Consider the following 144179-nt stretch of genomic DNA (forward strand, 5'->3'; position numbering starts at 1 on the left):
ACACATAGTCACTGTGCAAGTTAAATGAATGTATACACATACAAAACATGTTACAGAACAAGTGCCCAGCGGATGTCACTGTAGTAAGAGCTGCAGTGTGCTGCAGTGAGAAATGGAATCCAAAAGCAGAGAAGAAAAGGCTCACTGGGGCCAGCTTGGGATAGTTTGCTGGAGAGTTAAATGTGCATCATCTTTGGGGCTACTAAGTGGAGTGAAAAGTTATAATGTTCTTGGTGGGCCATAAATTTAAAATCTAATGGGTGAAGGGAGGATCAACCCAAGGTCTATATGCACAAGTGTCAGAAACACAGAAAGAATGCTCACGTCTCCAGAGATGGATATGGAAGTGCTAAAATGCAGGGAAGCTAGAAGGATAAAGGGAGCACGTGGGTTATTAAAGTGGCTAGTGAAGAGGTAAGTACCTGGCTCCACTTAGGGGACCAACTTGCTCCACTCACCCCTCCCAAATCAAACCTTGCTTTCCCCAGGGCAATCGTTTGAGAGTAACATTCCAGAGGGAGGATTTGTCTTTTGTTTTATTTAATTTCTCTTTAGAAAATATACATTATGCACATGGAAAACATATTGACTCTCTCACACACATACACACACAGATACCCTGATAAGGAATGCTCTAAGGGATGTCTATGTGCTTTTGAAGACATTTATATTTTTTCTTCCTCATCCAAAGAACTAGAAAAAAATTACAAGATTATGAAAGGAAAAGGCTCACAAGAATTTTAATGGAAATAAGTATTAGCACACAAAACATTTATGGATATCAAATGTAATGACGTTCCAATTCTTTGAGTATTTTAATGGCCATAGTAGTATAGCCTCATTTTATTATTGCAATTTTCCTGGTTACAAAGCATCACTACTCTAATTAAAATAACATCATCTGGCTTTCACAGTGCACTATAACTCTTATTCCCCTAATCCAAGGGCTGAAGGCACAGCCACAGTCTGGACCATTTAGAAGTCATGCAGTGTCAGTTCGATTCGTGCCATAATTTATGGATTTGCTGGTTGATGCAGGAAGGCTGTGATGTGGAAGTTTAGAAAATGATAATCAAATCGGTAAAAAGTAAAACCAGAACAATACAACGGGAGTTGTGTGCACACAGGTGAGAATCTTCTCTCATAATGAGAGCATCAGAGTACAAAGGACCACCATTTCATAGAGGCAACACCTGGAGAAACTCTATCGAGTAAGAGGTTGGCTGTGTTGTCTGTTGTTCCTGTCTAGATAGAAACATAATGAGCAGAAAAGCTGAGGCAGGGAGAGACTGAAGCTCCAACACCCAGAGAACTAAGCATGGACACAGGGATGTGAGAGCAACAGTGGTAGGAACTGAGGGCAGGAGGATTGGCCAGAGGGGGAAATGTGTGGAAGCCAGTCAGGGGTGATAGGAGATCTTGTAGTACTGGTGACAAAAATGTAATGTGACAACATATCCTGAATGTTCAAAAGGGGATAAAAGCTGCATTTGATATTAATAAAGAGGAAATGGGTGTGTGGAACAGCAGGTGGTAGGTAAATGAGAGAGTAAGACAGGGAGAGATCTCTGCCCTCTGAGCCCAAACTAATGCCAGACGGAAACTCTGGCCCAGAATTTTTCTATAGCACATTTTTTTCTATATAGCACAATTTTTATAGAGTATTTTGTTTTTATTCTCTGCTTTGCTTTGTTTCGTTCGGCTCTTTAGGCAGATCTTAAAAAAAAACAATTTCCATATTTTATAGGAGAAACACGTAGTTGTCAAGTGATACGAAGTTTCTTATAATTGGCACATAAGCCAATTGTCTGTAGACAAAATTGAAAATTCTTGGAAGCCGGACAGAGCGCTGGTTTTGATTATTTATCAACCTTTTGATGCTATGCTCTGACTTTCATAGATGGGGAAAGAAAACAGTGAGAAGGCAAAGGTCAAGAGTCTGGATGGATGGCTGGAAACTTATGAATGACAGGGACTGAGGAAATGCAGAGGGACAGATAAGAGAACTGTATGATGGCACCAGGGCTGAGAACAGGAAGCAAGGGGGGTTGAATAATCAAGGACTGGGAACACAGGACGTACCGCCACTGGGCCCAGAGAAGCCTGTGCTGATGCTCAGTAGGTGCTGCATACCCCAGTGTTGCTGAGGTGGAATACAGTCTCCACCAAACTACACAGGTCAGGGCTAACTCAGAGGACATGGCTACTCAGCCCTCAATTCTCACTGCTGGAGCTTCTGGGCGCATCTCCTGTTAGCCAAACCCTGGAAGAAGCTTGAGGAACAGGGAGTCCAGAGCATGAAGCAGCTGCTTGTCAATGTCCCAGGATACAGAAGACAAAGGTAGAAAGTCCAGATACCTTTGTTATTTCCACATTATTATTTGTATTTCAAGTACATTTGATTTCAAAAATTCTGACAACTCTGAAAATGATGGCAAATTAATGAAAAAAACAAAGAGCTTTATAATTAGACCATCTTAAAAAAAAAAACAGTTATAAACTGACCAAAACCAGCTTAAAGTTTTACTCATTTAACATGCATGTTGTTAGAACATCATTATCAGACAAAACCTTTTCATTTTTTTTTTACTCAAGATCTTCTTTTCCAAAACAAAACAACAACAAAAGCTAAGGGGGGTCACAGCGACTGAGGTGACAGTCATAGATCCTACACTAGGTTATGTGCTAGGTCTTCTGCATATATGTCATGTTGTTTAGCTTGGTCCTCAGATGGGACTCTTAACACTAGGAGTGGGATTTTTTTCTCTTCCTGATCTCTAATTTTTTCACTTCCTCTTGAGATATTTTTCCTCCTACTGGATTGTGCTGATATGAGGGTTTACACCTAATCATATTATAATTTCTTATGCTATTGCTTCATTTACATCCCTAGATGATCTTCTCTTTCCTGAAGGACAAAGGGAGAAAGATGAAAAAAGAAAGAAAGAAGACAGAAGAATACACAAATACACACAAAATCAAACTAAAAGCCAAAGAAACATAACAAAAAAGCTCTTCTGTATACCTTTCAGATTCTAGTGAAAAGTGCTTTTCAAAGGTATCACATATATATATATATATATATATATATATATATATATATATATATATATATAGTGATATATATAGTTGTGTCTGTGTGGGAGTATGTGCACATGAGGATATATGCTCAGAGGCCATCAGAGAGCGCCAGGCTCTCTGGAGCTGGAGTCTGATACAGTTTCCAGCCATCTGGTTGGAGTGAGGGGATCCAGCTTGAGTCATCTGCGAGAGCACAGGTTCTTAAGTACTGAGCCAAACTTTTCAGGCCCCAACCCATGATGGTTAAGGAAGCGGCATCTAAACTGATGAACTGCGCCTCTCTTCCTCCTTTTGCAACTGAACTGACTTGGTGGATGATGAGATGAAACCAGCAAAGTGCTGTTTCTGAGATAAGAAATCACCAGCCTCCCAGAAACTGGTGAGCTTTCTAAGTACAGTGCACAAAGGAACAAGAAACAAGAACTGAAAGGCACACAGAGGACAATCAGCCTCAGGTAGAGTAGGATTGTGAAAGCCGATGGGTCATAGTTTGGGTACATGTCCATCTCTGCTTCCTCTAGTCCCCCAAGTAGTGACCAGGACAAGTCATTTTGTTGGTTCTTCATGTCACTTTCCAGCACAGAACAACAAGTCTTCAATTAATTTCATTATATTTAGTGAATCTGTGTGTCCTTAAACAGATTTTAGTCTGAAGATGGGCATAGGTCAAGGAATGAAGTTAGTAGAATCTTGTACTGACTTTTGAAAAACCAAAAGTATTTTCATGGACATCTTCTAAAAATATTACATTCGAAGATTATTTGAAAATCTTCTAGAATTTTTCAAACAATTCCAAGTAATACTTTTAAAATAGAAATCTGGTTTTCTACTCTGAAAACTATTCTCCTATTCTATTAGAGCAGAATGTAGACTGTGGTAGGCTAGAGTCAGTGGTTGTCCCAGAGTCTTAGTCTTACTAGACCTAGTGTTTGCTACATACTTTAAGTCCCGTTTGAAAAACCCCATTCCTGTTTTTCATTAGCTTTGTGAAACTTTGAACTTTTGGATTATCCTTCAATTGCCTTCACATCGGTTCACTGCAAGTTGCAAATTATTAATTCCCATAACCTGCTTTTGGTATCACTGTCCAAAATTTTAACAGCTGGTTGAATTTGTCCCCTGAAAAGAGGGAGGTGTATTTGCCTTAATTCCAATTATAGCTACTCTATTGTTGGACAAAGTTAGGAAAGATTCTTTGGTAAATAGTGATAGTGTAATGCTGTGTTAGTGATGGTCAAAGACAACCTCCATCATCCGACCTTATACTCATGACAGCAAGTAAGCCACAAAATAATGTAAGTCACAAAAGACCCCGTTACTTCTGTGGAAATACTCTGGTTACTGGTCAAGAAGGAAGACCATGGCCTCAGAGCATCATGGTTTCTCATGCCAGCTCTACTTCTCTTAGCTCCAGAGTGGTTGCTGTTAAGAACAGGAAGAGATGCTGCAGATCTACAGTCTTAGTTAGGGTTTTACTACCGTGAACAGCCACCATGACCAGGGCAACTCTTATAAGGACAACATTTAATTGGGGCTGGCTTACAGGTTCAGGGGTTCAGTCCAGAAGCATCAAGGCAGCAACATGGCAGCTTCCATGTTCTACAGCTTCATCTGAAGTCTGCTAGCAGAAGACTGACTTCCAGGCAGCTAGGATGAGGGTCTTAAAGCCCACACCCACAGTGGCACACCTTCAACAAGGCCACATCTGCTCCAACAGGGTCACACCTTTTAACAATGCCACTTCCTGGGCCAAGAATATACAAACCATCACATCTACCACTAACCTAGTAGCACAGTATACAGTGAACCATCAACAGAAAGAAGAGTGGCAGGCTCCTTGTAAGCACTATCTTAGGGACACATGGTAACAATATGAGGCAAAATACAAGCTTCTCCATAAATGTAAGGTTGCTGTCATTGTCATTGTACATTGTCTATTTCCTACAGACAAATACTTATGAACAATCTTTGTTGCTAGAAGGTGAGAAGAGTTAGTGACCACCATAATCAGAAAAAACATGTTGGACCATAATCAATCCTATTCAGAAGTCTTTACATCACTGGATGTCCTATGACCCCAGCCCTTGTAGCCAGTGTTTACTGGAAAGTCCTCTTTGCCACTTCATTCATTTGTCTTGTTGAAGGATACTGAGACTTTGTCTGTATGAGTAAAGACTGCAAGTTTGAATAGTTTCTTGGATCATATTTGTCTGCCCTTTCTCCTAGGTAGTCAATCTCTTTGGCCTGGTCTGCTATTAAACTGAGTAGGTTTGATATGAGTCTTCTTTCTGTATCAAGTACCCATTCTTTCTGTGACCTGAAAACAGCCTTTTGAATGATGTCATACTAGTTGAAGAAATACTCTTGACCCACATTCTGTACAGCTTCCCCTAGTCTGCCACCAATCTCTCCACAGCTTAGATGGATTGTTAAGCCTCAAATGAAATCCCAGAGTATACTTAAGTGATTACTACCCACAAGAATTCCAGATCCCTTGGACCATGTAAAGGAAAGCCTCTTTGTGATTTTTTTTTCTCAAACATCATAGAAGGATCTTTAAAAAAATTGCATGGAGATGTGTTAAAGCAATAGAGTTTAAGATTCCCACAGACAGTACTTGGTCTTACTGATGTCTAAATCAGATTTTAAAATGGCACACCACGGGCATAGAATCAGCATCTGTTGGAACAGAAAGAACACAGCTGGCAGGAATGATAGGCGAGGTAGGAAAAGAAATGGAAGACATAATGATCTCAATTTCAATGTTTGTCTGAAACACTTAAGTGGGACTTAGAATATCTTACATGTGCTACGCTGATCTGATGGTCTCCATCTGTTACAAGGCTCCAGAGGCCGACTGGCCATTAAACAGGGGGACGAGGACTGCTGTAACAGGTGCAGTGAAGTGGGAAGGTGTGGAGAAAATAAAACAAGCCCATGGCATCTGTAAGAAATGGTGACCCCCCAGGAAACTTTAAAAGGTTGTGTGCTGTGGTATTCATGACGTATGTGTGAGAGGTGCAATGGCAAGTGCATTTCTCATGAAAGTACTTCAATTACTTGCATATTGTTATTTCTTTAGAATCCCTAGGCCCAGTGCTATACACTTACTTAATGCTCGAGGAGAGCTATGACGAGCTTTGACAAATTGGCCTTTAATGCAATTCATTGGCCCGGTGTCAATGGGAATGTTGCCTGAGCTACACCCTTTGCTAAAGTAATTTTCTAAACCTACTGCTGTGAGTCAACTAGCCTTTCCTTGTGAGTTTTCCTTGACACCCTTTGACATCTGTATCAAATTGAAATTCCTTATTAGCACCCTTTAGGATTTCCAGGCTGGAGTCAATGCATCTCTTTTTTTATGTCCACTTGAAACTCTGCTTGGTCCATGCTCTAGCTTTGGTTTCTTGATTTCCCTGTATCCTCTGCCCACTCCTGCACGCCTCTGTTTTTCTGCAACCACTCCCCTCAGTGCATGTAACAAGTTCTTTTTTGATAATGGTATCCATTCTGCATAGAATTGTTTGAGATACCATATGGCTAGTGAGAGATTTACTGAGGGCAGTTTTCTAAACATTATTTGTACTGAACTAAGACAGTTACTTTTATATATAATATATAGAATAATATAGAATATATAGAATACACAGTAGAGTATTTAGTATTAGTAGAGTATTTTTCTTACCCTCTCTTAAGAGCAGTTCTTCTTCCTATGTTCTTGATTATCACACCTGACTCAGAGATTCCCTTCTTTCATCAATTGCTTTCATCTAGCCTACAGTTGGTCCAGGTAATTCTCTGAAACCTAAATCCATCCAGTCTCACAGACTCTACCTTTCCAGCAACCCGTTCAGCGACCATGAGATCCTGCCTAGGTGTCCTACTGTCCAACCTTTGATCAGCAGTCAGATCCTTGCAAAAACGTTTCTCTTTATTTCCCTCCCTTTCAAAGCCTTTCCCAGCTCCATCTCTTTTGAACTAAATCTAATGTTGCAACACAGCTTTCTACCATCTGACCCCAACCAGGCTCTGTCTTTGTCTCATGCATCGCATCCCAGCCTGCTCCAGTCAGCTGCATCCCACTGACAGGAGCGTGTGTTCATTCTTTGGTTGTCTCACCATTCCTGTAGATCTTCAGTTCTCACCCTTTATTGGTCAGGCTTTGTGAAAACTGGATCCTAAAAAGCATTCCTTGACTAGAGATTTTAAGATGCAAACACCAATCATTTTCCTTTTCTTCTTTCTCTTACTCTGATTTTATTCATAGTGCTAATTGTGTCTCCTATAACATTAATATATTTATTATTTGGTTTGTTTCCTAATCCATCCTGGTCAAATATTAACTGCGATATAAAGATGAAATCATTGAATTCTTTAGTGGGCATGGTGCCTGTACCACTTTAGATATGTTTAAAGACCTCATGGTAAAGGACAGCTGGAGATGGCAGCACCTGACAGGGTGAGTGGCCTCCAAAGAGCAGAAAGGACCTCACATACCTTCTGTAGGGCACAACCTCAATAACCTAAGGACCCTCAACTAAGACTTACCTAGTAATGTTCTATACCACCACCTTAAAGATCAAATTCCCCAACACATAATCCTCTTGGGAGGATGCAATATATTTAAACTCCAGAAATAGGATACCCTAGTATTGTTAGAATATGTGCTTTGTGGAGATGGTTTTCCAAAATAGTAGTTAACAATTTTAGTTCAGAAATACAACAATATGTTACAATTAGAAGAAATGTAGGGATAATGGAGCACATATCTCCATAGAATGAAGCACCAAAAATCACATAGAGGCATAGAACTGAAGATGTCACCTTGCAAGAGATTATGAAGGCTGTGCCATTAACAAAACTTATTCTCACATAAGCACTAGTTGTACTTGAATATGCCAGGCATGGAAGAAAGGAACACTAATGAGGTTGACCCCATGGAAAATCTATAAACTTGACCAGTCTTGTATAACTCAAACACTACTCATTCTGTAGAAGGAAACAGAATGCAGAGATAGACTCTCTTCTCATTATGCCACGTGTTCAAGTACAGACCCATTCTGGTTAGGTAAAATGGAAGCTGCAGGTTCTTGTCCAACATTCATAACTGCACCAGCCTGGGAAACCAACTGGTTTTCTAGTACCAGGCTTGATTTCCCTCATGGTGAGTGGAACTTAAGTGTGATTAGAGAGCTACTGATTCCTGACTGCCAAGACATGTGTACCACTATTGCACCCTTGGTGTTATTATGTCATGCTGGACATAATTATGGTTCATACATTTCATAGCAGGAAAGGACTGTTGGTGGCTTTTCTCTGTTGGAAGCTTGCATAGCACCTTCTGGTACCATGAGCGCTACTTCTCATGAAGAAGGCTTCAGGTCAAATCCAGCTCAGGGACGACTAAGGAATGCTCTGAGAGCAGGAGAAATAGTCTTCTTACGGAAAACCATGACAATTGGCTATCTAATATTAAATGATCAGCCCTGAAAAATATATATACGTGCAAGACACAGGTTGAATAGGTTGTATTTATATATTTAGCAATATATTATATTTTGCTAGCTATGTGCAATATATATTATATCATATTTTGTTGATATACTAACAAAAGATATTAAATATTTTGTTATATATATGAATATATATAACAAAAAGAGACCATGCTTTAAAAAAGAGCAAGAGGTTACATGGAAGGATTTTGAGGTAAAAAATGGAAGGGGTAAATGACGCAATTATAATCTCAAAAAATTTTTCAAAGAAAATAGGGAAGAGAAAGAGGGGGGAGAGAGAGAGAGGGAGAGGGAGAATTGTATCTTCTTAGTAGAACATATTCCCCTATAGATTTCAGATTATAGATCATAGTTCCAAATACTAGATTTAAATTGATGGACAATTTTATGAAGCAAAAGGAAGTCCTATTTCTATGATACATATGAAATATCTTCACTCAATTCCATGTACCTCTATTAGGGCCTTTGATAACTCTTAAGCCCTACCTGTGTTGACTGGACTTTCCCACACCCATCCATGGTAAGTCTAAGAAGCAAAGATAACCTGTTCTCTAAAGGAGGTGGCACTTCTATTATTCCATATCCTCAGAATTCACCAAACTTTATTAAAGGATAGTTCTGTCAGAAACTGAGAGAATGAATCCTTGATGTCTTATTGAGTCTACAACCTTTGAACAGAGCATCTTGGCCACAGCTGCTTAAGGACTTCTGGTTCAGACACCAGGAACTCTTCAGAATACGGAATAATGAAGAGAAATGTTTTGCTATGAACTTCAAGATTTTTGAAGTTTGGTTGTTTGGGACTCATTTTTAAGAGGGAGATAATGATTGCACAATTTAATGCCTCTGAACTTAAACTTGTTTTGACTTAGTTTAACATGCAAGATAATTTACTCTTTGAAGTCCAGTTTCTCTCTGAGGAATTTTAATGGAAGAGGAGATGTATTCAAATGTGGGGTTTCTCCACATCATAATTTTATTATTACTGGAATACACTTGTGCATTCTGTTATTGGGTATTGGATGTGGCATTTATTTTTTTTCTGCAAAATCTAAGATATTTATATCAGACAATATGACAGATGTATTGATATGATAAAGAGAATGGGATGTTATTTTTGAGATTTGGAAACAGTACTATTGGACTTGATTTAATTAACAATTTTGATCCATTTTCTAAGCTAAGAGCATAATACAAACATATGGTGAGGGCTCCTTTGGATCCTTTGCCTCAGGTTGGGGATGTAGCTCGGTGGTAGTGGGCTTGCCAAGCAAGCACAAGGCCCTGGGTTCGGTCCTCAGCTCCGGAAACAAAACTACAAAACTTAATGAAGGAGTATAAATATGACCCTACAAACAACAACAACAAAGACCAAACGAACAAACAAAAAATCCAAGGTAACTGGATACTTTGCCTCTTGACATTGGTGATAATGGTGGTGTGTAACTGGAAACAAGTTTTAATATCTCAAACTAGAAACGTAGAGAGATTTAGGTCCCACTCCTCTTCCTGAAATCATGCTCCCAGTGACTCCTGGGTATTACACTATTAAAGTGAAAACTTCTCCTTCTTTGGAAAGTTAGTATGTCAAATGATGTTTTGCTAGGGCACACAGGCAAAAGGCTATCTTGCTAAAGCAAACATGTGAAAGACTGTCTTCCTGAAGCAGACACAGGTGAAAGGATGTTTAGATATAACAGACACTTCAAAGGATTCTTAATGAAGAGCATAAATATGACCCCACAGACAGAGGGAGACAAGCACTGAGCCTTGGCTTGGTTTGCTCTGCCTCGCTATTCTTTGCTAGATGTGAGTGTATTGGTTCACCTTACATAGATAGCATTGTTTAGTTCAACTTGTGTTAACACTGCCATTGAGAGAAACTCACCCAAGAACTGCTCATAAGATTCCTGCTGCAGCTTGCAAATTCTGTAGTCTTGCCTCAGGCCAGTTGGTGAGCCTGGCAGTTTATTCGGGATTGAACTACAGCTGCCTGCTCTCTGTTTGCTATAAGGACTGGACTGTAGCTGCTGGTTCATGTCTGGGGTCTGCCGGACTGCTCTGCAGCTGCTAAGACGTATTTGGTGTTTGCTTCAGGATTGAACTGCTGCCAAAGAATATCAAGCTTGCCCCCAAAGAATTACTGCTGAACAGGTTCATCCCCCACATCCTAATAATTTTTCTCTTCCACTACCTCTGCTGGGTGGTGAGCTAAAGGAGAGGTTGAATGTTTATTAAAAGTGGGTTGCAAAAAATGTATGCCTACACATTATCCAGTGACTTGTGGGTATTCCTCTAGGCCCATCGCTTAAAAAATTCACACCACCATCCAGTACTGCCCCTCAGAGGATCAGGTTGCCTACCCATAAATCTTGGCTGAGACCCAAGTTACACTCAAGCTAAGGTACTGCACTGGTAGATAGAAAGTCACATTTTAGTTTAAAACCACAATTTTCATAATATAGGAATGGTTTTATACAATGAACTGCATTGGAGTTGGGAATGGTGTGTTGGAGAGGAGAATCTTATTGTCTAACTTGAATACTCATTTAATACAGAGTCAAGTAATAATTTCATCCCTAACTCACTTCTGTGACATGAGTTGTCCAGTTTGGGGGAAATCTAAATAAAATTCTAGAGTGGGAAATGCATAACACACTTTGTCACTTTTTCTTCACCTTTGATGCTAACTCTGAAAGGAAGTGTGTCACTCTCCTCGGCTGGCCCAGATTGGCATTTGAAAGGAATGTGCACACAGCCCAGGACTGATGTAGTTTACTGCCACATGTTCACAGTCTCACACTAGTGCTTAGTTTATGGAAAGACCCTTCTCCGTAGATGAAAGCTATAGCCTCTAATATTAATTTTATCTACAACAGGTATTGGTTGGTCAGCGGGCCTTTCGAGAGATATTTGTTCTTAATTAGCCTGAAATTTTAGGAAGAAACAAATATAATTAAATAATTGTTCCCCAAGTGATAGAGGGCACAGTTAGTTAGTTACTTTTTGGTTAAAAGGGAGAAAAGAGGACATCTGTCATTTCTCAAAGCATATTAGTGCAGTAGAAAAGAATAAAAATGACACTCATATGATTGTTAGAGTCTAAAAATACATTTTTACAAGGAAATACAAATGGTCTCAGTTTGAGATGGTGCTGACTAGGAATACCCTTAGTGACTGATTAAAATGAGGTGGAAACTCAGTCACACTTCAGGGATCTTTAACTTTCTCCTGTAGCCTTGGGACTCTTCTGGCTTCATTAAGCTGCAATAGCTACAGGTGATTCATCCCACCTTGTCACAGAATACCTGCTTTCTGTATTTCTACACATGGGTCTTGTGATACATATGGTCAGTCGAACACTCCTGACCTTAATGCTCAGGAAGCAAAAGGAAAACTAACCTGCCAGGAAGTAGATTGGGGTTATTCAGGCCCCCAAAATGGATTTATTTCCTGTCATAATAGTTGAATTTAATTAATTAATTAATTAATTAATTAATTAATTAATAGACAAGTAAAGGAAATGGCTGCCTTTAGGTATGGGGGAGAAGAACGTTTATTATAGACATGTGGAAGAGCATAGTCAGAAGCAGGGACCTCTGGGAAAGTCAAGAGTGGACATGACCCTGAGCCATGTGGGGAAAGTGGGGAAGGGAAGGGAGAGGTCACCAATCAAGAGGTCCCCAGAGGTACAAAAAGGACAAATAACCAAAATGGTTGGTTGAATTATATAGGGAAGAGCAGGCTCGCACCCTGGGTGAAGAGTCGGAGTATGAGGTGAGGTGGGGTATGCCTGCCAGGTGGACCTTGTAACAGGTAGGGGCAGAGGAGTGCAGGGAAAATCTGCTTGCAGTTGTCTGCTTTGATACCTTAAATAGGCACCTCAGCCATTTGTCCATGGTTTGAAACCTAGCAGTAGTGATTTCATAGGATATGCAAATGAGCAAACTCACTAAACCTGCTGTATCTCCATTTGGGGGATCGTGGATAAGATAGTCCCACCTTCAAGTGTTTTTGGAGACCTTTGTGGAGGCCTCCTATTTCATGAGGTTCCTTAAGGCAAATAAAAAAATTGATGGGTGGAAATCAAAGGAGGGAATATGCTGACTTAACTTATAAATAGCAATTACAACCTGACCTACAAGGAGTTGTCTTGGTAACAAAAAACTGGGTCACCTCACAGTGCTGATATCCAGATGATTACCATTCAGGCCGAAGACTAATACCATCCTGTCTAAGTTTAAAATCTTAGGACTTTGTGAGCACCTTTTCCCCCATAAGAAGACACAGGGCACTTTGCATTCAACTTTTTCAAAGAGAAAAATTTAATATATTTTATCTTATTATACATTTCCCCTAAATTACAAAGTTGACAGCTGCAAATATATTCTGCTACAAAGCTTTCTGTAAGAACCATCTCTATAAGAAAATACATCTCATTAACATTTCCTGTAAATAAATTATTTCAAATAATAACTCTTGACAGGGTGGTTATGGGGGAATAATGTGAAAACTAGGTGGTAGGTGTCATTGCTACATAGGAAATTCTGACCAAAATGTTCCGTTTTCACATCACAAAGCTTAAACCACAGGGTTTGCTCTTGGGCAAAATAGCTTATGAGTTTTGCTATAGCATACACATGCAGAGCACAAACCACCATCATCCTGACAAAATGTGTGTCAGTAGCTGAAATTCTTGTTGGACTGGACTTTGAGATAGCAGATGGGGTGTAAATCAAACACAAAAGTGATGTGTGGTCTATAAGAGCTTAAGCAATAGCAGGTTTAGCTCTTTCTTTCTTTCTTTTTTCTTTTTTTTCTCTTTATTTTTATCCTTTATGCTCCCGATGTAGTATTCACAAATGTGTTTAATCAGAAAATACTGAAACGATTTCAGGGAATTTCTACAGATTAGAGATATGTCATTACTTTTCAGTTCCCAATAGTTTCAGAAAATAGGAACTATGTCTTTGGCAATGACATACTCCATCCAGAGGTTAGTACACAAACTTGTGATGGCAACATCACTCCAAAGCTTAGGGAGGAGATGAGTTCCTCTCATATCACCTGGCCTAAGGGAACACACTTTGTAAGATCCCCTCATATTGAAATTATTTTACAGCCTCAAAACCATGAAATACTTTAAGGCTGGGGAGGGCAAGCTTCGCTGCACTGAGCTTACCTGTGTGAGAGCAAATCCCATGGAGAGCTTCATCTTTGCTTCTGGAGCCTCTGATGACAATGATGATCCAGCCTGTGCTTCAGACATGTGACCTTAAAGCCTGGACAAATGACAAGGTTCCACCTACTTCCCTGACATGCTCCACTTACTACAGATACCACTCACATCTCTAGTGTCTGCAAAACCCTACTGGTCTCTATCTATGCAAGGATAAATGTATTTATCAGTGTATCACATGTAGGGTATGGAAAGTGTCAAACAATGCTCACTCCATTTTTCAGTTCTACTCATGTAGACATCTTTAATGGTTTTGCAATCTGTGGAAATTCTGCCCTGTGCACGAATTGCACTAGACAAGATTAATGGCTCCGACTTGAGCAGGCATCATATTGGCAATGCCATTCCTTCACAATGCAGTATCAGCCTTGGTTTTACATCTGTCTTTATTAATTCAGGTGAAATCGGGTTATAAATGGAAGTAAGTGGCCTAAAGAGTCATGTTTACCCTTTTTCTAGTCCATTGCCTTAACCACTTGGCCAGGACTACTGGTTGTTTGCCCTTTTATAATGCCTAAATGACATACCAGTATCATAAAGTGATTTGAAAAGTACTGACTGCCTTTTCCTCTTGTCTACCATGACCTTTATTTGAGAAAAATCAAAGGTGCTTCTTGTGATGCAATTAATGATGGTGAATATTTTCATTCCCTGTTCTTCAGCTTTCCCTATGTTTTAGAAATTCTCTTATATCAAGGGAGAGTGAGAGTTATTTATTAAACTGTAGCTTTGAGTAGCAATGTGGCTTTAAGTTATTTTTATAACCACTGCCAACCTGAATGAAATGTCCCCTCCAGCTCAAGACAAACTCTTGGAAAATCACATGGTATTCATCAGTAATTTCCATGGTGTGCTTTCTTTTAATAATAGCATTTTCACAAATGTGTACATTATTTACATAGACAAGGCGCATAATGGAAACACTGGTAGTGCTTTGGTTGTCACTGACTTTACTTCATTCAGTCTTGCCCTCTTCTGCTCCTCATTCTTACCACATTCCTCAATCTTCCCCATTTCAATCCGGGTTTTCCATCATGCCATAATGCATTAAATACACAAATTCACAGTCTGCTAGTGATGACTCTTCCAGTGTTTATCAGATCTTCTGGCATACATGGAGTCTGGCTTTGGAAGAGTAGGTGGCGTCTTTCCACACTTTGCAGGACAGGCCCTTTGCACAGTCACATCTCTGGAAGATCTCTAGCCCGTGTGAACCCTTCTTGCGTTGTTTGGTACAGACTTCCCCCTGATGGAGCACTGGTTTGCAGATTTTGGTCCAGAAGTGGCGAGCACAACAAAACCCATCAATGCAGTCTGATGACCGAAGGCAGGGGTCTCCTTCATGTCCTACAGAAATCAAGGCCACGAGGGTTACAAGGCTTCTTGAAAGCAATTTCTACTTTACAATCAGAATCACAGAAAATACTTTCACTTACATTGCCCTTCATTATACTGCTACTAATGATGAAAAGTCTTAAATTTGTACCAGCATTTGCTCTCTTTACACTCATAAGTCTGCCTTTGTCTTTTTCTATTATCTACCATCTGAATATGAAGTTCATATATATACTGGTTCTTAGAGACAGGATTGCTCTGTGTAGCCCTGGTTGTCCTGGAACTTACTCTGTAGACCAGGCTGGCCTCAAAATCAGAAATTCGCCTGCTTCTGCCTCCCAAGTGCTGGGATTAAAGGCGTGCGCCACCTCTGCCCTGCTGAATATGAAATTCAGTGAACAGCAAAACTGTGTTTATCTTTAGTTAGCTGTAGTCTACTTTTTTTCTACTTCTCTGTTTATGTGCGTGTGCATATATGCATGCTTTTCTCTTGTGTGGGAGTGTATGTGTGTGTATGTGCAAGTACATGTGTATGAATGAATCTGAAAGGCCAGATTGTGTTGGAAATCATCCTCTATCACTGACCCACCTTGTTCTTGGAGCCAGAATCACCCAATCAAACCTAGAGCTAACTGATATAGCTAGGCTTGCTAGTCAACTCTAATAGGAAGAATGCCAACTTATATAAGGATTTGATGAAATGGAAATAAGAGATACAGGAAAACATTCAGGGTCCTGGTAGATACAGCAAAATAATAAATAAAGGTGTATTATTTGCCATCATCTTTAGCTTTATACAGATGCCCACTAGCAGTCCAGGATATAGTAATTAGTCCAATCTTCTCCTGGACATTGTCTCTTTAGAAGATAAAATTGTGGGGAAATGGTGAGACACTCTATAGAAATAACATAATTTGAAAAGAAAACTAGGTTTTCACATTAGGACTTCCCAGAGCACTTCAGTGCACCAAAAACTCTAACAACGGGGGAAATCCTCTATTATAAAATTCTTTAGAACACTGGGCATTTTAAATCATGTACATCTTGAAAGAGGAATATACAGATCCACTTGGGAAAGGCCTCCTTTGGGTATACCTGTGATTCATGCTTTCAATTTATTTAATTACTGTAAAATAATTTTATACTAGTCAAATTTGTTATTGGTGAGTAGGAGCATTCTGAAAGGTTTCCCTAGGGTGAAGGGGACTTCTTATACTCAGTCATAAACCCACTATAAACCAATTCTTCTTATAGATTGCTCTATGGATCACAAGTCATCTGATTGCTTGGTGAAATCAACTTATTGGATCTTCAAAGGTGAAGAAAAATGGCTGGTAATTTGATTGCCAGAGCAATATCTCCTCATGTATTTTTCATAGTGCTTTACTTTTTGATAGGCTTCAACCAGACAGGTTTGTTTAGAAGATTTCTTTGTAAGAGAGGGATGCTTAGAAGATGACCTGGCAGGTCAGGCCTTTCTCACAAATATATACTTTCTAGCAATTCTATGATATCTTTAGCATTTTCAAAATTAAAGATCAGTATACTCAAATTGTCCACTGGTGAACATTTTGATAATGGATTCATAGAGCTAAAATGAATTGTCGATGCTTTCTTTTACTTCTTTAAGAAAGAAAAAGTAGACAGTTATGGAAGTAGAGGTGGTAACCTACCTTTTATGTGAGGAATCTTGGAGTGTGGCCTTCCTAGATTCTGCCATCCCAGGTCATGGCTGGAGTAGTGGCCATGGTTGCGATCTCTGTGCCGAGTACCATCCAGAGCTGGGATGTGTGGGGTCAGGATGCTCTCGGTGACTGGGATGCAGATGCCTGGAAATAGGGATGCAAAAAGATCAGTTTAACTCTACAGTGTGACGTTCATCCTATCCATGTAAAACATTCATGTGTCTGTTTCCCAATCTACCTGCTGTTTGTCTCTGTATGTGCTGTGCCTTTTTCAATCACTTACTTACTGAGAATAGAATACTTTGGGTCAGGGGTCAAGCTCCCTAGGCCTGAAGTTGGCCACTTTCAAGATCAAATGACACCATGCAAACAACAACAAAATAGGAATAAAATCAGAATTAATCTCATTGAATTATTGCAAGTAGAGGCAAAGAGCTTTAGAATAGTGACATTGTACAAAATTAAGTGGGTGTCTGCTGTTTTCTTTTTCAAAGTCATCTGGCAAGATATCTGCCCAGGATCAATTTTGTTCGTCAGCAAAACTATCTCGGTCTGGCCTACACAGTTCTCAAGCAGTGTGAGGCCTGTCTTCCTCCCTTCAGTTCCTCCTGTCAGTTCCTTCTCACTGCAGGTTTCTGCCTAGAGGCCAGAGCAGGCATGACAGTGAGTTGGTTTTTCATGACTAAACCTATGCTTCTAGCCACTTTCTGCAGCTTCTTAACCATGTCTTGTTTGTGACTGTCAGTTCACTATTAAAACTGAATAGATGTCTGCCTGTCATTTCATTAGTGTTGAGTGGAGACAAGCTACAGGTGAGAGACCTTTGTACTTGGAGGTCCAGTCACCCCCCTCGCCTAATAAGGCTGCCCCAGGACCTGTTGAATACAATAACTATAACAAAATTCTTATGAACCTGGTCAGTGGACTCACAACTGTACTGCCTGTCTTGGCATTCATATTTTTAGTAAACAACACATTCAGTGATTTTGCATGTAACATTTCAATTTTTGCAAGAGCCTAAACCGATATAGAGCATAGTCTAGAAAGTGGCCAGGCCGAAGGAAACCTAAAGTTTAGAATGTGACTCTGATATCTCATAGTACACAAACCAAGATCCAATCACTGCCAAATGCTAAAAGGTTTGTAGCTCAGGAGCCTGAAGAAAAAAGCATCAAACACTTTTCCATTCAGGCTTTCCATACAGAAAAAAGGCCTGTTGACTTTTGCTAGCTCTCTTACCATTATTGCAGCGGGTACCCGGGCAACACATCCCGTCTCTGTGGCATCGTTTCTTTTTCCTCCGACAGACCATGCAGGCTGATGATCCTTGGTGGGGATTGTGGCAGTATCTTCCAACTTCACATTCCTTATCACTGCTGCAAGGGTAGGCCTGTCATCAGATGGAACATCAGAGAAAGCAATGGGTGAGGTCTTGGGACACTGAGAAGGCATTGAGGAGCCAACCTGAAGGGAAACTAAGTCATATTCTAAGTGCCTCAATGAAATACACCATTGCAAACAGTTCTGAACACTGGTTCTCCGGTTGATCCTTAGATGATGGCTTTGTAAGCTTTGCCTTTTGATGGGGATAAAGATGAAACTGGCAATAAATTTGAAAGGAAAAAGCACCATGAAATTAACATTGCCCATCCATTTTCATTGGCCTATGCTGAAATTAGGATTTATACTTTATACTGATGGATCCCTGCTGTGAAAACAACCTCAGGAGCTGTCATATTGGTGACTGCTGTATTGCCATTAATTCCAAAACTCAAGAGCAGCCTCACTACTCCGTTCTCACCAGCTACTGAATGGACAGTAAAAGGGACCAATGGTTGTACTGGAAGTTAAAATGTGTTAGCTGCCCAATCTGACAAGAAAAACTTCTCACAGTCTTGTCTTCCAGAATAATTTGAGAAACAACCTGATGAGCACACAAAGCAACTACATCCCCCCAAATAGAACAAAGGACCTTGTCCTCATCCCTCCTTCCTCCACAGAACAACGGTTGATTCTCCACGGTTTTCACAAAGCCAATGGGTCCCTGCGCACACATCCTTCTCCCAGAAGCAATGCCTTAAGTTGGTTAAAAAAAAACACACTATTTATTAATGTATTTCTCTACCCAGCCAGTAAGTCTTGAAAGCCATCTAAGATGTTTGATGGTTACTCAAAAGATAAAAGTAAAATATGGACTCTGGTTCTATATGCCTTGTCTTTTGGAGTTCTTGGATCATTTGACATGTATCTAGTCAAAGACTGTAATGTCACACAGCACAATTAGATTTAGAACATTGAGATGGGCTCTCTGTTTTTAATTTGTTTTAAAACAAGGTCTAATTATGTAGCCTATGTTTTCTGGAACTCATCACATGAACCAAATTGGTCTTGATTCTTAAACTTGTGACAATTCTTCTGCCTCTGTCTTTAGCTGGGATTATGAGCATTACCAGGCCAACCATCTTTTTGTTCTATTTTATTTTTCATATTTTCAGAGTGATCCCCTAAGTTTTAACTACAAATGCAAATCACATTTTTAAAGCTCTGATTTTTGCTTTGAAGTGTGCATAAATGATATAAAGATGAAGCTGGATAAAATGTTTGTGTCTCTAAAATAATCTAGTTTGGATACATTCATTATGAAATCTAACTTGATGTCCTGATACCACACATTGCTTATAGCCTTCCTCCTTTTCTCTCTGCTCTTTGTCTCTGTCTCTCTCTGTCTCCCTCCCTCTCTCTCTGTCTCTGTGTCTGTCTCTGTCTCTTTTTCTCACTGACTTTCTGTCTCCCTTTGTCTCTCTGTGTGTGTCTCCCTCTGACTCTGTTTCTCTCTGTCTGTGACTTTCTCTGTCTCTTTTTCTCACTGACTCTCTGTCTCCCTTTGTCTCTCTGTGTGTGTCTCCCTCTGACTCTCTGTTTCTCTCTGTGTTTGTGTCTTTCTCTGTCTCTTTTTCTCACTGACTCTCTGTCTCCCTTTGTCTCTCTCTGTGTCTCCTTCTGTGTCTACCTCTGTCTCTCAGTCTCTTTGTTTCCCTGTCTCTCTTTCTCTGCCTCTCTGTCTCTCTCTGTCTGTCGCCTCTCTACCACCTGTTTGCCAGGTATGTCTGATCCTCTTCAACTAGAAAGAGGAAGAAGAGATGAAGTTTATCTGTGAGCTTGGGGGCCAATAGATTTTACCAGCATTACAGAGTCTTACTTGCCCTTGGAAAAAGAGCACTGGGAAGCACTCACTTCCCTATGAGAGTGATTTTCAATGCCTGCACAGTGGCAATGCTCCCTGCATATGTAAGATGGATTTATAGTTTTTGTCCACTGGTCAGTTTCCTAAGTGGACTTTTGAGAATCTGAATAAAGCTGTATTCACAGCAGCAAGCTGTTTTTCAAGAACCCAGCACTGTTGAAAACAAACCGAGTGTCACTTCCCGCCTTGCCACACTCTTTCCCCCTTGAGCAGTTTACCCTCTTCCTATTTAAGCTCATTAATTGTAACTGAAACACAAGTCACATGTTTCTGATTCATTTACATTCACTTCATCAAATTGTTTTGCAAGAAACATTTGATGTCTTACAAATCTTCCCTTCCTCAAAAATAGGACATGTTTTCTCAGCGGAAACAAACATGTGCCACCTAAAAACATCATGTGCCCCTTACATCTCAGCAAATTCTCAATCCCTTCTGAATAAAAGTGACCTGGAGTTCTATCCCTAAAGGACAGATTAAATTGGGGAATCGAGTTGATTGCTAAACATATACAGGAAAAAATTGCCAAAAGGACACCGTTGTTGTCCTCACCCTCAGTTATTGGAATTTGGAGATAATGGATGTAGATGCTGTGAGACAAAAAATATAGTCTGAATGGCTATCCTAACTGTATAGAAGTTTATAGAGATAGGTCTGGTTAACTTTGGCATGTGAGGGGTTTTTTTGGTTGTTGGTGGTGGTGGTATTTTTATTTTTGTAATGAAGCTTATTAAAAAAATAAATGTGGCATGCACAGTATTGCCATCTCAATACCTGAAGCTCATTTTTATCTAAGACAAACTGTATGATTGGACAGATAGTTTTATTTTGCTCTGGTATGTGCTTTCTTTTCTTTAGACCTGGCACAGGCTAAGGCAGAATATATATTTTTAGCATGAAATGTTACAAGCATTGTGTGCCCATGTAAAAATTCTGGAAGGAATAGTTTGGGAATCTGAAAGTAGAGTTTAATAATTTTAAATACAAACATGCTTCTCTCGTGCTTAAAAACCTCAAAGCTTTAGCAAACTATATGAAGTCTAATGTATGAATCTGAATATATATATATATATATATATATATATATATATATATATACCCCATAAATATTTTAAAGAAAGGACAGAATAAATTGAATAAATTAGGTTTGAGGGAAACAAGTGATATTTGGAGACATGCCTTGCTTTAAAAAAAATTAGTGTCCTCAGCACAGTTTTACTGAAGCATAAAACCTTTTTAACCTAGTCATTTTGGAGAAAACAAAACATAAGAAAATGCAGGCCCTGACTTGTAAACAATGATCCCTGTTTCATTATTGACACATCCTACCTCAGTAACAAACTCTAGACAAGGAGTTTTAAGACTAAATGACGGCTTGTCCACTTGCCATTTCATTGGTGTTCTTTTCTGCTTGTTTTTCTATGATTAAATTGTGTCATAGTAGGAGAGCAAGGAGAGAGGCAGGCAGACAGAGATTGGGCCTACACGAAGCCCTGAAGAAGAGGACATAGGAATGAATGAATGAACTTCTGGTGAGAAAAGTGCATATAGATGAAATAGCCAATTAGAACACTCACAGGCAAGATCTTTATTTCCTAATTACCTTGGTCTCAAAAGTCTGTTACACGGTCTCACTTGATGATTACTTCATGGAAAACATAAAGCAAGTTTAAAAGACTTAGCCAAAGTTTTAACTTAATATTAATAACATGCTCACCTGGTCCTGTTTTAGAGATTTAAAAGAAAAAGGTTGATGTCTATCTTAGTGGTTTACAGCAGGGCAAGGGGGTGCTTATGGCTTTGCTGACTTGGTCTTTGGAGAAGAGATACTTGTGTGTGAGGACCAGGGACAGTCTACTGGAAAGCCAAATTAATTAGGGATGCCTAATAGGAGGAGGTGATTAGCCATAAATATGAAGATGTCCAGAATTGGCTGGACATTCGCTTTAGCTTAACTCCCTCATTCTAAAAACAGAGTTGTTTCTTCCATAAATTACTAAATTAGTTCATTATCCATTATCACGATGCCGAGAGAGAGAGAGAGAGAGAGAGAGAGAGAGAGAGAGAGAGAGAGAGAGAGAGAGAGAGAGAGAACACATTGGATACAGCTTGAATTGGAGTCTCAGAAATCAACACTTCTTTACAATCTAAAGAATTTGAAGTCCTGATGTGCCAGGGTAGGTTGATACCCTGGAGGAGGGTCACCCAGGGAGGAGAAAAGGACTGTGAGGGGGGACAAGGAGGAGAGAATCTGTAATTGGGATATAAAGTGAAGAAAGCAAGCAGGAAGGAAGGAAGGAAGGAAGGAAGGAAGGAAGGAAGGAAGGAAGGAAGGAAGGAAGGAAGGAGGGAGGGAGGGAGGGAGGGAAGGAGGGAGGGAGGGAGGGAGGGAGGGAGGGAAGAAGGGAAGGAAGGAAGGAAGGAAGGAAGGAAGGAAGGAAGGAAGGAAGGAGGGAGGGAGGGAAGGAAGGAGGGAGGGAGGGAGGGAGGGAGGGAAGAAGGGAAGGAAGGAAGGAAGGAAGGAAGGAAGGAAGGAGGGAGAGAGGGAGGGAGGGAGGGAGGGAGGGAAGGAGGGAGGGAGGGAAGGAAGGGAGGGAGGAAGGAAGGAAGGAAGGAAGGAAGGAAGGAAGGAAGGAAGGAAGGAAGGAAGGAAGGAAGGAAGGAAGGTGAAAGAGTGCAAAGATCATTTCCACTGTGCTAGCTTAGAATCATTATTTATAGTTTCAGCAAGGATTTTAACTTTTTGAAATAAGTAATGTGAGTATACTGAGCAAGGCTGTTCACTGCTGAGCCCAGAGATTAGAAAAGTAAACTTGCCCACACCTATCTAATGCCAACAACCTGTCCTAGCACAGTCGTGGAAAGACAGAAAACTGTCCGGAAACACAGCCAAAGCTATGACAAAGATTCCAGTTCTTGACACCAGTTTTAACTGAATGTCAATAAGAATTAAAAGCAGAAGCCTGCCACGCAAACAATGACAAGTAGAACTCTGAGGAGCAAAAGCAGAATGAGCTGCAGTCATTCCATCAGTTCCCTGGGATCATAAGGAATCTTGCTTCCGGTTGCACTACAACACTAACCAATAAACAACCAAACCTTCCACATTCTCAAAAGAATCATATTTTTTTTTTCGTCTTTGATGACAGGGGGAGAGAAAGAGACAGAAACATCACACACTGTTCATGTGGGGTGGCTGGCCACCCATCCGGATTCTTGCAAGATCGACCTACTTTTGTTGTTTTAATCTAGACAATCCTTCGTCCCCTTGAGCACTGTTTGTAACAAGCACGGAAGTTGGCTGGAGCCAGGAAAACCTCATCAGCTGGGCAGGCGGAAGACAGTCTTTGGGGAAGAGGGGGGACAAACCAGCTGTGCAAATGAAAAAAAAAATGGGTGGATAGAGGGTGTAATAATGAATGGCCGAGGACAGGAGCCTATCTTGAGGCTCTGATGTCAAGACAGAGCCAGGCTGGCCATCACACTTGGGAAACCACAGCCTTATTCTAACTCCTCAGAGGAGAGATTAATTTCCCAAGTTTTGACACTCCACCTGGTAGACTTGTATTTCCATGAGAACATAAAGCATGCTCCTCCAAAGGCAGGCATTTCAAAACTGCACAGGAAAATTGCATCATGGGAATGCTGTGTGCTCAATACCTCAGTCTAGCTCTGTGAGAGTATGCATCATCTTTGTCAACGATAGCAAAGCATCTTTGAGGATCAAGGACATCAGGCTGGGAGGAATAAGCTATACTAAATTTGAGAGGAAAAGTTCAGGTTCCCATGGTGTACAGGATATGAACTGTTCTTTAAAACCGCTATTTGCCTATTGACTCAATGATCAGCAGTTACCAGGTCTTTGTGGACTGATTATGAATTATCTCCCAGGTAATTTTAAGAGCTAGATTTGTGAACTGCAAATGTTTTTGCTGGCTACTTTAAGGATGTTTTGTGACAAAAATATGTTTGCCTTTTCACATTTAACATCTAAAATGTGTAAACATATTTGTTATGTTAAATATCTTATAACATTAACTTTACAGTAATTTAACATGGCAAAATAAATAAAATCTAAAACAGCATTTTCATCATGGAATTAATTTCTGTGTAACTTTCCATGAATGTTTCTACCTCCATTAAATACTGTAGGTTACATTGAGTTAAATTTTGAAATGCCAAAATCATTATCACAACTTTGAATGGTTTGCTTCCAGATTTTCCATGATTTTACTTAAGAATTATGGATAAGAATTAGGGAGAGGTCTCAGCCTGTGAAGGTGCTTGTCACCAAGACTGATGACCTGTGCTCCATTCCTAATGTTAGGAAAGCACAGACTCCCACAAGGTGTCCTCTGACCTCCACGTGAACATGTACAATATGGCACATGCACACCCAGTCACACACATAGTGAATAATAAATAAATAAATAAATAACAAATAATATCTTTACAAAATCAATGATAACACAAAGAATATAAGATGTTAAGACACAGTATTAAAATTCAGACCAAAACATTAGCCAGGTACTATAATCCTAGCAGGAAGGAGGCAAGACAAGAGGATTCCAAATTCAAGACCAACCTTGACTGAATAATAAGGTCAACACCAGTATCTGTACTATGAGATCCTATAGCATGTGTGTATTTACCCCCCTAATCCCCCACAATATATGTAATATGAAAATGTTTAAAAATCTTGCCTATATTTTCACCTATAAGGCATTAAAAGCTCATTAACTCAGATGTAACCTTAGGTAATTTCAAGAAGAAAATTCATGGATATTAAGATATGAAAGCTAATGTAACTAAAATAATTTGTGCTTCTGACATTACTAGGAGGCACAGTCTCACAGCAAATTCTCTCACCCTCTGGCTCTTACAATCTCTTCTGCCACTCTTACTCAATATTCCTGGAGCATTGGGTTTAGGAGTTGTTTGGTAGGTAGATATTCCTATTGGGACTAGGCCACACATTTTGGTTGGTGGTGGTCTGGTTGGTTGTGGGTTTCTGTAATGTCTTCCATCTGTTACAAAAAAAGTTTTCATGATGAGAGATGAGGACTATACTTGTATCTGAGGATTTGGAGCTATACCCACAAAGTCTCACCAACATTACTACCTAAATATGAACTGAACAGGACAATAGACTTGACAAAGGAGAAAGAAGAAAGACCATGAAATTTCAACCTTACACAAGGGTAACTGCAGGTAACTCAGGAATGCTCAGAGTAGAAGAAATAGTCTTTCTCCAACTAACTACCTAATACCAAATGATTACACCAGAAAACATTATACAGACTGAGTATGTTATATTTATGGACATATATGCATATACATAAACACATATGCACATAACTGTAATCAATAAAAAGAGGGGGTTTTTTGGTGTTTTCCCCACCATAATATGATCTAACAAATTGTTACAGAGAGCTTTGTAACAGCCATTATAAGTAATCTAGAAATGACTTAAAATAAGCATGCAAAAGTTTATGCACTTTATGAATAAATGTTACTTCATTTAAAAAATAATTGTGCTATTCATCCCATTATACATGTTTGCTTTAAAGAAAAGACAGGAAATTGAATTTTGATACAAAAATTAAAAGACAACGAAATACCTATTAATGTTTCCTGGGTTATAAATTAAGAAGGAGAGGTTTCTTTCAGTAGGCAGAAATATAGTAGTTTCCCCAGTTAATTTGGCAAGTCCCACTAAGTCCCAAGAGGAAAGGTTAATTTTATAGAAGAAAGAGTAGGTAATCTCTGGCTTTGTGTGCTCCACACTGTCCTTATTATAAAATTACTTTTATATTTGAGATTATAATAAAATTATCTGTTTTTCCCCCTCCCTTCCCTTCCCTTCCCTTCTCTTCCCCTCACAACCCTCTAAATATAACTCTTCCTGTTTGCTTTCAAATCCGGGCTTGCACGTGTGTGTGTGTGTGTATTCCTAAATGCAACCTGCTCATTCTGAATAGTGTTACTCATAGGTTGTCCACTTGGTGGTGGGTAATGAATTTTGTGCTCTTCCTGGGGAAGGATCCTTTCCACCTCTAGCACTTCTTAGTTGCCTGTTGCTCTTTTAAGCATAAGGGAGATTCTAAGAAGCTTGTTTGAACACGTTTTCAAGCCCATGTTCTCAACAGTAGCTTATCTTACTCATCGTATAGTGACTGGGAGAGCTAACTTTTCCATCTGGTCAGAACTAAGTAAGGGATGTGGTTTGCCTGGATCTTTACTAGTTCTATATTTGTCACCCTTGCGCCCCTCACTATGACTGGCCATTCATCCTCCTTTAAAATATAGAGTGAAAGTGCGCCTATCTATGGCCATAAACAGTGCTTCAACATTTGCATGAGTAAATTTATGATCAAGTCCTTTGAAACCCGGTGACTGAGAATAATTATCTAAACTTATACAGAGGAGTGAACCACTCAACTGTATGTTTTCCTCAAAATTTAGGGTTGATCTCGATAATTTAAAAAAATCTCATCACACTCTTACAATTTTTCCCGATTTCATGTCATTAGAAATATACCTTGGTAAGGGAGATTTTATGTTTTTAAATGATAATGGTACTATTAGAATTACACCTCCAGATTTGTTTTATGGCTCTAGAATAAGTGAGTGAATTTCATTAGTCCCTGGATAAAATGGATAAATTTTCCTATCTTTACCTGCTTATTTCATCATAAACATTCCATGGATTCTCTTTAAAAATACTTATTCAGAGACATGGCCCCCTAGACATTCTATTTACATGAGATTGCATGTGGGCCTGGAATTTGTCTTTTAATAAAATCTGCTCTGGTGAACTCAAAATAAGAGAAGATGAGAGGTATGGTTTTAGAGATGTTACAAGGATTAAAGGCATATCCTTTACAAGTATCACACAGATAATGGCAAGCTAGACAAGTCATAGACCCGATACCTTCTCCAGACAGACAAGGGTCTAAGTGGAGATTGTTTCCATGGCAACCACAAAGTCTAAGAAACCAACCCATTGGTTGGTTTCAGCTACATCTCCATTCTGAGTACTCATCCACTGTGCTTGAAGGAGAGCTTGAGAACTTCTAGAGCTCTATGAAGATGAAGGAAGGGAAGCACACACACATCATGTGTTGGGAAGGATACAGGGTGGACTCAGCGCTGTCAGCACATCCATTGTTGCTGTATCATTTCATACACTCATGTGGTATACACCTGTGTCATGTTGGCAACAGATAACTATGCAGCTTCCTTTGTATTTTTATATCCCATGGATATCCACAAAACAAATAGCTTTCATCCCCATACAATAAATGAAAGACAAATAGTGTGAGCTCCCATTGGTTTATGTTCTTAATATGTCCTCGCTTTCCAATTCTCAATGAAAGGTACATTTATATTTACAAGTTGATATTTAGATAGAGCCAAAATAAACACTTGTGACTTCCTGCTTTAAAAAGACTTTTACGATTATAAAACAGGCCAACATTGATAAATATTTCTGTTTTCAAAATACAAATACTTGGTAATTTAAATGTCATGTGAATTGATAACCAAGTATTTGCAACATTATCATGAATTTAGAAAATGATGGGATAGTATTGCTGTGGCTGTGTATGTAATTATGTCCATGAACATGTGAGTGTGTCCAAAAATTGTATCAAGTTATCTCAAGAAATGTACCAAATATATATATATATATATATATATATATATATATATATATATATATATATATATATATATATAAAACCCAGGGAAATTTAGACAAGGTTATTGTTGAGAATAGAAGAAAGAAGAAAAATTGGGTTGTGTGTAATCCTTTAAAGGTATTTTATAATTTGCAGTAGATACATGCATTTCTAATATTTATATAATTTTTAAAGAGCCAGTGTTTCAGGATTCAAAACGGAGGTTCATTTTTATTTGTTGTTAACTTATACCTTATGTTTTTGTTTTAGGAAAGAACTGTTTTCCATAATCCAAAGCTTACTGCAAGAGCTTCAGATAAAGGCTCCCCAAGCAAAGTGTTCCAAAAAAGTTCATAAATTTCACTTTCTTAGAACATTAAGACTATCAATTAAACATCCATGCATAGTATCACACGCATACATACCTACAATGCATTTGCTCTAGCGATTACTTAACTGGGCTAGTGTTTGTTATTATCTCAGCTGACTTCACTGGATATAAAGTAGTCTAATGGTAGCAGCTCTCTCCTCTTATTGAATTCTCCTTCATTTCCTCCTGGAACAAGGCCAGACTAAGTCAAGTAGCCACTGGCTACATTTTATTCTGATTTTAAGGAAACAGATGATAAAAGCAGATAAAATTTGAAAGGCTACTCATTTCTAGTCAAAAAGATGAAGAGAAAACCCAGCAAAATATTTACCTTAGTGTTCATTCTGTGGCCCAAGATCTTTCCATATCTGTTGAAGAATGCTATGAGTAAAAATTGCTCAAAAATTATAAGCTGTTCCTATTAGGGCTTAGAGGCTGTGAATGAGAAGACATGCAATGTTGATCTATCAGTTGTGGCAATGTAGAGAGGGCATCATATCAGGAAAAGCCAACCAAATGTCTATTCAGAGGGTTACAGCAAGAGCTGTACTCTATAGCTATCTTCAGACCACACTGACTGAGAGACCTTTTATTACAAACACAGAGCAAGCCTGTGAGCTACAATCACAGGGAAGTCTGGGGAAAGCAATTGAACCAGAACTATGTTATCTCTATCCAAGGTATAGAGCATGTAGCTACCTTGTTCTATCAGCCACAGAGTAAAAGACTAGAATAAGCCACTTGCCTATTTGAAAGAACAAGAAACAGAAGCTATCTCATATGAGGAGGTTTTACCAGCCTTATTCTTCACAGTGTCAGCCTGATATCTGCATTTATGGTATCGACAGAACACAGCATGTTTTCTCCAGTCTGCCCTGTGTAACTTGTTAACCAAGCCTCTGTGTCCTCGACCTGTGTTTTGTTCTCTGCTGTTTGGACTGTCGTGTTGATAAGGCAGATCAGATTTCACATACCAAGGTATGCACAAGACATGCCAAGTACACTTATATAGTCAATTAAACCATTTCTGAGTTCCAAAGTCCAAGACAACTAGGCATGTTTGAAGCAATTTCGGAGTGTTAACTTTGTGCTGTGGTAAAAGTCTCCCAGTGGAGGAGTACTTGACTTTCTGACAGATGAAATTTGACAGTGGCCAAGGTCACTCATTTATTTGAGACATTTTTAAGATGACTGAGTGAAAACGCCTTAGATTGATGAATAGTTTTACTTTCAGTTTCTGATAATAACAATAATATCACCACATGTTATGTATTAAAATAAAGTAGATTTCCAAAAAGAAAAAAGAAAGAAAGACTATCTCAGAATACATATGGACTTAGTTCTCATCCTTGTCCCCCATGAACCAATTTAAATTCTTACTGTACAGAAAAATGAAAAAGGTCACCACACATAAGCTGAGAGATATATCTCCAGAACAACATGGTATAAAGACATCATTCATTGGGTTAGCATCAATTTCTATCAAACTTTTCTTTCAAAAGCTTTGGAAAGGAAGGAAATTATAAACCAGATGATGGATGTTTTGATTTTAGGTGACCCTAGTGTTCAAATATCAGCCTCAGAAATGTGGAACATCTTGTGATGACATACTTAATGTGTTAGTAATCCCAAAGAGAACATACTGAAGACATTGGTCCCCCACACCACCCACATCCTAGTGCATCTGCTTTGGTGTGGTGACCCGAGCATTCTCAGAAGAACAAAGGGGGTCAGAATATTTGTTACCAGATTAAAACAAAAAAATCATTTTTTTTTGGTCTGAGACATTTTCATCCCATTCCATTGGTTCTTTCTATCTATGAAAGAGTATGCTCCTATATTTTTGCTGCTTCTATTTGTGGACCCCTGTGCATTTCTAAAGATTCCCAGATGTACTGGTATTGGACTCTTTTTAACACCTCTGTGTCTGACCTTTCATTCTAGCAGCCCTTGCAAATATATGGAGTTTTAAAATGTGAGTGCAGGACAAGGCAGTAAGAGAGAAGCAGAGGGAAGCTAAGAAAACAAGATTTCCCACAGGAATTGAGGTGGGTCTTCGTTGCTTCCACTCATGCATAATGGCAGTCTTACTTAGGAGGTTCATGAAAAGGGATAATGACATTTTTAGACAATGATGCTAGGGTCATTTTAAAATCTTTCACTTACAAAAAGAAATCTGCACCTCATGGTATATATTTAAGTGTATATAGAAAATATTTATAATGTTACACAAAATCTTCCTGGTATTATTTGATCATTTTGACCAAAGAAGAAGGAAGCTGTATTTCAATTAAGATTACAAGAAAACACTTCTGTTCTTGGCTTGGTGAAGAATCTATTTTCTATCTAAAACTTTATGTTTTGGCTCATAAATTGCAGCTGAACTTGGCTACCTGCACATCCTCTTACCAGCCCCACCCCATGACTATGCATTTAGAAACATTTCCCCTCTACCAAGAATACTCTTCTCCATCCTGATTATCAAGATATTTCTAGCTCATCATTCAAAGAGTCCATCATCTTATTTCACTTTGGTGCTGCTCTCCGGGTTGATTAGCCACCACAGGTTAAGATAGAGCCGGCATTTGTAGCGTAGCCCTGATACAGGGCACTTATCTGGAGGCACTAACCCTACCAGAGCACAGGACATGCTCTGTTGAGTCCTCTCTCTACCTTCTCTATATTCTTTGAGTAAGAACATACTATTTGGATTGCATTAGCACCCCTTATCACATCTTCTCTCAAGTTGAATTTTTGTAACAATGGTAGAAAATTTATGAAATTAAATTGACAAAAATACTTGTAATCAACCAGGTATGACAATAACACAAAACTCAAAAAATTAATGATGGCTCGGTAAATATTTTCATATTGGTTTTGAAAGCCAGTCAAATCCTACTAAGGCTGTCATATAAAACACTGTTTTATGTAGGAAGGAAGTTGGATAATGCGACCTTTTATGGCTAGGAATTTGTCCACAAGTCTCTCTCCAAGCTCCTGGATGACCCTTTCTTGGGTGCTGCCATCAGTACCTCACCTTATATTCATCTTCTTTTTCATGTATACATTATCTACAATGAAAAGCAGGGCCCTTCATTTCTAAGTAGCTGTAGATTGTCTCTGCCAGAAAGGCAGTGATGCCCTGATAGTTATCCACTGCAGAAACTGCCTTTGATCTGTTTCCTAATTGTCCTCTGGAAATGTTTAAGAATTTTTGCTAGGTTGGAACACTCACAATGAATAATTCTTGGATGAGGGAGCTGGTTACTTCCCACTCCTAATGTTTCTTTCCATGGCTTCTTTTCTTCTGCCTCTAAACATTGTCTTTCAATTGTGTATCACACGTGATAGTTTCCTAGTGTGCTACTAGGAATTGTATTGTGGATTGGTCTGCAATGAAGAAAGTAACCCATGATTATTGTATTCCATAGCTCCCTGCAGCTATTACGAACTGGGTTGCTGGAAAAGAAGCTGAGGGATAGATGGGGAAGGGGCGAAAAGAAAGAAGGGCCAGGACAATATTTTACTGATCGAGGCCAAAATTTTAATGTGGGTCAGACCTTTTAAGAGTTTGCGCAAACCCTTCCCCCCAGACTCTGGACTGAGTTCCAGTGGAAGTTGTCTAGCTTCTCCTGGAGGTCCTTGTCTCAACTGCTCCAGCAGCTGGGTGGGTCACCTGCTTAATTCAGGAATTTGTAGACCTGGAGGAACAATGAGCTTAACCTTCACTAAGCTTCTCCACCCTAGGATAAAAATTCCTGCCTTAACCTACTTCCCTATTATGCCCTAACATCAGATTCCTGCCAGAAGCCAAGGATTGTCCTTGGCCAATGTCAAGTTCCTGCCATGAGTTGTGACTCCCAAATATGGCTTTGTAGCATCCTTTAGCATTTTAATACTATACAAACTTAGAAAATCTCAGTGGTGTTAAGAGACCCAGTGTCTCGAGAGACCTTAGTTACAACAACTTAGAAATCAGTACAAAACAGAAGGACATCCTCCAGGTGTTCATTTTTGCAACCACCAAAATCTCCATTTAATGACTAGTTATGCTACTGAACAAACTTAGCTAAATAGGATTCTTTACCAAACACATTAAATTAGGTAAATCTTATTTGTGCGTCAGCTTTCAACAAACATATAGACAGTGTTTATAGGTTTTGAACAAAATGCTTTTCAGACATTGTCTCTAATTCTTGTTCATATGCCCTCAATTTCCATAATCATGACCATATTTATTGGATTTTTTTTTAAAAATCCACAGAATGTTTTATGTTCTGCTTTTAAATTTAATAACATACAGAAATTTGTGAAAGATCATTTTTAGCTTTGTCTGCATTCATATTTGATACTTGCACAAAGATACTGTGAGACTGCTGAGCCAAGAGACCAGACATAAGAACTCTGCCTTCTAGGTTTCTATGCTGATCTGTTTTGTAAAGGTTGTACACTCAAAGGATCCTTACATTCTAGTTGCACAGAATAGACTGCAGTGTAGGATTCTTTTATTTTGTACACATCCATACCTGGGCACAGCAGGTATCAGACAGAATGGATTACATCTGACTATAACATTTCCTGGGTTTACATGTGATCACCAGAACTTCATTCACATTAACAAGTCAAGTCGTTTCCACACTAAGATTAGATGAAGTGATTTTTTTTTTTTTATTATAAAACCCATCACTGGCCAGGCTCCTGTCTGAGAATAGATCAAAAGCATAACAATCTGCCTGTGAACTGCTTTTCATCTGCCCTCCTGGAGCACAGCACTAAACATGCTGATCAAATGCTGCCTGGGGTAAGAAATTGGATGCATTGAAATGCCAGGAGCAGGCCCTTGAAACAGACTTCATCCTATAGCAATGAGAGCTAGAGCTGTCCTTGGATACTGACTTATCAGAAATCCTTTCACCTTGCAAATTGGGCTTCCAAGAAACATTTGAATGTCTTTCTTATATAGAAGCATTAATAAATATTAAAATAGCCACTTTAAAAAAGTCTGGTCTTGATTTCGGGAAATTATTCCAGGACAAAATGAGACTATTTCAAAACAGTCTCACAGAATGATCATTTCAAGGTGTAATCAGCCTGTTACTAATTATAAAATAATAATTAATATTCAATAGCAACTGTACATAGAGCTTTGTGTCTTTGGAGTTAATACCAACAAATTAATTATCTGTCATAAGCTACCAACAAATGTTTGCAGAACTTCAGGAACTTTAGCATCCATGTGTGTCATCTTGTCATGTCTACAGTGGGATCCCTGCATGGTTAGATATTAACAAACATTCTTGCATGTAGACACATGGGGTAGCAACGTACCCACATCCCAACATCTGGCTGACTCAACGCTGAATCTTCAACTCAGACACACTCTAAGGCTGAAAACATGTTTGCAGTGATAGAACAGTATGGTTTCCATTGAAGACAAGCTTAACTGAAAATTATAGAGAAATTGTCTGGGAATTTAGGTGCATAACCTGGGTGTGGTAGCAATGAGGTTTTCCTATTTCTTACTAGAGTTCTATAACTCTATACATAACCTCAGCCTAGTCACAGATCCTGAAATACACCATCTAACAGTCCCCTCCTGTTAACAGATTCCCCAGTCACAGAGCCTTACTTTAAAGACTGCTCTTATTTCCATGAGACCTTTGACAATAGTAAGTCTTGGAGACTACAGATATTTTGCAGATGTGCCATCCACAAAATGATTTCACAACTTTCCTGGACATTTTATTGTGTGTGTTGCTTTATAGAAAAATAAGTAATAATTTCTAGCCTTTATTAAAAGTTGCAAATGTTAACTATAATTTTTCTTTCCTGTTTTCCTAACTTGTACAAATTTATTAAAGTCTATTTCCCAAATGTAGAAGTCCATGAAAGAATTACTGATCTTGGTTCTGATGGTGATGTTTTGTTACCTTTTAAAAATTTGTTTCTTTTAAAGAAATGGTAGAAGTGTTTGTGGAGGAAAAATATGATAGATATGATATATTTTGTTTATTGCATTTGTTTTACTCCCTGGGAAGTAAGAGGCAGTTGGAGAATATAAATGGAACAAGATTAGTTGTGAGATTGGTCCTGTGTCTTTGACCAATATGTGAGGCTTCAAAATTATTATATCCTATACTTTTGTGCTTGCTAGAAATTTTCATCAAAAATCAAAAGAAGTTTTATAAATATATACAAAATTCTAATATTAATCTAAATGCAACCAATCCCATACATACCTCTCTTTACTTGTTCCCTACATACGGAGCATGAGCAGTGTCCTAGGAATGTGGGTGGAATCAGAATTGTCCCTTGGCCTCATCTTCTACTTGTAGAGAAGAGAAGGTAACCTTAGACAGCCTGCACCAGGCTAGAAATATTTTGGATTTTATACAAGTAGAGGTTCTACATTCTGGCAAGTTTACACTCTACTGTGCAAAGGTAGTATGAGTTACCTGTTTGCAGATACTGGTATTCTGTGATCTTAGTTACTCAAGATTCTGAGGCAGGAGGATTGCCAATGGGTTACAGACTAAATTCAAGGCCAGCCTGGGCCACTTTGTGAGACTATGTCTCAAAACAGAGACAGAGAGACACAGGGAGACAGAGACAGAGAAAAAGAGAAAGAAAAAGACACACACAGAGATGGAAACAAAAAGAGGGAAAGAAGCAGAGAGAGAGAGAGAGAGAGAGACTGAGAGAGACACAACAAGACTTGATAGACTAGCATGTATACCACAATCCTTTTAGATCAAATTCCCAAGCAGCCAAAGGGAAACATACACACCTAGTCACTTGGATCCATTAATGATTTTTGTAAAGTCCTAATATCAGAAGCAGTAAAGATGATTAAGGGAGGGTTAGTGTCCCCAGAGAGACCAAGAGAACCCAGGGAAGAGTCAATATACTGCCTTTGTTGAGAGTCATAACCCAGGAACCTTCAATATGTCCTCTCATGAAATGCATGAGAAACCTGACACGTTTAAGTAGAAAAAGAAAATTTTGTATGACCAAGCTGAGTGATAACTCTCTAGGTGTATGGAGTGTCTTGACTATTTTTAACTACTCTCTGGATCCTAGGAATAACTGGGATATGTACATATAGTATGTGATATAATCAGGATTATATTAAGAAGATATAATATTATATAATCAGGAAGAGGAAGAAGAGGATGCAGAAGCAAAAGCAGGAGCAGAACCAGGAGGAGGAGGAGAAGGAGGAGGAGGAGGAGCAGGAGGAGGAGGAGGAGGAGGAGGAGGAGGAGGAGGAGGAGGAGGAGGAGGAGAAGCTAAATATCTGTGTTCTCTGAACAGCCATCCCATGAAATAACATATGTATAGCACCTTGTGGGTGGCACATGCATTTTGACATGGAATTAGGAAATGGATTGTATTGGGCTTTTAAAAGGATATTAATATAAAAATAATATAACATAAAATTAGCCACTTAAAGATGAGTAGTTCCCTTGGACAGTATAGTCACACAGTCACAGCTGTTCAACCACCACTTCTGGATCCAACATGTTTCATTGCTCGACAATAGCTCCACTAAGCAGTTTGGTGATGCACTGGACATTTTAAGTGTACAGGAGAGTAGGCCTACTCAGATCTATTAATGACCCATGGTTAGTTCATATAAAATCTAGAAATAAAATCCAGCTTTTCAAACCCTACATTTATCAGCAGATTGGAGGTTCTCAAATATGCACCTCCACCAGAAAGCTAAGGGATGTATCATACACAGGCTGAAGGTTTCACCTTCCAAGTCTCTGAGTCAGTAAATCTGCAATGGACTAGAAACTCACATTGTCAAAAGATTTCCAAACAATGCTGATGTTACTGTCCCGATGCTGCTGCTTTTAGAGAACCAATGAGCTATAATGAGTAGTCTTAACCCCAATGTCCTAATTATAGATATTGCTAAATTTAACCAGAAGCTTCTGTTAGCATTCTGTCTAAACTCCACCCCATAGTTACCTGGCAACAGCCAGGTATGCTCCTACCCACAGTTACCTGGTAACAGCCAGGTAGGACTGACCAACTTTAAAAGTGGCTGCTTGTCCCCTCCTCTCTCTCTTGCCTCTCTTACTCCTGTTTCTTGCTTGCTTGCTGCTCTCTTGCCCTCTTGGGCTCTTCTCTCTCCTCCTTCCCTTCCCCCCTCCACATGGTCATGGCCTGCCTCTACTTCTCTACTCTCTCCTTCTCTCTGCCTTTCTCTGCCTCTACTACCCTCTTAACTCCCCTCCCCATGCCCTAAATAAACTCTATTCTATACTATACTATTGTGTGGCTGGTCCCTCAGCAGGAAGGGATGCCTCAGCATGGGCCTGCTGAGACACCCCCTTCCCCCACACCTCACCACACCCCCGTAGGATCTATTCTATACTGTTTTATCTTTTTTATAATCACAACAGTTTCTATATTCAAACAAATAGTTATACTGGAAATAGTTATTTTCTCCGTATCATAAAATTTTGTTTGTTTGTTTGGCTAAATCACCATCCATACAGGGCCCTGTAGGTAACTATAGTTTGTCGATTAAACATTGCCATGTAAATGAACAGTTGGTTCCTTGCTGAAGTCTGAACTTTCCCTTAAGTACCTGAGCTTTTATCTTTCAAATGTCTTGGGGAAATATTTAAACTATGTTTTTAGGTCAGCACCAACCACAGGGTCATTTCGCAAAATAATCTGACAGTGCCTGGCATACAGTTGGCATTAACTACCAGGTAAATGAACCCGTTTATGTAACAATTAAAGGTACATTTCTTTTAGTATTACTTGAAGTACTTCCAAGTACACGGCCACAGAGAAAACTCTGTGCTTTGTATTATGGGCAGGGATTTCTACAATGGTTCACCCTCAGCCAAGTTTCAGGCTGGCATGGTAGTCTAATAGTACCAAGAGGTTTCCTTCAAGGCACTAATTACACCTCCAGAGGCATTCTGTTCTCTTGGATTTCTGTAGAAGTTGATGCCAATGTTTTAACATCAACTTAAGCCCACCACCCATGTGTGTGCATGTGTGTAGATGAAAATTCCGACATCTGTCCAGCAGATCTGCCTGTGCCCTCCTGGTGACTGAGTTGGGTGAGGTGGAGCATTGCAGGAGTCAACAGTGGGGCTGATGATGTCTTGTTTCTAAAGTGCTTGGATCCTTTAATCTTTCTTCCTTTGATGTCAGAGATTTCCTTCTTTAGGCTGTGACACTGGGACCAAAGCAACACCAGGAAACCATTTTCCAGTAAAGGGTGTGTGCGCTACGAACACCTGCAGCGCCCCTGGAACCAGGTGACTTGAATTACACACACATTTCTACATTTCTGCTTTGTATGTGGGTGGCAATTTCAACTTAACCAAAAAAAAAAAAATTATTGGGTAAAAGATGATCGCTCTGGTCACAGCCTGTGACTTCTATTTGTTTTTGCACACATATCAAATAAAATCACAAATGATCAGAGGGGAAGAAGAATCTTTGTGGTTCTTAGGAGTATAAAAATAGTAGCTTGCAAGCCAGTGGGACTTTTGTATAAATGCTTTGTAGATTCAAACAAGAGAGAATAGTTTATGATCAAACTCACTATGCAATTGAATGATAGAATTTGGGGTTCAAGATATGATTCTTATCAGTGAATGTGTGAACTCTTTGTATCCTGATTAAAGGTTCTGGCTACCGGTTTCTTTCTCATCTTTAGAATCCCAGTCAGCTTCCAAAATGTTAAGATTGGGGGCCCTTGTTTTGTTTTCTGTTTTGTTTTGTTCTGTTGTTGTTCTTAAAACCTATCTCTTGCAATTGATGGGGGAAAGAACAACCGAATGAAATTATTCATTTGCTTTTCTTTGCTGTTACAGAAATACTATAAATTGATGCTGATATGGGCATCAGAAAATGTTTTCCTCAACACTGCTTATATTTAACCCTCTACAGGCTAAGTAAAGGGGCTTCCCTAGGACACTGTCATTCCCTGTCCTTGCTGTAAGACTTCCTTTTCAGCCAGCTATTTCCTCTTAGCTCTCAGTACATAACCCTCTTGTTCTCCTCCTGCCTCAGGTGAATCCTCCACTTCCTCTCACCTTCCCAGAAGAGTATTTCCCAACAGATCTAGCTTCAGGTTTCTTACTGTATTTTTAAAACCTTTCACTATAGAGTTCTAGCAATGGCTGTGCCAATGATATTCTAAACAAGGATTAAGAAGTGTCCCTCATGACTAAATACTTCCCATTCACCTTCCAGTATCTTACAGACCTCTTCTTGGGTCCCATATGTAATGTGCCCACATCACATTCAATAGCATTAGAAGAAAACCACTTTTTCTTCACACTCTAAACAGCTTTCTAGAAGAGAAAATTGAGGCAGTTTTCCCAAAGTTTACAAAAAGAGCTACAAAGCAAGAGGGTTCCAGAGCTAAAAGGTAGAGAAGTCAAATTCAGAATATTTTTAGTGAGAATGTTAAACATATTAACTTCTATATACTTTGTTTTGAATATTATTAGACATTATTAGCTCTATTTGGCATAAATGGGGGACTTAGACATTTCTAAAAATATTTAGCTTTTAGAATATTTTTAAAATATGGCTTAAACAAATATAATTAATGTATCTGATATTTTAGAAAGTGTTTTAGCACCGGGCAGTGGTGGCGCACGCCTGTAATCCCAGCACTCTGGGAGGCAGAGGCAGGCGGATTTCTGAGTTCGAGGCCTGCCTGGTCTACAGAGTGAGTTCCAGGACAGCCAGGACTATACAGAGAAACCCTGTCTCAAAAAAAAAGAAAGTGTTTTACTAAATAAAAATAACACAGTCAATTTGTTTATCTTTTAAACGTGCCATTGAAAACAAACACAATGTTTATATGCTCAGTGACTCAACTTAATAAATATCCTCAAAGCCTTAAAATATGACATCAGGATGTGTGATTTCTTACATATAAATTAAAAAGTATTGGTCAATAACTTCTAGAGCAGGATTTGGATATTTTCTTATCCCCTAACACTTTCCCATGCATCATTGATAACTATAAGAGATTTGTACACATTCCCCTGATAGGATCTGAAGCAATGTCAAAATTTTTGATAGCCTAAATTCTCTAAGATTTGCTCATTACCTTTAATAACATCTGGTAGACAATTTGTTTACAAAACTAATTCAAACCTTAAGAATAGAAACTGCTTTATAGTCTAGAGATAATTTTATCTTTTATCTACATTTACAATCCTTGGTATACTTTTGCAAGTTTCATCTAATTTCCTGTTTTAGCTTAGTTGTTTTTTAGTATCCCTCCTAGGTAACCACTTCTACTTCGTGGTATTCCCATTTGTGTTTCAAGTCCTTGTTTGCATTTTCTGCGGATAACCAGCTGTTAAGCTTAAGAATACCAGATGTTAATGTAGGATTTGAGATGCTGTTTCCAGGGCAACCAGCATCAGAGCACTGGGCCCTCTTCATCATTCCATTTGCTAATATAAAGAGGGAACTGAGAATCATCTTTCTCTATGGAAATGAAGCAGATGAAAACATTCCAGTAATACCAAATAAAATGTATATGGCATCTTCTACTGCAGCTTGGTTTCTACCCCCATTTATTTTTCCACTCTCTGTAAGGACAAAGTATTGAGAACTCAATAAAGTAGAAAATAGAGAAGATTACAACCATGACATTTAGACAATTTCAAGTCTGTGGGTCATCGCCTCCCTATCCAGATGTGAAGGGAGAGCTTTGTGACTTCCTAGCTTTCCCTCATTTCAGCATCCATGGGGCAAACTGTAAGATTGATGGTGTTTCCCAGAGCAAGGGACTACCATAACCTCCTTCTTCCATTCTGTAGCCATAAATGATAGGACACATTATAAAAATATAGATTATAATGATATAGCATATTTTATGGAACAAAAAAAAAAGTGTCTTTCAAGTAACAAAAGTCAAATATGTGAGCCTTTGGGCCTCTACTTATTTACCTTATGATGCCAACCATGGCTGTTCTCTGACACAGAGAATTGCTATCTTTCCACACCAAGTATTGAACATGTTAGCCTCAGGCCTCAAGCAGTTAGCCACAAATGCCAACCCTCTTTGTTTAGTTCTTATTTTGTTTTTTAAATAAGATACCACCAAATTGTCCAGGGTAGCCTTGAGCTCATCTTATGACCCATGCTGGCATTGAATTGAGTCTTAACCTCTCCACTAGTGAGAATTATAGGCTTATGCCACCAAGGACACACACACACACACACACACACACACACACTATGATATAAAAGGCTTGTTGTGCAATGGGGTCAGGAAAATCCAGGTATTCATTCCAAATATCATCTATTGCAAATTACCAATAAACCTCAAATTTCCACAAATGCAAAGTGTTTTCTCTGTATCATATTATCCAGCAAAATCAACTGAGATACATTATTCATAGATGCTGTAAAAGAGTTAGAATTTCAATTAATTCATAAGCATTACTATGCTCAAATTAGTCTACAATGCTGAACAGTTAGTTGCCTCTTCCTGTTCCAGATGTGGCTGTTGTCACTGATGTACCATCAAAAATGTCACAAGCAAAACAGTTGAAAAGCTAGAAGATTTCTAAGGGTTCTAGGTTTGTGTATTTGAAGTTTAAGGTTTTATAGTAGAGAATTGTTTGTTGATTTGTCTTTTTTTTTTTTTTTTGGTCTAACATTATTGTTACTTCCCTTCCGTTATACATTTAATCTACCTGCTTATTCTATCACAGAAAAAAACAAAGAGGCAAGAGACATGACTGTTAGTATTGCCTTTTAATCAAGAACTATTTTTTAAACATCACCCAAATATTATTTCGAATAACAGCTTAAATCAGATTTGAAATGCCCATTATTGTGTATCAGAAGGATTGGTCCTTTGGCAGTTCATGATACGCACAAAGCTCCTACCAATGTTCACTAGAAGACCATGTCAGTAAAATGAAGGCATTTCTGGACACTGTGGAAGGATTCTTCACTGCATAGCATGACCTCACACATTCATAATTAAGAACACTGCTCTGTTTCCATTGAAGAATCCTGGGAAACTGTGCAGTGATGCAACTTCACATGTCTTCTCAATGGAAATTTGGTTTATTCATAAATCAAGTAATAAGAACAAGACACAGTGTACTAGATTTTAATACTAATTATCTTAAAAATAACAACTTACTGGAAATGTGATGGACTGTTATTTGCTTTTCTAATCTTATACTGATTGCCTCCAAAGAGTTGAAGGCTAATTAGTTTGTGAAGTTGCTTCCTTATCCATATTCTTAATCTGTCCTTCTGAAACTAAGTAAAGTATCTCATGCTGAAGATTTTCTTTTTTAAGTAGGCCGTTTGCTGGCTCCATTTGCTAGGTTAACACTTGGCCTGGAGCTGAGAGGCCATAGGACTGCCCGAGGCACACTCACTAGTGTGTCTGGAGTAAATGTTCCCATAAAGTGGACCCACATCCAGAGGAGATCAACATACCACCCAGGAGTTCGCCACAATTAGTCTTTTCACACCTAGTAACACAAAGGAAGACTATAATTATTACTATTTCCCAACAATGCCCCCAAATATATGACGATGCATGGAAGTCTTTGGAAAAATCCTGGATAAATCTAGATTTATTAATGCCTTCCTTTCCCATAATTGGAAATGTTGAGCATAAATTGCAACATTTCTCAGTAGTAATCTATTTTTCTAGAATGCCAATCAAGATGAAACACTCAATTTAAGCCACATCACGGCCCAGTGAAGCTTTAAGTAAATATCATGCTATAGTTGACTGTCAGCTCAACAAGTCCCAGAGTCATCCAGGAAACAGATGTCTGCACATATCTGTGAGTTATTTGTCTACACTGATTAACTGAGGTGGGAGGAGCCACCATGAGAGTGGACAGCATCATTTCTTGGACTAGAGTCTGAGGATGAATAGAAAGGAGAAGGGTACCTGTGCTCCACTCCCCATGACTCCCTGTTTCCTGACCATGCATGCAGTGTAACTAGCTGCCTGGGATCCTACCACCATGCTTCCTACCACCAGTCATGACAGATTGTACCCCCAAACTATGAGTCAAAATAAACCCTTTTTGGTTTTGTCTCTTTCTTTCTTTGTTACTTTTTTCTTTCTTTCTTTCTTGGCCATGGCAATTAGAACATAGATACAATTATCCTTTCCTGGAACTCTCTGCTGTGCCTTTTCTCCACACTTCAGTCCCCGGAACAGGATTCCTATCCACGTTTCCGTCTGACTGGTTTCCCACTGCTGCAGCATTTGGCACCATGTACTGTAACAATCCAAAATTTCCCTGCAGAAGGTAAGTGTTTGCCTCACCTCTGAAAGCAAGTGCCCAACTCATTTCTCTGCTACTTGAGTGGCTGAGCACACTATCATTGAGTTTATACAGGAATACTGAACTCAAGAGATAATTTGACTTGAAGTTAGAGACTATAGCCCATATTTGTCACTAGCATTTTAAAAATGTTCAGAGAATTTAGTTGACAATGAAATGTTCAGAGAATTTAGTTGACAATGAAATCAAAGATAATTTCAGAAATGTCTGCTTTAAAAACATTTGTGCAACATCTTCTGAAAAAAATAAAAATTATTATTGTTACAATGAATATTAAAAGGTACATTATGTATACAGGTAACGGAAAGGCTATAGGGGCTTAAAGTGCACTGTTTTGTTATTGCAGCTTTATTAGCAAAATATTGGCTATTCAAAGCTCAAATACAAGGACAACCACATCCTTTTCTAGAAATATCAATCAACAGTAGATGTAATCCTGAGGTCACATCACGAATATCTTTGGAACTTGAACCTGTATTTAAGAAGCAGATTCAAACATGATGATCAATATCTATTTCTAAATGCCATGTAATAATCCTACTACACTGAATATGTGACAAGCAGCATGAGCTCTGAATGCATAGATATACGCCTAGCAAGATATTTCAAAGGAAATAGTAAGACCTTAACAAACATACGCACTTGCACACAGCTGCTCCTAATATTCGGTATCCAGTTCAATCAATTATTTTAATTCCTAATAGAGTCCATTTTGCCAGTATTTGTTCCTATCCTTAAAATAAAACATAGTGAGAGGCAAAGTCATTCAGAGCCTATGAGACACCACAGTGATGTTTTAGCTAGGAAAATGCTATTTTTGTCAGCATGAGGACCTGCATTTGAATCCCCAGGGCCCACATAAAAATTCAAAGCTTGGAAATTTGTGTCTAGAATCCCAGTACTGGGGAAGCAGAGACAGTTGATCCATGGAGCTCAGTCAGCCAGTATAGCTACAAACAGCAAGCTCTAGAATCAGTGAGAGACCATGTCTCAGAAGGGTAGACAGTAAGAGAATAAGACACTAAGAGGAACAAATGGATTTTGCATGTACATACAGGATGGGGGAACCGGTAATTCATACCACACAGATTTAAAAGAGGAAAAAAATCCCTAAGAGACAAAAGGACATTAGACATGAATAGAAATACTCTTGAGATATCTTAATATTAGATCCTACCAAGAAGATCGCACTTTGGAAAACTGAAATAAAACGTACGCTAAGTTGCAGTATCTGATTCTTTGAAATCACAAGATGTCTCAGATTTTATTACTTTGCATGGTAAAATATTTTAGACATATAAAATGGTTTCCCTAGTGGGTTGGGAATGAAATATCCCAAGCCTCCACATCACAAAAATTCCTCTTAGTAAGCTACTTTTATGAGAGTCTGGTTGTCTCACATAAGCTTGTGTTTAGATTGATCCCCTTCCTTCTCAGGGACTTTAGAAAGCTGGTCTCCGTCCCCCCATCAACACAGTGGCCTGCTCTGCTGAATGCAAGGAAGTCATTCCTTTCCCTTTCATGTAAATCTTTTCATTTATCTCAGAAATAAACTTGGTTCTTTCCATGTATTTATTTAGTTTGTGTTTCTTAAGAGGCTACAGAGATCAAGCAGTACTTAAACTCTTGGTTTTGAAAATTCCCACAAGTAACTATGTCTGGACCAAGTGATTAGACTTTAATGGAGATTTCAAAAGTTTTATTTTATTTTTAATGTGGACTGTTCTTGATAATGAATAGAGCAAAAGTTCAACACATGAGTAAATCTCTAACTGTAGAAGTTTCCAAATTAAAGGATTCTGAAAAACGTTAGGAATGGCAAAAGCTGCTTTGTTTCATTTTTTTTCACTCATTTATGACTTAACTCTCCAGATAACTTTTCCGCATGGGGAAACCTGTGGACTTCTTGCTACAGGGAAAGTGTACAAATAGATGCTCCGTTACCCTAGTCAGCGCTGACTGCAGCAGGTTTCTAAGGCCCCCTGTCTGAATTTGCTCCACAGACATTAGCTTTCTCACCAGCATCCTAATGGGAAGGCAAAGACTGAATTCAACAAAAGAAACCCTTGGGTGTCTGGATAAGCATCAGAACTTACTTCACTCTGAACTGTGATTCAAGTCTCCCTAAATCAGTGTTCAGCAAACTCTTGAGACAGTGCCTGGCATTTCAGGGCCTTTCCCATCACAGCCATGGTGTTGTGAAAGGAGTAAACTTGCCTTTGTGGTAGTCACAATTTATAATTAGAGGAAATTATTGTAATTAATTAAATTCCCCTTTCCTACTAATTCACTCTCTAACAACAGTTAGTAATTAAACTGTAAAAGAACAATAAAGTGGACTGGTTCTCCTCCTGTCCTTTCTCACTGGCCTCTTCATCACACTGCGACAGTCCTGTTCTGGTTGAGGAGAACAGTTTTGTGACATGTATGTCTATTATTCACTATGTATGTTCAGTGTAAGTATACATGTCTATGGGGTTGTGCCTGTTTAAATCTTATTTTGTATAAAGTAACCCATAAAGAAATTCACTTCTTAAAATAATTCATCTATTTCTTTGAAGTCTATTATGGTAAAGGAGAATGTTGATGTATCAATATTAGATAAAAATTTTGGTATTACACTACAAAGAAATGCTCTTAATATCTTGAACTCCTTTTTTTCTAGAAAGTCAAGAATTACTAATTTTCTGTGTACTCTAAAATAGCAATTCTTCACTCATTAAATCTTTCAGGAGAAAAAAAATGTTCTGACTCTGTTGAAAAGTTGGTACATTTTGTGGGTTGTGCATTTTGTAAAATTTTCAGAGCTGAACAATATTTAATATTTAATTATAGTAACCATGTCTTAACACCATGTTAATTTTTAATCTTATTAAAACTTCTAAAACCTTGACATTTTCACAACAAAATGGTATTAGAATTCCAAAAGAATCGAATAGCCATCTGACAATAAATTTTAAAATGTTTTAGCTTTATAAATAATTTCAAATGCTAGTATTTGTAGCTATGAACAGACTGTTCAAAAAAATCTGGTAATCGTTAAGAGTCTCGGAATTCTTTTGCAAGCACAGGGTTGTGGATTTTCCCTTTCTGGTGCTACTGACATTAACAATTCAGTTACAGACATGCATTGGTTAGGCAGAAGATCATAACCACCTCATGTAAATTCATTGATATTCAAAATATGATTCATATGGCTTTTCTACTAAAATTATGCATGCATAATTCTCTTAGGTGTATAATATGCTGCACACATCAGACAAATCAAAGAAACCAGCTATCAGTTGTACAGGGGCAAGAGCACATGCTACTGCCTTCTGCTTGTCTCTGCCTCTTGCAGAACTGTGTGGCTTTGAACTAGTTACTATACCCATCAGTGCATCCCAAAGTCTTACTCAGTGAAGCAGCTTCTAGAGGTGATGTAATAGATGTGAACCAACTGGAAGCATGGTGTCAGCTCTGGCTGTTGTTATCAGTGCCATGGCACAGGTAAGAAAATAAACTTGCAGATGACCTCAGTGTCTCAACTGGGCACGACAAACCTCAGGCCAATTCTTTATATATAATTTTCTATATTCTTTGTTTACAGTCCAAAAGCCTTCCCCTTTCCCAGTTCCCCCCTCCCCATATGTCCCATAAGTTCTCTTCTCTCCATCCATTCTCCTATCTTTCCCCCTCCCTTTTCTCTGTCCTGGTACTCCCCTGCATTGATAAGTGTATATTCATTAGCCCTGAAGCTCTGAATACCGAAGATACAATTAGCATATTAAATGATTCCCATGAAGAAGGGAGAAGAGGGCGCTGATCCTGGAACGGCTTGATCCTCAGACCAATTCTTGATACAGAGCCTCGGAATTTGAAAGAATGTGACATCTTTATTTTTGCTATCTTCTGGGTCCATACTCCTTAGGTTTGGATATGCAGAATGGATCACCACTGTGTGAGAAATGTCTGTGAGATCATCAGCAACTGAGACAGTGAGTGTCTGCATCATATTAATGATATTTCTGAATATTTTAGGCTGTCAAATCTATATGTTTATTTTATATATGCATAACAAAGTATTAACAAAGCTTTCTCTATCAATTTAGCCCAGCACCTATGCAAATCCCTGCATTAATTTTAAAGCTTTGGTATTAGATGCACATACATCTAAATTTGTTTTTCATCCTGGAGACTTACTCCTTTTTACCATTTAATAATAATCTTTTTCCCCTATCTTACCACCGTTTAAAGGTAAGGTGTCCATTATATCTGCAGCTACAGCTTCTTAGTGTGTATTCTGCTCTATCAAACCTAATTATGCCTGTTTCCTTTAATCTATTGTGTCATGTAAATATTATAGCCACATCCAGTCCCTAAGCACCACTAGACCACTAATCTCTTGTACTTGACCTATTGACCTCCATTTGCTTTCTTTTCTAATTAATCAGACAACAGCATACAACTAATGGAAGAAAAATCACAATTATCGCCACGTATTAGAATTTTCTAAACTGTTCTGGTATAGAATTTTAATGAAGACTATGACTTTAAGGGCCAACTGGGAGAACAAATCGTTTAGAAAAAATTGAGGATTTTGAACCAAATAAAGGTACCAGAAGAAATATCATTCTCTTTCTCTTTCCACATGTTATCGTTCTCACATTCTCATTTTATATTTTATAAATATTTTTGCTTCGTGTTTCAATATGCCAGAGACTTAGGGGGAAATGAAATACTGTTGTTCTGCTAAAGGGGCATAGCAATAAAATGACTCCTGAAGACATTCTGATGTATACATAGATTGGTGCCTTGCTCAGGCATCACCAGAGAAGCCTACTCCTGCAGAAGATGGGAACCAATACAGAGAAACCTGAAGACAGACATGCAGAGAGTGAGCAATCTTGGAAAACTCAGTTCTATGTCTCCATGAAATGCCTCCCCTCAGGGACCACTGCAGAGGCAGGGGCAGGGGCAGGGGCAGGGGCAGAGGCAGAGGCAGAGGAAAAGAGAGGCAGAGGAAGAGGCAGAGGCAGAGGGATTGTTAGAGTTAGAAATGATGGAGGGCAGCAAGGAATCAAGGTGTTCTAGACACAACAGGTCTGGCACACATATAAACTCGCAGAGACTAAGGCAGCATGCTTAGGGCCTGTATATTCTGCCCCAGATGGGATCTTAGAACTGAAAAAAAGTAGGAGGTGTTCCTGTCCCTTACCTGGAAGTCATATCCATTTACATGAAAGTCACTTGCAAAAAATTAGTTTGCTCTGAGGGAGTCTCACTAGGGAAACAAACTACTCTTAATGGTAGGCTACATGTTAATCAGTAGATGACCAACAGAAAACAAACACAACTGGATCCTTGGAGGTTCTTTGGTTAATTTGGTAACCCAGGGCTTTTCTTTTTTCTTTAACCTTACTTTGCATTATATTATAGCTTCTGGTTTGAGGTTTTTATGGGATTTCTGTGTGAGCAAACATATGTAGCTTTGGCCCTATATGAGTTTCATATGTTCTTACTTTGACTCTTTCCTGTTTGGTTTTTTTGACACATTCCAATTTGTTTTTATTTCATTGCATTTATTATTCTTATATAGATGCTTGTTTGGAGGTGCAGGGGAGGGAAAATCATAGTCAGAATATATTATATGGAAAAATAGTCTATTTTCTTTAATGGAAAGAGTAAAAGAGCCATCTGCAACACAAGTCTTCCCAATTACAATGCAAGAGAAATTGTAGCACTCTACCAAAAGAAAAACTGAGTACATATAGACCCTTTGTCAATTATTTTAATCTTTTATAGAATTTTTCAGTTTTCTTTGTTTTGAGGCAGGGTGGGGGGAGGGGGGAAGGCTTTGGTTGTTTTGGTGTCCAGTGAAATCAAAGCACATGTAGTAATGTAAGATGCAAAATTAATTTAGGATTCTTTAAAGTATTTTAAGTTCATAATTTCAAATGAGACTAGATTTGAATTTCTGCACTACATCCTAGACAGTTACTTTGCACATACTAGGTGATGGAGATCACTGGAGAGTGACTCAGCAGTGGCCAGGACAGTGCTTCTAGCCAAAGGTTGGCTTCACTGAGGGGCAGACACATGTGTGTCACTTCAGAATAAGACTCTTGTGTTTAGAGAAAAGCAGGCAATCCTTTGATCTGTTCTAGGACTTTTTACACAGTGAAACCTCTGCAAGAATAAGCCTGGTAGGCTGAGACCTATTTAACATCCACTATGGACTCTAATCATAAACATGGCTGATGTTTGCGATGTAACTTGATCAATTTCCTGAGCATTTTCTCATTAGTACAAACCCTCCATTCATCCTCAGATTTTAACAGCTGTAATTTTTTTCCAAGAATGTACTTGTGTTTTTTATTTAAATCTCATCTGTTAGGAAATGCATGGATATCTTGCTCATTGTTTGCAAATAGTCATGTTTGAGAGAGCAGATCGTAAGCCTCTGGGTTCTTTCTTTCTTTAAACATCATGCATCGTAGTGAGGAGCCTGGAAACCATCATTCTCTGAAGGCAGCCTCATGCCTACCAGCTTTGCAGCCACAGGTCTCTGGTTTATAACACAGTCTAAGCAGAAGGATGTCCACAAGGAGCTGCCTTCAGAGAATTATCTTCATTGTTATCATCTGTGTATCACAGAAGCGTAATTTTTTTGGTTGTTGTTTTTAAGGTTTCAGTTCAAAGGGAAGAACTGATTTATTGAAAGCTTTATAATTACTGATCAGAAAAAGAGCTAATGACAAACCAAGACCCTTGGTAGTCCCAACATCCAACCTGTTATGTGTTTATTCACTAGTTAACTGACTGGGGTTAGATATGGACTACATAGAGGACAAGCATGTAGGTTCCGAAGGCCATCATCACTATTGTGAAGCCTAAACACCCAAGGACAATGTGATACACTTAGATAAGTGCTCCGGGTAAATCTGACCCAGTGTGGAGCCTGCACGGAACAAAAGGATCAGCTATGGGCAGAGTCAAAGAGAAGAAACCTTAAGTGAAACTTAAGCCAAGATCTGAAATCTGCCTAGCAGTTGACTGGCTGAAGAATAACTGAAAGAAATGCAAATGGTGTGTGTGACACTCTCATGACTGAATCCACTCCTCTCCACAAAAACAAAAACAAAACAAACAAAAAACCCAGCAACGTGATTCTGGGGAGGAGGTCAAGGTGCAGACACCGTATAGTGGCTTGCTCGGTCATCATCATCCAGACATTCTGAGGTGGCATCTTGGAGTTACAAAAGGATTGTAAAGAGGATGACCACATGATCCTAAGTCCTGGGTCTGTCTTCTTCATTGTGAGTTTTGTTAAACCTGGTACCTAGCACACAATGCTGAACACAATGATTGATAAGTATCTGTCAAAGTTGAGGGAAAGCAAGGATAGAAAGAAAGGAGAAAGGTGGTAGGGAAGGAGGGAGGAAGAGAGGGAGGGAGAGAAAAGGGCAAGAGACCTTCTCTTTAGGAGATGAAAAAGGGACCTAAGATCAGGAGAGGTCTTAATCAAATTTAGCACGGTTTCTAGCCTGGATGCACAGACAGTTTGCAGAACTCCCCAGGAAAATTTATGTAAGTTGCTACTGTTCGTTTATGCTTGGGATGATAAACACAAGATAATTAAGGTGCCATACTCTGTTCTCCTTCAGCAGACTGTGCTGTAAGCATGCAGGAGCACATGTATATCACACACACACATGAATGCATGTGCGTGCACGCACGCATGTGCACACACACACACACACACACACACACAGATGTCTCTTCTCTCTCCACTATGGTTTGTGATTAAGATTTTTTAAAGAGTCAAAATAATGAGACCCTGATTCATGCACTATTAAAATTATCACAGGCATTGTTTACTTTCAGCTAAATTGCTGGGAAGGTGGATCTGATAGATAATAGAGATTATATTGATACTTAAAGTGCCTGGCATGGAAGTAACTGAGTCTTCATTTTCCTTATGGATTTCCGTGCTGCTGGAGCTTGTTAAGAACTGAAGAGCAGCAGACATTTCATGTCAGAAGAAGGGGGTCACTATCCCCGACTCCCCACAACAAGATCAAGTAAAAGGACACTGCTGCTTCAAGCCTATCACCCTCTTCTTCCTCCCCGCATGCTCCATGTGGATTTCACAGAAGCAATGCTGCTCAACTTTGAGAAATGCCCAGATTCAGACAAAAGTATTCAGGGAGACCTCTTCAAGTTTGACCTAAGAAAGTCCCAGTTCCTCTCCGGAATTCAGCGTGTGGTTCCTGGAAACTGCGGCTGATTTATGTTTCCTCCTTCCCTTTTAATTTAGGAGTCAGTGGCCTCAACTAAGCAGTTTTATGATCTCCGCTCAGAATCAAATCTGGGACGCCTGCATATTCTGCTTTTGCTCAAATTTCAGGCTGTAGCTTCGGACTCTGGTGGTTTTCCCATCTCACATGGCTTCTTGAAGGAAGTACCAGCTCTCTTGATCTGTAACTGTTTTTCTAGGGTTTTAAACCCACTGTCTAAAACAACCATCCCAGGGCTTCCCGGTGTCCTCTGTCTTGCTTGCTTTGTCACTTGTCACCCCCTCAGCCCTCTACCCAAAAATCCAGTCCCATTTCCACTCCAGAATTAAGTCAAATATTTTCTTCTGAAGCTATTTGGAGCCAAAGGTCATGTTTAAATAGAGGAGATCAGACCACGAGGTAAGTATAAAAATAAGAAGTCAGTATTCCCCTTTCACATACTCTCATGCCCCCCCACACTTCTTTTGTTTTCTGACCATAGAAGCTTTGAAAGCTTTGATACTCACTTTGAGTGACTGTTTCAGATAAGCTCCCAGATTTCAGCAGAAGGGAGAAAGAGAAATCATTGTGTAATTAGCTCTTATAAGAAGGGAAGAGAGCAGCCAAAAGGAAAACATGGAACCCTCAAGGGTACAGAACGACCCAAGAATTTACAATTGGTCACATCCCTCCCCCTCATGATTGTAGTTTCTCTCTCTCTCTCTGTTCAAATATGAAGACCTGGAGAACCAGGTGAGGTGGTACAGAACAAAGGACAGAGAGTCTTCATGTCAGTGTCAGGACTTGGTGTGAGTCAGCTTAGACCACCATCTAAATCTCTATCCTCCTGCCTCAGTTTTCCATGTGCTAGCATTACAGGCATGCGCTACCATGCTCAGCTCCATCCCTGTTGTTTGTATCAGACATCTTGATCGTGAGTCAAACGTAGTGCACTCAAGCCAAAGAGCCTCGGTTTAACTCCTGATCCTGCCACTCCCAGGGACTAAACCACCAACCAAAGAGGGTCCCCTGGCTCCAAATGCATATGTAGCAGAGGAGCGCCTTGTTGGACATCAAAGGGAGGAGAGACCCTTGGTCCTGAGAAGGCTTGATGCCCCAGTATAAGGGAATGCTAGGACAGGGAAGTGGGAGTGGTTGGGTGAGCAGGGAGCGGGGGATGGGATAGGGTATATTCGGAGGGGACAACATTTGAGATGTAAATAAAGAAAATATCTAAAAGAAGAAGAAGAAGAAGAAGAAGAAGAAGAAGAAGAAGAAGAAGAAGAAGAAGAAGAAGAAGACGATGCTTGATGTTTTACCATTCATTGGACTTCAGTTTTAAGGACACTGGCCATGTACTTTACAAGACTATTGTGCACACCAATTCAATTAATTAAATGTAAAGAACTGAAAACACTTTCTAGTAATTATATGTGATTGTCTAAGTGTAAAGGCAACACACTTTTATAAGCTCTGTGAATGAATGTGTGTTTGTGTGTGTGTGTGTGTGTGTGTGTGTGTGTGTGTGTGAAGTACAATCTGTCTGGAAGTGAGTAACTGCATAATTACTTTCCTCTAACTGATGATGTGTCAGTAGTGACCTTCCCTGCTGGGCATAGAACAGACCCACAAGCACAGCTGTCACTACCAGTGTCACTATTCTGATGATGCTGTGATCCTGCATGCCCTGTATCACTGCACAGGCATCAGTAGATCCCCCAAGGTAATTGCTTTGCTGTTACAGAGCCTCTCAAATGATTGACCCAAGTAGTACTTGTGGGCTTTGGTTGAAATCAAATCTTTCGACTGCTACAGTGCCCTAGTATGTGAACTCCTCTTAGTGGATACAAATGGTTTATTTGATTCAACTTGTGGAACTGGAAAAATTCCAGTAGTTACTGGAACAATCCTCCAGGCAAGGCAGTTCCAAACTTGAGGTCCCTACCTCAGCTGTTTTTCTTGTTCCTAAAGAGAGAGAAAGCAGGAGCTCTCCTCCCTCCCCTCACTTTCTTCTGTTTCTTATGAAATCTTGCTATTAAATGCAACTCAACACATCTTTGAGAAGGACCAGAAGTAAAAACTTCAAATGTCAGTGCAATTATTTGGAAACAGAAAAGGGAATCAGCTGACTGCTAATGCTGTGTTTTAAACTTTTCAAATATAACAAATTAGATTTTGTTTGGCTTTGTTTTGCTGTCCTGATGCAAGCATTTATTTGGCGCTCATCTTAAAATTGTTTCCAGGGCTGATTTTTTTGTTGTTGTTGTTGTAGTGCAGAAACGTTTTCCTGCTTGATGTTCTGTCTGGGAAGATACACAAAGGATGAAATCTATCAAATCCACTTTCAAGATGAACTTGGACACTTAAGTTTTTGAAAGTAATTTTATTTTATCTTAATTAGTGTTTTGCTTGCATGTATGTCTGTGTGAGGGTATTGGATACCCTGGAACTGGAGCTACAGATAGTAACTCTCATGTGGGTGCTGGAAATTGAAACTGGGTACTCTGGAAGAATAGCCAGAGGTCTTAACTTCCAAACCATCTCAAGATACTAACATTCTTAATAATACAAAGTGATTGCTTCTCAAATGCATATCTTTGTATTACATAATTATCCTTCCTCAAAAAGAATTATTAAATTCTTCATAGTACATGTTTTATCAAAGGCATATTAACCACCTGATTTCACGCAATGTATTTAAATATGAATTATTAAGCATCTTATATCTTTCCTCTGCTGGAACTGGACAGGTAAAAGACAATAGGATAAATGGCACACTGATGTAATACAACAGATGAATAGGCACCTCTGAGATCACAAATCAATGACATCTACACTGCTATCTATATCACAGGCCAGACCACATAAAGTTCATACCCTGGAAAAACAATGCCTTAAACACACTCTCCTCCTCCGTGCAGAATGTAAATGTTACTATGACTAATTATTTCTGCTATATTCCATCTATTTTTATAGCATCCTCGGATCCATTCTTTTCATTCTTTTTTGTCTCAAAGTCATATTCTTGATATACTTAATGAGAGACCCCCTCCTGTGTTCCTAGATGCCTTGGCTAGTGATCAGCAAAAGCCACGGACACACTCAGTCCTCTAAGCTTGGCATCACATCAGTCTGGAAGTAGTGTGCATGCAGAGCCCTTTGTAGTAAATACTCATTAGAGGTTCTGTTGGCTCACTTGGTCACCCACATTTTGCAGTGGGTGGCCCAGTTGGCATGCTCTCCGTTTTATTTTCCACCACTGCAAGTCCTCCAGATGTAGTAACCTGGCTGCCTTTCCTTTGCTCCTCTTAGTTTGTGGTTATGGGGTACCCACTTATCTCTAACACTGGTTAGTTAATTACCCCAGGTAAGCAGACACTCAGACTGTGATCACTTCTCTAAAGTATCTTTTGTAGGGAAAATTATTGAACTAAAATTGTACTGTTTCAAGGACAGCTAACAACTGATTTTTCACATATAAAACTAAAAAGGGTTTTTACTCCCCTCTGCTTCCTTTTTTCATTCCCTCTCCTCCGCACCCACAGTTTTAGCTTCCCACAAACAACAAACTTCCCACAGAAACATAAAGTTATTCACAAGTTGCAAAGGAAATCTCCTGCTTTGGTTTATTACCTAAACAAATCTTTACTACCAAGCATTAGTAAGTGCTTTGATAAAAGGGGAAGCATCCACAGAATGCTATTATCTTTCTAGGATTAGCAAGAAAGCCTCAACCAGAGAGAGAGGAGGGGAAGGAGGGACAGAGAGAGAGAGAGAGAGAGAGAGAGAGAGAGAGAGAGAGAGAGAGAGAGAGAGAGAGAATTAATATGATCACACTTCTTTTTTGTAACTGATTGGGCTTAGCAACTGTCCCTGCCAGGAAATTTCCCCTCAAACTCTAGCCTAAACCTATTTCCTCTGGTCCCATTCTCAGGACACATGAACCCAATGTTACTAGACTGCTTTTAAAGTTCAAAGTAATTTACCATAAGGTAATGATATTCACCAGCTAGGATTCATATAGTGTAAATATTAAAATCACAGTATAAATGCAAATTTCTTACAACAGTAGTCCTTTTCTCTGTACTTGCTGATTCACATGAAGCTGTTGTGTGATGCGAATTATTGTCAGACTTTCATCCTTTACAATTTATATAACTCTAACTTTTCTGTTGTTGACATCTCCATGCATAAATTAAGAAGAGATACAGCATTGGAGGGTGACAGCATGCAACCATGTACTAGATGTAGGCATTATTTTATATATTTGCATCCACTATTTCACTTGATACTCAAAGTAACCATGCAAGGTTGATATTAAGTTTGCCAAGTCAAACCTAAAATATCCACTTGAAAAGTTTCAACAAAGAACCAGCATTGGGAAGCAGGTTCATCTGATTCTAAATGTGCATTCTTTTCATTCCCCACATTCTAATCAGTCTAGTTAATCTCATTTCTTTTGCAGACAGGAAGAGGGTAGGAAGCACCCTGTCAGCTTGCAGAGAGTCATTCTGCATCCTGGATTCTAACTGCCGCTAAGATTTAATAGCTGTGGGGGGAAAAACAGCAAGGTATCCTCCAGTGTACCATAAATAGGCTACTCCATGGTAAATTATACACTCACAACTCATCCTGAAAGGAGCCCCACATCATGGCTGGACAGCGATGCTGACTGAGGCCAAAACCATGAGGGCCTGCACGTGCTCAGGATCATTGTCTAAGTGTGCAACCCACCTGCAGATGTCAGCCTCACTACTGACTTCCTCCAACTTGCTGCACCCCCGCACAGATCCAACTTCTGTCTTCTCTCATATATCACAGCACCAGGTGTTTGTTTGTTCGACCTTGACATTTAGCCTCATAAGACTTTTGTCAAAAGTCCCATTGATCCATCAAGAACAATTCATGGTAATGGTCGTGTGCAATGGTTCACTATCATATATCTTAAGTTACTCATCCATAAACCCAGTCATTAGAAATTCCATTTTGGTGAATGGATTATAATTATTGATCCACCAGTCTATAATATGGAAAGCTTCTCTCAAGGATGCTAAGAAAAGTTAGGAGGGAAACTTTCATTTAAGAAAGACAGTTTCTGTGGAATTTGATGTCTGTCTTTGTTTTGTTCTACTGACAATGTTGTTTGAAGCTCAACACATTCTGAAGTCTATTAATATTGAATTAGTGTCTTAATTTTAACTTAAAATATACAACTGCTTGTTCTTTAAAAATGCACAGATCTCTTCTTATCCTTCCAACAGTGTTATGAAGCAAGAACTATTATTGTCTGACACTTAAAGAGGGTATGTGACATGAGCAAGTTATAAGGACAGATAGAAGGACTCCAACACTGGCCCTGCATCCCGACTTAAAAAAAAGAACATCCTTTTAATTTCATCCACTTGGCATCTGCAAAAGTTCTGACTTAGGCTGATCTGACTTGCCATCATCCTGTTTTATCATGTTACCAAGCACCCATGGTGCTGTGGCACATTTGGAAGATAGCATGTTTGGAAGCGTGATGTCTTCCTGCATCAGTCACCCAATGTAGTAGGATAGAATCTCCTAGTGGTGGACATCAGAAGTAAACAGTCCCCCTGCCTCAGCTGTGTAATACCCTCAAGGGAAGAACTCTGGGCACTGTGCAGTCCAGCTATGTTGCTCAGGAAGCTAGCTGTGGTATACACATTTTCTGCTCTGATATTCTCAATTAATAGCAGACTTACCAGGTTATAGCTTCACTGTGATTACAGGGATATCTGTAAAAAATTAAACCCTTTAAAAATTATTTGAAATACTGATGGTCTCTACTTTATGAGCAGAGGCCAGCCTGTATAAGGATAACAAAGGCAAACAAACACAAGCAGAACTGTGCCAATGGATTACTGGAAGAAACCATCTAAATTCACAGAGTATATAACCTAACAATAAATTCTTTCTGGTCATGCTGACATCCAATGTAAATAAGGTGTTTGGGGAAAACTGTCTTACCAAAACATTACATTTTATCTATTCTCCAGGCTAAGATTTTGGAAAACAAGTACACATGGAGAAATAGGCGTGAGTTTCCATGCCTAATGAAGAAGCTATCTCCAACTGACAATCATTCGCAAAGGAAAAATGAGATTTCTCTCATTGTTTGGTTTATTCTGTGATGGTTTGTTTTTTTTTTATTTGTTTTTCATTTGCCTCCTGTTTGTTTTCTAAAGAGAGACACTAAGAAAGGTAAGGGAATGGGTGGGGGGGAAACCAGGGATCTGGGAGGGGATGAGTGGGGAACCAGGGATCTGGGAGGGGATGAGGGAGAAGAAACTCTGGTTAAAATGCAGTGTGAAAAAAAAACTATTTTTAATAAAAGGAGAAATTAAATATACATATACATATATATGTATAAACACACACAAACACACCTAAACATGCACATGTGCACACACACTCACATACACATCAATAGTATAAGGAAGAGAAGTACTGCCTTCTACTCTTTAAAGCCTGCATTTTTACTGATATCCTTTGGCAGGGTCAAGAAGGAATAAGGCTTCCCACATGCTTTCCTTATCTCTGCCCTTGAGAATTTCAGTCCATCCTTTTAACTCTCATGGATGCTCGTATTCTTTCTCTCCCTATGCACTCATCACTCAGCCTCTCTTCTCCAGCGCTGTTTATTACATCCCCCATAGTCTCTGGCTACTTGAAATCCTCCTTCCTCTTTTAAGTTTGCTGAGATAGACATCTTTCAGATGTTGTTTAATAGAGCTTTCATTGATCACTTCAAAAGAATGATAATTTTTCCTCATTAGTGAATAATTCTAATTTTACCATTATTTATACTCAGAATCTAATGTAATGCTTATATAATAAATACTTATATAAACATAATCTCTCTAGATAAATTCTAAATTCTTAAAGATGATGAATTATATAATTCATGATCCTGGTATCCTACATGTGACTATACTGAGTAATTATTAAATAAATCTTTAAAAGATTTCACAGGATTCAATCAACATCACTCTAATGATCTAATTTGTAATTCCATTATAATACATGTCCCCTATCTAAGCAATATTTCCATGTGTGCAACCATAAAACCAAGTAAAATAATATTCATTCTAGTCTGTGGTTGCTTCATTTGTATATCTGTCTATCTTCTTTTTCTTTCATTAGCCTAATGCTTATCTATTTTGCTTGATGTTTTGCTCTCATGTTACTTATTTATCATTTATTTATAAGAATGAAAGATAGAGACAGGGAGAGAAAAATATAAGGGAGGGAAGAAAGAAATGAAAGGAAGGAAGAAAGAAAGGAAGGAAGGAAGGAAGGAGGAAGAGAGAGAAAGAAAGAGAAAGAAAGAAAGAAAGAGCGAGTGAGAGAGAGAAAGAAAGAAAGAAAGAAAGAAAGAAAGAAAGAAAGAAAGAAAGAAAGAAAGAAAGAAAGAACAGAGTTTGATTGCACAACTCACTGTTATCCTCAGAAGTTTTGCTAACTGCAATATCACTCATGGTTTTAATCTCTAATTGCCAGGATTCTAGGAGCAGAGCAATTAAATTCTGATGAACCAGGCTGCTGATCCTAAGTATATTATACAACAAAGAGAGGATAATTTTTTATTTATTTCAATTTCTCTATTATTCATCAATTAATGTGACAATCATGAAACTATGCAACTTGACCACTGAAAAGCCAATTTTGTTGTTTTGAAAGCATAAGCAAAATTAATCAACAGTGCATGTCAATACTAAGCACCAAATCTCATCATAAGGCTGCTGAAACTAAACTATAGGAAGATAAAAGAAGACTGGGTGTCTTAGTTAAGATTTATTATTAAACCTTAATTAATTAAAGTTAAGATATTACTTTAGTATCTTTTGCTTCAATTAAGTAGAAGCATGGTGTTTTCAATAAATTGATGTATATTAGCAAAAATAATTAGATATAAATCTTAATTCAAATTTAATAAATGAATCATAGGCTATTAGGAATGCAAATATTCTGTCCCTTCAGTGTAAATGCCCTACTTGTTTATTGTTCTACAATTTAAGAAGGAAGAAATCAATAAAGGGTACATTGGTTTCTCCATATTATTTATTGTAACTTCACACCAACTTACAATAAAATCAAAATAAAATTTAAACAAGAAATAATGAAGGAGGGAGGAAATGAATGAATGAATGAGTGAATGAATGGATGGATGCTTGGATGGATGGATGGTGGCTCTCATTAGAAGTCTGTTTAGATCCCCAACTGGTGTGCTGCTTATGTATGATCTGCTCATGGGTAGCTCACATGCATTGTGTGCAAAGTGAGCTCATCACAGAATGGAAAGATTATCAGCTCAGATTGACTTGAAGACCTACAGAGTACCATCTGAGGTGTGATTCTAGAATGGCAGGGTATCCATCTTCTTTATATTTATTAACAGAACACCCAAGAAATACCCTCAGTGTTGGGAATTTCTCTGAGCTGAGATATACTATGGAAGCAGATTCCTGTTCCCAACTTTTATGGTGCATAAACTAGTCTGTATTTCATAAAAGATCTCTGAGAGAAAGGATGACTTTAAGACTCATTCTGTCAGGTCAAAACTCGCTTTGGCAGTGTAAATTGTTCAGTTTTAATGAAGACGTGTCAGTTACAGATTGAAATGAGAAAGTTTAGAATAAGAGCTCCAAAGCAATTGTAGACAAACCACTTGATAGACTCTTTCTACTATTTAAAAGATGATGATTTTTAGAATGAACTGGAAATCTTCCTGTGGAATAAGTTTATCAAAGAATGAATTCCTTTATCAGCTAATGGCTTGAGAACATAGACTAAATTTTCTATTTACACACAACTCAGATAATTACTCACATACACAGATCATTGTCATTGTCGTCAATTGACTCATGTCAGAAGTGTCTACAGTCTTCCTAATTGGAAACAGCTGGTGCATTCTAAATATGGAAAAAGCTGCATTTAAAGCCATCATTACAAATCAGAATCCTTGATTTAAAGGTTCTTTATCATTCTCCCTGTAAGGGAATTAATTATCACATAGCTGTTAGCTCTCCCCTAATATTCCCAGACAATTATGGATAAAATCAAGAATATATTTCATTCATGCTCTAAAATTAAATCCATTATCCCACAATTAGACATAATCATGACCACATATGACTATGATTTACCATAACTAAAATAGATGGTGTGAGATTTATTGCTGGCTTATGTTTGAAATAGCAAAGGCAGATTTTTGAATTAAATAATTGCATGCTAACTGTGTGGAACATAATTATTGCTCATTCTGTTTTTCAGATACTTTCACCTAGCAATTGGATTGGTAAAATGCTCTGTTAGAAATGCTTCAAGTTATATCAAAGATCACTGTTTGAAAATTAAAACTTTTCTCATATATCCACACACATGTGTGGGAATACGCTCTTTGAAAATATGGTCGGTGTTAGAGAAGAATAGATGGGACAAGAGCTTTCTAATATATTTTAAGTTATCAGTGTTGGCAGCTTGGTCTTGTCACTGCATGTGTCTAATTCAATTATCTCATTTGAACATCTTAATAGCTGCAAGTAAGGAATCTGGCAAACACTTCTGTTTTGCTTGCCCAGAATTCCTTCCCTTGCTTATATCACCTGATATTTTCTTTGAAAACTTGTCCCCCCAGCCTTGACTGAAATCTCAAATCATTATCAGTGGAGCATGCTATCTTTTCCTTCCCTAACCGGGAAGGGCATGCAAAACCCTCAACTAGTCATTAAGACTTCAGAGAATTTGTGTGTTGAGTAAAGAGGCAGTGGCTGTAACTGTACCCCAATAATGCCAATGAATTTTTTTGGTCTCCCCTAAAGCTCCATGAATTCATGGCCTTTCGAGGTGAAATTGGTTTTCTCTCTGAACTTTATCTTGCAGCTACCTCAGATGCCTACACATAATTCTTCTTGAAAAAAGTATTGATCACTTAGGAGTTGCTCTTTCCTATACCTCAAAATACAACTGACACGATGTTACCTGCTTCTTGCAGATAATTTACTCCGAGGTGTGGTGCAGTACAGAAAGGAGACCACGGTCACTGAGCTGAACTCAGACCAGTCTAACTTGAAGCTTTGACTTTAAACTCCGTGCGGCATTTTCTATTTCAGAGGAGTTTCAAAACAAGCATACCTAGGTCACCACAAAGGAAATATTAGACTAGATGGAAAACAAAGTGCACATACCAAAAAGTACCTCTTGCCTTATGATACTCAACGACGTTGTCAGCATTTATTATATACACAAAGGATTCCTTGCAATAAAGACTACTAAACCATGACAAATTTTGCAATGACCCCAGAGGTTCCTGTCACTCTTCTTTCAATGCTTAATGTCACACAGCTGTACATAGTTCTAGAATTAACATGGGTTCAAGTGCAGAGCCTACCTGCATTTAAAAATATTTTATCACCTACTCGTTTAGCAAGGGATACACAAAGTCTAGGGCAAAGAATGTTAACACGTGTGTAAACATGATTTTTAAGCTCCCACAAAATGCAGGAGGATCAAGTTATGTCTAGATTGAAATACGAATAGAAGCCACGCTGGAGTCTTTCACACCCAGAGGTCTAGGACTTCCATCATGCTTGTCACTTGGGTACTGTTTTTATCCTTGAGATGCCATTTTTATTCTTGAGCAGTGACTTACAAGGAAAACAGTACTCTCTAGTGGGAGTCAAGGTAGAAGATGAGGTTGACTAGGATTGCCGTTGGGTTGGGGACTAGCTCAGATGCCGGCAGCATGCTAGAGGTATTGGATGGATTTCAGCCTCTCCCTTCTTGAAGCTGACCAGACAAGCCACCCGGGAATGATTTCTGATGGAACTGTGGTGAGCTCTGGTCTTTTCTAGGTCTGTTTCAAAGTGGTAATGCCTGGAGCCAAGGAAGAAATGGAACGCGGTCTGAGGCACAGTGTAGGAGGGAGGAGGCATGATGAAGACCACCTACTCTTCAAAATAGTTTTAGAATCAAAATCCAATAAATTCAACAAGTTTCCCCATAAATTTTGTTTAAAATGCCTTGGAGTGGAGATATTTATTGTATAGTGTGCCAGAACAACCATGGACAATGGAAATGAGCAGGCCTGGTTTTGATTTGGCCTTCTATGCTTACCAGCTGTGTGACTTCACTCAGGCAGTTTCTCTCTGCCTCAGTTTCCTGGTTTGTAAAATGAAAGTATATCAAAGCATTGGCCTCCCTCGGGATTATAGAGAAAGTAGATTCCAATATTCAAAATTTATCTGATGTGTGATAACTACTTTATTATAGTAATATTTCCTGGCAAGTCTGGAAATATCTGAGAATATTCCATTATATCACACTGTAAAAATCCTACCAATTGTTTTGGAAATAGCACCAAAATCTGAGTATTTCTGAGATAATATCACCCATTGAATAAGTCTCCTGGAGAACAAACACAAACACCCTTTTTTAAAAACACAGTGGGATAGCATGGTCTCTGGAAGTGTTCTGAGGAACCAGTTTTCTGAGGAACCGTCAGACAGTGGCCCCTGGTTCTAGAAAAGCTCAGTGCAGCAGTGTAGGGCAATACCAGAACAAGGAAGTGGGAAGGGGTGGATGGGGGAACAAGGGGAGGGAAGAGGGCTTATGGGACTTTTGTGGAGTGGGGAGCCAGGAAAGGGGAAATCATTTGACATGTAAATAAAGAATATGACAAATAAAAAAATAAAAAAAACCACAGTGGCAATTTAATTTAGCTGACAAAGATTAAAATGGCCTTGTTAAAGAAGATTGACTTGTTTAGAGAGGATCTTTTTGTTGTTATTCACCCTGTGCCCTTTGTGTGTGTGTGTGTGTGTATATGCCGTATGTATGTGTGTGTGTGTGTCTCGTATGTATGTCTATCTGTCTGTTGTTTATCACTAGGGCTTCAGAACAATACTGATAACATGTCCCAGCTGTGTATCAGAGGTGAGGCCTTCTGCTTTATAAAGAGTTAGAGTTTAGGCAAAGCCTAAAGCTAGACTCTTCCAGAGTGGAAACCACACATAGTAATTGTGATTTTTCTAGTTTAAAGAAAGAAGTAATTTTGATCTTAATACTAGATCTAGATTAATCCAATATAACCTAAATGTCATTTGAGTAGTAAGTGAGTAAAACATTTTAGTAAGATGTTTTTCATTATTTTCACATTAACTTGTAGAAATCTGGTATGTATTTTGCATTTATAGTCCACTTTTATCCAAATAATAAATCTTGAATACAAGATTGTTCTGCCAATGAATTTGGTTAAATAAAATGAAGAATTTAACAGAAAAATATCGTATGCATTTTGTAAAAGAAAATCATGTTTGTTTTTTATTTAAATTTAAGTTAATTGGTCTAAATTAATTAATCGTAATTAAATCAAAGATAAAAATCCAGATCCTGATTATGCAATGATGACAGTCAATAGCCACATGCATCTCATAGTTCCCACATCAGAAGAGCCAGGGTAATAGGTACAACCCATGCAGTACAGCAGCTCACTGTTGTTTTTTCTGTTTTTTCTGTAAACTTGAGCGTTCATGTGCAGTGTGCTTACAGAATCTTGAAGAGTGCAACGTTGGTACTAAGTGACTTTGTACTCGCCTGTAGATCAGAAACTCATCTTAGATATGTAAACAGAAGGAAACAAAGGAATAGGTGCCTACAGCCAAGTCCCAAGTAGTATCTCACAATGTGAACTCATCCATCATGGCTGGTTGGGAACTAGCAGCATAGAAGGCAGGAGATATGTAGGACTGTGGCAGTATCCTGCTAGAAATCTCTCATTCCCTCAAAGTCTCTAGAAGGTAGGACTCCCAGAGCACTCACCATGGAAGGGAAGGAACAGAACAGGGGAGAGAGGCACTTGTGTTCTAAAGAATGGGTTATCCATTTCTTTTTGCATTCTATACACATAGAAGGAAATGACAGCCAACAGGAAGCTGAAATGGGTGACACCCGCTATGAAGACGAGATGTTAACTGAATCGGACATCAGACTTTTCATTTCTTAGACTAAAAGGTTTGCTAAGAGAATAAAGAAAAAAGTTACTCCAGTGCAGAACCTTTGTGAAAGGAAGTCTAGAGAGCATTGAACTTCCTATGCTACTTGAAACAAGCTTACTGATATAAGTGTCTGTATTCAGCATAGTGACAAAATCAAGGGACTACACATATAAAATCACATTTGTTAATCTCTGATTCTGGGTGTTTGAACGCCTGAGTTCAAAAGCTGTCTCCCCTCCCATAGCAGAGTCTTTCTAAAACTTCTTTTTCCTTCTGTTTTACTACCGTAAGGCCTGAGATTTTCACAGGCTGCACAGCATGCTCTCCCTACCGCAGAACCCTCTGTTTCCTCTGCCCTTTGGAATATTCCTCACAGTGTCTTTTTCAGACACTGATTTCTATGTCATCTCACTTTTTTTTTTCAAGAGCCTTCAAGGATCCTCCTTCCTATTTCAAAACCAGTTAAACTCTTAACCTGCCCTTCAGAAAACTCTATGATTTGAATTTAACGTATTTTTTTCTGAAAGGTCAAATAAGTAACAGTCATGGAGTGAAGCCAGATTACAGCTGTATGCTGACCTCAGTCTCAGTTTGCTATAAGACTATTTTATTTGTGGCCTTTCATGTTCTCCCACCCACTTTTACACACACACACACACAGAGACACACACAGATGCATGTGTACATGTATACATGTATACCTGATACTATTCTTCCCTGTGATTTTCCCAGCCCCGGGTTATTGAGATTCACACACCATCTCTCTGAGTCTCACAAGCACCTGGCGTTACAAAGCACCGGTCCACACTCAGATCAACAGGGAAAGCCAATCGTAACTCCTGCTGCCAGTCAGATCCTTGATCCATTTGTTCCTCAGGCTTCCTTACATCACTTTTTGATTTCCATCCAGTCATGAGGCTCTAAGTGTTATCTAGCACGTGGTTGGATTTTTTTTATTTTCTATATTCTTTGTTTATATTCTAAAAGCTTTCCCCTTTCCCAGTCCCCCCCCCCATATGTCCCATAAGTCCTCTTCTCTCCATCCCTCTCCTATCTTTCCTCCTTTCTCTATGCCCTGGTACTCCCCTACAATGCTGGATCAAGGACAGTCACTTGCTTAAGTCCTCAGGGAAGCATCAGGGTAGGAAAGGGCATCACGTTCAAACCTAACATACATGTTCCTGCTTGAATAGATTTGTCCTGTCATTAGAAGCCACATGTGTGGGTGGAGCTTCCATTCATAACTCCTGGAATCACCACATTTGAAGATGCACTCTGAATTGTATTGCAATATTAAGGCTCTGAGTTTAGAAGACTCAACCTGTGCTAACATATTGATTCCCCCATGACTTTTGCCTTCCTCCTCTTCTCCTGACCATTGAAATTTAGCTTCTGGATTCAAGCTATGGTTAAAGGTTGGGACTTCAGTGTGTGCTCTGGGAGACATTGGCAAGTCCTACATAAAACAGAAGATGTATATCTAAGTACATTTCAGATATAGTGGCTAACAAAGATAAGCATACTTACTGCAGAACTTCTCAGAGCTCTTACTATGCTAATAATTGTAAATTAGGAAAAAGACAGTATGGTAAGTAGCTTTGCCACATCTGATGAAGAACTTTTCCTGCAGTATACCCAGTGCCCAGAACATAAAAATAGATCCTGGAGGGATAAATAAAGTTCAGTCCAAGTGAGTGATTTTATAGAATGCACCCCAGGGTCTGGAGGAAAGAAGCTCTTTAAGGTATTAATGTCATTAAACAAATCTGACTGGTACACACCATGTGTCTCTGTGTCCTCTGGTTTGTAAATACTGCACAGAATAAGAATAAACCTTTTCTAGAGCCATTCGTATCAGAATGCAGGCCAAGTCCAGCTGTCCAGTGGAGAAGGGGGTTCAGAGCACGACCTCAACACTCTTGCTTGAGTCTTGGGATTCCATGGTTGGCTATACATCTTTGAGAATGCGATAACTCTGTTAAATTTGAATACTTTTATTAGCTGTCTGAGTTGCTCTCAGGAATTAAAGAGATGCTACAGATTAAGGCTTTATCTTTATATTTAGTGTGTGGTGAATGCTGAATCCTTCTGACAACCTCTCATTTATTTCTATGAAATGATTGACTCTACCTATGAAGGTATTGTTACTCTATCCTTGAAGATCAATCAACTTCACAACTAATAAAAATTAGTAACTAGGTTGGCCACATGTATGACTAGGTTAAGCCCTGGGGGGATGACAGTCTATGCACCACTATTCACTAAGAAGAAGGACATCATACACGCTCAGTGGCCAGTCTTCTGGATAGACAAAACAGAGAATGAAATTTTCTATTTATCACAAGACAATCTCTAAAGGAACTCAAATTCCTCTACTTTTTTTGGAAGCCTTTTAAAGATTTCTAATATATCACCTAAAACGTCAACTCCTAGTTAAAGTTAAAGGTCTCCCCGAGTTCATTGCCTTGTATATATGTTATTTTCAACTCAAGGACTGGATGCCGTGGGAAAATAATCTCAGGTTTTGATGTTTCACACAGCACTTCTAATGTTATCTATCCCGCTTATGCAGGAAGAAAACGAACAGGAGCGGTGAGGTGGGGGGATTTTTCTGAGTTAATGGAAATGGCGTGGCTGACCAACAAAGGAACTTCCCCAGCCAGAATCAAAACAATGATATTAACTTGGAGGGAGAAAAGCCTGCGGCATAATAATGTCATGCATTATAACCTTATCTAGTGGTTGAAGTAATTTGGTTTGAAGGACTTAAAAAGCATTTTGTGGTTTCTGCAAACTGCCAACAGACAGTGTGTTTAGCAGGCTCTCCTTTCCTAAGTCCTTTCCTCATCTCACTGGGGAGGGTATGATCTGTCTCTCTGTGTCTCTGTGACTCTGTCTCTGTGAGTATCTGTGTCACTCTGTGTCTCTGTTTCTGTCTGTCTCTCTCCCTCTCTCTGTTTCTCTCTGTCCATCTGTCTCTGTCTCTCTCCCTCTCTGTTTCTCTCAGCTGCTACCAACATTCAGAAAAAAGCCATGTTCTCAAGCAGGCACAGACGCCCACACATTGCTACTTGTTTCTAAAGGCATACCTCTGTCCATTGGCTGTATTTCCTCAGCATGTTCTCATGTTTGTTTTAGAACCATCCCTTGCTCTATCAGGAAAGTCTGTCACAAAGATCACACATGGGCTGAGCTGGTTCTTTGAAAAAATCAACAAGATAGATAAACCCTTAGCCAGACTAACCAAAGGGCACAGAGGCAGTATCCAAATTAACAAAATTAGAAATGAAAGGGGGGATATAACAACAGAAACTGAGGAAATTCAAAAAATCATCAGATCCTACTACAAAAGCTGATACTCAACACAACTGGAGAATCTAGAGGAAATGGACAATTTCCTAGACAGATAATACCAAATACCAAAATTAAATCAGAACCAAATAGATCATCTAAACAGTCCCATAACCCCTAAAGAAATAGAAGGGGTCATAGAAAGTCTTCCAACCAAAAATGTACAGGACCAGATGGTTTCAGTACAGAATTCTATCAGACCTTCAAAGAAGACCTAACACCAATACTCTTCAAATTATTCCACAAAATAGAAGCAGAAGGAAGACTACCCAACTCCTTCTACGAAGTCACAATTACGCTGATACCAAAACCACACAAAGATCCAAGAAAGAGAACTTCAGACCAATTTCCCTTATGAACATCAATACAAAAATACTCAATAAAATTCTTGCCAACTGAATTCAAGAACACATCAAAACGATCATTCACCATGATCAAGTAGGCTTCATCCCAGGGATGCAGGGATGGTTCAATATACAACAACCTGCTTAAACAACAGTTTAAGTTTACAATTAAGGCCCATTAGAAAACATCTAGAGTGGTTACAATAAGTCTATTTCCTATTGAAGAAGACAGAAGAGAGAGGCTAATCAGTGTTTAGAGTTTGGCACCATGACTTTGCATAGATAACAGGACAGTGACCAGGGAAGAACAGGAGGACCTCACTAAGGACCTTAAGATGAACCCATTTACTGCTACTGCTGGCCCCTCCTGCTCTCTCAGAATCCTGATGCCCAGGGAGGAGGGTGTACTCTGCACAGCTGACACTAGAGAGGAACTGACACACTCCTACACAGGGTATGCCTACACCTTCTAGAACTCGGTGGAACTCGTCATACATGCTTTCTCAAAACAGTGTAGTGCTCTATAAAAATATACTTTGCTGCTTCTAGACAACATCATAACCATGTTTCATATACATATATATATACAAATATATGTATGTGTGCATATATATTAAAACTATTACTTAAAAGATTAACTTCCTATAACTCAATTTCTTAGATAATTTACTAGGAATTAATATTACTAAATGTTGTATTAAGATTAATAAATGCATACCTGTGATGCAGTCACTCTGGAGGCTGGGGCAAGGGAACCGCTAGTTAAAGGTCAGCTTAGATTGCAAAGTAAATTTTTCCTTCAATAAGGAAAAAAATAAGAGTAATACTTCTAATTTCATTTCCTAGGGTAACTCTTGAGAATTTGATCAGAATTTAAAGTGGGTAGTATGCTCACCAATCTTTTCTTTTTCTCTATAGACAGTACAGGAATGGTATGGATTTGTGCACCAAAGTTCAATTTTGAGCTGTATTATATAAGAATCACAAATTGAATATAAGAATGAGCAAATATCTCAGAAATTTCACCAGTGGTTTATTTATTGTCCTCTTTTTCTTTTTTTGTTTTGTTTTCAGATTAAATTTTCAGTGGATGTTTTGTTGCTTCATGAAAATAAAAATTTAGAAAATAAATTCAACAAAGTGAATATATATGTACACAATTTTCCAATGATGTAGCAGAGAAAGCAAGTCTTGTGTGAAGAATGAGGTCATAGTTTAACTTTATTGAACATGTAAATATTAATACTAAATTTTAATTATAGGATATCAAGAGATCTTAAGGGGTGAAATTATCATGAAATTTTTAAAAGATTTTTACTTTCAAGTGTGCTTGGGAGGAGTCAGTATATACATGACTGCAGGATCAGAGGCTGGGGCATTGCTTTCCCCAGAGCTACAGTTTCTGAATGTTGGAAGATGACTGATATGGGTTCTGAGCATTAAATCTGGGTCCACTGCAAAATCAATATGCACTTTTAACCTGGGCCACATCCTCAACCTGTGAATTACTTTATTTAAGTCTGTTTTGGAAGTATTTCCTTTGTCATGAAAACCAAGGACAGTGCATATATCCTGATATCTATTTGCCATTTTTTGCTTCTTTGGAATCATAGACTGTCCTATACATTCAGTATGTATGATTCAGTTTAAAATGGCATAAGGTTTAATCTATGCAAGAATGCACAGCTCAAAGGGGAAATGGTGTACACTGTGAGACTCCTAATACCAATTGTTCTGTTCAGGATTCCGTCTCTTTCCAGGAAGAGAGCCAAACCCTTCTAGTAGATGATGGTGAGATCAGTGTGCTGTATGGAAAGGTTGCTATATGAAACCTGTTTGATACTATAGTTCTAAGGTAAACTCTATGACATCACATAGATTTTTCAGTTTGATAGACCTTGGAAATTCCAGCCACTCTGTGCCCTAGACATCAAAGAAAGGGTAAAATGTGGTGATTAACCTCATGTACAAAATTGCAGGGTCATGCCACAGAGACAGCTTTCCACAGTTCCTTTGGTGACCGTTTTCTTGCTTAAACAGTAAGAAGAATTAGCTGCCTGAGATTAGCTTTCTCCCACCTCCCATTTGTTTTCAGACACTGGAAAGTGTTGGCCCTATACGTAGTTTAGCCCATCTCTGCAATGTAAGGGTAACTCGGAAAATCTAATTTTCATTTTGCCCAAAATAAATGATTGAAAATGATTGAAACTTTGAAATGAGCGGAAGCAATAACTTCCCCCCCCCAGCATTTTACATACTGCTGGAGCTTTCTATGAATAAAAATAGCCTATTTGTTTTGATATAATCTGTGATGTGTACAAATTTTATACATATGCAGAGTTGAATATTGAATTTTTATAATGCCCACCACTGATCATGGTTCTTCTAGCTGTAGTGAATATTCTGTAGATTATTTTATAACTATTCCAATCATCCTTGTAAAGCAAAGCAAAGCCCTTTCTATAACTTTCCCACCCAACACAAGGACCCAGCAGATAGCAGACTCTCAGTAAATATTTATTCAGTGAGTAAGTTCTGGGTGACTAGTTACTTCCCACCAAGACTGTATTACTGCCAGACACTCTTTCCTGTTTAAAAGGTTCAATTGTGTGTACATCCTGTGAAATGGTTTTTTTAGATTTATTAACCAAGTTCTGTATGAGACCATGAAATAAAGACCAACTAGATACATGAATAGGTAAAATTTCTCGCCAAATGTAGAGAAATGTCAAGAAAATAATTTGGGGCCAAACGGCTATGAGGATGCCTAGAAGATGCATTTACAAATTTCCTTAGAGTTCAATGCTTCTTTTAACCAAGGCAGATGAAAACTTCTTTATAATCTTATATGAAAAGGAAATTAATAGAGATAGGAACTTAGAAAGTCCACAGCCAACAACAACCATGAAAATCTTTGTGGTAACCTAAATCTAACTTTTATTCTCAACAATGTCCAAGACTTCAGGTATCCTGAAATAAATACTTGGGTCCACAATTATGAATGAAATAAGTCACTCTGCAATGTTTTGATGGGCTCTCACTTGCCTTTCTTGTTTTTAAATAGCTTCTTCCTTTTCTCTTTTACGGTCTACCAAATTGCAACTGACTAAATGTACCTATTTAATGAAAGTCGATTCCATTAGAGTGTAATCTTACCCAGCTATTGTTTTCTTCTGGAGGATGTAATGGAGAACACATGCAGATACTTAACAGCAGACTCCTGTTTCTAGAATTACAGTCTTAAAGCTGTCAGAACTGCTCAGGAACAAGGAAGACCCAGAGCTCGCCGGGCATACGAAACACCCGCTTGGTGAACATTTAAACTGGGGGGCTGGAGGATGATGAATAACTGGGAGGGAGGGCAGAAACGATCCGCAAAGAAACTCTCTCTTGTCTTCTCTGATGACCACACATTTTGTCCATAAAAAATAGATCATGTTCTAACGTATTTTTGAAGCACCATATTTGAAATTTGTTTGGTTTCAGCTTTAAAAATATGGCATTGCTTGGCATAGTCTAGGTAACATGGTGGGGTGGGCGCTACCTAATGTGACTTGATTTAATAAGAAAGACAGTGAGTGTGCATGCTGTACCAGTGTGCCAGGACATGTGCCCATAATGAGAAGAGAAAGGCGAGACCATGAGAGTGAGGAAAGGGGTCATTCAAGAGGAAGAAAGGGACAAAGAAGATAGGCTTATGGGACCCATGGTGTATGAACAAAAGATAAGAAAGAACTTCTTGGGTGGAGAATGGACCCCAGCAAGACAGCAACAGGACGGAGAGAGCGACAGAGACAGTCATGTAAGAACAAGCCATAAAGTCACGGATGCAAAGAAGAACATACGGAACTCATCCCCTGCATGCCACTTTAAAAAGTGTTTAAAGCAGAAGTTTTAAAAGGTGGTGTGCCCAAATTTTGTCCCCAAACAGGCAATCTTACTTTAAATTCTTCTGGAGGAAAAAGGGTATTTAACCTGAACACTGACAATACCAGTTGATAGGCCAACAGAAATGGGTAAATTTCATAAGGCTCCACCTCAGGTGAAGAGCTACAGGTAAATAATGGCTGGTGTGTGTGTGTGTGTGTGTGTGTGTGTGTGTGTGTGTGAGAGAGAGAGAGAGAGAGGGGGGGGCAGGCAGACAGACACATACACAGCAGAAAGACAGACACATGGACAGACACACAGAGACTGAGATTCAGTCTTTAAGGACAAGTCTCCTGAGGTTTTAGGTTATTCAGTCCCATTTAGTCATCCTTAAACATATACATATAAGCAGCCTTAAATAGATTTAGCATGTTGTAAGTGTGTAAATTTGTGTGCCTGTGTGTGTCTGTGTGTGTCTCTGTAGGTGTGTGTCCATATGTGTGTATCTGTGTGTGTATGTGTGTGTGTGTGTGTGTGTGTGTGTGTGTGTGTGTATGGTGTATGACAATAGTAATAGTAATTAAGGAAGAAAAGATCATGAATTTGAGAGGTGTGTGAAGAAGACAGGGGAGGAGTTGAAGGACAAAGAAGTGGTAGAAATGATGCAAATGCAGTACTCATATAAAAATTTTGAAACATTATTAAAAGATGCAAACAAGAAAGTGTATCATGCCAGATGAGGGAGTGTATGCCTTTTATCCTAACATCTCAGAGGTAGAGACAGGTAGATATCCGTGTTTGAGGTGCTCTACATAGAGTTGTGGGTCACCCAAAGCTATACAGTGAGACCCCATGTAAAAAATACTGTATTCAGATTTTTTATCAAAGTATTTACAGCACCTCCCCCAAAGTAAATAGTCAATCAATGTGTTGTTAGAGTCTCTTAAGACAGCCTATATTAGAATACATACTAGGCAGAAAATAAAAAAAGCAGCCAGTATTAATTTTTTTCTTTTGGAAAAAAGATGCCTGTTTATCTGTGCAAATCCAGGAGATTATATTAAAAACTTTATGTTTGAGGCAACAAGTTTCCAACTAATTTTATGTTACTTCACAGATTGATCATCTTGTATGTATGTGATTTTTATAATTGATAGAAATAAATTTCTGAGTATTCTGCGAATTTTCTCAATAGAACATCAGAGGCACTAAAAACTGGGAGCCACAAAGTCATGTTCTGTCCTCAGACTTCAGAAGCAGAAGAAGGAAAAACTATGAGTTTGAGGAAAGCCTGTGCTACACAGTAATTCTCTATCCAAAAAAACAAAAAACAAAAAACAAAAAACAGAGACAGGAAAAACAGCAACTCCAAAATACATATATACATACACACACACACACACATACATACATACTACATACATATATACTATATACACACATATATACATACACACATACATAAATACTGTATACACACATATACTACATACATATATACTATATACATACTACATACATACACACATCTATACATATTACATATATACCTGCATATATACATACCATCACTGATTAAATCACTGCAACATAATAGGCATCTTCTTGGAATCATGTGTCCTAAGTTACTTTTGGGAACTGAACAATTAGCTTCTAGGAAAGGACCCTTGAACCTGAAGCTCCTAGAGTAGCAGCCTAACTCCACAGCTTGGTGTTTGTGCTCACTGACCCTGGCCTTATCTGCTCCTGTCTCTATGCCTACCATATAAGACTCCTATGAGCATCCTGAAGCATGAATACAACCCAGAAAGCTCTGGATCAGTATGTATTATATGTAGGGTATTCAGAAATACCATACCAGTGCCCTATTTCATAAAGGAAATTCTATGTAAAATCATATAAATATGTGTGCATGCATCTATCATTTTAAGTAAAGTTTACTTCTGATTTGATTTTGCTTCCTTAATTAGAAATTATAATGCTATAAAATGAAACAAATAGCTAATTAAAATAATCTAAGCACATTTCTGTCATCTTTTCTAAACTTGTTAGAATTCTACAAACTCTATTGTAATTTTTAGTACCCTCTAGACTGTTTAAAATCTGCTAAAATTTCAACCCTTCAAGCAATTATGGTGGAAATGACTGTGCTGTGAATGGAAGGAGACTTTGTTTTGAGATCTTATCCTTGTGAAAATGAATAAATGTGATAAGGGCATATGTGCTATGAAAAGAAATACAGAAAGAGACGATAAGAGCCCATTCAACTGGAGGAAAGTGTGTACCAGTGATAAAAGCAGAAATAGCAATGGCCCCAACACCACAAACAATGCCGTTTTACGGTGGCAGAATGAAAGGTCATTTTATGCTATTTATTGGACTTTATAAGAATGGCCCTTCACCTAATGCATTCTTACTTTAAAGAAATGCAGGCTTTGGCTAATGACAATTTCTTGGCTTTCCTGTGGATGCTTCTCTGCCAGTGTTATGGATTTAAGAGCCACAGCTACTAGTTTTTATATGATATTAATGACTGGGTTAAATTACAGTGTTTCTGTTTAATTCATTAACAGTGTAACATTTATTTCAATTAGAATAAAAAGTGTCATTTACAACATTTGGGCAAAATGACTGTGAGTTTGTAAGCTCAACAAAACTCAAGCCATCAGGCTTGGTTCACTACGTCCACGTAGCACTTCGACCACGGGAAACTTTGTCCCACCGGAACCTGCCATTTACAGAGCAAAGCACAACCTCAGCATCATTTTTGAACTTGTTAGAGACTGTGTGCTACTCTTTTCCATTTTTCTGCTTTTCCAGTCCCATATTTGTCTCAGGATTCCTAAATGGTGACCTCTTTGCAATGCAGTGCACCCATATAAACCAAAACACAAAGGGGACAGATTTCTAGGGACCACGGTGTGCCAGGGATGACATCAGACCATATGCATTGCCTCATAAAAATTCACACAAGGTTTATATCTTGATTTTACACATGGGACTGAAATGTGAATAATTCTTCCCTGTAACCACACAGCTGGGAAGTTTAGATCTCACTCCCTTCAAACCCTTGTGGTGAGGTAAATATTCTCAACTCCATAGCTACGTGAACCATCCTAATGGTGACCGGCTATAATGTCATAGAATTGATACTTCCTGGGAAAATTAGATGTGACTAGTTTATAATGTCATAGAATTGATACTTTCTAGGAAAATTAAATGTGACTAGTTTCCAAATCTCCCACCCTCCCCTTCTCTTCTTCTCTCTTTCCCTCCCTACCTGCCTCTCTCCTCTCTCCCCTCATCTCCTCTTCTCTCCCTAGTCTCCCTCCCTCCCTCCCTCCATCCATCCCTTCCTCCTTCCCTCCCTCCTTGCCTCCCTGTCTCTCTCTTCCTCCTCCCTCCCCCTTCCCCTCTCTTTCTCACATGTTAAACCTCACTTAGGCCAGGCACTATGACTTCCTGCATCACAAACCCACACAACAGGAAAAGAACATCAAATGCCAATAATTAACTACAGCCATGAGAAAGTGGGCAGAATCAATCAAGGATGCTGTCCCATTACCTGCAGAGAGTACAGGGTTCTGATGACACTTCTGCTGACATCAGGTCTTTCTTCTCCAGACTAATAGAAGAATCCATACAATGGTTAATGAAATCACAAGAAATTTGTAAGAACTTGAACAATCAATCCACAAGCTTCTTTTCTACAAGGATTTCTTATTTTTTCAGATTCATTTTTATTGTTGTATATGTATGAATATATAACCATCAGAGAAATGCCCTCAGAGCCAGATAGGCTGGTTTCAAACCCTCCCCCAAAATACTGGGAGCTGGAGAACAAGGCTTCCAAGAGAGACACCTGTGAGGTTGGACACTTAACAGGCAAACCACAGCCATGTTTATACCAACTGAATACTGATTGTTGGGTTATATAGGAAAGCAATTTAATACTCTTAGTACCAATTCTGTCTGGGGTACACTACAGAGCATAGCATTTGTGCTTCCTGCCTGTTGTGTCCTAGTTACAAATCTTACATTCACAAAAGACTAGACCATCAGTTACCATCCCCCACACCATATACTATACTGTCTTATTTGCAGAAGCTAATGGAGACATATTAGTTTTTATGAAATAAATGCATATAATCATGCCCTAAAAATCATCTCTGAGATAATTAGGGGGAAAATGGTTACTCTAGAAGTAAAACAGAAATAAATCGTGTTCCTGTAAAATGAAATCTTTCTCATTCTAATGTCTCCATCCCTCCAACTACTGTATACTACAGACTTGGAAAACTCACTTGTCTTTATTGACAAGAAATACAGTCACTCCATCAAAGTTAAGCAGGATGCAAAATATTACATTCCATGAAAATCTTAGTCTGAACTTAATTTTTTGCACTTGGGACATAATGACTTTTCCATCATTCTTCAAAGAAAAGAAATCTTCGATTTCAAAACCATGTGTTGGGGGGTAGGGTGGGGGAATCTGTCCTGAATTAGATCTTTCTGAACTAGTTGCAAGATGCTTCCTTCACAGCACCCAATTTCGCAGTGTGGAGATACGTGGACAAATTGCTCAATCCCTCTAAGTCCTCGTTTTAGCATTGCTGGACTCTTTAGTTCCATCCCGTGGCTCTGCAGTTAGCAGGCCACTGGGTGTCTCAGCCATTTATTTGCTTTGTCCCATAAGCAGAAGCTGGATTTAATTTCCAAATGAAAGGCCTCTTGACTGAACATTTATTTTTATGAAGGAAGGAATGGCTTTACAGTGTTTGCCATTTAGGATCTTTTTTTTTTAATTTGGCTTTTTTATTCTCTGAAAAATGTGAATGGAAAATGTTTATCTGCTGGAGGGCTTCACATGCCTTTACTTTACTGGCTTCATGAGTTCTCATGACAGAAAGAGAAAGAAAGAGAGGGAAGAAAGGGAGGGAAGGAGAGGACAGAGAGGGAGAGGGGGAGGAAGAGGCAAACAAGTAGTCTCTGAAGAAATGTTGAGTCAAAGCTAATTTGGTATAGCCTATGAATAGCGTAACAAATATAAAATCCATCAAATGATTGTACTCTATACTTCTGGCTATACTTCCCAGCAAAGTAACCAGCGTCACCCAGTGATTAACAGTACAGATCCTGAAATATATAGACATGCTTGAACACAGCACTTAAGAAGAGTATGATCTTATATAGATCACTGGATTTTCACCTTCACTTCCCTGTCTGTAAAAAGAGACCAATGCTTACCCTTCATTACTGTAATTGGGCATTAAATTAAGTAACATACACAAAACATGTCAAAAAGCACCAAATAATCACATTCAGTAGGGTTGAGGACACCTAATTTGTGGCCCTTATTTCACAATTATGAGTATGTAGAAAATTAGAGTCTTCTTAGTTCAAGCTCACCAGACCCTTGCTAATTAAAGACTTGTGACAATGTTGGTTCCTTTCTGATGGAGCCAAGAGAGAGACTGTCCTGTGACTTGACTATAGTTTCTGGTAGTCTCCTAAAAATCAAAGGGTGGTCATAGGCTTGTAGGTTTCTGCCTCTCCATTTTCATATAATTCTCTTCATGCATGCCAGCTATCTGGAAGGGTGCTAAGAGAGAAGTAGTGATAAAAGGCTCAGGGTTTAAGCTGTTACTCAGCTTCAATGACTGATCTGTCCTTCAGGACCACAACAGATCTCCACCAGTTCCTTCATGGCTCCTCTGGTCTAGGAGCAACTCACCATCTTTAGGCCCTAATGTGGGCTTATACCATTACATGTTTCTGTCTTAATACCAATGTTTAGTGTAAATTGACTTGTCTACTTCTCGAACATCTATTATGCAGGCCGATTATTGTTCTGGTAATCTCCCCGGATGATTATGTTAATTATTATTGATAAACAATAATGTTTTCCCAATAAATTTCAATGGTGATTTTGAATTCCAACTAAGAGTGTTCGCCACTTAAATGTCACACATAGTAGACAGAATAGTCCCAAGATAGTCATAACTTGACTTCTGAATATAAAAAATGTGTTGTATTCAACAGTAAAATGGATTTTGCTGGTCTGATTTGGTGACTTTCAAGTGGGAGGGTTGTTGTGGAATGTTTGAATAGGTCCCATCTAACCACAATAGTCTTTAAAACTGGAAGAGTTTTCCAAGCTAGAACCAAAAGATGTTACTAAGAAATAAAGTTGCAGAAATAGAATTTGAAGAGACCTCAACCTGTTATTGCTGGCATTGATGGTGAAGAGGTCCCTGGAAGCCATCTCTTAGTGGAGCCTTTTTCCATGGGATAAGGTGATAAATTGGAGCATGATCATCCAATTAACAGAAGAGCCCTATGTTTTCCCTCACAGATTGGGCCCTGGTGAGAGAATTATATTCAGCCCCTCCTAAAACAATATTATTTTTCTCTTGCGCAGTGGATCCATGCCTGTCAGAGAAATTCTCAAGAGAAGGCTAGAGCCTTATTTCAAAACAACTTGTATTCAAAAGCTAGAATTGAGATGACATTGATAACTTAAAAAATCAATATCATCTTTGACTTTCACAATCAGCAGCAGCATTTAAGAAAGCATCAAAAATAAAAATTAAAGTGCTAGCAGTTAACCAAAGTCCCAAATTGTAGATAACGAGTTAAAAGGTAAATGTTCGAATTCAGAATGAAAGAGCCAGGAAATTATAGTTGGAATCAGAATTATACTAAAATGGATTTTCCTAAGACAAATAGTCTTTCCTGTATTGTTAATGGTAATTGTAGTTTCATAGAGGGTTTTGGTAATGGGGCAGTATGATTCAGAAGGAAGAATTTCAACATCTCAAAGAAAGTTCAAAACAGTTGGTTTTCCTGAGAGTTTGACTAAGGTCTGGAGAGGAAGTCCTCCCTGCCCTCTGGTCCTCTCCGTGTGCTTTGATATCCATGAAAGTTTATTTGTCTGCGTCAAATTTCTAGGAGCTGTTTGAAATCTTTAGTGACTCCAAGATCATGTTAATTGCATTCACTTGTCAAGTTCAAATTCCATGAGTCACACAGATGCTGAACTGACTGCAAATGGGTTCTAGGACACAACCACAGACCTTAAGGTGTGTAACAAGGAGAAAGGCCCAAGTGACTTCCAGAGTGGTTATACCAGCCCGCAACCCCACCAGCAGTGGAGGAGTGTTCCTCTTTCTCCACATCCTCACCAGCACCTGTTTTCTCCTGAGTTTTCGAACTTAGCCATTCTGACTGGTGTGAGGTGAAATCTCAGGGTTGTTTTGATTTGCATTTCCCTGATGACTAAGGATGCTGAACATTTCTTTAGGTGCTTCTCAGCCATTTGATATTCCTCAAGTGAAAATTCTTTGTTTAGTTCTGTACCCCATTTTTAATAGGGTTATTTGGCTCTCTGGAGTCTACCTTCTTGAGTTCTTTGTATATCTTGGATATTAGCCCTCTGTCGGATGTAGGGTTGGTAACTTTTCCCAATTTGTTGTTTACCATTTTATCCTTTTGACAGTGTCCTTTGCCTTACAGAAACTTTGTAATTTTATGAGGTTCCATTTGTCAGTGCTTTATCTTAGAGCATAAGATATTGGTGTTCTGTTCAGGTGGTTCCTCAGAAAACTGGGTATGATACTACCGGAGGACCCCACTCCACTATACCACTCCTGGGCATATACCCAGAGGATTCCCCAGCATGTAATAAGAACACGTGCTCCACTATATTCATAGCAGCCTTATTTATAATAGCCACAAGCTGGAAAGAACCCAGATATCCCTCAATGGAGGAATGGATACAGAAAATGTGGTATACTTACACTATGGAATACTATTCAACTATTAAAAACAATGAATTCATGAAATTCTTAGGCAAGTGGGTGGAACTGGAGAATGTCATCCTGAGTGAGGTGACCCAATCAAAAAAAAAAAAAAAAAAAAAAAACCGATGGCATGCACTCAATGATAAGCGGATATTAGCTTGGAATACCCAAGAAACAATTCACATATCAAATGATGCCCAAGAAGAAGGAAGGTCCTGGAAAGGCTCAGTGCAGCAGTGTAGGGGAATACCAGGACAGGGAAACTAGAAGGGGTGATTGGAGAAAAGGGGGAGGGAAGAGGGCTTATGGGACTTTCAGGGAGGGGGGATCCAGGAAAGGGAATATCATTTGAAATGTAAATAAAGAATATATCAAAAAAAGAAAGAAAGAAAGAAAGAAAGAAAGAAAGAAAGAAAGAAAGAAAGAAAGAAAGAAAGAAAGAAAGAAAAGTTCAAGTGAGGATGTTTCAATTCCACTTAGAAGGGGGAAGGAAATCATCACAGGAACAGAGGAGAGGGAGAGATCTGGGTGGGAGAAAAGAGAGAGGGGGGGAAACTAGAGGGAGGGGGAAATGAGAGAGGGGGAAGGGAACAGGATTAGGTATTGGGGCAGGGGACAGGAGAGAAGCCCAGAGGGCCAAGAGAATGAATGGAGATAAGCAGCATCAGGGGCAGGGTGGGGTGGGACCCTCTAGAAAGTACAAAAGAGACTCTGGAGATGAGAGACTCTCAGGACTCAATGGGGACAACCTTTGCCAAAATGCCCAAGATTGAGGAGAGGGAACTCAAAGAACTCACCTTCAGTAGATAGATGGGGCCTCAAGGGGAGGAACAAGGTTACCTACTCACAGTCAAAAAATTTTTGACCCAGAACTATCCTTGTCTAGAAGAAGTACAGAGGCAAAAATGGAGAAGAAACTGAAGGAAAGGCAGTCCAATGATCAGCTCAACTTGTTATCCATCTCATTGGAGAGCACCAAGGCCTGACACTATTACTGATGCTATAGTGTGCTTACAGACAGAAGCCTGGCAAGGCTGTTCCCTGAGAGGCCCTACCAGCAGCTGACAGAGACAGAACACCCAACCATTGAACTAAAGTCAGGGACTCCTGAGGATGATGTTCTGTGTTGATTTTCAAACTTTAGCTTAAGCTGAGACTTCTGCCAGATTTTGTATGCCCTTCTGAGCCAAGAGGGTATAGAAGCTGCATTCTTTCTTGCTTCAATCATGAAAAATTTTAAATTCTTATTATAGTTTTTAAAATATGGCATTAAAGAAGTGGGTTCCTTTAAAATACAAATAATTTCTATGTTATTAGGCTAAAATACAGAATGATTTGAGATGGAATCAAAGGTTGTAAGAAAGACATGGCCATGGCTCACTGGTAAAGATGATTTTTCTGACCCAAGGACACCTGAGATTTCAAACCAATAGAAGCTCCACCATCATCTTGATTTCATGGGGATGAAGCCTGGATCTGGTACAGAGAATTGGCCTTAAGCTCAACCTTAGGTAACTAGGAGACTGTATACTTAAGTCTAGGAGCTGGTACTGTGCAGTGAGTGAAGTCGAGTTATGCAATGAATATTCGCATCTGATAACACATTTGATATTGGTGGAACCACAGGCAAAGAGCAGCAGGTGATTCCAATAGCTGCTTCTCTAGGACACATCAACTGCCAGAATGAGAAAGCTTCTCAAACCTGAGTCTGTATCTTCCTGACCAGGCCCCCTTTTCTCATAGCCTGAGTCAACTCCAGCACTCTACAAGTTATGCCCCTACTGATCTGAAAAACAAGGTCACAAATGAAAATAGATAATGACAACCACTACTCCTTAAGTAGCGTGCACCATTTAGGTTTCATTAATTCTACTTTCTGGCTCAAGAAAAGGGATTTGGGATTTGTAATTCAAAATCCAGAGATTTCCTATAGGGTTACCACTGTGTGTACACAATGGGGATATGTATATTAGTAACACTGTCTGCTATGGTGCAAAAGATAGGATCTTTCCATGTGAGTGCGGGTGCAATGCAATACCAACCCAAAATGTTCATGATGGATACAAGGTACTGTTTGTACACCTAAAAGGGGATCTTGAAGCAAGAAGGTAAGAAAAGGCTTTATAGAGAAAGTGACATAGGTTGTCAAACTATAGGATAAGAAAGATTATCAATGATCAGTAAAATCTGTAATGGGAAAACAACTATGAACATTTTTCCTAGTAAAGATAAAAAGGTCTTGTAAATTATGGAGTTGTAAATAACACTAGGGAGCTAAGCCTTTATCTTAAAGGAAAGAGAACCAATAACTTTGCTATTTGAGTATACTATCATACCTACAATATGGCGGACTGAAGGGAGAAGACCTAGGCATCTTGAATGTTTTCCACACACAAGAAACACTAAACACACACACACACACACACACACACACACGCACATATACACACAGAACCACTCAAACAGAACCTTCTCTAGACGTCATATTGATGAGAACTTGTGACAAAAGGAAATGGCAAGTTAGGTCAGAAACTATAAAACAGCAGTTCTAAGAATGTCCCCACTGGAGTCTGAATATACCAGAGAAGAATTCTGATTCCCAGTTTCTTATTATCTGAATGGGCATCCTTACCGGGATGCTATGGAGGAGGCTGAGAACATGACCTTAACTAAGTGGGGGCACCTGGTCATCTTAGGGGAGGGCTGACATGACTGGCTTCATGCCTCAGCAGATTCTACCTTCATCCTACAATGGGCCCTAAATTGTCAGCCTATTGGTAGAACACTGGGGATGCCATCCTGCTATGCAAGAGTCCTGTCTTCATTCTTTTTCTTAAGTTCTTCAAGTCTGAGAGACAAGAACTCGAAAGCAATGGATTCCAAGTGTGGTGGTGCCGTGAGCACTCAGCATTTTAGCTCATTGGAGCTGAGGCTCCACTGAAGTCAGACACCCCTCTTTTCCAGTATCAAAATGATTTTTCCCAGAATCCATTCAGGCCTAAAATTGTTTCCAAGTTTTCACTCTTTAATCATAAAAACAAAAACAAACAAAACAAAACAAAAATGAGTGCATGTTAAATAAAATTATTTTGGTAGTAAAAAAAAATAAGAATATCACAGATTAGTGATGTTACTAGCCTACATGTGAGGGCATACAAAACAGCAATAAATAAACAATATTGGGTTGTGTAACAAAGGCACCAGTTCTTTTTCAATGATCAGAAATACTTGATAATTTAAAATTTCTTTTCAGAATTGACCAAATAGGAAGAAATTTTCTGCATGCAAAATAAATGAATAAATAAATAAATAAATAAATAAAAACAATCGTACATATTATGTGTCATTGCAGATGAACTGAATATATCTTTCTGGCACCTAAAATGTTTATGGCCAGGACACATGTCTAAAATGAAGGAATTACAAATATCTGAGCAATGATTCAAAAGATAAACTGATTTTAGACACAAGTACACACACACACACACACACACACACACAAGTTCCCTTCATTCCACAGGAAGGCTTTAACATGATCCTCTTTGGCTGGTGTTTATTTTGCCATGTTTTGGGATCTGAAATGTTCAAAACTGAAAGACAGTGGGGCTCAGAAGTCATGCAGCTGAGAAAGGGCCTGAGCCTACTGCGCTGGCAGCTGTCAGGAGCGCCGAGAATTGGCGCCATAGTGTGGGCTTGGAAAGAAGGATGGGAGAATCTGGACTGTTTGTGTATTTTTGAAATATTATTGAAAAACATCATTTTAAAAATCCATAAAAAATACTAGAAATGTGCAGCTGGGGAGCGGGAAGATGTGCTCTTATTTAAGCATATGTAATAATTATTGAACAAAGCTGCGTAGGAGCCTGCAGCTGGAAAATGCAGGAAACTGAAAATTTAGTTCAGAATAAATTCATGAAATTGCACTTCAGCGAGGGAACTTGCAGCTGGGGGAGGGCAGAGGGACAGCGATATTTTTTAAGTGAAACAAAGCATTGAGCCCTCGCTTTGACACGGTATTGGAAAGGATGCTCTGGACTTCAGATCAAAGTAGAATCAAGCATCACTCTTTCAGCACAAAGCAATCTTTGGCTTCTTGGCTAAGTCGAAGTTTTTTTTTTTTTAAATGACTATTTGGTAACCATTTTCTAGATAATTCTCGAATTCTTCTAGAATTATAGAGGAATAACATTTTATCCCATGGTACCTGTTCCTTTTTTCCTTAAATTTGTACTTTAAGGAGATTTTTTTTTTTTTTGGAGTTCTAAAACAGGTTGCCATCTATGAAATTTGCCATTAACTTACAAATCAAATTATATATATATACATATATATGTGTGTGTATAATTTATATATATTAATGTGCTCATATATATGCTCACATATTGTGTGTGTGATAAAAGTATATGAATATATATAATCATTTTTCTCATTTAAATTATCTAATTTATCTACCAGGAACCTGTTTTCTTGAAAGGCAGGACACAGTAATACTTAAATGTATATACCTGATGGATTAATTTTTATCTAAATTACAACCATGATTCTTCAATAAATCCCTGCCTAGCAAAAGGAAAAAATAATTATACAGTGCTCCATGGTTCCTTTTCAAGACACAGGATAACTTTTAACAAAACAGTTTAAATTTAGAGCCATGATACAAAATACTATTTTTTGTTATTTTTCTAGATCAAAATAATATAAATATATACCAGTGTTTATTTTTCTTATTTTTTAGACAGGGTCTCATGATGTGACCCTAGCTGACCTCGGACTTGTGATGTAACCCTTCCTGGACTCACAGAAATCCATCTGCATCGCTCCAAGTGTCGAGGCTCTACCACTGTTTTCACGAAACCTTTCAGTGTTATAAATTTAGAAAAGCACTGTATTCTGTTTAAACATATTCAAGGGAAATTTGTATACTTTCTGTCTGTGGTTCCTAAACAACCCTCATCCTGTCATAAGTTCTAAATAAATATTAAGAGAATAGATGTGAGGAAAATCTTATTTTCCATATTTCAGTATGATTTTTTTGTCAGAATCCGATGATCACTCACAAATATTAGCTCATATAATTGTATAGACTCCGAAAGCCCAAATCAACCAGTACTGCAAATACTTTTCTTTAAAGTGGTAGACTTGCTTTATTCATTTTTGAGATAATAGTCACTGACTATTCCAGTCTAGACACCCACAACACATGTGACTTTCAGTAACATTTGATGGCCACAAAGAACGTATCAGTTCAGATGACTGATACTTTCCCCTGAAATAACTTTCAGTTATTTCATTCTTTCAGTAACATTTGATGGCCACAAAGAACGTATCAGTTCAGATGACTGATACTTTCCCCTGAAATAACTCATATACCGCCATTTAGCATTATGTTTCAAATATTTTATCTCCTTTTACTGAAACTTAAAAATTACTAGCTTTTATTTTAAAAAAAGAAAGAACCAGGTTTATTAACATTTGATGAACAATAATTCAGGAGCATTATTTGTAAGGAGCATATTTAGTAGACTTCACATTTATGTCAGTTTCAGTGTTGTGAGCTCAGAATCCTTCACTGCTTTTACTCCTTATAAGTAATTTCATGCTTATATTGTTTCCTTGGAAACAATAGCAAAAGGGTAGTGACATGTCTTAAAGAAGAAGAGGTTACTTCTGGGAATCATGAATGCTTCTCAGGGTAGGTCGGAAATACTCAGGGCATACTCTTGACCCGAGATGGTAGAGAAACAGAGGGATACAAACTTTATATGTTAGGGAATGTCCCAGAGGTGGTGTGTGTAAGAGGGGAAAGGAGATTCACCACTAGCCAGGGAGGAGACTCGTAAAAGCTTTGACTGTATTCTCTAAGATCTGAGTTCTTTCATCCAACATTCCCTAACAATTTTCAGTGTGATACTTTCAACATATGGCCTCTAACAACACTTTACAGCCTCCTCACTTTTTAAAGGATGTGCTCAATGATATTCGTCTCTCTCTCCCCCTCCTCCTCCTCCTTCTCTCTCTCTCTCTCTCTCTCTCTCTCTCTCTCTCTCTCTCTCTCTCTCTGTGTGTGTGTGTGTGTGTGTGTAAAAGCATGCTTAAGTGTTTTAGGTTGTCAAATGTGACCATGAGACCCAAGAACTGGAATGTACTAGTAGTTGTTTCTATCTAGAAATGCATTTCTAGAAATCCTCATTCCAACTCCCCCTACTTCTTCCAAAATTAACACTATTTTCCATATCAACCATCATTTTAAGAGCAATTTGAAATATTAAGATTTTATATGTATATAAATATAAATATAAATATAAATTTATTTATATATATATATATATATATATATATAATGCTTTAACCACCAGATTTCTGATCCTCATTGTATTCCTTTCTCCCTGTAACTCACTCCTACATCTTCCCTCCTCCCTAACACAGTATGGTGTGACACCATCATAACCTGTGTAGACATTCTTTTCTTGTAGATAGATTGTTTCCTGCCTGGATATTACAAATAGTGCCTTTATAGTCAACCTTGGGCATGGCTTCTAAACACGCTTAAGTATTTCTTTGGGTTATGCCTAGAAGAACCATACCTAGATCATCATGTATGCAAATATGTGCTTCAGTGTTTAGAGTTGTTACAAGAGATGATCAAGTGATTGAAGCGATTTCATCCCCACAAAGCACACATTAGAGCTGCACACATACACACACATGCACTTACTGTTGCCCGTCTTAGTTTTTGAAAATCTAATGTTATAAATTGAAGCATCTATATCTTGGTTTTTATTTATTATGCTACACTAATTAGATAAAGGCTCTGTTCTAATCCTTATTAGTGACGTTCACTAGTCTGATAAATGCATATCCATGGCTTTCTTGCTTTTGCTTTATTGACTTACAGAGATTTGTTGTACACTCTGGACATGAATTTCTAGTCACATAAAAGTTTGGTGAACTATTTGTGTTAGATACAACTCCACGTCAGTGCTTTTTTCTGCTTTCCTTTCAAGTGCATTCTTATTTTTGAAAAGGAGTTTTGAAAACATTGTGTGTTAGTGTTCCAATGTAATTTTTCTCACAAGGCTACCCAATGTTTTCAAGATCGTTTTTAAATGGTGCCATACTCCAGCAGTGATCTATATGCCAGTTTATACCTGAGTCTTATAGTCTGTTTTATTGGGGTGTTAATGACGCAGTGCCAGCTGGTAGGCTGTGCTTTTCCTCACACAAATCCTGGTTTCCATGATCAGATTGGAGTCTGACTTGAGAATGAGACAACAGATATTTCTAATCAATTTCTCATTCAAATGAGATGCAGTATTCTTCAAATGTCTGTGAACTAGTATTGTAGCTAGATATTGGCAATACAAGTAAAATGAAAGAAGAGACCCAATACATATAATAATAATTGTCATCTATAATAAAGAATGTGATAAAGATGCCCTGATATTTCTTAAGGTGATGTAAGTTTCTTTAAACCTAAACAAGGCTTGCTCACTAAATGAATCAAATCAGAGCAAAGGCATTAGAAAACTCTTGGTTTAGGATCCGAGTCATATATTAATTTAACACGGCATGGGGTTAATCTGACAATACACAACTATCTGCATGCCCTGCATACAGAGAAACTAAAACATTAAAGACTAATATGGGAAAGCATCAAGAAAATAGTTGGGTATGAATCTTGATATTGGTTTGCCTCTTGGGCAATGTTTCACACACTTCTTTCTCAATACCACAAAGCAGGCTTTACACATGCCATTCTTTTTATAGGGTATGGTTAACAAATGATATTTCAGTAAATTTTTTTCTCCTTTGCAGTGGTGGAGTTGATGATTTAATTGGTTTCTAGAATATCCATTTTTAAGTGTTATAAATGTAAACAGATAGAACATATGCATGACTGTAAAATAAAGATGCTGCTCACATTTATATGGAGTTATTGTCTTAGAAAGATCTGCTCTGGTCTATATGCATCTCATTAGGCCTAATTGAAGTCCCCAGGATATCTTTCTGTGGCCTGAGTCATACTTTAATAGATAGTGGCCTTTTAAATCTAGGAATGTATTTTGAAGATACAGATACTTAACTCCTAGCTAAAGGACTTTCCTAATGGGCTGACTATGAATTATGGGTACATATGAATCCACAGTTTTTATAGAACAGTTACCAAACAACGCAGATCTTTTCATCATCTGAAACAGAGAACATCATGGGCACAGGACTGTGAAGGAGAAAGATGGCTTTTGGATGTGTTCAGAGGAATTATCTACTCCTGTAGCTGTTGTGTGGCTACTTGAGTATAAGAGGGAGGAGCTATTCCCAGAGACACAATAGACATATACAGGTACTTAAATCCGAATCATCACTAAGTCACAAGAATCATACATACAATGAGTTTGTCCTGGTCTGAGAAGCCTCTGATGTTTTGTGAGGCACACATTTCCCTTAGTATTCTAGGTTTTTAAAGTTTTTTTTATTGATCATTTTATTTACTTCCATGTCAAATGTTATCCCCCTTCCTGGTCTCCCTTCAACAAAGCCCCTAGCCCATCCCTCCCTCTTCCCTCCTTCTATGAGAGTGCTCCCCCACCTATTTACCCACTCCTGCCTCACTGCCCTAGCACTCCCCTACACTGGGGCATCAAGCCTTCACAGGACCAAGGGCCCCCTCCCATCAATGTCAGATAAGGCCGTCCTCTGCTACATAAGCAGTGGAGCCATGGGTCCCTCCTTTTAAGGCCATGCTCTGTAGTGTGGTTCAGAAAAAAATGACAAGTTCAGAGTTCTAGTCAACAACCCACACCTTTTGAGGAACAGGCTCACTCCTCAGCAGTAAATGATCCTTACAGAATAACAGCAAGGGAGGGAGGCCAGCGCTTTAAGAGAGGATAACCTTCCTGTTCTGGGTGCGGCTGATTATCTGCCTCTGTCAGTTTAAGGAGGTCCACTTGACTCTGTTCAGTATACCTGAATTAAAATGGGTTTAAGTCAGGAAGTGTATTTTTCAGATCTGTGTTTTTGTGAAAGAGAAAGAAACAGAGTTGGGACATAAACACAGTCTGTGTGCCTGGGTTATGACCCACCCTGCCCCCCACCCCCCACCCCACCCCCCATCCCCTGTGTATCTCCAAAATGTTTTTTCTTACTTGGCCATACTAAGTTTTAGCAGCTGTTATAAAGATGGGAAGGAATGAAAAAGTTTTTAAATATTCCTTTCTAAAAAACAAAAAAAGAAGAAGAAGAAGAAGAAGAAGAAGAAGAAGAAGAAGAAGAAGAAGAAGAAGAAGAAGAAGAAGAAAGAGAGAGAGAGAGAGAGAGAGAGAGAGAGAGAGAGAGAGAGAGAGAGAGAAGAAGCCAAAGTTCAAAAACATCTGGGCTCTGCCCTGGGAAATAGTTTTGGTGAGACTGAAGTGATTATGTGAAAGATTATGCAGAAGGAGCTGAGACTGTGTCTTTGTTGTTCTATTTATGAAACCTTTTACTTTCACAGTAGCTTTAGTCAATGCTATGAAGTGTTTACCAAACCTATCCTGTTTTCCTCGTTTAAAAAATGAGCTTTATTTGAAACCCTTGAAGACTTCCCAATTTGGACATGCAATTGCTCAATCGTCACCCAGGATTACAAAAGCCACCCATTCCAGTGCAATTTTTAGCTTTGTCTGTGCGCTTGTTTGTTTGTTTGAGAACTGCAGTATTGTTTCTCTCAGCTGGACGGCACCACCCTTCTGAGAAGCACCCTAAATTGTGAGAGGTGAAAGGGTTAGGCAGCCACGAAGGACAATACAGAACATAAACAAGGAAATCAAAACCAAACACTTGGCCCCTAGTCTTAGACCAAACCATCTAAATCCTCTGTCCGTGCTCCATCTAAGTCAGAGAGCTACATCATCACCTAGGTCTGTCCAAGCTGTTCTGGTTAGCGAGGTGAAGCTGTTGTCCCAGGAAAATAGCAGCGTCAGGCCTTACTTCCCCATGGAAGTGTGGTGTCAGAATCACAAGAAGGTCCAAATCAGGACACCTGTGTGCCAGATCCGCCCAGCTGCACCCTAGGGCCGGCCAGCGCTGCCTGACACCATCTGCACCGCACATGAAATGCCAGTTTGTTGCTGAAGATGGGTTTGAAGGATGAGAGTCTTTAAAGAGAAAGCTCACAGCTCGGCTGTGACATCCCTTAAACTTTCTCACATTTTAAAATAAACAATTTTAGGAAGAGAGGATTAAAGGCTTATGTCTGAGAGATGACAAGGAGGGTATATTGCGGGCTCCAGAAACTGCCTCAGAAGTCCTCGTTCAGATCGGCATTTGGCTTTTCACTCTGGTGACGGATGAAGTATGACCCTGCACTTGGAAAATTCCAGGTGTTAAGCATGTGCACATTCCAAACATGCTCTGTGTTCCTGGGGCTGGGTTTGTAACAATCAGACCAGCAAGGGAATCATTCTCTTTTCTAGCTCTTCAGACGCATAACAAAACTTTTGGCCCACACCTTCCCTTCCTGGGCAGACAAGCCGGACTCTTCAATCCTTATACTTATTAGCATTCTCACCACACATGACACTAACACCTTGAACAGTAAACTTCATTGAATTTAAGGGTTAATTTCCTACAAACCATCAGCATACCCCTATGTAATAATCTGCCTTCCAGTAACTGTGAGTAATTATACTGTATTTAAAATATTGAGTTTTTTTTTTTCACTTAGCCTTTGTGGCCTGTTTTGTTCTGTTTGTTCTCATTTTAATGGAGATTTAGAACGTACATACATTTCAGAATTGTCTGCAGAAAGACAAGAGAGGCGCTTCAATAATTTCTAAAGTTTACAGCCACAATTCTCTGAAGCTCTTGAAATTTCTAAATCAAATGAAAGCTGCAATGTGTTGAAAACAGTCTTTTTCACTTTTACGAAAATGAGAAACAAAATGGTCTCCCACTTAACCCAAGAAGGCAAAGCTTTCTTATATTTTAACAGAAAAATAATAATAATTCCGTCCATAAGGCTGAGTCTCCAAAGGAGCTTGGACAACCAAATGTTAAGCTTGGGTGTCCCCATGAGGTCCCTTTTTAACAGCACCTCTCTCCCCTCCTCTGTTGGATTTACAGTGACTGCTTGGCAGAACATACAGGAGCTGATAAAGTACAGAGAGATAAAGCCATATTTAAAGAAAAATCCTGGGAAAATGTAGGTACCCAACCAATATTAATCATGTATAACTTGTAGAAAAAGACACTGGTGCTCACTAGAGGGTGTTGCTAAAAATATACAGGATTTTTTCTAGTGAAACCACATTTAATGCCAGGCTGTTTTATGCATGGATAAACAATTACTATGGTTTGCATTTATTCTAGTTGATTTGTGTGTGCTTGAGTCACAAGCAGCTGTCGGTGGTTTCTTCCTTCTGCTTTCATGTATGTTAGCTGCAGACGATCCCTCCTTCAGATCCTTGCGCTCAGCCCACTCTAATGATTACTATTGGCACTTGGGTAAACCTGATAGCATTGATCTGAAGTCAATCCTCTGCTCACGCCTTTCTTGCAATATTTTAAGCAGTCTTCACATCTCCAGAATTTCCTCCTCCCCTTATCCAAGCATCCTCTCCGGCCAGCCCTTGACTTTCCCAGAAGTGAACTATTTATTTTTTTCCTAAGTAGAATTACAGTTGTGGTTGAGCTACAGTACTTTTTTCTTTTTCTTCTTCCCCCCCCCCTTCATTTTGTAAGCCCAGGGCCATCAAATATAGTTGCCCTTTGGTGTTGAAAACTCATATTTTCTAACAAGAAAAAGCACAGTGCGTACACCAATTCAATTTATAATCAATCAGTGGGTGATTGAGCCCTGAGACCTGCGCCTGGACCGCTCGTCTCGCACATTTAACAACCAACAGACACTAAAATACCCTGGAGCTGCTGTGGCGAAGAATCCTTGGAAGTGTCACTTTAAGAAGATATTTCTTGTTAAAAAGTATTTCTTTCTGAGAACATGTTGGAGAAGATACCAGTGGAGCCAAAGGCAAGCAAAGAAGTCTATGAGGATGTGCAAATTATGTCGGAGGCAGTGTATTAGTTTGAGCAATTTGCAAAGACATTTCTACAGTGTTAACAATTTTACATATTCTCTGAAATTTTAATGTTTGCATAAACATAAACCTTCTTACAGACATTGTTTTCTTGTCTTAATGCATTCGTTTAAACTAACAAGTTTCACATGAAGTAGCCTGTGTCATGAAGATAGGACTTCAGGGAGTAGCCTGGGTGTGGCCCTTCATGCCATTTCTTTCTAGAAGAGTGGGCTTTGGGTGGAGAACATACTTCTAGCCCACACTGGAACATTCAGACTCTCTCAGAAGTAGGAAGCATCTTATAAAATCTCTCCCCGGGATTTTTAACAAAGATCAGTTTACAAGATAGAGATCCTTTTTTTTTTTAATTTAAGATTTTATAAAGCCAAGCGAAGGTTTTCACACTAACATAAATTGTCATTGAAAGGTTTACAATCTAATACTGCCTTGACTCAGATAACTTGTGGAACAGTTTAGAATTGTTTTTGGAAACAATGTTGATTTTTGTTTGTTTTGTTTGGGGGCTTTTTTTTTTTTTACATCCTTACTGCATATGGGCATTGAGTTTATGAAAAGACCAAGAGCTACCATGTGCCAAGTATTTTGAATATGATATACTAATCAATATGCAGGACATTGGTTATAGTCATAGGTCAGGGCCCAGAAGAAAAAAAACATATGGATTATTTCTGAAGCTAGTTTCAGAACAAGGGTCTACACCCTAACCTCAAGAGAAAGATATTTCACAGTGATTAATTTAGAGAAATAATATGTGAGCATGCTTTTTAAAATCTGTGACAGAGCCTTAAACATGTCTTTGATCAAGCTGATTTCTTTACTGTGTTTCAGCCCATGCTCTGCCCTGCCCTTCCCAGTGCTGAGACCATGGTCCTTGGCTTGCCTTGGCTTGCCTTGGCCTCCATTACTCAATGCTGGGGTCCCAGCTAATTCCTCGCTCCATCTTTGTTATTTCTTTCCATATTTCTAATTCCTTGTATGCTGTCTCCTCCCACTGATGTTTCTTTGGTGTTTTGTAAATTACAAAATTAGAATCAGACTTTGTTAGGAAGCAGCAAAAGAATTACAAAGAGGAAAACAATCAAGCTCTAACCCCTGCTAAAATCTTTGGAAAATAGGCATATTTCCTTTCCTTACATTATTCAGATACGTTAGCGGCTGTTTTTAGTGTCAGGTCATTCTGACTGTCCATTTGTGCACCTACAAGGCAGCCTGCCAAGACTAAAATGGCCTCATTGTCTATTAATAAAGAGGGTTTTTTTTGCACAGTGATTAATATCTAGATTTGTGTCATTCATGTATAATAGAATAATAGTTTTTGATTTATATAACTGAAGTGAGCAAGATAACCAAAAGATTCAGTGTAAGTGTTCCTCCTTAGAAATCTTGGTGAAAACTCATCAAGTTCTCCAGTACTACTACTGTAGGACATGGACTTGGTGAGCCTCTGTTCAACTTCAACATTTCAACAGATTTCTCTAGAACACTACACTGGCTTCATTACTACACATACAAAGGACCCAGCATAGCATGTGCGTCTAATAAATGCTGGTTAACTGGAATCATAGTGTCTAATATACTTTAAAAGGAAGCAATTAACAAGTTGATTGACTTACCCAAATAATTTAATTACATCTGAATTTTCATGTATGTCAAAGAAAAGATCTTTAGCTGGTTTCTCAGGCCTCTGATGTAGCAGATAAGCAGCAGAGCCTCAAACAAGTCTGCTTACCTTTATTTTGTTTTGTTTTTCTTGTGATTTTTGCAGTGTTGTGGACTGATCTGAGTACCCTGTGTATAACAGGCAATCACTCAGTTACTGAACTGCATTCTCAGCCACGAGACTGCCTGGCTTTTAACTTCAGTTCTGCCATTTATGTGCCTAGGAATTTGAGGAACTAATTAGGGGAACTAAGATAACCATCTGCTGTAGAAATGGATGGGTGATTGAGTCTAGGCTACCCAGACTCTTACTTTAGAAAACACTTCAGAAAGAGTATGGAAGACATCTTGCAGAAGTATAAAACAATGGTTATTTTTTTTTTTTTATGGAGAGGGACACTGATGTCCTGTGAATCTAGGCAGCAACTAGACGACAGTAACACAGCAAAAATGGTCAATGACAAGATGGAAGAAATCTCCATCAGAGAAGAATTGCCTTCCGGGAGGATAGAAGGCAGAATCCCTAGCCTGTTTCTAGGTTGAGCAATTAAGTGAATATTGACAGTAATGGATTTTGTAAGGAGTATAATAAGCAAAGCAAGTTTTGGAGAAATAATGTTTTGTTTTGAATATATTTGGTTTGAGTCATCTTTTGACTGTTCAAGCATCTACAACTCCTGAGAAAATAACTGCATAGGCCTGTGCCTGTGAACCTAAACATGTAACCAAACAGCTTTGGCTTACCTGTACCACCATAATGACCCATTTTATAGATTTTCAGTAGATTACAGTCATCAGGTTTTCTTAATTTTATTGAAGAATGATCATGTATATAAAAGCCATTACATGTTATTATTTAACAAGAAAACCAGAAGTGTACTGGCTGGTTTTGTGTGTCAACTTGACACAGACTAGAGTTATCACAGAGAAAGGAGCTTTAGTTGGGGAAGTACCTCCATGAGATCCAGCTGTGGGGCATTTTCTCAATTAGTGATCAAGTGGTCAGGGCCCCTTGTGGGTGGTTCCACCTTTGGGCTGGTGCTCTTGGGTTCTATAAGAAAGCAAGCTGAGCAAGCCAGGGGAAACAAGCCAGTAAGTAACATCCCTCCATGGCCTCTGCATCAGCTCCTGCTTCCTGACCTGCTTAAGTTCCAGTCCTGACTTCCTTTAGTGATGAACAACAATGTGGAAGTATAAGCTGAATAAACCCTTTTCTCCCCAACTTGCTTCTTGGTCATGATGTTTGTGCAGGAATAGAAAACCTAACTAAGACAAGAGGTCATAGATTATGCTCAGAGTAAACTAAGTTAGAACTGTTTACTTATTTTGAAGATCAATTTTAACTTACAAAAACACCATGAAAAGTCATGGGAGAAACATAAATGTACCTTGATAGGTTTTAAAAAATAAAGGTAGCATACTATATGATTCCAGCCGAGCGAGATTCTAGGAGCCACAGTTATCACAAGTGTCAGGAGATGAAACATGCAATGTCTTGGAAAAAGCAGAGCCTAACAGCTCACTGTCACCATGCTTGTCCCCTTACGATCTGCCCCATCTCCCTTTACCACTAAAATCATTCTGAAGGTAGATCTATAAATTAATAGTATTTTTGAAAGGAATAGTATACCAATTTCCTGAAAATAAGTTTTACCCTGATATTCTCACATGTGCATCTGTTGTATATATGACTCTGAGGTTCTTGCACATGTATCATGGATAGTCAGTTATTATGCCATTGAAGAGAACATTCCTGCTTAATAGACTAATACAAATCTCAAGAACTTTGAAAAATTCCCCCTTCTCAGTCCTCTCACTTTTCCTCTGTCCTAGCTGTTGTTGCTTCACAACAATGAAGCTTGGCTCTACTGGGAGCATTTCCCAGATGTTAATGCAGTCCTAGCCTTGGGATCACTTACGGGTCCAAAATATAGCACTTGGGGAGGACAACATAGGTTTTGTGTATGACAGGAAGAAAGGGCACGGGACTCTTCTTGATGGTCATAGGCAGAGCACTGGATTGGCAGGGAGCAAAGGCACTTGCAGGATGCAATAATAAGAACAACTAAGTGTTTGTCAGAACTGCAGAAGTATTACCACGATACTGAGGTTTAAAAAAAATCAAGAAAACCAAAACCAATGGGCCATAATAAAAAATCAAAGACCTGAAAATATTTTCCAGTCTCAATCTTTTGTACTTACACGTTGTTTCACAGCAAAAGTGTAAATCTACCAACAAGGAAACTGTAGCCATTATTTTAGAATCTTAATTTACTTTTGGGTTGGTTAATTGTCTAACTTGGAGTTGACATTTATAAACTTAAGATGAGGTCTTAACTTTTTCAGTAAAACTGCTTTTAATGCTATAAGTGCACAGAAGCAATACTTTCTGGTTTATAAAGAGAGAACAGACAATTACTATTGATGCACTGATTAAAAAGCACTGGGCATTAACTGATTGCCTTGAGGTCTAACATATATGGCATTTAATTCTGTCTACTATGCCTGTATCCAATCTCCTCTCAGGTTGACCTGCTATCCTAGGTAGAAATTTTAACCATCCTCAACAGTGCCTGATAATATAGATGACATGTACTTGTAAATAAGGATGCTAATACGGGGTTTACGGATGCCAGGATCTTCAAAAGCCCATAGGTTTTGCTTACATTCTACTAGGAGTGAGAAAGGAAGGGAAGAAACACATCTGCAAGAAGGTGGCACAAGTTTGCTAGATGGACGCTTCTCTTCACAAGGCTTTGTCTCTAAGACCATCAAGGTGGATTCTGAGTATCTTCAGAAAATGGTACTGACTGCCGGGAATGGTACCTGTAATCCCTGCTGAGCACAGCCAATAGCTCATTGACTCAGTGTTATTCAAACTGTCGAGTTTTAATCACCAGTTTAAGCAATAACAACTAGCATTTCTGAAGGAGGTAGATGAGGGAGGAGAAGGAGAAAGAAAAGGAGAGAAGTTGATAAAAACAGGGCAGAAAGGGAAAGAACGGAAAATTTAAAGTGTGCTCCGTTGCCAAACATAACAGAATTTATACTTGCAGTATTGTCAGGGAGCGTGACAGGAGAAGGCCATGCTAGATCACAATGTGAAATACATTTCTTACTTTGGCAGAAAAGTCTTCAAGTCATTGGCCCCTATCCTAGTGAGGCTTGGACCAAGGTCAAGCAATCTGCATCCTCTGCAGCTCCATCTTCCTCCCTTCCTTTGAGATGCCTGCCATGGCGACACAGCCTCAGCCAGGCTCCTTGCTAATCGCATCGCTGAAGGGTCAGGCCTGGGAAAGTAGCAGGGACAACACAGTCACAGCCACTTCCCTTCATTAATTTTGTTTAGGACCCACGGATACAGTTGTCATCACCACGCTGTAATCTTTGATAACACATCTGAACATGCACAGATTTCCAGCGGCTAAAAGAACTACGCACAATTTATCTCCCATCAGTTTTTTTTTCTTTAATCAACTCAAGACGACGAATTTAATTCTTACACAGAACTCAGTTGACATAGGGTTTACTGGAAACACGGCTTTGAGTTCTTTGAAGGGCTAATATGAGGGTTGATGGAGCCAAGTCATAGTGAGAATTCATTTACCACAGGTACTAACTGGGCAGTATTGCTCTCATTTTGAGACTACCCTTGACCTCACTCCCTCAAATATAAGGTGAAGAAGTAAAACTAAATCATTACCAATGTGCCTCTTGGGTATTAATCTAGTCTCCTTGAGTTCTTGAAGCATTTGAATTTGTAGATGATAAGATTTCTTTTGTTTTTTTTTTAATATAAAAACATCAATCTTAACCATTATGCAGGTAAGAATGATCCTATTAGGTTATCAAATACTTGAAAATAGAGTTAAGGGGGTCTTCACATTGAAATTAACAGCTGATCTTTTAGAATATTAGCAAAAAATAATAGGAATCCTTTACTACTTAGCTCAAGCTGTAGAGAATAAATAATCTGTTAGTTATTTAAAATATTTTGTGCAATTTATAATATGTAAACACTTTATAAGCATAAATTGTTGCTATGTGTTCATTTTAAACAAACATTAGAGACTTTGAGACCATATGCACCACGGAACAAAGTTAAAAATTCTTTAAGTTCCAAGATTTCATAACAGCAGAGATTTAAAACAAAATAAATCCAAAACAAAATGTTCCTGTTTTGTTAGATACCTATATAACTTTCCTTCATCACCAGAAGGTGTTGAGACAGAATAGAACCCAAGAAGTAGTCTGTCCCACTTGATGCTTGTAGTCTGCATCAGTCAAACGTCTTCTCTGATTGTTGCAAAAAGCCAGGCGCTTTTTGCCTAAATCCCAACAGTTTGATGTTAAATGTGGATGGCTTGTGTTTTTGTTATTGAGGATTGCTGTTGTCCCCAGCATGCTTTCCAAAACTGTTGTGGAAAAAGATGTGGCTCAAGGAAGGGGTTTATCATCCTAAAGGTGGACACCTACATTAGTAGTAAATGGTTCTAAGAAAGGAAAAATCCTCCCTGTCCTTGACAGAAAGTAGGAGCAGGAAAGAAGCAAACAGAAGAGGAGTGAGAGAAGTGACACATTTACAGGTAGGTGACAAGAGCAGGCAATCATAGAGGAAATAAATAAACAGAAACAGCACAATATTAGAGCTCTGAGCCATACTTGGGCATACAGAGTTAATGGTGGTCCACAGAGTACAAAGATAATTGCTGAGGAGCAAGGACTCTACGTTTCATTACAACACCACAATGCAGGCCAAGCCCCCTTTAAAGGATGTGCAAGGGAAAACCGCTGTTTGCAGAAGACTGCAGTTTCCAGATGATTTGAAACTAAAAATCCACTGTCTTCCCATTTGGATGAAGTCTTATATTTCGTCCTTAACCAAATAGAAACACTATCAGCAGATGCCATTGTTTCTCACATGCCCTGCTAAAACAGAAATTTAGTGCACATTTCTGTGAGATGAACTTAATTCTCAACATTATCAGAATGCCTCTAATGTGTGAGCTACAAAAAGGTAATCCAAGGTGAAGTGTGAAAACTAGAGGGATGCGGTAGAAATGCTACATGTCTAGTTTATCACTTCATCTCAAACAGACAGCTGGTATGCAAAGATGCACGTCAGTGTTCTGAACTCTGAGCACAATATGTGGGCCCAGACACTCAGAAGCAGTTGAACGTCTTGCTTTTGAGGAATTGTCTTAACTTTAAACATCATCAGATTAATGTTCTTGGAGCAGACTGCATGAGTACGCTCAATTACTTTGGTTCCTGTGGTTAAGCAAATAATATTGCCTTGGGTATTAAAACCCCATTTATTATGATTGTATCCTTGAAGTCTGAGCTATTCTTGCTACTGTATTCTCTTCATAAGTCTTCCAGTTAACCAGTAATGTGCTAGCTTCCTTTCTATGGTGGTGATCTGCCCTTACCCTTAATGTCAGCATTCAATGAGAAAATGTTGAAGGTCTTTAACTGGTCTTGTTTTGAGAGCCTCAGCCGCATATGAGTTTGGCACATCGCTTCATGCACATCCTGAGGTCTAGTCTCATCTCCCTGACTTGCTAAGGAGGATGAAACAGGCCATTATTTGGTGTATGGACATTTGATTGTATCTGTTTCTATATAGGCTGAGGTAGTGACATCAGCAAACTTAGAGGGTGTGCTTGTAAGATTTTTTTCATACATGTTAGGCTGTGTGATTCTCACTCCGGCCCATCCATGGTATTATTGTTATTGGGAAGCTGTTATCCTGATGGTGATTTTACAGATATAAAAGAGCTAGAGACATTAAATGACAGTTGCAAAGATTTTCAGCTGGGCATTGGTGAGTTATCACTCAAAACCAATTAAGGAACTGTAAGGCCATTTGATGTTCTAACAAGCAGCTAGAAGGGAGAAAGACAAGGACCAAACCAAAGGTGATAAAAAGTCTAAATATAGACAGTTCCTCCAGACCATGAGAGTAAAGGATGCCACAGCAGAAACACCATGGAGGAGGAGGCCTGGTCTCATGGAAATGCTCACATTCTGAGACATGTGTATAGGGGGATGTACTGTCCACATGAAAAAGCAAGATCTCAAGAACATCCCACCTTACTGATGACACCACTGTAGGTGGGAGAGGTGTGCGGATGTATCCTGTGTGTCGTGTGTGTGGGTGTGTGTGTGTGTGTGTGTGTGTGTGTGTGAGACCTGCATGCAGGTACTTAAAGAGGCCAGAAGAGGGCATCAGATTCCCTGGAACTGATGCTGAAGCCAAGTGTGAACCACTTGACTTGGGTCCTAGGCAGAAAACTCTAGTCTCTGAAGGGCACCAACGACCCTTAACTGCTGAACCATCTCTTCAGCCTACGTTTTCTTCACACACCACCCTTCATTATTTAGAAAACTAAGGGAATTAAGGTGAGTTTCACAAGCTGTCTATAGGACCAAAAGCAGTGGAGGGCTAGGAGTCATGTCTGACACAAAGGCAATGGCCAAGCAGGCCAAAGGCGATGTACCACTCAGTAACATTGACTATGTGCTCTAAGTGCTTGCAAGCTTGTTTAAGGAAGTCATTCATTTGATCATAATTAGTTATTCCTGTCTCCAGGAGGAAGAATATATGCTTTATCTTATCTACAAAATAAATTAGAATATTGAAAGTTGCCATCTTTCCCCCATTGGGATGCTTTGATTCACCTTATCATTTCATGTAATTAATCACATTGATTTTTAAAATTTTTATTTTACAAAGGCCTTAAGGGGTATTTAATGTGTAAATTTGAGATATTTGAACTTAGACTATTGTGTGTACCAAATTATAATATATCAACAAATTAATCAAATTAGATGCTGAAAGAACAATTGATTTATATTGGTTCCGCTATTTTACTACATGAACAGGTCAGCTAATAATCTCTTAAAATGTTGCCGCTGTCATGAGGTCTTCCTGATTTGATCTCTGCATTTCTAATTTGTAGTTCACAGATAAATCAAAACTAATTTTAACATCTTACAAAAATTATCTGCTTTTCAGTGGCTGTGGAATAATGGTACAACTCAAGTTAATTACTTACTTAATGGTAGAGTCATTTCAATATCAGATTGAAATTGTCAGTCTTAAAGATCTCTCTGATCCAATCTACCATTCATTATCCAGAAAGCTAACTCCCAAGAAAGGTTCTGACTGGATACTGGTGTTATTCATGGCTTTCTTGTTATTAACTTGGAACCAGAGTAGGCAGTGACCCAAAGCTGTCATCATGAGACACTCACTGAGAAGCCATTATTTTAAATATTTGGATGGTGATTTTTCATCCTGTGGACAGATGTTCCTACTTTTTAAAAAAGAAAAAAAAATTGAGAGACCTTCCCAAATTTTGTATCAACTGACCTCTTTGTTTGAGGGAATGGTTTAGATCTGTTTTACTAAAACAAACAATTGGAGAAAACAAGATGCCCTGCTCCAGATGCAGTAGACAGAAAAGTGGCTAAAGAAAAGAAGAACATACTAATTACTCACCTGAAATATTAATGCTAAAGTTTTAAGTTAGGCATTCTGTATTAAATCTCTCTGTGCAGCCTTAAAGTGCAATGACAAAGAATCTAAAATCAATCTGTTGATTATTACTAATCTTATTTTTGATTCTTGGTTTCAGTATGTTTAGATTTTCAAATTTTTTGTTTTAGGGTAGCATTGAGAGAGACAAAGAACACCAAGTTTCTGGGTAAGAACTTGGGAGAATATTGCAGGAATTGGAGAAAAAGAATATAATTAAAATATATGAAAAATTTCAAAATTAAATTTATGAAAATATAAAATTTATTTAATAAATAAAATATATGAAGAAAATGACCAAGGGACTCATGCAGGCAATATATGACAGAAATCTTATCAGTGATCAAATAAATAAGGTGATATGGGTTTATCTCTTTTTATACACAAATATAAGCATTTAGAGTATAGTGAGGCAAATCAACTTTAATACATTTTCAGGGAGGAATAATATTGTAATTCACCTTGACATTACATTTATATTAAAGAATAACTACCCATAAGAGGGCCGACTTTAAATGGTAACTATTATAAATCTCTTCTAGAACTTCATAGATGATTTTAACGTACATTTTAAATGGTCCCATGCATAAAGAGTCAGGGAAAATATTGCCCTAAAATGGAATATAGCATTACCCATCTATGACATTGTTGAATAAACTCAATTTGGAAAGAGGGGAAGAGGGAACAGGGTAGAAATTTGTATCCGAGAGAATAATAAAAAAGTCTACATTCGGTCAGAGTCACAGCTGGAGTGAATTTAAGTCACCTTGTCCTCTTGCTCTCTTTGGTCTAGCACAAAAATAAAATGATGGATACTTATATTAGAGCATCCTTAAAATGCTTCTCCTGATAGTTGTAGTAAGCTTGCACTCGTGTCAGTGGTTCGCTCCGTAGAACTTACCATGAAAGCAATGGAATATAAATGTAGATGGTTTCCAAATATTCTCAACTGTTTTTGAAAACTTAACTATAAAATGGCATACTTGTTTCGTGATATCCAAAAAGCATTGGCTGGTTATTTACATCTTAGCAGAGAGAAATTGGGCTAAGGTTAAAATAAATCTTGAGTAATTTCAGAAAGCAAGGCTAGCGGCTACAAAAAAAAAAAAAAAAGAAAGAAAAGAAAAGAAAAGAAAAAGAGAAAAAGACAGAATAATTTATTTTACTGGGTGTTTTGGGGAATTTTTCACAAGTGTAGATAGAAATTGTAAATTACTCCTAGAAAATGTGTCTTTGCATTTTTTTTCTGAAAGAGCAAGCAAGAACTGAGAAAAAATATATTGCTGACCAGAGGAGTTGCAGAGGATATAGCATTTGTATTAAGGAAAATGAAATCTATGAATATTAGTGGTCTCTAAACAAGTCCTTCAATTTCTAAGTTCAGTGAATTACAATAATTCTTTGCTCAAAGCACAATGTCATCCAAGCGACTGTCCTTTAAGTAGCCAAACTGTATTAAAAAGTTATAGAATAGGGATTACATTAAAGTAGCTGGTGTCACCAGCCCATCGACCCATCACTTTTAGGCGTATTTGAACTTTGTATAGCTTGCGTTCAAGCTCGATACAGCAATTAAAGAGACCAAAAGGGATGCAAAGAACAGAAACTCTTAGAAATCAAATCTATAAGATTTTTTTTCATTAATATACAAAATACTGTGGACCGTAAAGGTGAAAATGGTTGTTTCATTGCTTTGGTATATCCTTAAGTTTGTTTTTAAGGTGGCCCATGACAATCAATATGCAAAACTCTAGAAATGCTACTGAGCAACGGCAAAAAGAAAAATATATTTATCCCATGATTTTTAAAGTAGTATTTAAAATTACTTTGTTTTCAAACATATGAAATACTCCCCCTAGGAACTGAAGTACATAAATATCATATATATGTATCAGTAGTGGAACTTAATTTATACTGCACATACACACAGCAAGCACAATTTTTAAAAATCCATTAGCTATGCCAGAAATGAAAGCTAACTTAAAAAAATAGAATAGCTCATTAAAAATCATGTTCCCAATTAATTTCATACCAACTGCCTGTCTATACTACTAATTTTTCTTGGTCGGCTCCCACTATAAGTTTCCATGGTGTCTTTGATAGGGAACCTAAGTACTTTCTATGTCAGTTTTCCACCATAAACCATAATAGCCCCCTACTTCTCTGGTCAGCAATGTGTTTTCTCTCAGTGTCCGCTTGCTCTTTCTGAAAACATAAGGGTGTGTTTTCTAGGAGTAATTTACAACATACTCACCTTTCCTACAGAACAGGAAGAACCTATAAATTAAGAACACTTCCCTTCTCTAAAATCAAATTGCACCAATTCTGGGAAACCCTGGAGCTCACTTAGTCTTAATTTCACTTTTGTGGATCAATGGATAATTAAATTTCTTCCCCAAAAAAAGTTATTCTGCAACAGCAATAAAATTTGTATTTCAGCTCCCTATTCTGAAAGCTTTAAATAGATAGTTTTAAATTTCAGTTACTAAAAGGAAGGTCAAAGACTATGTTTCTGATCTCCCGATGGGAGATTGCACACCCTGGAGATTTCCCCCTCTGTATCCTTAAAGACAGCTATTACAGTGTCATCAGTCGCAACTGAAAGTGATGGGCAGAGCTAAACTTCTGAGGCCTTGCTTATACAGCAAGCACAATTTTTATTGTATAAACAGCTGCTTTCATCGATTGCCACTTTGCTTTCCGTCCTTTCAACTGAAATTTGCTACGCAATGGGCAAAAATTCTGGGCACTGACACTGCTGTTCTAGATCTCTCTCTTGTGTGTGCAAACCCACTTGTTCACTCTTGCTAAGAAGAGCAAACCAGCCTCATCATCGTTTCTCTGTGTGAATTTCCTATCTTACACCTATTTATGAATATTAAGACTTTTGGTGATCATGTATCCAGTGGAATAAAGAAGACAGGACAATAAGTGTTCAAATAATCAACTTCCCTTCTTCAACGATCCACCTTGTTTTCATGAAACCGTATGCTTTAAACCAAATCACCAGTGAGAAGACAGAATAGACAGTGTAGTCCTCCTAGATACCCACTATCTTTCTGTCTCTCACCATGAGATTTTGTTTTGCTTACTCTTAATTCCAGAGTATTAGACTTTCTCATAAACCTACATTTTAAGAATATCTTAATTACAGTTAAACACCTATAATAAAATAGATTTCATATGCTAAGCTCTGTGGGTATATCATGAATTCAACTTACTTGTAAAGTAAATAATGACATATTCAATTTGAGAAGTTGAAGTGGTAGCTGCAGACTCTTAAAAAACACACGCACACAGCATAATTAAGGAAGTCTTTGATGGAGAACAAAGATAATCCATAGCTATCTGTCTAGATGTACGTTAACGAAACATTAAGGGTAAGCTAAATTTGGAGAGATGTTCTTTAGTCCACTCTGTAAGGCCCTCACGGCTGCTAGTATAACTGGTGGCTTGACAGAAGAACATTAGAAATAAGAGCCCTTGGTGATGTCAGAAGTAAGGACATGTTGCAGAAACTCTGGGGATATGCACTGATTAGACAGAGAGGAGCCTGGAGAGCCTGGTGACTTTCTGTTCTTGGGGGAACTACTACTCTGTAACTAAGAAAATGAAGTGAGAAGGGAGAACTCTGCAGGAGATTATCTGTGAATGTCCTCCCAGCAGAGGACCCACCCCAGCTCATGATGGACCTCAAGGAGAAGCTTAGGGTAATTGCTCTTGAAAATGTTTGGGTGTCTGCCACGGAAATGGATATGGTAAGAAAGGTGGCTATGTTGGTGTGTAGGTGTGTGGGAAAGAGAGTATATGCAAAAACTTATGTATGTATGTATATATGCACACATGCACATATTTGTATAGTTTCTTATTTTCCTAAAACTCTTTTATAAAGTCCTGGGATTGAAGCCTTTGCAGTCCTTTAAGAGAATAGCTGACATTTTTGATATTTCAAAACACTGGGAAGCATTTTCAAATTGCAAAAGCAGTATGCGTGTGTGCGCGCGTGCACGCACACACACACACACACACACACACACACACACACACAGGCACACCAGGCACTCAGACCATGAGAGGGCAGTAGGGGGCCAGGCTCAGGCCAAGTCTTCCCTGGCTGTCTAGCCTTCCCTGCCAGCCTTCCCTCTGCCTCCTGGGCTGTGGGCAGCTGCAGCTGATGACAGCATGCTGAAAGCGGTTGCAGCCTCAACTCTGAGCGAACCAGAAACCCCGCATCTGCTGAGCGTGGAACTTTGCCTGTAGTTGACACGTGTGAGAGGTGTATGTGCAGTTTTGGCAAACTGGCTTTCGATTTGAGCTTCCCACAAAAGAAACGGAAGGTGGAGCTGCGGTGGTTCCCAGTGCCCACAGAGCCCCCTCTTCTGGCCACCGTGCACGCACCACATTTGGTACCCAGTGCGCGCGCTTTGCTTCATTCCGCTCTGGGTGTCTGTGTAATCCTCTGTAAATGACCGCCAATCTATCTGCCTGTGTGACCGACATCAAGACGCCCGTGGGAAGTACCCTCTCTCAAAATCAGCTTTGGTATCCCCGCTGTGTTGCAGGCACTTAAAACACTGTCATCATCACCTCGTTATTTTCTTCCTGCCAGATGATTTATTCGCAGTTCTACTAGAGTGAGAAATACGAGTCTACTGGAGATCTTGCCTGCCAGTGCTAAGACTTTGACAGAGAAAGATAGCACGAAAGAGAGCAAACTCCCTTCTCGGCGTTGTAAAACTTTTTGGGTGCCTGAGATCCAAATTCTCACTGCATTGTGACATCCCGGGCTGTCACTATACCAGTTATGAATTTGGAGCACACACAAATATTTCATTTGAAGACAACAGCAGGCCCTATCTTCCAGAGTTGTGAAGATTAAATAAGGGAACACTTAGACTCAAGGCTAGCGCATCCCAGTTGCTATGTCAGCTGCTGTTCACATCCAGTGCCTCCTCCTGTTGGACGGAAGGACCATTCTGGCCACTTTGCCAAAGAAATGCACTAGATCTTAAAAATTACCCATGTCTCAACCCAAAGATGAGATAGAACTCTAAACCTCCCACTGGAAACAAGCATCCCAGAGACCAGCAAAACACCTAGGTCCTGGTGCCCAAGCAAATCCAGTCTCAGCAGCCCCCTCCCAAATCGCCAGAAGCACCACACCTGACTTAGACAAGGCTTTGACTTTTGCAGGGCTCAAAGGCAAACTGCAGACGCAAAAGCTCTGGTCCCTACCTCTCCAGACTGAAGAGTGTGTTTGGGGGGGTTTCCTACCTGCCCCAGGCTTTTGCCCTTCTTACTGCCGCCGAAAGCCAGTCCTTGGTTCATGCCCGCAGATCGATTGGCAGCCTGAGCAGGAGTCTCCCCTCCTAGAGAGGACTTGATGGAGTTGAGTTTAGTCCGCGAGCTGCCTAGCTGTGAACTCTCCACCATCAGCACCGCGGCCAGTAGGAGAAGGCAGCGGGATGAATCCTTGACCCGCATCAGTGCAGCCATCTCCGGGTGAGGGGGTTCCCGGAGTTGGGTGGAGCCCTGAAAGATGGGAATGCCAGGAGAGTGAAGACTCCCGCCGACACTCAACCCCTCACGTGGGGCGCGTGGGCTCCTCACAGACACAGTTTCCCCAACCTTTCCTGGATCAGACACTCGGGACTCTTAAGAACTCCGTCTCAAGCCTCAAGCCCGGAGCAAACGCGACCCCAGCGAGACCCGTTCCTCTGGCGGGCAGGAAGTTCTGCAGTCCCTGGAAGCAATCAAAGGCCAGACGCCTTCTCGCCAAGGAGGCGTGACCCAAGGTGCTGTTAGACCCAGCCCTGCAGATCGTCCTGCCGGCTTCGCTTGGTGTTCAGCACCTTTGCGCTTTCGCCCGATTTTCTGCGATGATAGAATCCTCCCTCTTAACCGCTCATGGGGTTCTCCCCAGCTGCTACTGCTTTTTCTTTTTCTTCCTTTCTTTTTTTTCTTGTTTCCCCGGCTTCAGTTGCTCCTCTGTCCTCTCCTGCGCTTTAGTTCTCAACCTTTGCACCACTAAAGTCCCTCTTCTAGGTCCGCAGGCTTTGGGACTGGTGATGAAGAATCGTCCCCACCCGCTCCACTGGACTCTGAGGCCAGCAGAGGTCCCAGCTAGCGCACCCCCACTGGGACTGTTAAGAGTTGTCCCTTGTTTCACACGGGGCCACCGAGCCCTGCCAGCAATGCAGTGATGCGCTGCGCGCGAGGGCCAGTGCTCTCTTGTTGCTCTCCCCCGCCCTCTCAGCTTTTTATAGCTTTCCTCAGTGGGTTTTTCCTCCGCCCCCAATTCAAGAGTGACAAAGAGTGAAAACGTTTCTCTCCCCCATCCCTCGGCTTGCGCCTCCCCTTCCCCCAGCAGGAGCTCTTTTCTGGGGCTGTCTCTCCTGCTTCTCACCTTTCCTTCCAATCTCCTCCATTCTGTAACTAAAAACTTGGGGTTCACCTCCAGAGGAACAAGGGGGAGCCCTTCCTGACTGATCACAGCTCCGAGTGTGACTGGGAGTTTGGAAACAGGCAGAAATGAAGAGGAAAAGTTGTCCCTACTTGTGGTGACGGCCACCAGCCACGCTTCTGAGTTCCCCCACCCAGCTCCAGCCTCCAGCTAGGAGCGCTGGAAAAACTCTGGTTCGAACATCTGTAAGTTAACTTGGTGGATTGTGTGTAACCTAGTTAGATTCTAGCCTGTGCCTCTCGGTTAATGTGCTGTGTGTGAGGTTGCCCCGCTGTAGGTGCATCACGGGTTGTACTTCAAGGCGGGGGTGGGTGGGCGGGATGAACAAAGAGAGGGCAAGAGAACTAAAGGAAAAGGGGTTATAGAAAGGGAGCAAACTAAAGAAGGAGGGGCAGATAAGGGGCCATTCTTTTCCTGTGGAAGTGCCTGGGTCTTCTGTTTTCCCCATCCCTCACCACCCCCCCCCCCACACACACACATACCATAGTACGCTTTTATCCAACCAAGGAGTGAGGAAGGGGATGATATCCCGAGCTGTGCGACCTCACGGCTTGATGAGGCACTTTTAGGGTGCCAAAGCGTCCTCTGCAAAGAGGAAATCCCAGGCAAAAATAAAAAGCCTAATGGGGAACCGGGTGGGTGGCAAAGTGCGCCAGAAACTTCTGGCCCTGCCTCTTGAGCGCTGCCCTGCTCGCTTCCCCCACCCCTATTCCCCAGCTCCGAGGCTTTGGGTAGCCTTTCAGGTCAGCCTTTGAGGCTCGGAGTTCTGCACTCTTGCACAGCGGCAGAGGGCCACGGAGCGAACCACTGGGACGCGCTGACTGGCTTGTGGCACTTGGGGGCGCCAGTAGTAGCAATCCGCCAGGAGCACAAACTCTACAGGAGACAAGCTTTGCCAGCAAGCTCTGGGTTAGGAGAGGTTTGGTCACCCAGGAGACCAGGAGCAAAGGTTGCTCCGTGTGCCTTTAGCATGAGTCCAGTCATGCAGTCCCTAGCAGTGTCCTTGAGCCACAGCATGGAGTCAAACAGGGATCACCCGCTGTGATGAGCAGACTCCAGCAGCACACTCTAGAATTTTGGAGTTTAAGTCTCCTCTTTCACATCTGATTCTAGTATATACCAGTCTGTCCAGGAGCCTAATTTAACATGTCACTAAGGGGAGGTTAAGGACGTTTGTATTTTCCACCAAACATGCCAAGGCTTAAGGTGTGTATTAAGAACTGGGATGTTGGTCTGGTGAGATGGCTCAGTGGTTAAGAGCACTGACTGCTCTTCCGAAGGTCCTGAGTTCAAATCCCAGCAACCACATGGTGGCTCACAACTATCCGTAATGAGATTTGTTGCCCTCTTCTGGTGTGTCTAAAGACAGTTACAGTGTACTTACATATAATAAAAGTAAAAATCTAAAAAAAAAAAAAAAAAAAAAGAACTGGGATGTCCTGGGCAGAGTTGGCTGTTCCCTCTGCTTTCCTGACCTGTGAGTCAGCCTGTCAAGAAACTTTTCATGTACACAAGGTGGTGGCCTTGAGGGTTTTTTTTAAAATACACAACCAAACAGGAAATAAAACGGTTTTTTTTTCCAGATTGCCTATTGCCTTAAAGTAAAGCAAATGTGCTGATTGATTGATTGATTTCCTTTTTGATTTATTCTCAAGAACATGTTCTAGTTATGTTGCCCAAACTAGCTCTAAGTTAGTAATCCTCCTGTCTCCACCCCTCCCCTTTCTCTTCTGTCTCCTTCTCTTCCTCCTCCTCCTCTTCCTCCTCCTCAGTGCTGAGATTACAGACGAATGCCATCACTCTTGTCAGACCTTGTTTTACTTTTTAAATGCATAAGAATAACATGGATGACTCTTGAAGAAGAGACCCCAGTGGCATGTGCCAGTCCTACATATCTAAGATGAGGATGGCAGTCGCTCTAGCAATAGGCACAAAGTCTCAATACGTAATGATAAATAAACCCTAGACATTTGCTAAATCACATCATGTCTAGAGTAAATGACAATGAAATAAACATCCAACATTGTCTAAAGGGAAGATCTTGAGGCAAATGCCTTTACTACGATAAATAACAAACAAGGCTGTATAATTTTAGGCAGCAAAAGGTGTGTGTGCCTGTGTGAACCCAAGAACAAATGTGTATGGTCTTAAGGATAAGCAAGGCTCTAATGGAACATGGCGGGGGGCGGGGAGGAAAATGTTCTGTGTGCTGTGAATAAACTCTTAGTCTTTTGCTTTTATTTGACTTGATTTACCAATCAGAAACATTACAAAAATTCGGGAAATTAAATTAGAAATGTGCTAATTTGGATATTTTAAAGAATATCTAAAAAATATCTTATTATTTTTGCAACTTTGTGTCTTATTAGCAAATGTACAAGAGGTATGTGTGCGGTGTGCCTGTGCAGAGGTCAGAGGGGATCCTTATGGACTTGACTCAGTTTACCGTGGCATGGGCTTTGGTCATCAGACCTACACAAAAGGTTCTTTTATTATCAGAGCCACCGATGACAAGTATTTTATAGCAAAAGAGTCAAAATGTACTTAGATATATGTGCACCAAATTATTATATAGTCATTAGAAAGGAAATAAAATTTGACCATATACAGAATACAAAAATCAAGTTAATAATGAAAAATAAGATCTTTGCCTGATTTTAGCACTTCACAATTTATATCTAATCAGAATGCTAACTAGCACACACATACATACACACAAGCACACGCGTGCATGCACACACACACACACTCACACTCACACACACACACACACCACCTGGATGCAGTATGACCAGAAATTTATTTTCAATCATGGTATACTTACTGAGGACCATAATAAGGAGTCTATCCTGAAGCCAACACAACACAGTATAAGCTCCAGGAATAAACTAAACATTTAGTTAAACTTCAAGTTCACATGGTCATACTAGGCATGGTGGCACACACACTTAGGAGAGAGAGGCGGAGGATCACTGTGAGTTCCAGGCCAGCCTGACCCATGTAGCGAGTTCCAGGCCTGTCAAGGATATACAGTGAGACTCTCCCTCAAAAAAAATTCACATGAAATTTGTTTTTACAAATATTCTTATGCATTAAGCAAAATCAAATATATTGGATCAAACAATTAAATATAAACAACAACACCTTAGACTAAAAAGGGAGGAAAAAACTGGTTTCATTGATAATCCAAATATTTTCTATGCAATTATTTGATAGACACATATATTACACATACGAGATATACATACACAAAATCAATAACTGAATAAACACATGCCTTAGGCTGTCATCATGAATCCGCACGTGTTTCTCCTTGTGTGCTTACTTAAATAGGAAGAAGCACCATTGTATTTTACTTGGGAGGATTGATTTCTAGATCTCTGGCAACAACATAGTTAGAGAACAAATGCATAAAAGATTGCACATAAGTCAAGTCAAATCTCTTCAGTTCAGAAGAAAGTGTGGACACTTTGTTCTTTAACTGCACATTCCCTGCCCTGTCTCTTCCTCTAGCTCTGGGCCATTTTGGCCCCATTAAAAAGAAACAACTTTCTCAGCTGTTGTTCCAAACCCAGATTTCCTTCTAATACTTAACCCTAAAACAGGATTTACCCATTTTATTCTCATTTGCAGCTCCTTACTAATTCACTCCATTGGTGTGCCGCCTGGATTAGCATCTCCTGTAATAGTTGCTTCAGCACTTGCTTCTGAAATTGCTGCACAATTAGTAGGTGTGAACAAAAAGGAAAGTGGATGGAGATCACGGCCTTGATGAGGCTTACATCCCACTCCCAAACTCTTGACTCATAGACATCTGCCTCTAGCCCATCAGGAGTAGCCATCCCAAGCTCTCTTCTCTCTCACTGCTGAATTTTTCAAATCTCTGAATTCAGTCTCTTCTAGGTTATTTACAACTTCCAAACTCGTGAGGTCAGGAGATTGTAGAAATAAAGATGATCAAATACATTCCCCTGGAGATGTGCATACATACAGCATACAATATGTGCAACCATATTTGAGTTTGGACACAAATGTCTCCAGTAATGGTCACTAAAAAAGTGTTCTATCTTGGCCAGCTTGGGAATCAAGGATACAGTGCTACAGGCTCCACAGGATTCCAGATCATCCCCCAAATACAAGACAAAGACCTTTGTGACATAGATGAACCTTAGTGGTTATTAAGGATCTGGAAAGTATGATTATGAGTTTGCTTACTGAATAGTGAACCTGAACACTACTCAATCCTGCTACTCTGTGGTTCTCACAATTTTGGTTCTTAACACGTAGGAATTTGAAGTTACTCATCCTGCATAAGGAACAACAACGTATGTTCCTATCAATTGCATTTAAATTGATTTTAACACAGATATAAATGAGCACTAATATTTTGGTGAATAAATTCAGATATGAGGACAAAAATGTGCATCTCATGTGTGATGTTTGCCTTAGCTTACACTATTGACTGTGTCCTGCCTCCATCTATGATGAGCTAATACAAAAGACCTCATCACATACGTATGAGTCATTGACCCAGGCTTGACACACACATGTACAAATGAAATGAATGAGGAGATTTCACAATGAAACAATCAAAGATACAGCTGTCTGGCCAATGTCTGGTTTTCTTGAACCTTGATTTATCAGTCATCTTCCCAGTGTTTTCTCTGAATCCAAATGAACAAAAATTCTACATAGTTTGTTTCTTTATACTCTAAACACAAGCTTTTTAAAAATCCAAGTGATACATACATCCTAAGAATGACATAGATAAACATGTATTGGCTTTCATGCATGGAAGCAACCATAAGTGGAGTTGGAATCAGAAACAACCTCCACAAACTCAAATCTACATTTCTCCTTTTGATTCACATTTTCTGTTGGCTATACACACCATATGTCCTTTCTTGAAATCCATTTATCCTTACTGTGAAGTTCTCAAAGATTAGTTTTAAGACCCATCTTTGGAAGCAAAGCTATAGCTGAGTATGGTAGCTCATGGATATACGTTCAGCCCTCAGGAGGCTGGGGTAGGGTTGTTGTGAGTTCAAGGCCGGCCTGGACTAAATAACAAGTTTCAGGTTATCCTAGCTGATCCAATGGACCCTTGTCTCAAGCAACAATGAAAAAAAAAAAAACCTGTGGAAGTACAAAGGAAAACTTGACATAAAAAGGAAGAACGCTTTGTTCCTCAGTGAGGTTTAGCTTAAGAATTCTCATCCTGGTAAGCAATAACTTTTAGATAATCTGGGCTAGAGATGTCTGGACTCAGATCATTAGAATGCCAGGTTTCCAAGGAGATGACACAAAAACACCAGAAGCTGTCTTCTTGTTTGTTTTGTGTGCTGGACAAGTATTGAGCCCAGAGGTCTAATGTGTGCCCAGTAAGCACTCTGCCATTGAGAGCATCTCCAATCTCACTTTTCTACCTTTTATTTCACTAAACTGCTTAGGTTGACTTCAAATTGTATCCCAGGAAGGCTTTGAACTTGATCCTCCTGCCTCCACCTTTCAAGTAACTGGGTTTATAGACTGGTAGGACTGGCTAAGAATTATATTTTTCTTGTATAAAGAAAGAGGAAGCAGGAAAATTGGGTTTTAAATACCTTGGTTATTTATTTTTTTTTATTCATTCATTCATTTATTATTTATTTTGAGGACTATGTTTGTTTCGTGGGTGGCTTTAGTCAGAACCTGTTAAGGGCTCAGTTTGGGAACCACAGTGAATATGCAAAGTTCTCCAAACTCAACCATCCAATAGCAAGATGGATTGATCTCTGCCCTGTTATTATTAAAGATGTTTTCAAACATTACATTGCTCAAATAGGGAAACTATTAAAACTGAAAACTTATTCACTCAGAAATTATTTGGTCATTTGCAGTAAGAAATACAAAGGAAGGAAGGAAGGGAGGGAGGGAGGGAGGGAGGGAGGAAGGAAGGAAGGAAGGAAGGAAGGAAGGAAGGAAGGAAGGAAGGAAGGAAGGAACTATAGTTAATCCAGTCATGGTGTAATGTGTTGCTTACTGGTCAGTAACCTAACATATGACTAATGAATATGGAAAATCCTTGGCCACACTCATACCACACATAAAATACATTGTAGTAAAAATGGAAAAATAATGAGATTATCTTCAAAAATTAAGAAGTTCCAAGTTGTGATTCAGTATCTGTATTTAAAGTATAACTGGGTTGGGTAACAGAAAATATAAACTGGATTTAAATTCTCTTTGATTGGTCATCTTAACATAGATCTCCGCTTTTCAAACTATAAAAATATATACTATCAACACTGAAGTTCAAACTGGTTTGGAATGTGATAGTCAAGATAACATTAATTAGTCTGCAGAATTTTATAGGTAACTAAGGAATTATAATAATAATGATGAAGTTTTGTAACCGCTTACCGTTGATTGTACAAAGGTTGTTAAACACCTTACATGCGTTATCTCTTAATTATGTCCTGTAGATCATACTTACAAACAATGAGTGTATAAGCGAATGTTAAAACACTGAGCAAAGGGTACGGCCCTAGTAGGAAGGCACGTAGAGCGGGGAAATGCAGCCAGGTATACTGACTGGTGCCTTTGTAGATGTGTAGCAGTCCCAACATGGATGTGTCTGAGAAAAATAAGGTTCCTCCCTTGATAATGTAATCTGAAATCTCCACGTGTCTAACTACATAGCAAAAGCATTGTACAACTCTTAGAGCAAAATGATCGTACAGGGCAAGGAAAGGCCTTTAGTTCCAGGATGCTGGATTAGCTTCTAGGATGACCATAACACCATTCTGGTGCCTCAAACAACAGATTTTCATTCCTCACTATGCTGAAAATTAGCATTTAAAGATCGAGATCAACAGCTTTAGGTTCTAGGACACATCGGTTACATTGAATTGGGTCCATCCTTCAAGACATCCTTCATTCAATTACCTCTTCAGCGACCTTGTCGAAAGTCTGGCTACATACTGAGGATTAGGACCTTAGGATGTTAATTTCAGGAGAAGAGAACACAACTCAGACCACAATAGAACTCTAAATGTGGTACATATCAAAGCACTTGAGGAAAACTAACATTTCCTTACAAAGTGCACACAGCAGTCTACCCAAGTTCTTATATGTAATGGAGAAGCTCCGTTCCATGCCTAGTTACCTGTGTTATTTAAATATCTATCTATTGCCATTTGACCTCTAGAACAGTGTTGATGTTAACATCTTTAAATTACTTCTGGATGTGACACATGGCTCAGTTTGAATGTAACCGGCAGAGACTAAGTGTGGTTTTAAGATTCCACTGGGCCTTGAAAAAGAAATCAAATAATGAAAGTTATTCGCCAAGAAGATAAGGTCATTTCTGCATTGTTTAAAGAGTACCTAGTTAATGAGAGGTGAAAACAACTAAAACAGCAGCACATGATACAAAGATGAAATCATCACAGATCAAAGCAAATGGGGACAGCAATCAGAAACACTGGTCTAGCAGTCAGCAAGTCATTCTGTTACTAACTTAATTTGTCCATTTATTTAATTTGATTTGTTCAATTTACTGAGTAAATTAATAGTTGCTTGGAACCACAGCACCTTTAATTACTTCAAGTCAGTGCTAAATATGTGAAAGCAGGGCGGATATCTAATTTCACTGAAACTGTTGGTGAAATCATTTGTTGACATATGTACACTTGACCATTAAGTGTAAATTCTCAAGAAACATGAGGGACAATAAGTTCAAATTGAGTTTTGGTTTTTGTTCTGTGATTTCAATTAAAATTCCTAAAATGTATGTTGGTTATTCCTTTGAGAAAATATGTGTGGATTTATATATGCCAAAGTTCAAATAGTATCTCTTATGAGATAGCAACTGTTTACAGTACTGATAAAATTATGTCAGCCTTGTTCTCTAATAGCAATATTGTATATTTAATTAAAAAGAAAATGAAATTTTCAAAATCTTCAATCAATCCCCTTCATATTTTAAATTATATAAATGTGATTATAGAACATAATAGAATTATTAAACCTTTTAATTTGGGGTGTTTACAGACAGGGTCTCACTGTCTAATATTCAGTGAGCTGGAACTCACTCTGCACACGATATTAACACCTGACTCACCGAGATCTTCTTGCCTTTGTCTCCCAGGTACTGAAATTACATGTGTTAGTTACCTTGCCCTGTTTGACATCTCTCCTTCTGTGTTATAACATGAAAATAGTTTTCTCCTCCTTTTAACACTGAAGATAGCCAGTATTGGGGAGAGATATATGCATATTAAGATAACTTTTAACATCAAAGGACAAGGTACATTGGGAACCTTCTAAGTGCTGCTTTCAAATTCATTGAACCACATGAATTTCTCTGCCTATATATCAGAAATATTTTATGGGTTAATTTATTTAAAATGCCCATAGCTATAAAGTTCAACCTTAAGGCTAAATAATAGCTTAAACACATTCATTTCTTTAGCCAAGTGTAGAAAAATCCTGAGACTTATAAATATGTTAATTTATGAGATATTTACTAGAAAAGTTCTTCTTGAATATAGCAAGGCCATGTGATTTTCTTTGAATAGCCTTTTAATGTTAATATATATGAAACAAAACCATACTATGTTATACCCTTAAGTAAATCTATGTATGTTGTGGATAGAAATTGCAGCACATTATAATATCATTCCCTGGCATCAAAAGAGTTCCTGTTATCAAATGAAAAAACTCTAGTTATTCCTCCCCCACAGAAGACTGAAAATGTTTTTAAATAATTGATAGTCCATTTTAAACTCAGGAAGTTCTACCTACAGTGGTCTGTCTCTGTTAGAGTCTATGGTAAGTTTTCCTGAGACACTGGGAAATGCTTCAAATTATCAAGACTTTCTCTGGATACTGAGGGGTTAAACACCGAAAAGCAATCACTTCACCAGCAGCAGCACCCATGCTGCTGTAGCTGCTGCAGCTGTCAATCAATCACACAATGTTTATACACTGTTTTTTAAAAAGTTGAACCCAATAAGCATCCCCTTCTCTCACACACCCCATGTTGACTAACATGCAGGGAAGCAGCAGGAACACAATACAAGTAGGAGCTTTGGGGGAGGGGAGAAGGGTAAGAACCTGGGAATACTTTATAGTGTAGATGTTGTAACCGCACTGCCCACCAGTATGGGCAGCAGAAAACCAGAAAAGACACACAAGGGTAACAGCCAAGACCACTGCACACAAAGAGAAACACTTATAGTAACATTAGGTAAGGGTCAGAGAATCCACAAATATCAAGATCACAGTTTCTGTGAGAGAATTTTGAGGACAATTAATGGGGCTCCAAGAATAAGTAGGTCCTCAAATCAGAATAAAAGATTTATCACTAAAATAAGCATTCAACTAGAAAGACAAGCACCATGTAAAACTGTAAAAGAAATAAGTAGTGGAAAGCAGGACATGAAAAGTTCAAAACATGAGGAGAGAAAGAGATAATATATGTGTGAAATAATAACCACGGCATAGAAAAAGAAGATAAATGGTTTCCTTGTGAACCCAGAGCTGATCCTGTGCCACAGTGCTCCACACCCAATTACTGCCAGGAGAGAGCTGGTCTCCAAGGAGAGCTGGCACACCTGTGAGCACAGACAACACCACCACTTCTGCTCAAATTCGTGACCAAAGAGGGACCCACCCAGAGTCATCAGGGCACAAGAACCAAGAAACAGACAGGAACAGGATCCTTCAGGTTTCCATCTGCACCAAAGAGCTGACCCTGGGTCACAGCTCCCCATACCCAAACTCATCCCAGAGAGAACTGGTCTCCCAGGAGCACTGACACACAAGCTTGCAGGAGGGACAAGCCATAGTCAGAGACAGCAAGGCCAGCTAACACCAGAGATATCCAGGTGTCAAGAAGCAAGGGCAAGAACATAAGCAACAGAAATTAAGGCTACTTGGCATCATCAGAACCCAGTTCTCCCACTACGGAGAGCCCTGGATCCTAGAACACACCAGAAAAGCAAGACTCTGATTTAAAAATCACATCTCATAATGATGATAGAGGACTCTAAGAAGGACATAAATAACTCCCTTAAAGAACTACAAGAGAACACAGATAAATAGGTAGAAGCCCTTAAAGAGGAAACACAAAAATCCCTTAAAGAATGACAAGAAAACACAACCAAACATGTGAAGGAATTGAACAAAACTATCCAGGATCTAAAAATAGAAATAGTATCATAAAGAAATCACAAAGAGAGACAACTCCAGAGTTAGAAAACCTAGGAAAAAGATCAGGAGTTACAGATGCAAGAAGCAACTCCAACAGAATACAAGAGACAGAAGTTGGGTCCTCAGGTAGTACTTACTATGTGCAATTTTCTGAGGAACTGCCAAATTGATTTCCAGAGTGGTTGTACCAGCTTGCAATCCCACCAGCAGTGGAGGAGTGTTCCTCTTTCTCCACATCCTTGCCAGCATCTGCTGTCACCTGAGTTTTTTTATCTTAGCCATTCTGACTGGTATGAGGTGGAATCTCAGGGTTGTTTTGATTTGCATTTCCCTGATGACTAAGGATGTTGAACATTTCTTTAGGTGAATACAATTCACAGACCACATGAAGCTCAAGAAGAAGGAAGACCAAAGTGTGGATACTTCAGTCCTTCTCAGAAGGGAGAACAAAATACTCACGGAAGGAAATACAGAGACAAAGTGTGTAGCAGAGGCTGAAGGAAAGGCCACCCAAAGACTGCCTCACCTAGGGATCTATCCCATATGCAGTCACAAAATGCAGACACTGTTGTGGATGCCAACAAGTGCTTGCTGACAGGAACCTGATATAGCTGTCTCCTGAGAGGCTCTGCCAGTGCCTGACAAGTACAGAGGTGGATGCTCTCAGCCAACCTTTGGACTGAGTATGGGATCCCCAAAGGAGGAATTAGAGAAAGGTCTGAAGGAACTGAAGGAGTTTACAATCCCACAGGAAGAAGAAGAATATCAACAACCAAACCTCCAGAGCTATTAGGGACTAAGCCAACAACCAAAGATTGGAGAGACCCATGGCTCTAGCCAAGTATGTAGCAGAGGATGGCCTTGTTGAGCATCAATGGGGGGAGAGGCCCTTGGTCCTGTGAAGGCTCAATGCCCTAGTGTAGGGGAATGACAGGGCAGGGAGGTGGGAGTTGATGGGTGGGTGGGAGAACACCCTCATAGAAGCAGGAGGAGGGGGAATGGGGTAGGAGGTTTCCAGGGTGGGGGAACTAGAAAAGTGGATAACATTTGAAATGTAAATAAAGAAAATATCCAATAAAAAGAGAAAGAGTCTAAGTCAAGGAATATAACACAGATACAAGCATCTAACAGAGGCAAACCATGGCTCAGACAAGTCAGCTTGTGTTTACAAAGCAAATGTTGATTGATTGGTGGAATTTTGTTTTAGAAATTTTCTGGTTTCACATATCCCAGGCTGGCCTTAAACTTCCAATGTATCTAAAGATCAAGCTTCTAATCCTCCTGCCTCCACCTCGAATGTTAGGATGGCTGGGATGTACCACCATGTCTTGTTTATGTGGTGCTGGAGATCAGACCCAGGCTTTTGTGATTGTCAGCAAGCACACGACCAACTGAGCTAAAGCTCTAGTCCCCAAAATTATATCCTTTTAGAAGGATAATATCATTTGATACAACACATTTTGGTATAAAGCATACAGTGATACACTATGTGCGTTCATGGTCTTATCTGTCCTTCTGGATCCTTTGAGCCCAAGAGGTACTTTACCTCTCTGAACCCTCTCCTGTGTATCCTCCTCTGTCACCACTGTGTGGGCTGATTCCTCTGCTGGTTATGTGGATCACTCTCTTAACTGATTTAACTTTTTTGTTCTAGCTAGATGGGTATCTGACACATAGAAGGTATCTCATGTTAAAAAACTAACTTAATCCTCTTCAAATATACTCAGTAATACTCTTGTGCTTTTCTTTATAATGATTCTAGGATCTCAACATCTGCTACTTTGAAATGTGTTTTTATAAAGATAATGCCATTATCTTTCTCTGACAAAGAGTCTTAACACACTCTAATACTGATGGATAGCCCCCTTATCTTGTCTTTCTTGTGGTTTGGCACTTGAAATCTCAATTCCTGTGAATAAGAAATCCTTTTTGGTCATTTTCTTCATTTATAATTCACCTATATTTTTTATTAGAGTTGAAACATTGTGAGAAATATCTTAAAGCAAGAAAACTATAAGAAAAGCCATGTCATTGTATCAAGTAAAGCTTTGATGTGGTGCCAATGAAGACTATTTAATAGTCTCTCTCCTTTGGACACTATCCCTCTGAAAATTGTTTTATCACTAGCCATCAACTAATCCCTGGTAGAACATAAACTCTCAGTGGCTTAAATTACTACTCTAGGCAGTGTTTCTATTAAAAACAAACAAACAAACAAACAGAACTTGAGGGGCTGGAGAAATGGTTCAGTGGTCAAGAGCAGTGTCTGCTCACACAAAGGACCTGGGTTTGGTCTCCAGTTCCCACATGAAGGCCCACAATAACCTCTAACTACAATTTCAGAAGTTCTGGTGCCCTCTTCTGGCCTCATGGGCAAATAGACACTCACAGTTCACACAAGGATGTGCAGGCAAACACTCCAATACATAAAAATAAAAAATTTTAAAACTCCTCTAAAAATAAAATAAAATAAATAAGCTTAAAATCCGTGAGACCCCCAAAACTAAACAAATGAATCTCCACACATGTTGAGGAAATCACTAAGCACTCTGAATCATGACACACAGGAAGTTGTAGCTCCTCAGACCATCAGAGGATAAAAGGTTTTTGTGTTGGTAGATCCTGTCTGGAAGATAAGGATCTTGTCAACGACCCATGGCTTTCAATAATGCCATTAGAGTTCAGGCAGGAACTAGAATTCAAGGGATACAGAAGTGGGTGAAAGTTTGGAAGACACAGGACTTATCTTTCTTAGGTTTCTGACTACAGTGCATCCCCCATACAGCAGGATCTGCCTGGATTTCCATTGCAGAAGGGGCCTCTAACTCCTTCCCTCCTCACACCCCACTCACATGTAATGTCTCCAACATTGGATCAAGAACCAACAATTTGTTATCTTCTATTCTGGACCACAAAAGTTGATTCTTAGCAGCAAGAAATGACATTGAAGGAAACATTGAGAACAAACAGCTTTTGTTAGGACCTAGGGTGTGGGTCAGCTGTAGAGTGGTTGTCTAGCTCTGGGTTCAATCCTCAGAGTTATCTCAACTGGGAGAGTGGGAGTTTACCAGAGAATTCAAGTTTGATTCAAAGATGTTTGAGAATTTGTTATACTATCGAATATCAATTACTGTGAAATAGATATCATATGAAAACTAAAGCCTATTATTTCCTTGTAAGGATTTGTATGCTAAGACTGAAAAGTTCCTTTTTGGGTTTGTATGTTTCATGATTAGCACACTTTTGAGTACGGTGATTTTACTATCTACTATACAGTTGTATTTTATAGCTCTCTTTTTCTTGGTTTATAAATCTCTCTGGGTGGCTTATAAGGTGACAGAGAAAACCGTCCTGAATTTTACACAATGAATTTGCAGTGAGTAATGGAGGAAGCCCAGTGAAGAGCATGACTCTCTGGCTTCTGAGCATCTGAGGACCGAGTGTAACTCAGCACAGCATCCAGACCTGGGGCCAGATTGCGCTGCACCCTGCCACTCCCTCTGTAACTTTAGCTTCAGCTGAATATTTTGTCAGTTATAGCTTTTAATGATCTTAGGACTCAGGTTTCAGCAAGGTTGGTCACTCAATCAATCATTCTAAATTCCAGCTTCCTTTCTAACAACTTGTGATCTGTTCAATTTTGAGGAAGGTGGGTATGATACAAATAGGATGCTATGATTCAACAACACAATATAAATTTTTGATACTGATATATATATAGATATATATAGATATAGATATAGATATAGATATAGATATAGATATAGATATAGATATAGATATAGATAGATAGATAGATAGATAGATAGATAGACAGATAGATAGATAGAAAGAAAAAACTGAAGAGGGAACACCTTTTAGGAGTTCTGTTGAATGCCAGAAAGATGACTCAGTAGGTAAAGTCACTTGCCAACAAACCAGACTGCCTAAGTAAGACACACACACACAGAAAGAATGAAGGAATGAATGAGTGAATGAATGACTAAATAAATAAATATAAGTGATGATACTAATATAATACTAATAGCTTTAAAAAGGAACACTGTGATATATGTTCTATGGTGAGCACTTTGGTTTGCATTACAGGATGAAATAAAGTGTTAAGTATCTCAAACGGTTCATGAGACATATTGGACATTCTTGTGAGCCTGATGTCTTACACATTTTAAAATCAACAGCATTGACTCTATAGTATCCAGAAATAGTACATGTATATATGTTAGGATTAAATTAAGCTTTTAGAAACAAACCAGACGTTACAGTCACTCTGATAATTGTTTAGAGATGTTGGGTTTAGCAGATAGTTAGAGGAGGGGGAGGGAAAATGAGAAAACATCAATGACTAATCACCAGATCAATCGGAAAAAAAAACCAAATTGTTTTTGATATTACAATGGATATACGTTTTCAAGACATCATAAATAATTTGGAACATATTCCTATTGCTACAGATAATTTTATCTAAAACATAGAAATGATAACCACTCACAACCAACTGTGGCTGGCTCAGCTTTAGGAAATCTCTATGACCTAATATACAAAGTAATTTTAGAGGAAACGAAAGCAAAAAAAAATTCAAGCTCTCCAAGACCTGATATTTTTTCCTGAGGGGTGACATATTGAAACAATCTCTACTAAAAGGGGCCCTGATGAAGCCATGGAATTAAAGATGCCATTCCAGAAGATGAAAGAAGAAACTCATGTATCTGAGTCAATGAAAAGGACAAATGTAACATAACGCACTCTAGTTATAACTCTTTATGGGTCTTATACTGTCCGGATTCCTAATTCATTAAGGTGATTATGACAATATTTTAATTCATAAGTCAATCTGAAATTCAACTTGAGAAAATATTTTTTAAGTTAAAAGACTTTTAAAGATCCAGCGACAGATTGAGCTTCAAAGTTTTAACTTCTAGAGCCAGGTCTTATTTACCTGTGGTCCTTGGTTTATTTAATCTCCTGAGGGAGGCAAACATTAAGGTGTTCCAGGGAGGCTGGAATTTCCTCATACACACAGTGATAAGTCATAAAACTGACAAACTTAAACTACTGTCAACCCATCTCTTTGCTCTATAGGGTGAATATTAAAAGAATCACTGCAGAAAACAACCACAGATATATTTAAATGTTGGAAATCCAGTTTCTGAGGAAGGAGATGTATTCTTCCTAATACAAGCCCTGTGCCATTTATAAGGTATTAGGACCAACACTGTGAAATGAAGCAAAGTGACTATACCAGAATTTTATGGTTGTTGACACTTTTCAACATAGTATCATGGTAATATGTCAGGACCGTAGACTTAGATTTTTTTAAAACCTACTTTTAATAAGGGTTCTCAAATGCTTTGACACCCCTCCCCTTCTAGCTCACCATCCAAAACAGGGGAGAAAAGATGATAAATAGGACAAGAGGATGTAGAAGTAGTAGTAGCTTAGAAGTAGTTAAATGGGATGATTTCAATCTGTTTGTCAGGGTACCAGCAGTCTGGTTCAGTCGTGTCAGGGTACCAAACATGAATCAGCAGCGGTGGCAAGATCCAGCAGAAACTGCCAGGCCTCTGCCAAACCAGTAGGAATAGCCAGGACCAGTCAGGATGCCAAGAAACATCTCTACCATGCCTTTCTCAACTCAGTGAAGATCAGCTAAGATGAAGACACAAAACCAATGAAGTGTTACAAAGCTGACCATGCAAGCACATTATCACTGTAAGTCCTACTTATATTTTCTCCAAACATCACATGTCCTCAGCCAAACACCACCTGAGTTCCTGTCACCTGACATACACAAAATCTTCCACTTCACAGGACAATAACGTTTTATATTACTGAGCAACACATTTAGATTTCAGAAAGCTAAAAAAAACAACCCTACTGATGTGGGGGAAAAATCAATGCCTGACCTGACAAGATAATTAAACATCAAGGAAGCTGAAGAAATAAATCATCCTGAGTGATCAGGGCACTTGGTGAGGAGATTCCAAAAGCAGTAATTCCACAAAGGCTTTAGGTCAGATGTGGCATGATCCTCTACAGTTGCCCTTCTGAACTTGGGCAACTCGAAGAAGGAGAGGCCAAGTGCCTCTCTGGGACAATGGGTATATGGTGTATATGAGTGTTTCCAATACACATTGTGCTACAAAGAATCACTGAACAAAGGAACAGGAAAAGAGTGACATTCTGCATATAGACAGGAAGACTGCCATTGATGGCGATCTTGACAGCCAGGTGTACAACCCGCCGCATAAAGGTTTCATGGTGAGTGAAACGGTGAGATGCATTAGCATGCAAAGCTTATGCTGCGTCCTAATTTATAGAACCAGCCTTCCCACTGGAGTCAAGACAACCTTTGGCATGAGACATTATGCAAGGATTGATATCTCATCCGTGAACTGACACCTGACAACTGACATCAGGGTCCCTTTAAACGCCATAACTCATGACTATATAAAGTGACTTAAAAGTCAAACCTCTGAAGAAGCATTGTGTTAATGTGAAGTCATTTTACCCAAAAAATAACTAATATTTTTAAAATATTCATTTATTTTATTTTTTATAAAAACATTTACCTCTAGACAATAAAAATCATTTTGTCCTTTTATCCAACTCAAATGTAGAAAGTCATTTTAGTGATGTTATTAATACGTGGTCATATTGATTATTTTGATGGGAAAAATGTCTATATCTACTTAGCAACCTACAATATCTTTCTGGACTTCTCTAACTTATGATTATCAGAAAAACAGTGCTAATATAATAGGAAGTCATTTCTGGAAAAAATATATACATTTTAAAACAAGAAAGATAAATAGTATTCACATATAAAGTTATTATTCTCATTTTTATACCTACTTCACAAATTAAGATGAATAAACCAAACTAATAGTCCAGAGAGTCCTATAGAAACTCTCTGTGTATTCTGAACTTATTTCTCCTAAATGAAACAGAACTTCTTTTGAATATCAGACTGGTTTCTTCAGGGCAATTAAGTCTAAAATATTTATATAACTACAGGTAGAAGCTTCAGCTTAGACAGAATTCTAACTATAAATAAAGTGCATAACTTACATACACCCAACAGGGAAACATTCAACAGACCTGAGGGCACGTGGACTAAACATTTCACCATCTGCTTATGAAGTAGAAGTAATTTATCGCCAAGGTCGAGAGATTATACCACATCAGAATCATGTGTAGAAGCAGGAAGTTTAGACTGAATATAAAAGTATTTTTTTTTTTTACTTGAAGATGGAGATGAGTTGATTAAAAAATAACAGTAAGGACGGAAGAATGCAACAGTTTAACTCAACTAATGGTTGTGACAAGTGGATTCAAACAGCGTTTCCGGAAACAGAGATGTGCATCAAGCGCATGCGCTGTCAAGCAACTGTTGTCTCAGAGAGCAACAGGTATGTAAAGTTTTCTACCACAGTGTGGCAAAGAAACAGACCAACGGTGGGTGCAGGGGCTCACCTAGCATGGAAGATGAATAGCGTGAGCAGCTGAGCCTACAGAACTGGGGGAAAAGCTCCAGAGAGGGGAGACATTCAGAAATGGAAATCCGGCCCGTGCTTTACGTTCCTGCTGTGCACTCTGTATTCCTGAAGAGACAATGCCTGTTCAGGAAAATGCAGGAGGTTCATCACATCAGGGTTTGATTTTATTCCTTGGCAAGAAATGAAGGAAGAGAACAAGGGGCCAGAAACCACGGTAATTAGAGGAGGAGGTTCGAAATCTAAACAATTGTAATAACCAAAGAGAAAAGCTTTTAAATCAATTGTAAATTGAATTTAGGATAATCACGCAGCATCATTTTCCTCTGTATCTTCCAAAATGATCCAGATCTGCCAAACACTGTCCACAAACTTATCCTGAACATTTGTTTCCACTAGAGAGTGAAAATTGTTTCTCTAATCTATCCCATTTTTTGATGCACTGTCAGGAGCATGGCCTATAGGCCTTGAAATATTCAAAATTCATTTTCAAAGACTTTCCACAGGCATTCCTACTTTGTGCCTAAAATAGCATCTGGGGATACAGATTAAGGAAGCTGGTTAATTATGTCTCAACTGGAGTAAGCTTATAAGTACATAGGAAAAAAACCGCACATGATTGGAGAACAGATTCAAGGTAAAGCCTTTTTCCGTGTTCTCTATGTGATCTAATGAAGAAGAGTATGAGACAAACATGAGGACAAGATCAGTTGGGGATAGTGATGTTAGGTAATGTTTTACAATAACAGATGCAGAGTTCAGACCTTAGAGCCTTGACTTGGGCTGTCATTTAGAATGTCAGTCACATCTCAGGTACCACAGGTCTTCATTTCCTCATCCGACCTTCCTCACAACTCAACAACTCCGTGAATTTACAAGTCTGCATGAGCTAAGAACCTTACATACATATGGCTTCTTAAGTCTGCTTAAGCTGTGCTGTTGAAGGAAGGCCTAGAGAAAGGAGATGGGATGGGATTTTCTAGCAGAGTAAATTGTCCACACAATATACTGATATGTGTCACCAAAGAATTTCAAGTGTAGACTGTGCATCTCTTTTTAGAGAAGAAAGCAAATGTCCCATGTAACTAGAGTGGAGCTACCTTAGCCCCTGCTGATCACCATGGTTGTCCTAGCTAACTTTGAGGATCTATGAGTCCCTGCAGTTAAGCACTAATGAGTAGTCTAAAGGATGTGACAGGGTCGACATATATGACATAAGCTGTGCATGCAAACCTAAGAGCTCAATATCCAACATTCTGTGTAGCTCTCTAGCTCCATCTATGGAAGGACAATTTTGGACCTATTTAGCCTGCAGCAATAAAGCGTATCATTAATAATGTAAATGTTGCTCTATATTTTTAAGAATTCCAAGGAACGCCATAAAACAGCTTGCTTCCTCTCAAGAAGGAAGTAAAGATACATTTATTTTGACATATGATCTCTTTCCAAACACTAGTTGTAAATTAGTCACCGTTCCCTTAAGGCAGGATCCAATTTCTCCCAAACGAGAGAAGACAGTTTTATTTGCTATCCCCCATGTAGTTACAGTGTCAGTAACGTGGTCCCAAAGTGGTGGTTTTAATTTGAGTCACCCATGACTGCAGTGGCTTTGAATGAACCTGTTTAAATGATGGTTTAACCACCAGGGCTCATGGAGCAAAGTTTACTATCAATAACTCCATTTTGATTTCCCAGGGAGATGGATATCTGTGCTTAAAAGAAAATTGCTTCACAGGTAGCATATGCCCGGTGTTGATGACTTCAGTTTGGTGTTCTATTTTAATAAGGATCCTTAAGTTCAAAGGTTTATAACGTTATATTTTACAGAACATACCTCCACTGGTTTCATATGTTGCTCTTTAAGGTTTACTTTGATTGCCTAAAGTTGACATAAAATTCTTAGTGGTAGAACCATGTATGGAAGACCAGCAAGATGGGATCCAAATCCAGTGCGTTTCCCATCTTTGGTCTTGCAAGTTCTCGTGGATACAGGAGATGCACAGAGAAGACACTTGGAGTCTGACCAAACTCATCTTGGAGTAAGAGATTATCATTTGTACTGCCGCCATTACCCGGCTTGAGTGAATTCTTGGATTTCTGCAAGATGCCCTTCATGCTCATATGTTTCCAGAAAAGCATTCTCATTTACTCAGATAGGTACTTTCAGAATGTTTACTAGGAATAGAGGGACTTAAAAAATAACTACCTAATGATCTTGGTAGCAGGAATGAACTACAGTCAATCCTAGAGATGAAAAAAAAAAAAGTAACTTTCTATTTCGTTTTTTTGAGCAAGGGCATGAAAGTGGTAAACACCAATGATAACTACCTTGGATTTTCCCTGTTTGCATAAAGGCTTCTTCCTAGAGATGGCTCTGAATATTTCTAAGAATGCATCTTTTAATGTAGATATTAATGTCCCTTCTATCTTTGAGTGTATGAGGCCCTTTTGTCCCATGCCCAGAATAGGCATGCCTCTTGGCCGTCACCTCACTGAAAAGGGCTTGAGTGTGCTTGTCTTCATCTGATCAGGACTCAAGTATTCCAGACAGCATCCTCCCACAGGCATGCCAGAACGGTTTCCTTATAGGAGAGTAGTCTTTACCTCTGATGTCTGACATGGCTGCATCAGAAACCAGGCCAGAGTCCACCATTATTTCAAGGGCTGTCGCTTCTGCAATAAAACAGAAATGGGAACATTTATTCTGATGGGTTTAGTGGTCTCAGTGATGAAGGAAGTACTTGCACACTTCAGCCAATGCAGCCATGGGTATCACAGAGATCTGGAAAGAAGGGTAATGATAGACAGGTATGCAGGACTCTGGGTTCACATCAGAAATAAACATTGATTTTATTTTTCCCACTGCTGCTTGTATATTGTTTAGCTAGCTATAGAGATAGTACCACAAGTCTGAGCATCCATCAGACATTCCTCCTAGGCTTCTTCTGCTGCCCAGAGCTTTCTACAGTCACATCTGGGGCCACATCTGGGTCAAGGTTTGTACCCAAGGAAGGAACTGCAGACTGCCTGGACCTAAGCAACAGCGCTTAGCTGAATCTTCCCTGAAACGAGTGGGGAACAGAGCTGACTCTTCACCTACCACAACATAGACCCAGAATTCTACCTACCACATGCAAACTCATCATATGTACATCAGCGCCCTTCATTATCCTGTGGCATCTTCCATGGGTAGGTACTATGTTCTTCTCAACCCTCAAGGAAAGGAAATCATGAGATATCCTAGGAGATGAACATGCCAAAATTATCATATGACTCAAAACTTTGAGATGGATTCTGCAACAACTAGAAAGAATAAAAGAGTTTTATTTTAATTGATACGTATTTAATTAATAAAAATTAATTTAAAAAATCAGCTCATTTATCACTTAAAATATTGAATATAACTAAGCTAAGGCAGTAGGATTGCCAAGAATTGAAAGCCAATCAAACTACATAGTGAGTTCTAGACTAGTCTGGGCTATAGGGAGAGAGACTGTCTTGAAATTTAAAGCAATTAAAAATTGAATTATACTTTTAAATAAAAAGTAATATATCAAAAACAAATTATTAGCACACATATGAATGGTTTTAAACATTTTAATTTTTCTAGGGAAATCTTTTAATGTTAAGATAATTTATTCTTATGAAACAGTTGTCTACTGTTGTATTATAATTATTTTCTTACTAACTCAGTCTGTCAACAGTACTTAATTTGTATTTACTCTGAATACCAAATTCTATCCTCAGTCTTTTCCAGTAGAATATTTTGCTCTTTGCTGTTGATGGGTGGTATTCCAGGAAGTAATAAGACTGTATTTTACAGGGTGTGTGTATGTGCATATGTATATGCATGTGTGCTTGCATGCATGTGGGGGGGGTAAGAAGGAGAGAGAGAGAGAGTGACAGAGAGTTGCATGAAGACTTTGATTATATATTTTACATAATAAGAAGCATGAAAAACTTTCCTGGGTGGTTACTGTATTCTAGTAATGCTTTCTTTAATGCATTCACCATTGATCTCTTTAGAGAGAAGAGGTCATCAGACCCCACTGCAGATGGTTGTGAGCCACCATGTGGTTGCTGGGAATTGAACTCAGGACCTCTGGAAGAGCAATCAGTGCTGTTAACCACTGAGCCATCTCTCCAGCCTATAATGATGTCTGAAAACATCCAATGGAAAAAAGATAGCCTTTTCAACAAATTGTGCTGGTTCCACTGGAGGTCAGCATGCAGAAGAATGCGAATTGATCCATCCTTGTCTCCTTGTACTAAGCTCAAATCCAAATGGATCAAGGACCTCCACATAAAGCCAGACACTCTGAAACTAATAGAAAAGAAACTGGGGAAGACCCTTGAGGACATCGGTACAGGGAGAAAGTTTCTGAACAGAACACCAATAGCGTATGCTCTAAGATCAAGAATTGACAAATGGGACCTCATAAAATTACAAAGTTTCTGTAAGGCAAAGGACACCATCAAAAGGACAAATCGGCAACCAACAAATTGGGAAAAGATCTTCATCAATCCTACATCAGATAGAGGGCTAATATCCAATATATATAAAGAACTCAAGAAGTTAGACTCCAGAAAACCAAACAACCCTATTAAAAAATGGCGTACAAAGTTAAACAAAGAATTCTCACCTGAAGAACTTCGGATGGCGGAGAAGCATCTTAAAAAATGCTCAACTTCATTAGTCATTAGGGAAATGCAAATCAAAACAACCCTGAGATTTCATCTTACACCAGTCAGAATGGCTAAGATTAAAAATTCAGGAGACAGCAGGTGTTGGAGAGGGTGTGAAGAAAGAGGAACACTCCTCCACTGCTGGTGGGGTTGCAAATTGGTACAACCACTCTGGAAAGCAGTCTGGCGGTTCCTCTGAAAACTGGGCACCTCACTTCCAGAAGATCCTGCTATACCACTCCTGGGCATATACCCAGAGGATTCCCCACCATGCAATAAGGATACATGCTCTACTATGTTCATAGCAGCCATATTTATAATAGCCAGATGCTGGAAAGAACCCAGGTATCCCTCAACAGAAGAGTGGATGCAAAAAATGTGGTATATCTACACAATGGAGTACTATTCAGCCATTAGAAACAATGAATTCATGAAATTCTTAGGCAAATGGATGGAGCTAGAAAACATCATACTAAGTGAGGTAACCCAGACTCAAAAGGTGACTCATGGTATACACTCACTAATAAGTGGATATTAACCTAGAAAACTGGAATACCCATAACATAATCCACACATCAAATGAGGTACAAGAAGAAAGGAGGAGTGGCCCCTTGTTCTGGAAAGACTCAGTGAAGCAGTATAGGGCAAAACCAGAACGGGAAAGTGGGAAGGGGTGGGTGGGAGGACAGGAGGAGAGAAGGGGGCTTATGGGACTTTCGGGGAGTGGGGGGCTAGAAAAGGGGAAATCATTTGAAATGTAAATAAAAAAATATATCGAATAAAAAAAAGAAACAAAAAAGAAAATCTGACAATGGAAATGAAAAAAAAAAAAAAGAATCTTGAGAAGTGCAGTGACCACAAGTTAACTCCAAAAGCATTTAAAAAAACAAGTTAATGCTTCTTTCCAAGTGTCTATACAGTGTCTTGTAAAAAAGACAAAAGGTTGTTGAGGATGCACATAGCAAATGAATAAACAAACAGCCTTAATGAAAACTGTTGTTAAGAGTCTTGGATAAAATATGAGCCCATTGTCAGAAGCCATTGAGAATGGATTTGTGTGAAGTAGTTTAGCTTATTATTTAAATTATAATCAAATACAGTTTATTAATGATCATAGTCAGATACAAATAAAACAAAAAATAAAGCATCCACAGTGAATACTTGAAGTCATTTTTTAATTTTAATTTTTAATTTAAGTCAAAATTTTTTACTTTGTTCCATACCTTTAAATGTGTCTTTTTCTTTTTAAAATTTTATTTCATTAAGTTTTGCGTCTGGATACTTTCCGTGAATGTATACTGTTGCTCAGCTTGTGTGTGTGGTACCTGGGGAGGTCAGAGATTCCCTGGAACTGGAGTTAGAGGTGATTGAGAGCCACCATGTAGGTGCTGGGAACTGAACCCATGTTCACAGGACTAGTGCCAGTGCTCTGAACTGTTCAGTAATCTGTCCGGCACCCTCCCCCCATTTTTTCTTAATCCATAGATCTATCTGCATAGATCTATGATGCATATAAAGTGTCCATCACTTCTCGGAAAACACAAGGTATTAAATTTCTTTCATGGTAAATATTGTATTTCTGGGTCTGGAGAGATGTCTCAAAGGTTATGAACCCTGGCTTTTCTTGCAGAGACTCCATTTCAGCTCCCAGGACCAGCATGGTGCCTCACAAACTTCTACAACTCTAGTTACAGAGAGACCCATACCATATTGTGACTTCAGTGGGCACTGTGCACATGTCATGAATAAACATATACAGACAAAACACACGTGAAATAAAAATAAACCTTTAAGAAAATACTGGATTTCTATTTGCTTTTGCAAATTTGAAAAAGAAACGTGGCCCTATCAGAATCTTTCTTCAATAGTGAAGTTTTTAAAAGCAATATGTCATCTCAGCTATCCCACAGGCTGTTTCAAAATCTGACTATTGACAGTTGGTTCTTTTCAGTGAGGGTCCATGGACAGCAGCAGCAGTATGTCACTTCTGGTGCACTCGGGCCATGTGGCTTCCTGTAAGTGATCAAGCCATCACCCCTCTTTGGCAGGGAGTTCTGAATTATAAAGCTTTTTCACTGTGGTCTGGATGTACCCCCATATATATGCATTGACGCTTAACCCCACCATTCTGGTATGAAGTAGCTGTGCTAGGCCTTGACATTGTGGGTAGGATAATGGCTTGTGGGACATAGCCAAGGTCCCTGGGGCCTCCTATCCTTTCTGTCCTGTGAAGTGATAGCATTTGTCTTTCTTGGATGGGACAACCACAAGCGTGCTGTCAGCAGAAAAGCCAGAGTCACTCACCACATCCAAACCTGTCAGTGCATTGGTCTTGGCCAAGACAATTTACAAACCATCCAATTTAATCCATCCAATGCTCAAAGCATTGAAGGTTCTATTCCTGCAGCTATAACACATAGGTATGGTGTTGTCTCAATCTTACATTGTTAGGTGTTAAACAGATCACACCGAGGTCCATTCTCATTCCGTATTTTTCTCTTTTTATTTCCTTATCTAAGGTGGAAAGTATTCCAAACTGAGACTAGTTTTTAATTCTTTCTGTATTTTTTTTTACTTTGTGTGCACGTATACATGTGCATTTATGTGCCTAGCTAGACACGTGTGTGCATCTGATGTGTGTGGGTGCATATGGAAGTCAGAACTCAGCTTTAGCACTTGTTCCTTCTCAGGCACCGCCCACTTTTATTCACTCATTTTCTTGTTTGCTTGTTTGTTTATTTGTTTATATTGGGCCTTTCACTGGACTGAAACACACTGTGTAGCATAGGCTGGCTGGCTAGTAAGTCCCAGGGATCCATCTGCCTGTCCTACCCTGGGATTTACAGAGTGAGCCACCGTGACTGGCTTTTTTTTTTTTTTAAATGTGGATTTTGGCATCAAGTTCTGGTCCTCTTGTTGACAAAGCAAGCATTTTCCTTACTGATATCTCTGTCCGAAGGCCCCCTTTCTTTATATTATATACAAAAGGAATGCATAACTCCAATTTCATTTCTTCCTATTTTGCAGGAGCTAGTCAATTTATGGAGAGTTACCAATTAGGATTTCATCCTATGTTTTGTTAACAGTCAAAACCGACAGTGAAGGAGAAAGAGGAGAGGCAGATGAAGAATGTGGAATTCGGGCCATTTGGTTCTTGTGTCTGCAGGCTGGCAAGAGTGTTAATCAAGTGCGACCACTCAAATGTGATGCTCATAACCTCTGCATACTATACGACTTTGCTGTATAGATTGTGTGTTTTAACCTTTGACTTCTATGTGATGGGAGTATGTTGGTGGACTGTAGACAAGGTAATTAAGCTGCATAACCATTTCAGTTAAGTTAGCTGATTCCCCAGGATGCATGTCTTTCCTGACCGAGTCCTGGATAATAGTGTTAAATGTGCATCCTTTGGGATTAAAAAAAAATCATTTATGTTCATTTTCCAAGATCCAAAAATTGTAAATACCTTGTCTTCTGGAGACAGGGGGGACTTTAAGATTCCCTGACAATTGAAAATAAAGAGCCTGTAACGAAATACATGGAAAGCAAAAAAAAAAAAAAAAAAAAAAAAAAAAAAAAAAAAAAAAAAAGTTCATAGATGCTTTCTCCACGAGCACATGAAACAAATAAAGATATCAAATAGATTGACATCCTGTCTAACAGGGTTAAATAACATCCTGCACGGCTACCCTGTGCTGTGCCCTGAGCTCAATTTCAGATTTCTAAATGTTGGCTTTGCCTTCAAAGACTCATATTCCAGTTCTGGGACTGACTCTGCAGAGACTGGGTCCAAAGCTAGTGGGAAAGTGAAGAATGTGGGGCTTTTGGCTTTGGAATTAGCCCTGCTTTCATAAGCTGCTGTTTAAACTGGTTCTTATTAATAGATCATGCAAGAGCCCACCATCCCCCCTCTGCCCCACACAAATACGACACATTCTTCTAATCAAGAGCAAATGTTCACTCTTAAAGTTTGTTTTCCCCCATCTCCACCCTTAGGCCCACCCTGACTTTCACTGTGAGATGAGGAAACCATCTGAGGGAGGGTGTGGACGGGTGTAGGGATGAGCATCTCCAGGAGGTAAGGACAGCAGTCCTGAAATCAGATGTCACATATTGTCTTATATTTTCCTCCAAAGAGAACTAGGATTTATTCTGATAAGGAAAGTAGGAAATCTATACCGCTGTGTACAGAAAGAAGTTACGATAAAGTGCATAACTTTTAAAACTAGGTACCTACATTTTCAAAAAAATAGGTTTGGTTTGGTTTTGTTTTCCCTTGAATAAAGATTTTGAAACTGACTGTTTTAACAATAAATGCTACTTTTTAACTCTTTTTCAATTCTCCCTGGTTTCTTGATTTGCTCTTATCCATTTGGAGAGATGGGGTTTTTTGGTTGTTGTTATTATTGATGATGATGATGATGATGACAATTATGATATGCATAATGATCTTTCAATGATGTGTATTTGCTCTTGATCTGTTTGTTCAGAACATAACCGTGTCTGAAATGTGAATTCTCTGTTCTCTCCCATCTCCTATCCAACCATTGGCGAGTCTTTTAAATCTGTCTTCAATATATATCTAGAATTTAAATTCTTCTCTCATACATTCCTTCTACCAAGTCCTTGTAATATGGGTTTTTCTTTTGTATCTTCCACTATTCAAGTACATCCTATACTCTCTGTAATAGACATCTAACAAGCTTGACATTTTGAGGACCAAATGTCGCTCTTTGTGACGTCTGCTCTTTTATAGTAAATTGGATTCTTGTGCTCATTATAATTTTAGATTGTGACCTCATGTTGTATGAGACTTTATCTCAGGAAGTACCATCTGGGTTGAGGGTAAATACCTCCCGGGATATTGGGTTTTGGCTTTAACCAGGTGTTCTAAATGTATAAGTAGCTTGGGACCATTTTTATGCTAATTTCAAGATTGTACAGGAAATTAAAACACCTAGCCTATTTGTGGACATCCTAGATAAGTACTACCAAGAGATATGTTTGTTTTTCTCCTCTCAAAGTATAGACTACAGTGTTGGATGCCATTCTTATTTACCTTTGCAGGTGAGATCCTGTTATTTCTCTCTTATCTCTATTCCCAGACGTGTCTATCAGCCTTATTGGCTTTCCTACACAGCTGTTCTAAACCATCTGGTAAGAAAACACGACATGACACCATGACTCTAGCACCCTTTTTATAAAGAGCCATATCCCACACTCCAGCTTATGGCCCTGCCTCCCCTGCAATCTCATAAACCTCTTAACACTTTGCATCTTAATAAGAAATGTTATATTCTGCTGACTGTGTCTAAGTGCATGTTAGCACAAACATCTTTGGGGGCCTCAGAACATATGTCTTTAGTAGACAAATATTTACATTTTTAGGTCCTTTCAAATTAAAGATCATATTCCCTTGTAGAAACTTCAGAGATAAAAGGAAAGGAAGTGTTAATTTCATTGAATGAGTTTATCTGGTCAACAAAATATCATATTCCCTGGGATCTTCTTCTTCAACATGCCATCCTTTTCTGGTGGCCTTTGTCCCTTAGGTGTATCACCTCATGGTTTCAAAGTGCTTCCTGAATCTCCAGGAATGTGATACCCATTGTCACCTACAACAGAGAGAAAGACTGAGGTGAATCTTGTTTGCTTCTTTTTAAGATAGGGAAAGTAAACCTTTCCTTGGACCTTTATCACCTGTCATGGTTTGTATATGCTCAGCCCAGGGAGTGGCACTATTAGGAGGTGTGGCCTTGTTGGAGTAGGCATGTCACTGTGGGTGGGGCTTTAAGACCATCATCTAGCTGTTTGGAAGTGAATCTTGCACTAGCACACTTCAGATGAAGGTGTAGAACTTTCACTCCTCCTGAACCATGACTGCCTAGATGTTGCCATATTCTGGCCTTGATGAACCTCTGAACCTGTAAGCCAGCCCCAATTAAATGTTGTCCTTAATAAGACTTGCCTTAGTCACGGTGTCTGTTCACAGCAGTAAAACCCTAACTAAGACATCTCCTAAAGCCATTTAGTTCTCATTCACTTTGTACACCATGCCAGGCTGGAAAATTAGAATCAGCATTTCACTTCACATCAGCACTTCAGGTTATCAAACCACAAAGCACTACTTGGTAAATTGTGGATTGAATACCATATGGGATCACGTGACTGCACATTAAATGATGAGAAAAACTTGACAACAGTAATAGACTTCAAAATGTGCACTGACCAGAGCTTAATTCAAAACCAAGCACAAAGCTGAAGTGTTCCTGGCAGTACTCATCCATCCAGGGTCACACGGTTTCATTGCAGCCTTGGTTCTGAATGCTGAAAATACACTGCACTGCACATGTGTAATTTTGTGTAGCCCTGAAGAATCCAGCAGCATCTTAGCTCAGATTCTAGACTGCTATGAGATGAACTATGGCGTTTTTACTGGACATACAAGGTTTTCTACTTTAGTAGAAGAGGCATAATAGTTTAATTGCAGAAAACATAAATTGTTCATATATTTCTACTATCATTACTCAGCTGTAAGTATCCAGTTGATATATTTTTTTACTTTTATTATGGTGTGGTATTCAATTTCAAAAACTGCTGTTTGATAGGCCAGTGAGAGGAGATAGCCCATAAAGGTATTTATTTATTTATTTATTTATTTTTTTTTTATTTTATTTTTTGGATAGCTAAAACTATTCTCAGCAACAAAAGAAAATCTGGGGGAATCAGTATCCCTGACCTCAAGCAATACTACAGAGCAATAGTGTTAAAAACTGCTTGGTATTGGTACAGTGACAGGCAGGAGGATCAATGGAACAGGATTGAAGATCCAGAAATGAACCCACACACCTATGGCCACTTGATCCTCGACAAAGAGGCTGAAAACATCCAATGGAAAAAAGATAGCCTTTTCAACAAATGGTGCTGGTTCAACTGGAGGTCAGCATGCAGAAGAATGCGAATTGATCCATCCTTGTCTCCTTGTACTAAGCTCAAATCCAAATGGATCAAGGACCTTCACATAAAGCCAGACACTCTGAAGCTAATAGAAAAGAAACTGGGGAAGACCCTTGAGGACATCGGTACAGGGAGAAAGTTTCTGAACAGAACACCAATAGCGTATGCTCTAAGAGCAAGAATTGACAAATGGGACCTCATAAGGTTACAGAGTTTCTGTAAGGCAAAGGACACCATCAAGAGGACAGATCGGCAACCGTAAAGGTATTTATTATGAATGCCTTGTAACCTGAGTCTGATTTCCAGAACCCCAAACCTATGTAAAGACAGAAAGAGAGAGCCAATTGTCCTGAATTATCTGTCGCCATATATGTGCTATGAAATCCATGCCCTACATCATCCACACATACACACAATAGTATTAAATAGAAATAAAGGAGATAAACAAAATCTATGAAATTGCTGTTTGAGGAGCTACTTTATGGGAAATTTTTACTGTTCATAATACATCCAGACATGATTAAATGCAGACTCAAGCCTGCCTGATGTCTTGGTTACTTTTCTACTGCATGTGAGGTAGAAGTTTCTGGATATGTCAGGTGATACAGGCCCACATGATGTTTTGCTGTGGCTGACTTATGTGTTGTTTTGCTAAGGCAAGATCTGTGGGAAGACATGTGATGTTTGGAGAGAGTATAAATAGGACTCAAGGACAGCGACTGTGTACTAACATAGCTAGCTTTGCAATGCTTTGGTTGTCTCACAAGAGTCTTTATTTTCACTGAAATTCTCCTGGCATCCCAGCTGGTCCTAGTTGCTCCCACTGTCTTGTGCTGATTCAGCAGAGTGCTGGTGGTTTCTGCTGGATCTTGCCACTGCTGTTGATTCATGTTTGGTATCCTGAGACTACTGAACTGGACTGCTGGTATCCTGGGAAAACAGAGATTGGAATCACCCCCAAGGAACTACTTCTAAACAGGTCAACAACCACTTGTCCTATCTACCATGTTTTCTCCTCTACTTTTGGAAGGTAGACTAGAAGGGTGTTCAAAGAGTTTCAAAACCCTTATTAAAAGTAGGTTTACTTTTTAATAAGGTTTTGTGCATCAACTTGACATAAGCAAGAGTCATCAAAAAAAAAAAAGGTGTCTCAGTCGAGGAGAATTCCTCCATGAGATCCAGCTGTATAGCATTTTCTCAACTAGTAATTAAGGAGAGGTTCCAACTTGTGGTGCCATCCCTGGGCTGGTGGTGCTGGGTTCTATAAGAAATAAGATTGAGCAAGCCAGTAATCAGCATCCCTCCATGGCCTCTGTATCACTTCCTACCTCTAGGTTCCAGCTCTACTTGAGTTCTTCTCCTGACTTCTTCCAATAGTGGACTATGATTTGGAAGTATAGGCTGAATAGACCCTTTCCTTCCCAACTTGCTTTTTATTCATGATGCTTAATCACAGCAGTAGAAACCCTGAAGAAGACACTGAGAAGACACTATGGCCAAGGCAGCTTTAAAAGGGGAATGTTTATTTGAGCTTTACAGTTTCAGAGAGTTAGTGTCTAAGTCAGGGTTGCTATTCCTGCACAAAACACCATGACTAAGAAGCTAGTTGGGGAGGAACGGGTTTATTCAGCTTACACCTTCCAAATTGCTGTTCATCACCAAAGGAAGTCAGGACTGGAACTCAAGCAAATCAGGAAGCAGGAGCTGATGCAGAGGCTATGGAGGGATGTTACTTACTGGCTTGATTCCCTTGCTTTCTTATAGAACCCAAGACTACCAGCCCAGGGATGGCACTACCAACACTGGTCCATACCCCCTGGATCACCAACCAAGAAAATGACCCACAGCTGAATCTCATGGCGACATGTGTGTGTGTGTGTGTGTGTGTGTGTGTGTGTGTGTGTGTGTGTAGCATCCCAAAACCAAATGGTGGATGCCTACTGAAAATCATGATAGTCAGCCTAAGACATATTAAAGTGGACAAAGAAGTTAAATGGTTAGAGATACTTTAGCTGTGGTAAGGACCAAAAGGTGAAGATCCAAGACAAGGAATCTAAGGGAAGAACACTGATTGGCTTGCCTATCTAAGGGAAGAACGCTGATTGGCTTGTCTATCTCTATTAATCAACCAACCAACCAATACAGATAATTTAAAAAAAAATGTCTTCATTGAATCCTTGTTCCTGTGGCCAGGGGAGTGAAAGATCATTATGTTAGAGTCAACAGAACCATGGTGGGTGGGGAAGAGAGGTTTGACAGTAGCCATCTCACATAAGAGATTTTATTATAGAGACTATATTATAGAAAGAAGTAAGACATTTTGTAGTGTATTTTCATATATTTTAAAATACCATTTTAGAAAACACAAATTTTTTTTGCAAGAACAGTATATATCTTCCAAATAAAGTTAGCAAAATTAGGAATAAAATAAACCTTAAAACAGAACTTCTCAAAACTTCATTTCATTTATTCTGAAATTGCCCTTCTCATTGTCCTAGAGGCCTGGCAGGCAGAGTTTCTAATTAATTATTCATCAATTTCCCTTTGGCTTTGATTTTTGATTTTTTTTAACCAAATAGCTAGCCTTGTTGTAGCAGGATATTTTGAAGATCAAGAACTTTGAATTGGGGATGAAGATTTTAAACTGCCTCTTCTCCACTGAGTTTATCTTCTGGGTGAATGTGAGCATTAGTATCTCGTGCACTGAATAGAAGGATTTGTACCCAGCATGTATGATAGTACCTAAGCTTCCATGTGCTCCTTTACAAAACATCCCAATTGGTACCAGGTCACGAAACCCACAACCCATCAGCAGAGAGCTTTTCCTGTTCCTCACCTTTAAGTTTCATTTCAGTGTCTCACTTCCTGATGTTTCTTCTCAATAAATCCTTTTGCCCTGTGTATCTATACTGTTTAACTTTTCTTGATGTCTGGCCTCATAAAATCATGCCTTCTAGACACTCTTATGGATAGTTATACTGTTGGAAGGGGCGGGTTTGTGTTCTATGCATATTAAGACATTTTAGAGTTCACATTAGAGCCTATAATTTTCACATCTACTTTGTTTTGGCAGAGTTCCCTGAAATTACCATCACATTATTTTCTACTGGTTCTGTCACCATAGTTCATTGTATGACAGCAGGTGTGAGTATATGTTTATGATTTACTTATCCAGCCATTTCTCAGCCCACGTTATGGATGTTTATCAAAGATATCTGATATCACATAAACCTTTCCAATAGTTTAAATTTCTCAAAGGAATATTCTGAAGAATGGGAAATGAGTTATTTACCAAAAATCACACAAGGTATGGTAGGCTAATAAGGAGTAGCACTATTAGGATCTCTGTCCTTGTTGAAATACGTAAGGTTTGTTGAATGAAGCATGTCACTATGGGTGGGCTTTGAGGTTTCAGATGTTCAAACTAGTCCCACTGGCCCTCTCTTTCATCCTGGTGCCTACAGATGCAGATGTAAAACTCTCAGCTGCCTCTCCTGTACTATGTCTGTTTATCAGATTTACAGCATGTCAATATAATGGACTGAACTGCTATGCTATAAGCCAACTCCAACTAAATGCTTTCCTTTTTAAGAGTTGCTTTGATCATGGTGTATCCTCACAGAAATAGAAACCCTAACTAAGAAAAGTAGAAAAAAGAAAAAAGATGTCCTAAAAGGACATGCACAGTATACATTCATTTATAAGTGCATATTAGCCATAAAATATAGGAAGCCCAGGCTACACTCTCTAGACCCAAGGAGGCTGGACAAGAAGGAGGGCGCAAATAAGGATGCTCGAATCTCACTTGGAAGGGGAAATGGAATGATCCTGGAAGGCAGATGGAGGGAGGAAACTGGGTAAAAGAGGGGATCTGGGTGGGGAATAGGAGGGGTTGAGGTCAGATGTGAAGAGGGGCAGGGGGATAGCCAGATGGCCATGAGAATGAATAGAAATCTGCAATGGAAAGGAGGTAGGGGTAGAGGAAATTTCCAGAATGGGATAGGGGAGGCACCCAAGAATCAATGGGTGTGTCTTTAGCTGTGACTCACAGCACTAGAGATATGGAGCCTGGGGAGGCTGCATATGGACAGGCAGGAACCTGGGTGGAGTGATGAGGACACCAAACCACTCACAAAACTTTCAATCCAAAATGTATCCTGTCTACAAGAAATGCAGGGATTAGGGACAGAGCAGAGACTGAGGGAACAACCAACCAATAACTTGAGACCCATCCCTGACAGAGATGGGCAAACACCAATCCCTGACACTATTAATGATACTCTGTTATGCTTGCAGACAGGAGTCTAGCATGGCTGTCCTCTGAGAGGCTCCACCTACCAACTGACTCAGACAGATGTAGATACCCACAGCCAAACAGTGGATGGAGCTTGATGACGCTTATGGAAGAATAGGAGAAAGGATTGTAGCTCCTAAGGGGATTGGAACTCCACAGGAAGACCAACGGAATCAACTAACCTCATCATTGGGGCTCTCAGAGTCTGAACCCCCAATTATCTTCCAGGCTGTAGAAATTCCGTTAGGCTTATGCAACCAACTAGTGGTAAATATAAATCAGAACTTTGTTCTAATCTCTGATCTAAGAGACTTCATAGTAGCCACTCGTGTAGAATTAATATTTTAAACTTGTTGGCATGAAACTTGCTTTGAATAGACAGAAATTAAGCACTGTAGATTCTCATCTTTACTACTGAGATTCTCCACTACTGACCTGGGAATATTTACTCTTACAGGCTTATAGCTGAATTCTCCCAGAAGCTGCCTTGATCATGATTTCCAACTGTAGTACAAATAAATAACCAGTCTATTCCAGATTACTCAGTCATACTTCTTTTATTTCTTCATAGTCTTAATCCCACCAGCAATAAACATTCAGATGTCTGTCTCAAACAAAGGCTTTCCTAAGTCAGATATAAGCATCAATACACTCAAGATAAAAATATAAAATAGTAGCTATGTATATGCTGTCATGGTGATATGTGTTCACTTGTTTTCCAACTCAGCCTGTGAGAGGCTAAAGGGCATTTTATTTACCATTTTACTATGTGTCAGGCATTCTTCTGGTGTCTTAAATAAACTCATTTGAATGTTAATACTAGGAGGTGGTTTCATTTCCATTTTCTTATAAAAATTAAAATGCAGAGACAGTATGTTCTCTGTAACATGGTTTAGAAATGATAGCATTGTATTTTAATGTGTAAAAAATGATTCAATTGACTCCCTTATAATCCATAGATATAATCCATATATATTTGTGAGTTTGTTTTGTTCCGTTTTCTGAGAGTTTCTTTGTGTAGTACTGGCTGCCCTGAAACTATCATCATAGACTAGGTCACCTCAAACTCACTCACAGAGCCTCTTCCTCCTGAGTGTTGGGATTAAGGGTGTGGATCACCACTGCTCAGCTACTTGTGGTCTTTTAAACTTTACCCTTAATGCTGGTGTTACTGTCAAGCCACGTTTGGAAAGTGAAGTCTGGCTCTTTATTCTAGATAGTGAGGCCATCCACTATAACATAGTTCTTCCAGCGGCCATACTGCTAAAGAAAACCGACTCTCTAGCAACCTTCAACACTCAACAGCTTCTCAACGCATGTATTTACTCCCTCCTTCATGCTGGCATGTTGATTGCCTTAAACTTCTGCAGGTATTTTGCAAGCAACTAAAGCTTTTGTGAATTTATGAGTACTGTCTTGTCCAGAAGACCCTTTTGTCCCAGTCCCTGCTGACCTCTGACTCACAATCTTTCCAACCCTTCTTTCTCCATGGTTCCTGAGCTTTGAGGGGAAGGGTGGGATATCAATGTCTCATTTAAGAATGCACACTCCACGAGTATTTATTCTCACCTCTTCAGCCAGCTGAGAGTTTCTAGGCTAACTTCCAAATACTGTACAAAGAAACTTCTTTAATGAAGGATGAGACCTGTGCTAATCTATAAATGAAGAAATATGAATTTAGAAGGCAGCTTCACTAGTGTAATTCTTAACATGAGAAACCAGACTTATATTCTCTAACATTAGGAACAAAGGAAGAATATCTTTTCTTACCATTTCTATTCAACATCATGCTAGAAAATTCCAACTAGTCTGATACTATAAGAAAGAGAATTTAAAAGAAATTTAAAGTTATATGCTGTGAGAAATCAAATTCTTTATTGTAGATAATATGATTATTTACATATAATTTTAGACATAATTGATCAAACTGAAAGTTGTAACAAATAAGTGAGTATAGGCAATTACTAGGTACCAAGATTAAGTACAAAATACACATGTGCATACACATATATAATTTGCTTTCTTATACATCCCAATAAACAAATTGAAATGGAATTAAAGATAATTACAATGAACTAAAAAATAATACTACTTAGTCATCTGCCTAACACAATATATATATAGAATCAATGTATAGAAAAATTGATTCAAAAATCTTATTAGCATTATCAAAGAATTCTAGCCAGATTGGAATAAGTGTATATTCATACACTGGAATATTATTAAAATAAAATTCATTCACCATTTAATCCACAGATTCTATATAATACTACTGAAAGTCAAGGAAACTGTTTTGCACACATCAATAAGCTAGTTGTAAAATCTGTGTAAAAATACAAACAAGCCAAAATAGTCAACACAAGGCTGAGGAAGAGCAGAGAGAGTTCAGACACTGTCTGTTTCAAGACTTATAAAGCTATGGTAGTTAAGACAAAGAGTAGACACATAGGTTAAGAAAATAGCATAGATAGCATAGAAATAGATGCCCCACAAATAGAGACAATTGGTTTCTGACAAAATGTCAGTTCAATCAATAAACCTTCATTGTTCCAGCAAGTTATGTTGGAAAAAATCTATGTCCACATCCAAAAATCTATTTTTAATTAAGAACAGACCTTTTGTAAAATTGTGGAGCAGAAGCCTAAATGTCAAAAGCAAAACTATATATATTTTTTCTATAAGTAAATATAAAAGAAAGTCTAGATATCTTTGGGCTTGGTAAAAAGACTTTTAATGAGAACTCAAAAGAATTATCTGTGAAAAAAAAGTATTAACAAGTTAAATTTTCCATATAATAAAATTTCATTTTATAGAGACACAATTAAGAAAAGAAAAGATGAGGTACGGCATGGGAAAGCACATGTCTGGTAAAGACTGTTCTCCAAAAAATCCAAAAATATCTCTTCAAACCTAACACAAGAAAACTAAAGTTGAGTTAATCAGTGAGCCAAAGATCCAATGATCTGAACCAATACCGCAGCACAGAAAATACAGAGATGAAAACCAAGCATAAGAAATAACCCCCGAGATTAGTCTTCTTTAGGTAATTACAAAGAAAATGATGGCATACCTTTGAAATAGCCAAAATCCTTAACACTGACAATACCTGGTCCATCAAGGATGAAAAACAATGGGGACTCTCTTTACCTATTAGTTGGAACATAGTGTGCCACATGCATTTTTGAATATAGCTTGATAGTTCAATATAAAACTATACATCTCACATGACCCAGAAATCACTCTCATAGGTGTTTGCCTAACTAATATGAAAGTATGTGATAAGAAAAAGTCTGTATGCTAATTTTATAGTACCTTTACTGATAATTGTCAAAACCCAGACTAGGCCAAGATGCCTTTCATGGGCAAATGCATAACAAACTTTGATAATATCTTTACAATGGTGCATTGTTCTAAAATGAAAAGAAATAAGCTATCAAGTCCTAGGAAAACATGAGTGGATATTAATGGCATATTGCTGAGTGAAATAGAGTCTGAAAAAATGATATACCATATGATATCAATTAGATGATATTCTGAAAGGCTGAAACTATAGAGGTGGAAAATAGATCACTGCTTATGGGATCTAGAGGAAGGAGGAACATTGAGAATATGAATTGAAAAGGGATATTTCAGGGCAGTAAAACCATGAAACCAGGACAACATATATGCTAGCTTTGGATATAC

At 39.0% G+C, this 144179-nt stretch overlaps 1 protein-coding gene across 1 annotated transcript; it reads right to left on the minus strand.

Annotated features, from left to right (window-relative positions):
* Nucleotides 1-12956: 12956 nt before the first annotated feature.
* Dkk2 (dickkopf WNT signaling pathway inhibitor 2) lies at nt 12957-106606 on the minus strand. Its single transcript, XM_052178497.1, has 4 exons — nt 105680-106606; nt 18093-18243; nt 16842-16997; nt 12957-15180 (listed from the first exon to the last, which is right to left on the minus strand). The coding sequence occupies exons 1-4, from the start codon at nt 105899-105901 to the stop codon at nt 14930-14932; spliced, it is 780 nt and encodes a 259-aa protein (XP_052034457.1). The 5' UTR covers nt 105902-106606; the 3' UTR covers nt 12957-14929.
* Between the last annotated feature and the right edge of the window lie 37573 nt (nt 106607-144179).

This window comes from Apodemus sylvaticus, chromosome 4, assembly GCF_947179515.1.
Source record: "Apodemus sylvaticus chromosome 4, mApoSyl1.1, whole genome shotgun sequence".
Taxonomy (NCBI): Eukaryota; Metazoa; Chordata; class Mammalia; order Rodentia; family Muridae; genus Apodemus; species Apodemus sylvaticus.

Bases quoted from the DNA above. Each gene is read 5' to 3' on its own strand.
- Dkk2 (XM_052178497.1), bottom strand. From the start codon at position 105,901: ATGGCTGCACTGATGCGGGTCAAGGATTCATCCCGCTGCCTTCTCCTA. The intron at 16,998-18,092 runs GTAAGAGAGCTA...CCCTATTTCCAG, and splicing joins GGGTACCCGCTGCAATAATG to GCATCTGCATCCCAGTCACC. The intron at 15,181-16,841 runs GTAGGTTACCAC...TGATTTCTGTAG, and splicing joins CAAGATTCCTCACATAAAAG to GACATGAAGGAGACCCCTGC.